At 41.1% G+C, this 141,838-nt stretch overlaps 9 protein-coding genes, 9 long non-coding RNA genes and 1 other non-coding gene across 30 annotated transcripts in view; 11 read left to right on the top strand and 8 right to left on the bottom strand.

The window, feature by feature from the left end:
• The first annotated feature begins 9,754 nt into the window (after positions 1–9,754).
• On the top strand, positions 9,755–15,166 carry LOC4335618 (uncharacterized). Its single transcript, XM_015781494.3, has 6 exons — positions 9,755–10,023; positions 11,062–11,126; positions 11,220–11,491; positions 14,129–14,203; positions 14,285–14,347; positions 14,816–15,166. The coding sequence occupies exons 1-6, from the start codon at positions 9,896–9,898 to the stop codon at positions 14,858–14,860; spliced, it is 648 nt and encodes a 215-aa protein (XP_015636980.1). The 5' UTR covers positions 9,755–9,895; the 3' UTR covers positions 14,861–15,166.
• Positions 15,167–18,078: 2,912 nt separating this feature from the next.
• Positions 18,079–19,248, top strand: LOC107280820 (uncharacterized). The gene is made up of 2 exons (XR_001545642.3): positions 18,079–18,626; positions 18,910–19,248. It is a non-coding gene; the product is annotated as an uncharacterized lncRNA (long non-coding RNA).
• A 1,004-nt stretch (positions 19,249–20,252) lies between these two features.
• Positions 20,253–24,716, bottom strand: LOC9266212 (uncharacterized). 2 transcript variants are annotated; one of them, XR_010740844.1, is made up of 6 exons: positions 24,384–24,716; positions 24,139–24,187; positions 23,291–23,587; positions 22,750–22,945; positions 21,565–21,741; positions 20,253–20,659 (listed from the first exon to the last, which is right to left on the bottom strand). It is a non-coding gene; the product is annotated as an uncharacterized lncRNA (long non-coding RNA). The 2 variants fall into 2 exon arrangements; XR_010740843.1 differs by having other exon boundaries at positions 20,253–20,667.
• Positions 24,717–31,041: 6,325 nt separating this feature from the next.
• On the top strand, positions 31,042–35,867 carry LOC107276806 (putative disease resistance protein RGA4). Of its 2 annotated transcripts, XM_066310169.1 has the most exons (2): positions 32,058–32,176; positions 32,275–35,867. In XM_066310169.1, exon 2 carries the CDS (start codon positions 32,531–32,533, stop codon positions 35,669–35,671), a length of 3,141 nt encoding a protein of 1,046 aa, XP_066166266.1. In that variant the 5' UTR covers positions 32,058–32,176; positions 32,275–32,530; the 3' UTR covers positions 35,672–35,867. The 2 variants fall into 2 exon arrangements, with proteins under 2 accessions (XP_015633643.1, XP_066166266.1); XM_015778157.3 differs by having other exon boundaries at positions 31,042–35,867.
• On the top strand, positions 31,042–37,585 carry LOC136356385 (uncharacterized). The gene is made up of 2 exons (XR_010741140.1): positions 31,042–31,305; positions 36,795–37,585. It is a non-coding gene; the product is annotated as an uncharacterized lncRNA (long non-coding RNA).
• A 2,695-nt stretch (positions 37,586–40,280) lies between these two features.
• On the top strand, positions 40,281–40,353 carry TRNAA-AGC (transfer RNA alanine (anticodon AGC)). The gene has a single exon. It is a non-coding gene; the product is annotated as a tRNA-Ala (tRNA).
• Positions 40,354–40,938: 585 nt separating this feature from the next.
• On the bottom strand, positions 40,939–44,224 carry LOC107277869 (uncharacterized). The gene is made up of 2 exons (XR_001545285.3): positions 43,824–44,224; positions 40,939–41,270 (listed from the first exon to the last, which is right to left on the bottom strand). It is a non-coding gene; the product is annotated as an uncharacterized lncRNA (long non-coding RNA).
• A 4,035-nt stretch (positions 44,225–48,259) lies between these two features.
• LOC107277283 (uncharacterized) lies at positions 48,260–49,374 on the bottom strand. The gene is made up of 2 exons (XR_001545264.3): positions 49,050–49,374; positions 48,260–48,600 (listed from the first exon to the last, which is right to left on the bottom strand). It is a non-coding gene; the product is annotated as an uncharacterized lncRNA (long non-coding RNA).
• A 7,549-nt stretch (positions 49,375–56,923) lies between these two features.
• LOC136356297 (uncharacterized) lies at positions 56,924–58,074 on the top strand. Of its 2 annotated transcripts, XR_010741012.1 has the most exons (4): positions 56,924–57,243; positions 57,334–57,399; positions 57,490–57,621; positions 57,685–58,074. It is a non-coding gene; the product is annotated as an uncharacterized lncRNA (long non-coding RNA). The 2 variants fall into 2 exon arrangements; XR_010741011.1 differs by lacking the exon at positions 56,924–57,243 and having other exon boundaries at positions 57,261–57,399.
• Positions 58,075–61,548: 3,474 nt separating this feature from the next.
• LOC136351243 (uncharacterized) lies at positions 61,549–76,069 on the bottom strand. The gene is made up of 3 exons (XR_010740853.1): positions 75,936–76,069; positions 67,176–67,216; positions 61,549–61,688 (listed from the first exon to the last, which is right to left on the bottom strand). It is a non-coding gene; the product is annotated as an uncharacterized lncRNA (long non-coding RNA).
• Positions 61,925–72,211, top strand: LOC4335621 (uncharacterized). 2 transcript variants are annotated; one of them, XM_015780157.3, is made up of 16 exons: positions 61,925–62,437; positions 63,206–63,307; positions 63,499–63,565; positions 64,147–64,325; positions 64,409–64,669; positions 65,941–66,024; positions 66,134–66,181; positions 66,271–66,335; positions 67,466–67,514; positions 68,749–68,989; positions 70,240–70,361; positions 70,559–70,639; positions 70,711–70,785; positions 71,025–71,167; positions 71,279–71,429; positions 71,532–72,211. In XM_015780157.3, exons 1-16 carry the CDS (start codon positions 62,036–62,038, stop codon positions 71,712–71,714), a joined length of 2,253 nt encoding a protein of 750 aa, XP_015635643.1. In that variant the 5' UTR covers positions 61,925–62,035; the 3' UTR covers positions 71,715–72,211. The 2 variants fall into 2 exon arrangements, with proteins under 2 accessions (XP_015635643.1, XP_025880914.1); XM_026025129.2 differs by having other exon boundaries at positions 63,213–63,307.
• LOC136356123 (uncharacterized) lies at positions 71,643–73,902 on the bottom strand. Its single transcript, XR_010740852.1, has 2 exons — positions 73,424–73,902; positions 71,643–71,892 (listed from the first exon to the last, which is right to left on the bottom strand). It is a non-coding gene; the product is annotated as an uncharacterized lncRNA (long non-coding RNA).
• A 607-nt stretch (positions 76,070–76,676) lies between the features above and the next one.
• LOC4335622 (uncharacterized) lies at positions 76,677–80,086 on the bottom strand. Of its 3 annotated transcripts, XR_010740845.1 has the most exons (7): positions 79,906–80,086; positions 78,606–78,859; positions 78,439–78,517; positions 77,648–77,694; positions 77,459–77,527; positions 76,984–77,093; positions 76,677–76,889 (listed from the first exon to the last, which is right to left on the bottom strand). XR_010740845.1 is itself a non-coding variant. In XM_015780162.3 (6 exons), the coding sequence occupies exons 2-5, from the start codon at positions 78,839–78,841 to the stop codon at positions 76,986–76,988; spliced, it is 492 nt and encodes a 163-aa protein (XP_015635648.1). In that variant the 5' UTR covers positions 78,842–78,859; positions 79,906–80,086; the 3' UTR covers positions 76,677–76,889; positions 76,984–76,985. The 3 variants fall into 3 exon arrangements, 2 of the variants coding, with proteins under 2 accessions (XP_015635648.1, XP_015635649.1); XM_015780162.3 differs by lacking the exon at positions 77,648–77,694; XM_015780163.3 differs by lacking the exon at positions 77,648–77,694 and having other exon boundaries at positions 76,677–76,912.
• On the top strand, positions 79,829–84,404 carry LOC9268951 (uncharacterized). 6 transcript variants are annotated; one of them, XR_010740851.1, is made up of 8 exons: positions 79,829–80,174; positions 81,341–81,429; positions 81,610–81,725; positions 82,727–82,835; positions 83,145–83,369; positions 83,537–83,580; positions 83,698–83,747; positions 84,017–84,404. It is a non-coding gene; the product is annotated as an uncharacterized lncRNA (long non-coding RNA). The 6 variants fall into 6 exon arrangements; XR_010740846.1 differs by lacking the exon at positions 79,829–80,174 and adding an exon at positions 80,273–80,902; XR_010740849.1 differs by lacking the exon at positions 79,829–80,174 and adding an exon at positions 80,550–80,902 and having other exon boundaries at positions 83,145–83,271.
• Positions 84,405–88,845: 4,441 nt separating this feature from the next.
• On the top strand, positions 88,846–92,481 carry LOC4335624 (RPM1-interacting protein 4). Its single transcript, XM_015780857.2, has 4 exons — positions 88,846–89,695; positions 90,713–91,186; positions 91,283–91,453; positions 92,188–92,481. The coding sequence occupies exons 1-4, from the start codon at positions 89,690–89,692 to the stop codon at positions 92,209–92,211; spliced, it is 675 nt and encodes a 224-aa protein (XP_015636343.1). The 5' UTR covers positions 88,846–89,689; the 3' UTR covers positions 92,212–92,481.
• A 362-nt stretch (positions 92,482–92,843) lies between these two features.
• Positions 92,844–95,338, bottom strand: LOC4335625 (violaxanthin de-epoxidase, chloroplastic). The gene is made up of 6 exons (XM_015780856.3): positions 95,208–95,338; positions 94,872–95,102; positions 94,594–94,766; positions 94,170–94,266; positions 93,697–94,088; positions 92,844–93,627 (listed from the first exon to the last, which is right to left on the bottom strand). The coding sequence occupies exons 2-6, from the start codon at positions 95,100–95,102 to the stop codon at positions 93,114–93,116; spliced, it is 1,407 nt and encodes a 468-aa protein (XP_015636342.1). The 5' UTR covers positions 95,208–95,338; the 3' UTR covers positions 92,844–93,113.
• A 628-nt stretch (positions 95,339–95,966) lies between these two features.
• On the top strand, positions 95,967–100,937 carry LOC4335626 (uncharacterized). The gene is made up of 12 exons (XM_015778944.3): positions 95,967–96,104; positions 96,208–96,313; positions 96,473–96,539; positions 96,666–96,767; positions 96,867–96,931; positions 97,334–97,432; positions 97,868–97,935; positions 98,881–99,094; positions 99,546–99,601; positions 99,830–99,937; positions 100,179–100,362; positions 100,531–100,937. Exons 1-12 carry the CDS (start codon positions 96,043–96,045, stop codon positions 100,624–100,626), a joined length of 1,227 nt encoding a protein of 408 aa, XP_015634430.1. The 5' UTR covers positions 95,967–96,042; the 3' UTR covers positions 100,627–100,937.
• A 751-nt stretch (positions 100,938–101,688) lies between these two features.
• Positions 101,689–105,929, bottom strand: LOC4335627 (stearoyl-[acyl-carrier-protein] 9-desaturase 5, chloroplastic-like). The gene is made up of 3 exons (NM_001402350.1): positions 105,685–105,929; positions 103,082–103,583; positions 101,689–102,672 (listed from the first exon to the last, which is right to left on the bottom strand). The coding sequence occupies exons 1-3, from the start codon at positions 105,792–105,794 to the stop codon at positions 102,112–102,114; spliced, it is 1,173 nt and encodes a 390-aa protein (NP_001389279.1). The 5' UTR covers positions 105,795–105,929; the 3' UTR covers positions 101,689–102,111.
• Positions 105,930–140,595: 34,666 nt separating this feature from the next.
• Positions 140,596–141,838, top strand: part of LOC4335629 (uncharacterized protein At3g27210) — a 2,415-nt gene continuing 1,172 nt past the window's right edge. The window contains exon 1 of the mRNA XM_015778976.2: positions 140,596–140,905. Within this exon, the coding sequence (XP_015634462.2) occupies positions 140,746–140,905 (160 nt within the window). The 5' untranslated portion in view covers positions 140,596–140,745. The remainder of the gene's footprint in view (positions 140,906–141,838) is intronic.

The raw sequence follows: 141,838 nt of genomic DNA on the forward strand, positions 1-141,838 counted from the left end.
CTGACGTGGCAAACGGGGGAGGAACGGGCGGTGACGGAGGGTGGGTATTTTGCATGAAAACCCTTGCCGCCCTGGATCCGAATACAAAAGAGCCGCAGGGGGCCGGCCATTTTGCAGGCGGCCCCTTGCCGCCCACTGGCCGGGCGGCAGGCCTCGCTGCCTATAAAAGGCCTGCCGCCCAACCCCCAGCCCTCATTCCTCACCTCTCAAATCCAGTGAAAAAAAAGAAGAGAGGGGAGGAGAAGAGAAGAAGGGGTGAAGCCCTGCCGGATTCAGACGCCGATTTCAGGTAATATTCGTAGATCCTATATGTGACTATTGAGTTAAATAGTGTGTATTTTTAAAAAATTTGTTTGAATAAATGCATTATATTTTTATGGTTTTAGTTGTACTAATTTAGAAGTGCGTATTGTAGATATCGGTAACAACGTAGATCTGCTAGTTTGGAATCAATACTTTACCGTTGCATTGGCTTACACAAGAAGATATTACGTTGTAGATGTTTATTGCATGAAAGAGTAATATGATCTAGTTAATTCGTTGACAGATATGTCGAACAAACCAATATTCCAAGTTTACCATGGACCAGGAAACGTCCATTACGGGCCAACTGGGGTAGATCTGTCAAATTTTATTGTATCAAAAAGAGGAATTGAGAGACCGGCTGAGAGGAGTGTACCTTCTATAAAAGAATGGTTAATGAGGGGCTTGAAAGTTGATCCACAGACAAGTAACATAACAATCAATGTTATAGTAAGTCGGGCAACTGAGAGTTTTTATTGGGAACTAATGCCAGTTCAAAACTCTCAAGTGTGGAGATGGTATGTGGAAAATGCAATGCAACGTGGGTGGCCTCTAGCTTTGGTTCTGTTTGTGCACCCGAAGGATCCAGGTGTGCAGATGAACATGGATGATGGCGAGCGACCAAGCGCTGAAGTAAATGAGACTTCTGTGGAGGAGGTCAACGCAGGAGTGGACGGGGGCGTAGTAGCTCCAGTGGGCATTCAACCAGGTGGAGTGGCCGACGAGGAGGAGACTGTCGCAGCCATTGTGGATGAAATGGAGAGGGAGGATTCTGACAACGAGCGTGTAGAGGAAGGTGATTCGTCAGATGAGGAGACGGATATTAATCCAGCAGAATAGGCTAGTCAGGATTTTTCTGGGCTGATCGTCTCTGAAGAGGATAGTGTGAGATGGGAGTACAAAGAAAATGAGGTTATTCAGGGAGCGATTTATAGTAGAACAGAAGATATGAAGGAGGCGGTAAAACATTTTGCAGTGTCACTTCATAGAGAGTTTTGGGTTGCCAAGTCCAACCGGTCGCAATATGAAGTTCGGTGTGTTAAGGAAAAAGATGGTTGTCCCTGGAGAGTGCACGCGTATAAGGGGAAATGGAAGGATTATTGGACAATGTCAGTCATTACCAAGCATACATGTTTTCTACCTGTTGTTCAGAAATACCACAGGAACATTACATGTGCATTTGTCGCATCTGAGATGTATGCGCATGTCATCGATAATCTCACATACGAACCAAGGTCAATAATCCGACACATCGAGGAGACATACAAGTATACTATTAGCTATGCCAAGGCCTGGAGGGCCAAACAGAAAATAATAGAGATGAGATTTGGAACATACGAAGCCTCGTATGACAATTTGCCACGTCTGCTTGGTGTTATCGAGGAAAGAAACCCTGGGAGCTCTTACGAAGTGAAGAAATTCCCATCAATTGAACATCCTGGCAAGAGTGTGCTGCAAAGGGCGTTCTTAGCTCTACATGTATGCAAGATGGCATTCGTGAACTGTCGTCCAGTTCTCTGCATTGATGGGACATTCTTGACAGGAAAGTATCGGGGCCAGATACTGACAGCAATAGGGGTAGATGGGAACAATCAGGTATTGCCCTTGGCATTTGCTTTTGTTGAGAGTGAGAATACCTACAGCTGGTACTGGTTCCTGAAATTGGTTAAAACAAAAGTTGTTAGTATGAGGCCAAATGTGTGCCTGATACATGATAGGCACGCTGACATTCTGCGAGCGATAGAAGAGTTGCAGTTTGGGAGCATGGAACGAGGATACCTTGGTGTTTGGGACGATGTACAGAGTAGGTGGTGCATGCGTCATATGGGAGCTAATTTCTTCAAGCAATTCAATAACAAGGAGCTCATGAACATGTTCCAGAGGCTGTGCAATCAGAACCAGGAGAAAAAATTCAATGAGCTTTGGAAGAGATTAGATGAGTTGACAGCCAAATGCAGTGATCAGCGTGCAGCGGCTCCATCGACTGCCGTTGATGACCCTTCTCAAGCTCTTGGACCTCTCCCAACGGATAGTCCAACTTTGGTTAGAAGAACTGGATTGGAGATTCGAAAATTTTCTCAGTGGATTCTGCATGAACCAAAAGAGAAATGGGCCAAGGTGTATGACACCGGTGGTGCTAGATATGGAATAATGACAACAAATTTGGCAGAAGTTTACAACTGGGTGATGCGCGGTGTCCGTGGACTGCCACTAGTTGGCATAGTGGAGTTCATTTTACATGGGACATGCAGGTATTTTAGGGATCGGTTCCAGGCAGTTCTTCCCTCTATGCCGAACAACAGCATTTTGTTTGGAACTTTCATGCAGAAAAAGCTAGAGGAGTTGCGTAAAAAGGCCATGAAACATCGAGCTCTAGTGCAAGGTACCCAACAACATAGGTTCGAGATACTATGTCAAGATAAGGCAGGCAGGGGTATCTACCGCAAGAGAGTGAAGCAGGAGTGTGTTCTCAAAGCCGACAGCATATATCATTGCTCTTGTTCAAAGCCGAAGCTGCTCCACAGGCCATGCACCCATGTCATTGCTGCCGCAGCGGAGTGTGGCATACCAGATGCAGTATATGTGTCGCAGTACTTTAGTAAGCAAGCAATATATCATACATGGAGCGGCGAGATTTACGGGTTCGGCATAGCTGGGGAGTTTATAGAGACTAACGATGAAGTACTCAATATTCCTGACCCATCAAAGCTCCGAGGCAAGGCTGGAAGGAGGAGGACTCGTCGCATCCGCAACAATATGGACGAGTCGGAGGCTGGCAGGGTGAAGCGTTGCAGCAAATGCGATGAACGTGGGCACACCTACAAGCATTGTCCTAAAGACAAGGAGAAACCAAGTGCGGCGGAGGCAGGACTATCAGGATCAGCAGCAGATGGAGCTCGCCCTATGGGTGAAGGCACTACCTCCACTCGACCACGTCCTAGGCGTCGTCGTGCCACGTCTGGCTACGTGGTGTAGTTGCACGTCATCGTTATGTACCATTAGTAACGTTTGCTTTATTTAAATAGGCTGTACTCTTGTTGTACGTAATTATTCTCATGATTTTTTTACTATTTCATTAATTTGCGAGTCATCTTTTGTTTTACATTACTACTTTTTGAATTGTTCTAACACGAAACACTATATTTTTCAGAGATGGCACGTCAGGATACACCTCAACTGTTGGATCCGGCGATAGATCTCCGACACCGGTCTCACCTTACTGCGGTGCAGGGGGCTCAGCTTGGGACGTTCCGGGCACAGACATGAGGTGAGCTACTCACGGTTCACGACTCCTTCGTCGAGAGGTACGAACAGTATATTACTATAAATTAGTTGCGCTGTAATCTTTTTTGTAATGACATATTAATTTCTTATTGCAGGCTGCGTGAGGCCGGCCTCCTACCGATGTGTCGGCTGGTGGAGGCTGCCGCCGGCCACGTGGACCCGGCCAGACGATGGACTATGGACAGGTCCCTCCTAGCAGCTTTGGTTGACCGATGGAGGCCTGAGACACACACTTTTCACTTGCCGTGCGGTGAGGTAGCCCCTACCCTACAGGACGTATCGTACTTGTTGGGGCTACCGCTCGCGGGAGACGCTGTTGGGCCAGTGACCACGGCTGCGGACTGGCAGGACGATCTGATGGCACGTTTCGCACTAGTACAGCGCGCACCGCACCTCCCGCTCCAGCCGTTGGCACACCACCGCAACACCGGACCTACGAAGAGGTGGCTGCTTCAGTTCACCGTGAGTGTTTTTGTACCGAAATGACAAGCGTACTACATATTTATTCCACATGTTAAGGTTCCTAACATTTTAACTAACGCTTGCAGGTCGATCAGCTACAGGCGGAGGCCGACGAGTACTCCTACAGCCGCTGTTTGGAGGCGTACTTGCTCTGGCTTTTTGGCTAGGTGATGTTCTGTGGCGGTCAGGGGCACGCGGTCGACAAGGGACTCGTGCACTACGCCAGGAGCATCGCCGACGCCGCGGTAGGCGAGGTGCCTCAGTGGAGCTGGGGTTCCGCGTTGTTGGCGGCTCTGTACCGTGGACTTTGTGAGGCTTGCACGAAGACGGATCCCAGCGCGACCTTTGGTGGGTGCCCTCTCTTTCTTTCTATCTGGGCAGCTGAGAGGATTGCGATCGGCCGCCCGGAGGTGGACCAGCACGCGTACGAGGAGTCACTGTACGAGGAGCGACCAGAGGTCGACTACCCTACGATGGGTACTCTGTGGTGCCGTCGTCAGGTACGTTGCATCGATCTTCTAGCTTTGTTAAGTACGCAGGCCGCCTACTTCTCCCACGCTGCAGGGTCAGCGTCTCAGCCAGCTGCGTCGACCTCGCACTCAGCGCAATTCCAGCAGTACACCGGGGCTTCCTCACAGGCAGCCGGCACGTCGAGTCAGGGTCCACCACTGGACCATGCTGGGACCTCGTCGGACCGCTTGCTGTCTTCCACCGTGCTCTTCGACATCACTGACTTCGACTTCGCTTCAGGCTCGGCAGAGGACGTCATCGGCCCCTCACAGCTGGGAGGCGCACCGCCGGTGCAGACGCAGGACCAGGCGCAGGCCACTCCTCCGCCAGACACTCGTGCTACCCGTGCTGTGCCACCGGATCGTTTCACCTACTCCCAGGACCACGTGCGAGCACAGGCCCGGAGGACCAAGCGTGGTCGCGGCGCGGGGCAGGGCCAGTAGAGCAGTCTTCTCTTTGTTTATTTGCTTCACTTTCCAGTACTGTATGCTTGTGTAATGACTACGTTGTTGTTATATGTGCACGATATCTTTCGGCGCATGCACGATACCTTTCGGCGCATGCACGACTACTTTCTCCCACACCGATGCAGCCTCCTTTATTCGCGTGCGATACGAGTATTTGCCCGCCATTTGCCGCATACGACCAACGTAACTTTCGGCGCTGATCAAGCATGCAACTTTCGGCGCCAATCAGGCGTACCCACCATGCCCCACCACGTTCACATGTCAAGGATATCACTCAAGTTTTTGCGCATATATAAGTCGCCTTAACGAGTGAGGCCTCACAATCTTTCAGAACTCAGTCACATTCAGTACTCTCTTCCCCACTTCTTCATTACAAATCCTACCGGCTTTCGTCAATGGCTAGACGCCGGGGTGTTGAGGATCCAAACTGGCGCAGCGATCCTTGTGTATACCTACTACCACCTTGGTGCCAGCGTCCTCTCTGCCTATGCGGTGATCGATGCCAACTAATGGCTTCGAGGAATCCTGATATTTGAGGAAGGCGCTTTTTTAGGTGCCCTAACTGTGACCGTGAGGTATTTTATTATCTGCAAATGCTTATTCATTCCGTATGGGCAATCGCTTTATTCTTCGTAACACTACTCTATTTGGCAGACCCGCACTACGGTTTGCGCATACATCGAGTGGGTCGATACAGAAAATCCCGTTCTCGACCTAACCACTTGTTTACAAGAAGGTCGCTGGTATTTCGCATCCGAAAGTACTGAGCAATACTTAAAGAGAAAAGCGGCTTATGAACGACAATGTCGTGAACAACAGAGCGACTGGAGGGTGCTAACTACGGCACTCCCTCCATGGGAAGCCCGTCCAAGATGCAGGTGTGGTGATCGTTGTCAGGTTCTTCGTTCCATAAATCCTACAACATTGGGTCGAAGGTTCTTTATTTGTCCAAATATTCTTGACGACGATTTCATGGTAAGAATATTTTGATTACATGAATCCTTATTTTCTCACAACATTTACTAACTTTGCTCGCTTTACATCTATTCTTTCCTCCCAGGAACCACCAAGGAGATGTCAATACAGAGAATGAATAGACACCAGAAGGGTTCTAACTCCACCTAGCCGTGTTGTGCAGCTTGAACTACCAGAGCAATACAGGGTTACTAAAGCGCGGTTTGAGAGAGGAGAGGGATCCTCACGTAGGGGTTAGCTATTATCGGACAACTTGGCATATTGAAATTTCTACTGTCATGCTTCCTTGTCCCATTACTACATCGTCGTTGTGTTCAACTATTGCACTACCTCCCTCCTAGTTCGAATCTAATATCATCTATGTAACCGCAATCGAAATTGTTGTATCATGTTCAAATTGTACTACTATTTCTTCATGTTATATAATTCTCCTTGTTTAAGTCCATATAATGTTTCTACGACCGAGACTGCGATAGGCCTATATTAATTATCCGAGTACTAATACGTCGAATAAGGTACAAAATAATACCTCACTTAACATATGAAATTGCGCAACAACCAACTTCAATACATTTTTATAACAATATTAACAAGTTTTACCAAAAAATACTTCTTTATTTTTTATTAACATTACATAGAAAAATATTTTGGCCGTACTTTTTACATCTGGGTCCCTTGCCGCCCTGGGCGGCAAGGGACCCAGATGCAAAAAGTACGGCCGCAAGCTCTGAGGGGGCGGCCAAAATTGCAATTAGCCCCTTGCCGCCTTCTGTATGGGCGGCAAGGGCCTAATCGTAATTTTGGCCGACGGCGGCAGACGGCGCGGTCGACCCACCGTCTGCCACGTCAGCTTGCCGCCCCAATGGTGGGTGGCAGGGTCTATTTTTGCAATTTTTCTCGCCGATAGATTATTTCTGTAAATATTAAAAAAAAAATCTAAAAACGAAAAAAATTCTATCCTATTTGAGGGAGAAGCTACAGTGTCTAATAGAATCTCAGCTCCCTTAAAAAGTTCAGATTGTCATTACGAGAATATGTAGGTGTAGAGTCCAGAAAATAAATTACAAGCCAAAAACAAAAAAAAATCTTTCATGGTTTTTAGAAGCTGACTACTAACGAGTAGATTCTCAAAATCTTAAACTCCCCACAAACAAGGCTTACGAAAAGTGACACATCCTGCTACTCAGCAGCGGAGCCAGGGCCCCGGCGACCCTGGGCAGCTGCCCGGGCTCCGCCGGCTGCATGCAACCGTACCTCATTAGATTAAACATAATTACCTTGTTGATCATCTTCCTTAATCACCTTATCAATTGAAGCGGCAACAGTATATACTCCCTCCATATTGTAATATATGACACCATTGACTTTTTGACCAATGTTTGATCATTCGTCCTATTTAAAAATTTATATAATTATAATTTATTTTATTATGACTTGATTTATCATCAAATATCATTTAAGCATGGCATAGATATTTTTATATTTGCACAAAAAAATTGAATAAGAAGAATAGTCAAACGTTGGTCAAAAAATCAACGGCATCATACATTAAAATACATAGGGAGTATACAGTATACATACTTAACTAACGGCTTAGCGAAAAATAGCAAAGCAAATGTTCACTCTAAAATGATCTATGGATTTGTATAGACTTGTGTATACTATATACTATATTTGTTGAACTTGCCCAGGCTTACAAAATTTTTTGGATCCGCCACTGTTGCTACTACAAATCTAAACAATATGTTCATATTTACAGCACTAGGATATACTAAGTTAGTTTATTTTAAAACAGATGAAATAACTTTTAACAAATACCCATGGTATCTCTTAAATAAAAAAACAAATGGAATCCAATGAATCCACGGTAAAAGTGTTATCTCTTGCGAATAATCGTCAGTTTATGTTGTTTAGAAAATATTAATGATAAGCGTAGAAATTTCTTTTAAGTTGCCTTATTGTTCAAATTTTTTTTTAATTGCTTGCACTATGCCAGATCAACCCATCTTTGATGCCTACCTATGACGGATCAAAATGTATCATCATGGATGATATCATCTCTGATGGGTTAAAGTAAATCCTGGCGTAGATGAGGCTCAAGAAAATGCCCTGTTACAGTAAATAACTCATCTATGACGGATCTATATAAGGACCCGATACATAACGTTTCTAACGAGCTCACATATAGGGCCGTCATATATGACCTATTACTCGTGGTGGGTGTTGAGTTTTCACCCGTCACGAGTGGGATACTTCACCTTAAACGTGTTCAAATCTTATACCGTTGATGGTGATTAAAAAAAACCCACCCCCACCCTAGGGGCCCGCTAGCCTGCTCGCCCCTTCTCCTCCCCTCATCTTCTCTCTCTTATATCTTCCTCCGCCAGCGCACCCATCCCTCCCGCCTGATCGCCACCCGCCACCCTCCCTCCCGACCCCTGGCTGTCGCGGCCTTCTTCCCATGATTGCCGTCCACCGGATCTAGCCTCCACGAACGTTGTCATCTCCTTCGCCCACTGTTGGTGGTTTGCTCGTCTCGTCAGCCCCGAGCTCCTTGGCGCCAGGTCCGGTCTCCATGTGGTTGGGGACCAACGGATCTAGACGCCTCCATGCATGCTCCGCTTGTCGCCTTCTTCGCCCTCTGTCCCAAATCGTCGGCCACCACCTCATCCAGATCTGCTCAAGCGCCGACAACCCGCCTTAGCACCTTTGACAACCCGCATCAGCACCTTATAACTTATAAGTAGTGGGAGAAGGTGCTAAGGCGGGTCGTCGGTGCTCGAGCGGATCCGTATGAGGCAGCGGTTGACGATCTTGGGACAGATCAACGAGAATAGAACACGAATAAAAAACTTTATCGAGTAGTGGTTTCTCATCATTGTCAAGCTCGACGCCAGAAACTGTCATTCTCTTATAAGGTGCGCTAAAATTTAAATTTTAAAACTATTTTTCATAAAATTTTATTTTAAGGATTGGTTTTTAAATCATTAAGAACACATATATAAAAAGTTTACCTATAAATTATTATTTCTACTAATAAATGGTACGACTTATAAGAGCAAGTTTAATAGTATAGTCAACTATTAGCTCCAAATCATCTATAGTCAATTTAATATCCAATTCATACAATAGTTACCTATAACATATACTCCCTCCATTTCTAAATATTTGACGTCGTTGACTTTTTTAAACATGTTTGATCATTCATTTTATTAAAAAAAATCAAGTAATTATTAATTATTTTCCTATCATTTGATTCATTGTTAAATATACTTTTATGTACATATATAGTTTTATATATTTCACAAAAGTTTTTGAATAATACGACTGGTTAAAGATGTGCTAAAAATTCAACGATGTCAAATATTTAGAAACGGAACGAGTAGTATACAATTAATACCTGATCCTACTTGTCATACACATATTTATCTTATAGCTCGTTACTCTTCTCTCTCATATTTTATCTTCTCGAAATATATTTATAGCTAATTTATAGTCCGCTATTGTACCCGCTCTAATTAGCGTCAGGCGAAGCTTCTCAACAGAAAAGCCAAGCAAACGTTTCGGGCTACGTTCACCTGTGATCAGACCGGCCCAAACAATGATGGGCCGAGCCAGGCCGGGGCCGGGCCGGGTTCCCATAAATATTTAATGCTACGGTTGAAAATGGCTGTGCCACAGACAGGTAGGTCCCACGGGCACGGCCACATCCCCCTCCCCCCTTCTTCCATCCTCGCATCATAAAAATCCATATTCTTCTCCTTCTTCTCCCTCCGCGTCGCATTCGCATCACCCCCCCGAAACCCTAGACCCACCACCACCACCACCATCCCCGAGCTCGCGGAGAGGCAGCGAGAGCGAGAGGTAGCTGCTAGTAGGCGTCGGGCGAGGAGATGTACGCGGACCAGATCTCCACCGGCCGGAAGCGCTCCATCCACGACCGCATCGACGGCGACCAGCCCGCCGCCCGCGCTGGCGCCGGCGCCGGCGGCCGGGGGGCCCGTAACCCGCCGTCCAAGAGGTCAGCGCGGAGCAGCTCCAGTCTCCTCCTCCTCTTCCCTCCCTACCGTCCTCTCCTCCGCGGCATATGCTCTTTGCATCTAAGTACCTCGCTCTGTTCCTTCGTGGCTGGCGCGCTGTGTGTAGCTTAGGAATACGCGTAGCGTAGTTTTGATCTTGTCGCGAGGAATGATTGTGGCTTTTAAAGCTTCGGTGTCCTCGTTTCTTTGTTGTGAGAGGAGCTGAATATCACCGTGTTTGTGGTTGAAATTGTGCTGTGCGTGCCCACCCTTTTTTACTTCCTGATTGCGTGTTGACAATGATCTTGTTGCGGGCGAGCGGTACCACGCATAGTTTGTATTGATACCAATTAAGTCGGTGTAATGCGTGAATTTCAGTTATATAGGCTTTTGGTATGTTTGCACTTGGAGCTTCTTTGTTTGGAAGTTAAAAGTCCAAAATTTTCTCTTACCAAAAAAGGATTTGTGATTCCACGTGGTGTGTACGGTAGTGTCGGCTTACAGCTTACAACAGGATTTTCCTGTTGTTACTACTTATGACTTATGAGATGTCCTAACCAAGCCACATCGGGTCTGCTGTCCTTTTTTGTTGCAAAAAGTCTTAACTTTGAACTAGTTATAGTAAATTGTAGTGCTTATAGAAGGAACTACAACTTTTAAGTAGTCGTTTGGTTTCCATGGTTATTAGTGAGGTATTTTCCAGAAGACAGCGGTGCCTCCCGATGTTGGAAAGTCAGCCCTTGATGTTTGATAGTTTTTTTCCCTAACAAAGGTGTCCGACCATTTGTTGTGTTGATGCTTACATCAGTTCTATTATCGTGTTCCAACTGATCATTGTAGGCAAAATTTGTTGAAACTGAGCCATGGTATGTTTAATCCTGTTTATAAAAGGTGCATGATCTTTATTGTCATGCTTATCTAGAAGTTAGTCTTTCTTTATTGAATCACATAACTTTTATTGTGCACAACACTACCATTCCTGTATGCCCATTTCACTTGGCTAGCTAATTATTAAAACCGTAGATCCTTATATTCTGTAGGCAACGGCAAACTGATGAAAAATGGAAGCATGATCTTTACCGGGAAGACGATGAACCAGCTTCAAGTAATAAAAGAAAGAAGTTTTTGATGTACCTTAAATAAAGACAGGCCTTTTGTATTCTTATTTAATTCTTATCTGCCTGTGCATTATGTTAAGAATCAATTGATCCACGGGATTTGCGATTGAAGCTTCAGAAGAAAAGCTCTCAGCAAAGCTTTGCTGGCCAAAGGGGTTCTGGTGTACGTGATCTACGTGAGATGCTTTCTGGAACAATGCACCCACAGCCAGTCAATGCGGACCCTCCAAAGGCAAAGCCATCATCAGAGATCGTGAAAGTCACAAGGCGTGAAAATGCAGATGTAATGCCTGTACGTCAAAGTAAGAAAGTACCAAAACCGACGTCATCGAAGAAGACATCTCAGCCGAAGGTAAGGGTTATGTTTGTTGTAATGGGTGCCACATGTATATAGTTTTCCAGTATTTAGTTGGATCTCATTCTCAGTTGTTTGCAATTAGCTTGAGAGACTGCTTTTTTGGTAACTACTTTTATTTTGATGTCCAGAATGAAACTTGTAGTAATAGTTTTGAGAAAATTTCTTATTTACCATATAATATAACTCCAATCCCTTATTTTCCAATGGAAAATTGATCTTCCCTCGAATGCCACTAGTTCATTTTGTCTTCCTTTATTTGCCACTTTCGTCATCTTGCTGTTGACTGTAGTCTGTACTGCACCACTGGGGAGCGGCATTATTGATATGCGAAAATCTTTTCTTCTTCGATTAGCTTCAGCAAGGCAGCTAATCCCTCCACTGCAGCTGTTTCCTCCTCCTTGAATGCATGGCGAGCACTTCCCTTCTGTCAAAGCACTTGGGTAGGTGTCCTTGTTGGTGGTGTCAATTTAGCCTAACTTATCAAACAAAAACATTCGAGTTGGTGGTGCCAATTTAGCCAACTCAACAAAAACAATCGAGCCATGCGCAGCAATGATAATTTGAACGGTTAGTACACTCTTGACTCCCATCCAAGTCCCAACCACCATGACCAAAAAAAGAAAATTATTAGCAGCTTAGCTAGAGGACCTATGCCTAGCAGATTAAGGCCCTGCTTGCGGGAGCTTAAGATTCTGAGAAGCAGTTGATGGGAATCTGGAAAAACTGGGTTTCCTAGCTTCTGGCTTCTAGGTCATTTATCTGGATTCTACAACTAGATTCTCAGAATATGCGAAAATCTGGACTGTTTGGGGGAGCTTCTGACAGCTGCAGTTTCTCTTGTTCTAGGAGAAGCTGCAGCTGTCAGAAGCTCCCCCAAACATGGCCTAAAGCTTGTTGGGATCTGGTAGATCCAACATTGTTGGGACATGGTTCTAGAATTACTATACTCAATTGATGCTTGATTTAATCATGTCTTGTAGCCTAGACTTTTTATCCCCACATAATCTAGAAAGCATGGTCAACCAAGCATTAATCTATCCTCCATCCATCCCCCCACAAGAAACAATGGGTACAGATCCACGATAGCTGAATTCTTCATGCTGGCTCTTGGCTCTGAGTGCTCTGCAGAGGTGGAGGAGATGGATTCAGCTGTAACGGCTGACTTGCCAAAACTGCTAGCCTGATAAGTGATGTGGAGAAGTGCTGCCTTCGTAGGTTCATCTTGTTGCCTATGAACGCACTGATCTTCTGCAGATATGGACAGGAGATAGAGATTGAGTTCACAGGCAAGCACTATGTTTGTGAGGGTAGAAAAGGAGTTCTTTTTCCAAAGATGTTTAATAGTCCCTTGACTTAAGGGAAGACAAAAATGAACTGATGGGCAATGGCAAATAGGGTAAGATCGTTTTTCACATGGCAAGTAAACAATTTTGGTTAGCATTTTTTTTTTTTAGAAATGTTATCCCTGGTTTTATTGAAAGCATGGTTCTGTTGATTGGGTTAATCTTTTATGGCAAATAGTGAATTTTCTAACACTTTTGGATTTCTTGTGCTGATGTTTGTTTCACTATGTTGTGCTCTTTGGAGATAAGAGTAACTCCAGGTCCTGTCATGATCTTGTTGTGTAAATAGGTGTTGAATTTTAATCTTTTATCGAGGAATTTTGGGATCTGTTCATTTCATTGTCATTTAAATTGCCCCTTCAATTTGGAATGCCTTCTATTTTCTGTTTTAAGAGCGCCATTGCCATTCATTATACATTTCTGACTTCTGATCCTGTATATAAAATGATGTGCATAGAATTCTGGCCGAGCCCACTAGCCACTGGCTTACTAGTCACTGCTATTTAATCATAGGTACTTCTATAGTTGGAAACTTGAGTTGGTTTGGTAATTGGGAGAAGGCAAAATTGGTTATATAGCATCGAAAGTTAACGTTTTTGGTTTTATAGCACCGAAAGATACCGGTTCATTTTAATAGCACCCAAAGTTCACCCCGTTTCCATTTTTAACACTTTCGTCAATTCTCGATCGTTTTCCGTCCGCCTTGATTGCTATTGACCCAGCCACATACGCGATATGATGTTTCTACCCCTCATTGCCATGGACTCTACTTGTATCGCGTGCGTGGCTGGGTCAATAGCGATCAAGGCGAATGGAAAACGATCGAGAATTGACGGAAGTGTTAAAAATGGGAACGGGGTAAACTTTGGGTGCTATTAAAGTGAACCGGTATCTTTCGGTGCTATAAAACCAAAAACGTGAACTTTTGATGCTATATAACCAATTTTGCCTATAAAATTTCAAGGAAGTCATAGCTGATAAGCATGCTTCACAGTTTGTTTTGCATGAGGGAAGGCAAGAGTCACAGGAACCATATAATCTGTTAAAGGGCATCGGTAGGTTTCAGCATGAGAGTTTTTATGAGGGTATCTGAACTATTTTGTGCCAAATTTATGCCTAGTTAACCAGCTATGAATGTTGTATCCTGTTGACTAGATCCTTCACATGTTGTGCAAAGTATAGAATTAACTAATCGCAGCTGCAGTGACTTTGCTTATTTTCTTAACTAAACTTTCTTGGTATGGTTCAGATCCAACATCATTTTTTTTTTGTTGGGAATTCTTTATAGGCTGACAGTCCACTTGATATTTTCCTGAAATCTCTTGGACTTGAGAAGTACTCGATTACCTTCCAGGCAGAAGAGGTTTGATTATTTCCGTGAATGTGTAAATCATTTTGATGCCCTCTTTGATATTTATTTGGTTAATAGTTGTTTGTGTTGCAGGTTGACATGGCAGCCCTAAGACACATGACTGACAGTGATCTTAAAGCTTTGGGCATTCCGATGGTACATGCATTGCGCCTGAGATCTTTATTCTGTTTTCTGATTATTAATTCGCTCGTCAGTTAGATAAGTTTTGGGGGTCCTTGCTTCATCTCTCATTTAGCCATTTAAGAATAGTTGTAATCACCCATCACCCCAGGTCTTAAGCTAACTTTTTGTATAATCGTATGTGGAATCAACTATGAACTAGTTCACTTCACTCCATTTTTGTATAATCGTATGTGGAATCAGCTATGAACTAGTTCACTTCACTCCATATAAATTAGAATACATGTACTGGTATCATTTTTGCTGAGGAACTGGACTATAACCTTTGACTGTAGTACTGCATATGCATGTATATTTTGTTTCAGGATATAGGTGGCACCAAACTAATGTAAGTAAAGTTGAACATCAGCAAGCCTGCATTCTTTCTTATGCGCAAGTGTAAATTTGATTTAAGATGGAAACTTAAGGTGGGTGTTCTTTCAGGGTCCCCGGAAGAAGATCATGCTTGCCTTGGAATCGAGAGCGTAGGGAGGGCTGGCGTGTAATGTAGAAAGGCTGGGCGATTAGGAATTGTATGCTCCTCTGCTTGCTTGGTAAACCCAAAGTGTCCGCATGTCCTGGATACGGCGCAAGAACAAAAGCGCTGGGCGTCTTGTAATGCGTCTTCTGACTAGTTGAGCATTCCGCATTCTCAGCCAGTTTAGGATGTTTTAGAGGCTGGATGAAGGTTGACAATGTAATATTATTAGTCTCCTGTTAATTTTTATCTGGTCGGCTTGCTTGTCAGGACTCAGGACCAGCTGATTAATCAAATTGTTCATGCGGTACACAGTATTGGAGCTGTGCCGATGTTCTTGGGGTTGCTTTGCTGCTGTATACGATTATTATTCCATTGTTGTCTTCTCTCCATCGGAGGGAGGGGGATGACACATTTCAAACTACCTGAATTTTGGTTTATTATTATTATATACAAATTTGCGATCTCCTGCGTCGGTATCTTGTCTGTTGACTTGTTCTGTGGTCTTTGTTATCTGATGGATTGCTGCATTCTCCACAGTTGTCTCGTTCAAAATTTCAATTTTACTTTTATGATAGTAGTTTCTTATTAAACCTCCCCGATACTTAACATGGTGAATTGTTGCATTCTCCGCAGTTTTTTGGACAGTTTTTTTTTTTAGCAATATGCAAGATTTTCAAGTTGCTGGGAGAATTATACCACGTCTTTGAGCAAGAAGATCTGTGATACAATAATCCAATTCCAAATAGAACAAAAACACTTTGCTTGGAGAAATCTACCAGGGTCTGTCTCAAAAACCAGAAGAAATCATAAGTTTCCTACGATGGACTACTAGAGGTAGCAGATGATGAGCTCAGAATGAGTTCTTTTCAGCAATTTGAAACAACTTTCCTCGTTTTCAGTTAGCATGCTTTCGGTACCATTAAATGGTACTTTATAAAATGTATATAAAAGTTTCTTTAGAAAATCAAATAAATTTATTGTTTAAGCTTATAGTAGTTAATGCTTAATTAATCACTTGCTAAAAATAGTTCTTGTTTTCGTGTCGGAGATTAGCTCTGAGGCCCATTCTAAACATCAAATTACCCATTTTTCGTTAGCATGCTTCCTAAACTTTTTTCTAATGGCTATAAATTCAACTTTTAATCACACATGATTAATTACTTATTAATTATTACTACCTCCGTTTTTTAATAGATGACGCCGTTGACTTTTTCTCACATGTTTGACCATTCGTCTTATTTAAAAAATTTAAATAATTATAATTTATTTTGTTATGAGTTGTTTTATCACTCATAGTACTTTAAGTGTGATTTATATCTTATATATTTGCAAAAAAAAAAATTGAATAAGACGAATGGTCAAACATGTGAGAAAAAGTCAACGGCGTCATCTATTAAAAAACGGATGGAGTATAAATTTTAAAAAATGGGTTCATTTTTCTTTAATTTTTAAAGAAACTTTTTTTTAGAAAATACTAATTTCTTTGCTCCGGTTTTTATGCCCCTTAACGATTTTGCTAAACATCTCCCGCGTGATTTTTTTCCTGGCATTTGACGTTTTTTTGCCACATGATCTTTGCACAAGGCATAGAAGCCCACGAACAGCCCAGCAGCCCATCATCATGCCTAACCCTGATTGCTAACTCCAACCCCGGTCCACTCACTGCCCCACACGACCACGCCCGCACTCGTTCCCCGTTCACATCACATCGCACACACGCCACGCCGCTTGGATCCGGGTCCGTGGCCAGCACTCGCACCGCCACAGCGCACGATGCATTTGATAAAAAATAATGTGTAAGTAAATATGTACTTATTATTTTCTTTAAAATATAAAATTACAGTTCTATATAACTAAATTTACATTTGTAAATTCAGTTGATTTGACATGTAAGTGCACTGTAATTTTGATAAAAATAATGTGTAAGTAAATATGTACTTATTATTTTCTTTAAAATATAAAATTACAGTCCTATAGAACTAAAATTACATTTGTAAATTTAGTTGATTTAACATGTAAGTGCACTGTAATTTTGATAAAAATAATGTGTAAGTAAATATGTACTTATTATTTTCTTTAAAATATAAAATTACAGTCTTATATAACTAAAATTACATATGTAAATTTAGTTGATATGACTGTAAGTAAATTTGCATTAGTTATTTTATTTCAAATATAAAATTACAGTCCTATATAACTAAAGGGACAATTTCGTTTCTGCCCCTACTCTGATGTCTAATATTAATTTTACCCCTACTTTTTAGAGTTTTCGTTTTTACCCTTACTTTTTTGAACTGAACGCTTGTTTCGCCCCTACTTTGGATGGTGAAGTTAACGGTGTTAAGTAATTGATAAAATGACATTTATACCCTCTCATGTATGCTCATTAATTGTGTTTTTGTCCCCATTTTATGCGTGTAGCTTTAGAACTTTATTTTTTTAGTATATTTCAAATTACATGAAGCACATTGACTAATATTTAAAGGGAACAGATAATTACATTTTACAAAATGTTGTCAAAATTTTGTTTAAGTTCTATCAAAATGATGAAATTTTGTCAAAATTCCATCAAATTCAGAATTTTTTCAAATTGTTATATTAGTCAATGTGGTCATCTAATTTTAAATATACTCTCAAAAATAAAGTTCCAAAGCTACATGTATAAAATGGGGACAAAAACACAATTAATGAACATACATGAGAGGGTATAAACATTATTTTATCAATTACTTAACACCGTTAACTTCACCATCCAAAGTAGGGGCAAAACAAACATTCAGTTCAGAAAAGTGAGGGTAAAAACGAAAACTCTAAAAATTAGGGGTAAAATCAATGTTAGACATTGAAGTAGGGGTAGAAACGAAATTGCCCCATAACTAAAATTACATATGTAAATTTAGTTGATATGATATGTAAGTGCACTGTAATTTTGATAGAAGTATTGTGTAAGTAAATTTGTATTAGCTATTTTATTTTGTAATCCGTTGGATGCAAATCTAAGGGAAGAAAAAAATCTGGGTCAAAAAATCACCCGAGTGATGAATAGGCGGTCCCGCCGCTTAAAGCAAGAACGAACGAAGCCGCTGTTGAACGGGGGCCTTTGTTGGGCCTGAGGCCCAGAAGAGCAGAGCCCACTCACCAACACGAGAAACCCTAAAAGCTAGACAGAGCGTCTTCTCCATCCATCCATCCATATATATAACCAGCGCCGCCTCCCTTTCTCTCCACATCTCAAACCCCCGATCCAATCCGCTCCTCTCTTCCTGAATCATGATCTGTATGGAGTCCCCCCCTAGCTTCTGAATCCGCTGGCTGCTTTGCTTTTGATTTTCTTCTTGCTGTTTGATTTTGGTTTGGTTTGGTTTGATTTGGGTTGGTGGTTTGCTCGCTGGTACAGCGGCGGCGAGCGCGGAGTAACCACGGCGCTCGGCGCCCCTTCCTGAGGCCAGCCACATTAGTTTTAGCCGATCATCTGACCGAGCGTCTCCTCGATTTCTCCCCACGGATTCGCTCTTGTCAAGATCTGGCACATCCACAATCCTCTTCTTCTCCACCACCATCAAGTCAACCGAAATCTTACTACTAGCTTCCGCCCGCGGATTTGATTTGGATGGATTTTTTTTTCTTTTTATTTGTTTTTGGGGTCTGCTTCTCGTTCATCGTTTGAGCTGGTGATGTGGTGCCAAGGATGAGCAAATCAATCTGTTCCTCGGTCACCTCCCATACCCAGCGAGATGGAAGGAGGATTCCGGCAGCCATTCTTTGCAGCTACGGGTGAGCTCGGATTTGAATCTCTCTCTCTCTTCCCTGTGCTCACCCATGCCCCGGCTGCCACATTATTTATTACCAACTCGCACACATGCTTTCCTTTCCCATTTCGAAATAAATCTCAATCTTTCACCTCAAATTTGATTCTTTTTACTACATTTTTTTTAGGATTTTGGCATTCTTCTTGAGGAAGTAAAAACATTATTTTGGAGAAAAAACATTTTTTTGTTTTGCTTTTCTTTCACTGCCTTGAATTAGTACTGACGCGTGGGACCCATGTGTAAGTCAGGTGGCAGCGTGGCACCCCTATTGGGATGAGCTGGCACAGTTACACGCCTGGGAGATCGATCACCAGGTGCCCTTTCGTTACATGCGCCGCGGCTCATCTCAATCGTGGCTTGTGTACATCAGGGCTTCACATTTTTTATTTCTTTCTTTCTTTCTGCTTGTTCATCGGTATCAGGAATGCTGGAAAAAAACAGTTGATACTGATGCCTCCTTGAGCAGAAATTTTGGGGCAAGTTAGAGCAGTGAACAATCTTTGAACTCCAGATTGGACATTGTTTGTTTGAGCAAAACTTTGGATGGTTCCGATTTGGAAGAAGTGGAATTCATGCAATTATTTAAAGATGCTTGGTATTCATGCAGCATGGTGTAATTGTTCCAATATGTTTGCTGTTCGTTTCATGAGTTGATTGATGATGCCCCAGTGAAGATAAAGTTTCGGTCCGAAGATGATTTGGATTGTCTGGTTTTAGCTTCAAGCCTTCTTGTCATCTAACTTTGATAATTGGATGGCTTGTGGCTAAAACCATCACTGCTAAGAATCATCAGTGATGGCCAATAATAGCTATGAGATCTGAGGGGTAAAACTGCCACAGTACAATATATGCGTTCTTTGGAGTTATGTTTTATTTGGAGTTGCCCCACGAAGATAAAAATTGTGTTTGGATAATTGGATTTGCAGTTAGTTTTATCTTCAAGCCATCCTCTTGAATTTTTACGGTGTGTGTTGAGCCAAAACGCTAAATTTGAGCTGTTTACCTGGCACGGTTTACACGCCTGGGAGAGGAACAACCAGGGTTCGCGTATTGGACAATTGTTACTGTGTGGTAACCAATATTCTTTGACCTAGTTATTTAGACTTTTTAACAAAATGTATATATTCTTTAATAAAAGCAATTGAGAGTCTGCAAAGAGCAGCAGCGCATATATAACGGAAAGGGCGCTCGTCTGCATCATTTAAATCCATGCACAGCAGCAACACCATAGAACTGTGGTGATTCTCCATAGAACTCTTTGAGCGCCGGATTGGACGCTTCTGTGTGTTGCTTACAACCAACTCCGGTTATTTTGTCTATACACATCAGCAAGAAGGCCCCTACAAGGCTACAACGGATTGAGATCCTGTGTAGTCGTTACTACCTCTGCAACTTTAGCTGTGGCTGTACGTTTTGGTCGTTGGATCAATGAAGCGAGATCTGTTTGCAAAGCACCTCTGACATTTTAAGAAGACTAGTAACCATGCACGTGCAATGCACGAAAAGGCTAAAATTAATTCAATCAAATATATTGCTTTGTAAATTTACAAATAGAATAGCATTAAACATCATTCATTTGAAGCTACGCAGATAGACAAACCATATTCTTTAATCAATTGTACAAAATGCGAATCTAGCTTATACAATGTACCTAACCAAATTAGGAAACCCACTTCGAGTGCAGATTCAGTACCAAATGTGCAAAATTTCAAGTACATGACCAATTCATCTAGAGAATGAACATCCAATACCCAACTCTAAAGTATAAACCATCAGAAGCAAATGCTGAGAAAGAAAAAGTGTAGACAAAGCTTAAACCGTCAAAAATCAGACACCATGGTCTCTATGGACCATGTGATCGTCAATGGGGGATGACCATCATTGATGGGTCAAGGTTGATTCCGCCGGCGCCTAGGATCTGAGCAGGCATTCAGATTATCACTTGGGAGCTTGATGCGTACATGGGGGACATGGTCACAGTGTTCCTTCTGTCCTGCCCTGATTCCCTTAAAGCAAAAGAAACCAGCAAAATGACATGTATACAGTCCAAACTGCTATCGTCAGAAAAAGAATTGAGATCCGAAAATTTAGAAATGATTGCAGCTTCAATACAGTAACATGAAGATATCTGAACCTCATCACCAAAGTTTATCAAAAAAAACAAAACCCTAATTCATGTATGGCCCTAATATCACTGTACCAGCAAAATGGCTAGTGGTTTCACTGGAGCACAAGCACCTTTTGATAAAATCACAATCTATAGATTTGGAAAGATCGAAATGTATGATGCAGCTAGAGATAAAAAATTTCACCAGAACTGTATAACAAAAGGAACATAAGTAAAACCACAATCTAAGACAAGCAAATTAAACAGACCTCATCCACCATCCATTTGAAGAGAGGAGATCAAGGCTATGGCTATGGCAGGTCCCATCTTAAAGATAACTGCCAAAGCCTGCACTCTCTGAAGTAGAGATATGTGGTATTCTTTCCAGAAAAGAGATAAAAACTGAACTGAACACATGCACTGTGAATTTCAATGGACAGATAGAGGACCCTTTCCAAGTGAAATTAATAACAATATTATAGCCCGCTTGCATAAGATTACCTGAAGCCACTCTAAATATCTTTTTCTTGCCAAATCTGAAGGCAGAACTCTATGACTTAATATATGACATGTTTCTCCTGTGTGGGCCTAATGTAATGCATATGCCTAGTACTGAATGGAATGGAATAGATTTAATAGAAATAATCTATATATGAAAGAAGGTGCTGATTATGGAAGTGTTGAATGCATGGGAACTGGGAGCAATTGATCATCTTACTCCAGCTAAATTTTAAAAAACATAAATATATTTATAGATGAAAGAGGGGAAAACATATATACAAGGACAAAAACTGACCAGATCTTCATGTAGTTGATATGGTTTTATCCAAGGGATTAGACAACTGCTGCTTATGTTGTGTGAACTACACAAATCAGCTACCTCTTCTTCAGGAAAGTATACTCATACATCAACTGCAACACATGCAGTATCTGCAATCGTGTTAATAAATGCATCACCGAGAAAATCATATGCCTGTAAAAAGCAATAAATGGTCAGCATAGTCAAAAATTCTTATCAAGGCAAAACACTATAACAAACATATAGTGGGCAGACTATTTGTACATGTTGACCTACGCCTCCACACCATGCCGCCTCATATCAAAAAATGTATTCATTTGTACGACAATTGCGCACTACATTTTTTGGAACATCAATAAGATATTAATATTACCCTCGTTCAATTCATATCCATGCAAACAATAAAGAATCTCTGCATCTCTATTTTAACAAAATGATTAGCTGCTTGCTCATCTTGTTCTTGTAATAAATAGATTATGAAATAGGATGAAATTCATCATATTCTGTCTGAGAGAGGCAATAGAGAACTGAGGATATACAAAATGACATGAACATATTAATGTAGATTGCAGCACTAAAACACACTATATCTAATGTTATGGCTGTCAATAACCACCCAACATGTGCCTTATGGAATTGGAAGAAATGAACCAATTTGAGATCAAATCAGTGGTGGAACAAAATTAGTTGATCCTAAACAGTTATAGGAACAAAACTATATATAAATTATTACTTCTAGAAGCAACCAAATATACTTTTTGAAACAGAGTCATGCCATTTTGCCAAAAAAGTGTGCTTTAGTAGCCCTTCAAAAATATTTTTTTCACTTGTCCAGTATGCATCATGTTAGCTGAAAAGTGTTCATTACTAACATTGAATAATATTGAAAGCACTATTCAAAAAAGGTTAATCTTTTAAGTGAGGATGGATTATAGTTGGACTAACCATCTTACTTTGTCATTTTGATACAGTGTAGTTTAATTGTTGTTGATCTACTGTGTCAAATATAGTGCATGCGACATCATGTAAAAAATACAGCTTTACCCTCTGAGTTGTCATTCAGGTAACTTCTCATATATTTATTCTATTAGGATGACTTTCAACTTTACGTGATGCATCAACATATAATAATTGTTATCATGAAGATAAAACATGGCAGAATATGCATTCAGCAGAACTTACCTAGAAGTATATTATACTGGAGAGGTAGATGGCATGAGGGATGAGTGTTATCCAGCTGGGATTGATTCGCAGCCACCGGGGAGAGATTGGAGAGGCGATGCGGCGTGCGATGGTGGTGGAGGTGGTCGAAGGGGAGAGAGCGGAACGGAGATGCGGAGGGAGGCGTCTGCTTTGAAGCTGCTCAATCAATTTATCCCTAGACGATTCAGAGGAACCAAAATAATCAATTGTAAACTGAAATGAGATTAAAAAAAACAGTGCACATGGAAACACACAAACATATCCAAGGAGTGTATGCTGTAGCAGAAAAAGACAGATTTATAACAATGGCATCAACATGTACTGACAAACATCCACATATGAAATGTATTATCCATAATTTCAAATTACCTCAATACTGTATAGATGGAACCGCAAGAAAGCATGCATTTTTTCCCGTAAGAGACAGATGAACTATTCAGATATATAGGGAGGATTTAACACTATTAGACAGTGAAACCAAACAATGTCCATCAGCTTTAAGTTAGGTTGGACACCATACCAGGTAGAGGTGCACGGGAGGGGGAAAGCGGGTGGCTCCCGTCGATCTGGCGGTGGCGCAGGTGGAGCGGCGGCGCAACCGACGGCTCCCTATGACAGCGCAGGTCGAGCGGCTGGCGGCTCCCGTCGATCCGGCAGCTGCGCAGCCGATGGAGGAGGTCGATCGGTGGTTCCCGGCGATGGCGCAGGTGGAGCGGCCAATGGATCCCATCGATCCGGCGGTGGCGTAGGTTGAGCAACAGCGCAGCCGATGGAGGAGGTCAGAGTGGGTAAAATTTCAGGTCAACGTGTCCCTCATCTGCCAAGCAAAAGCATAAAAACTTGATGTATAATATAAGCAGTAAAACTAAAACAAAGATAGAAAGCAATATGAACCATGAGTAGGTGTAGATAACAGAGCAACCTAGTCAGATTTTCTATTTGAATTTGGTTCAGATAAATGCAAATTATAAATAATTAAGGGAGGCAGAGCTGAGGCAAGCTTTAGCTAACAGGATATTTCTACTTGATTGCAACGTCAGTATCCCTGCGAAGAAATGCTCAGCATCGATAGTGAGCTGTGCAGCCCAGCATCTCAGAAATCAGGGTACATTCAATTTCATCCAATGGAAAATTGCATCAGTTGTTCGGTATTTACAGCCGAACCTAAGATTTGGAAATAATAGTCTCAATCTCCTATGGGAAAAATCAGTTACTCTATTTGCTTCAAGTGACTCTAGCATCGGTCTCACTGAAATCAACAAGGCACGGATTGTTCAAGCATAATAAAACCAAAGCTACTGCAAGAAGATAGATTGAAACTGAATGGGAGAGACGATGAAATCTAGGGTTTGGGCGACAAACACACACCTCGAGAACAGACGAATCGAAAGTTGTCTTCTCGTTCTCAATCCTGCTCCTGTGAGGAAAAAAAATTGAACACTTGATTAAAAGAAAGCAAGGCAGGAGGCGCCTCGCCCACTGCAACCTGCTCGGGCGGCCGACGGCAAGATGACACTACGGCAAGGGCATCCGCGGCGGCGCATGAGGGGAGGAGAGGAATAGATTAGGGTTTAGGGAGGGGGTTGGCGATGCTTGAGAGAGGAATAAGATACCTGGGTGGGGCGTCGGCGGCGGAGGCGGAGGCGGTGGACAGGGAGGAATGTTTGTGACGGCGACCACGGTGGCGCCGATCTGGCTGAGGACAGATGCGACGACGGCGGAGGGGTGGTGGCGTAGGAGGCGGCGGCGGGAAGCGGCGGGCGCATAGGAGGCGGCGATGGGTGGCGTAGGAGGCGGCTCCGGCGGGAGACGGCGGCCACAGGCGGATCCGAGGCGGCGACGGGGTAGGGTGAGCGGCTCCGGCGGGCGGGCGTGCGGCGGCGGCGCCGACGGACCAGGCGCGTGATTAGCGTTGCGGAGGACGCGTGCGAAGGAGAAGGGGAGGCAGTTTTTTTTGCGAAATGGAAGCAGTTTTTTTTTTGGCGAAATTTTTTTCCGTGCGCGACGTGGTCTGTGCGGTTTCTTTGTCCGGATGACAGGTGGGTCCCACGTGATAGCGGATCTGCAGGATTGCTGGATTGTGGATGAGCTCGTACTTTTTATATTAGTATAGATAAATCAGGAGAGAGAAGAGCAGCGGACTACTCCCTCCGTCCAAAAAAAAAGGTAAACCCTGGGTTTGCGTGTCCAACTTTGACTGCCCGTCTTATATGAAATTTTTTTATAATTCGTATTTTTATTGTTGCTAGATGATAAAACATGATTAATACTTTGTGTGTGACTTGTCTTTTTAATTTTTTTTATAATTTTTTCAAATAAGACGGATGGTTAAACATTGGGCACGGAAACCAGGGTTTGTCTTTTTTTGGGACGGAGGGAGTACATATTTGTAGTCAGCTGTAGCACAGACTCTAAGACGTAGTGTGTCTATGATAGGTGGGACTAGTATTAATAGTATAGTATGTAATTATTGTATGAATGAACTATTAGATTGGCTATAGATGAATTGGAGCTATTAGTTAGCTATACTATTGAACTTGCTCTAAGAGCCACTGTTTTCTTTATTTGGGGAATAAGAGCAAGGTCAATAGTATAGTCCACGGTTGGCTCCAAAAACATCCACATCAGCAATACAATGGTTTTTCGCGCCTAACTTTGATCATTCGTCTTATTTAAAAAAAATTAAAAAAATTAAAAATATAAGTCACGAGTAAAGTATTATTCATGGTTTTATCATCTAATAACAACAAAAATGCTAATTATAAAAAAATTCAAATAAGACGGACGATCAAAGTTAGGCGCGGAAACTTGTGACTGCACTTATTTTGGGACGGAGGTAGTATTATTTTTCAATATTTTAATCTAACTTTTTCTGCTGCTCACGATAAATTAGTCGCCCACTTTCACTCTCTCTCCACTAATTTCTTCTCCAGATCATTACTTTTGCCACCGTGTACAGATTATCGCCCACTTAAAAGACCTATTTTACCTGCTCTAAGCGAAATGGCATATTTGCAAATGAAAAATATTTCGCGAATAAAACTTGTATATATGTGTTTTTAGCGATCTAAAAATAAAGAGGTTGAAAAATAAATTTTGATAAAAGAAGATCCCAAAATTAACTTTAAATTTAAGGTTGAAAAATTTAAATTTTGGCAGATAAGTATAAGAGCAGGCACAATAGCATACTATAAGCTAGCTATAAACACATGTCGAGGAGATAAAATATGAGAGAGGAGACAGCTGCAGCACAGACTCCAAGACACAATGTGTGTATGATAGATAAGACCATATATTAATAATGCAATATATGTTTATAGGTAACTGACTATTAAATTAACTATATATGATTTGGAGACGGTAGTTGGCTATACTATTAAATTTGCTCAAGGGAAAAGATGAGAATATAATAGTGTGGCGTCATGGCCTGTAACGTCTGGGCGGGGCGGTCTCGCGTGGAGGGGCCGTGACAGACTTTGATCTTTGCGGTCTCTGGGGACGTGGAACGGGCCGGCGTGACACGGTTGATGATGCTCGAGGGGCTAAGAGCAGGAACAGACTATTAGCCAGCTATAAACATATTTTAATGAGATAAACGATGAGAGAGAAGAGCAACGGGCTATAGATTTGTAGCCAGCTGCAGCACGGACTCCAAGACGCAATGTGTGTATGACAGGCGGGACCATATATTAATAGTATAGTAAGCAACTATTGTATAAATTGGCTATTAGATTGGCTATAGATAAATTGGAGCTAGTAGTGGGCTATACTATTGAACTTGCTCTAATGGTGTTGGAGCTGATGGGCGATGACCGGACGTGGCTCATCTCAAAGGTGTTCGTTGTGCGCTTGTGCTCGTCGGCATGGACTGCAGCGTCGTGGAGGTCCGTGCGTGGACGCATCGTGATTGCCTCGAGTGCCTCGTCTTCCTCCGTGACGAGGAGGCGGACACCGAGAGGATGGCAGGCGGACCTCTTAACGCGGTCGCATGCGAAAATTGATCTTCGTATGCATGCGTAGTAGGAGGCTCGCTTGCGAAGATATATCTTCGCGCGTGGTTTGGTCCGTTTGCTCGCGAAAATGGTTATCTTCACATACACCTGGGGGCAGATGGCCCAGCCAACCGCACGCGAAAGCTCTTTTCGGCCGTCTGGGAAAACCCTTTCTGTAGTAGTGATGCATCAAGGTCTACCTCAACAACCTCCTCTGTGGCGACTACAACGGCGCCGTGGCCATTGTCCCCGCTGCCACCGTCGCATACGCTGAGCACTGCCTCCACTAGCTCATATCGGCTGACGGCTACCAAGAAGAGCGCGCGGTGGTGTCCCCGAACCCTCTCGTGTCCGTACAGAGCTAGATGAAGCGTGGCTACTTGTGGACGGTCTCACGGTGGGGAGCGTGACACCACCGCCCATCTCGCTGGCCCACTGCGCGACACCGCCACCGATCTCACGTGTCTACGCAGCGAAATCGCTGCCCTATCATGCCAGTGTGGAGTGAGGCTGTGTTGCGTTGCCATCCCCGAGACCATGGGACCACTGCTTCTCCACCTCCCGCTCCAAACTCCTTCGCGCTACTGAAGCGTGAGACCGCGGACCATGTTTGCCACTTCGTGAGACTAGCGCACGAGAGCTTCGCCTCGTCATGCCTATGTTACTTTCACGCATTGGTCCGGCGATATGGTGTCCATTTAGCGACTCCACCATGCGATATCGTGGCCATTTCGTGCCCTACGAACGCCAGTATCGCACTACTCCCTAGTGATACCGTTTGCTAATTTGCTGAGCCAACACTTGACGACGGTCTATTCGTGTAAAATAAATTTCATATGGTATATTTCTAAGAAAAAAAATAAGATAAACAATATTTTCCCTTTTTTTATTCAAGGAGAAGCCAAATTACACTCGATACCCATTGTCCTCATAGTTACAGCGTAGTGTTGTTGCCCCTCCTCTATATTTAAAAGGTAGAATAGGTTACATGGTTTGACTCTAGCTCTACTGTCATATACCATAAATAAAACTCTAAGTCCACTTGTAACAAAATATAGAACTCATGTATTTGATATTTTTTAAAACAAACTTCAGCTTAGCGAATATACCATCACGCCTACTCTTATCTTTATAGCTGGGTTTAAAACCAAATCTAGTATCTTATCTCGAAAAGTACTTGATACAAGGTTTAGGTTGTTTTGGACTAATGGATTGGGAACCTATACCCAGCTCGCAAATGGAGCAATAGATTAGCGGACGATTTATTAATTAAGTACTCCCTTCGTTTCAGATTATAAGATGACTTTAACTTCAAATTGCTTTAAGTTTGACCATGTTTATAGAAAAAAAATAGTGATGTTTTTGACCCAAGATAAATTTATTATAAAAATTTATTTAATTATTAGTTTACTAAAACTAATTTGGTAATATAAATATTACTCCCTCCGTTTCATGTAAGTCATTTTAACATTTCCTATATTCATATTAATGTTAATAAATATAGACATATATGAATATGGTAAATGCTAGAATTACTTACATTGTGAAACGGAGGAAGTACTATAGTTATCTATAAACTTAGTTAAACTTGAAGCAGTTTTAATTTTGACCAGTCAAAACATCTTATAACCGGAAACAGATGGAGTATTAGCTAAATACTTTTAAAATGGATTAGTACGATTTTTTAAAGCAATTTTCCTATATTTTTTTTAATAAAAACACACCGTTTAACGTTCAAGAAGAATGCGCGTATGTGAAAAATAAGGAAGGAGAAGTTAGGAACATGCATATACGAACTCGGGCTTACTAGAAGATTTATCATAATGGCCACATCATTTCTACTGAGTTATAGAGCTCAACGTAATGCAGATGCTGATATCCCTTTTTTAAAGTCTATATCAGCAAGCTAGTTCCCAAACCGGTCAGCATTGGAGTGAATAGTTTGGAGGCCTTTGACTGATGTTCAAGAAGAATGCTTCCTAAGCTACGTTTACAATGTTGTCCTGAGATTTTTGGCTTAAAAAGATTGTGCCGGTGAAACACTATTTCTTTTTAGACTTTGCTTCCGTTAAGAGAGTAGTAGTGTAGTACCACCACCACCAATTTCCGATGTTTGTAACCTTGCCTTCTTTTTCCATTTGGTTATGCGTACCCACACAACTTTGGTTTCTGTTTGTCATTGTTCTTGAGCTATACTGGTAGGTACAATAGGTTCGTATGAAGTAAAGATTGTTTAGTACTCCTACGTGAACCAGTTCTATTAAAGTCTATTTGGCACAACTTCATATTCGAGATTTCTTGGAGCTAAGTATTCCTAGCTTTACAAATCTATGTATCCGGATATATGATTATGTTGATAATATTCGAATGAATCAGTTTGTTTTTTTACTTTTAAAGAAATATAAAATTTTAAATCAATCTAATTTAATTTATTAGGTAAGGACCCGCTTGGTAGAGTTTTAACTTCTAAATTTAATTACAGGAGTTAGATATATAGAGTGAAGTTGTGAAGCTATCTAAACTTGTACATTTATATAGTTTACTTTGTAAGAACGCTCTACCTATATATCTGTTGAAAATATAAATAAAGTTACAAAGTTCTGTCGTCATATCATTTTCTATATATCTGTTGAAAATATAAATAAAGTTACGAAGTTCTATCGTCATATCATTTCCTTCAAGAGAAGACGTTGAAAATTTTGGGGAGAATATTCCAAAATTCAATAATTACCAAAGAGCATCGAATATGGTAAATATTATCTCAAATAATCCAAACCAGCATGAATGCAGAAGGCAACAAGTCACAATATGCTCAAGGTAAAATCCAAGTTCTCAGGAATAAATAGAGCGTCCGTGATCAAAAGAAGACATTTAACTCTCTGAAGAACCCGTGATGCCACAATATGATAAAAATAAGAGTGAAAATTGAGCTCCCTCTCCAGCTTCTATAAAAGGGAAAGCTGGCAAAGCCAGAATGACACAGAGAGGCAGCAACCCTCACTCCCTCAGCCAGAGTCCCAGAAGCCACTCTCTAGCTCGTAATCTGTTAAGAGTCCACCTTGCTAGTATATTGGAGAAATGATTGTAATATAATTTGTGTAAGGTAAGCAAACTTTGTTTATATCATCCCTAGGGGTTTCCGAAAGGGAAAACCATATGTATGTTATTTTGTGGTAATGTAGTAGTTTTATTAAGTTTTCTTTGCTAAGCCCTTGTTCTATTTATGTGAGTTTACATAAAAATAACCTGTAGGGTCCTTACCGTAGAACTAAGCTACTACATTACCACAAAATAGCATACATAAGGTTTTCTCTTTCAAGAACCCGAGAGATGGTATAAACAAAGTTTGCTTACCTTACATAAATTATATTACAATCCTAGCTCCAATATACTAGCAAGGCGGGCTCTTAAATTACTACTACTAGAGCTAGAGAGTGACTTCTGGGACTCTATCAGAGGGCTGCTCCACTTCGTGTCCTTCTGGCTTCGCCAGCTTCTCCTTTTATAGATGCCAGAGAGAGAGAGAGAGCGCGCGCGCGCTCAATCTTCACTCTATAGTTATATGTCTTCTTTTGATCACGGGGCGCTCTGTTTCTTCCCGATAACTTGGATTTTACCTTGAGCATATTGTGACTTGTTGCCTTCTGCATTCATGCTGGTTTGGACTATTTGAGACAATATTTACCATATTCGATGCTTTTTGGTAATTATTGAATTTTGGAATATTCTTCCCAAATTTTTTAACGTCTTCTCTTGAAGGAAATGATATGACGACAGACCTTCGTAACCTTATTTATATTTTCAACAGATATGTGGTAGCTTCACAAATCTACGTATATGGATATATAATTATATTGATAATATTTGAATGAATCATTTTGCTCTTTACTACTTTTAAAAGAAATATAAAATTTTAAATGACTCTAATTTAACTTATTAGGTTTAAAGACCTGTTTGGTAGAGCTTCAACTCCTAAATTTATTATAGAAGTTGAGTCAAGAGTGAAGTTGTGAAACAACTTAAATCTAGCTCAAACTCTATAGTTTGTTTTGTAAGAACGTTCCACCTATTTTCAATCTTATTTTAGGTGGAGGTTAAATTATTTGGCTGAACTCCAACTCTAGAAGAGGTGGAGTTGAAGGTTAACCACTGCCAGACCTCTAAATCAATGTGCATCTGAAATAGCAGAACCTGTAAACAGGTTCCAAAAGGAGGTCCGTAAACATGGTTAACGTCCGCGCAGCCCAATATTAATTGATCCGGAACGGGATTCGCATTTGCATTACGTGTAAGTTGGGCCGGGCTTGGTCAGGATGACCGATACGGGCCTAGATGGGCCTGCTGCTGCTGCTGCCTGCTCCCCACTCCGCTGCCTCTGCGGCGGGCGGCGGTCCTCCTCCTCCGCGCCGGCGTCCACCGCCCGGCCGCCGGCAGGCCAGTCCCCCGTCCGTCTCCTCCATTGAAAACCGGAACCCAGGTTGGAAGGAGAGAGAGAGAGAGAGAGAGAGCCAGCAGGCAAGAGGAAGTTGCCCGGAAATTTTCGGTAAGCTCTGCTCTCCGCTCCCTTTCTGCCCATGCCCTCTTCCTGTTCGTGCTTATGTCTGCTTGAATTTAGTAGTGCTATAATTATACTGTACTAGTGTACTGGTTCTAATAAACCTTTGGAGAGAGTTCCTCTTGCTCACTGATGCTTACTAGTCAGTCTAGTCCATAGATTTGCTAGGAAGCTCCCAAGAAAGAAGGGAGCCGGATCGGTAAAGAATGCAGTATTCGCTTGGATCTACCCGTTTAATTAGGTAGTCTATTCCATCACTATAAGCCCACTAAGTGGGGCTTGTCACGACCTCACGACACATCACACCACTCAGTTCTTGGTCAATGATCGGCAAAACAGAAGAAATTTCATCCTGGAGTCGCTTTCGTCGGTTGGGCTAGTGTTGACTCCAGAGAAAAAATACAATTCATGCCCAGATTACTACTCCAATTCCAGTCCAGCTCCTTATCTTTCGTTTTATTGCTGAATTGCCAGCTACAAGATTTCCTAGCAGCTACTTCAATACTTTTGCTAACCCCCGTTCTCAATTCTCACCGTCTCTCCTACCATGGCCTTGGCTTTCGCCGGCAAATCGGTGGCTGTGTCGGCCATCTCCATGATTGTCCGCAAGTCTTTCGATTACCTTGAGAAGTATGCGAAGGCGGAGGGGATGAAGTCGGTGCAGGAGCGGCTTGAGAGGACTCTCCCACAAGTCCAAGTTGTCTTTGATGCAATTGATATGGAGAGGATAAGGGATCAGAGCGAGGCGCTTGATGCCTGGCTTTGGCAGCTCAGGGATGCCGTCGAGGAGGCAGAGGATGTGCTCGATGAGGTGGAGTACTACAAGCTTGAGAAAAAGGTGAAAACTAGAGGTAACAAGGTGAGCAGCTCTCTGTACAAGTGCAAGAGGGTGGTTGTTCAGCAATTCAATAGTACTTTTAAGGCTGGAACTTTTAAGAGATTGTTGGATGCCATCAGAAAACTTGATGAAATTGTTGTTGGTGTGGAGCGTTTTGTTCTACTCGTGGACCGGCTGGATTCTTGTACTTCAAGGCACGTATGTCATCAGGAGGTTAGTAATCCTCGTGAGACTAGCTCCTTCAGTGTTGATGAAATTGTAATTGGCCGTGATACTGAGAGGGTTAAGATTGTTGAATGGCTGATTGAACAAGACAACGTTCATGACCATGATGTTTGTGCTGTAAATGCTTTTTCTATAGTTGGCATAGGTGGCATGGGCAAGACCACGCTAGCACAGGCAATCTACAATGATCAAAGAGTGAAGCAGTGCTTTGATCAGGCTATGTGGATTTGTGTGTCCAATGACTTTGATGTCCCTGCTCTGATGAAAAAGATTATACAAGAAATCACTAGAGAAGGTACTAATGTTACTAATTTCAATACACTTCAAGAAATCGTCAGAGAGAATCTGAAATCCAAGAAGTTCCTTCTTGTATTTGATGATGTATGGAATGATGAGAGAAGGCCTGACTGGGAGAAACTAGTAGCTCCTCTGAAATTTGGTCAAAAGGGAAGCAAAATCTTATTGACAACCCGGATGGAATCAGTGGTAGATATTGTTGAAAGGGTACTAGGAGGAAGAACCAAGTCTCTACGATTGGAGGGACTGCATGACAAAGATCTTTTAGCAATTTTTAACAGGCATGCTTTTTTCGAAGTAAATCCTGATGATTATTTCAACCTACAGGAGATAGGCAAGAAAATTACTAGGAAATTGAGTGGATGCCCATTAGCAGCAAAGATCATGGGTGGGCTGTTGAACAACTCTCTGGATAGCATATACTGGAACAGAATGCTTAGAGAAAATATCTCTAATATTGAGCATAATAGTGAAGGCATTATGAAAATTTTAAGATTAAGTTATCATCATCTGGCCCCACATCTACAGGCTTGCTTCAGATATTGTGGCATGTTCCGAGAAGATTACTGGTTTCGAAAGGATGAGCTGATTAACTTTTGGATGGGTTCAGGACTAATTCAGCTATCTGCAAATGAAAACCAGAGGCCAGAGGATATAGGAGAGTTTTATTTGGGTATACTAACAAAGAAGTCTTTCTTTGAACTGCAGTTAAACAAATCCACTAATTTGTATGAAGGCTATGGTGAGTGTACTAATGAACACTATGTTATGCATGATTTATTGCATGAACTTGCACGTACGGTTTCCAGAAAGGAGTGCATGAGGATTTCTAGTGATGAATATGGCAGTATTCCGAGAACAGTTCGGCATGCAGCAATTAGCATAGTAAATCATGTAGTGATCACAGATTTCTCTTCGCTTAAGAACTTGCGGACCCTCCTCATATCATTTGACAAAACAATACATGAAAGGGATCAATGGATTGTACTGAAAAAAATGCTGAAGTCAGCAACAAAACTGCGTGTTGTGCACATACAGAATTCGTCGCTTTTCAAGCTGCCTGACAAATTTGGTAATTTAATGCACCTTCGCTATCTGTATCACTCGGAATCGCAGAAGAAAGTGGGGAAATATTCCTTTTGGTGTCCATGTTCTATATACAAATTATATCATCTTCAAATGATACAGTTGAATAGATGTCTGTTGGTATCCTGGCGATTGGGAAATCTAATTAGTCTGAGACATATATACTTTTCTGGTACTATATATGGATTCTCCCCTTACATTGGGCATTTGACTTCCCTTCAAGACCTACATGAAGTTAATGTCCCACCTAAGTGTGGTTTCATAGCAAGCGAGCTCATGGATCTGAAAGATCTCCGCTATTTGTGTATCCGTTGTCTTGAGAATGTCAATGCAGACGAAGCTACTTTGGCTAAGCTGGGTGAAAAGGAAAATCTCATTATGTTGTCACTCACTTGGAAAAACAGCCAACAGGAATCAGACACAGAGGAACGAGTACTGAATAACCTTCAACCTCACATGAACCTCACCAAGTTAAAGATCAAAGGATATAACGGTTCCAGATCTCCATGTTGGTTGGGAAACACCACTATCATCAATTTGACATATCTCTATATCTCTAATTGCAGTTACTGGCAGCATCTTCCACCTCTAGGCGAACTTCCTTCCCTGAAATATCTGTACTTAATCTGCTTGAACTCAGTGAAAAGAATAGATAGTTCCTTCTACGGGTGTGAGCGACCTTTTGGCTTCCCATCTCTTGAGTATCTATTTATTGAACATCTTCCAGCACTAGAAGAGTGGGTTGAAATGGAAGGCGAGCATCTGTTTCCCCGGCTTAAGGCACTAGTCGTCAGACACTGCAAAGAATTGAGAAATGTACCAACACTACCATCCACTGTTAATTATCTTGAAATGGATAGTGTTGGTTTGACTACTCTTCATGAACCCTATGTGCCTAATGAAAATGCAGAACCCCAAAAGCCATCACTCTCCAGGCTGAAGATCTGTCACTGCCCATACCTGGAAACACTTGAGCAACTTAACCAGTTTCTTTCTCTGGAGGAACTACATATTGAACATTGTGAAAATCTTGTTCAATTGCCGATGGATCACTTACAGATGCTCTCCTTTCTAAAACACATGACAGTGTTGGGATGCCCAAAGTTAATGGTCCCTCCGGCAACCATCAGGTTGCCGTTGCCAACGAAAAAACTTCATGTTGGGTCATGTGGTACTTATGAGACTTGTCTGGTTAACTCATTGTGTGGTCTTACTTCTCTTACTACTTTGATGCTATATGGTTGTGATATAGCAGCACTTCCACCTGTTGAAGTGTGCAAGAGTTTGATAGCGCTAAGTTGTTTGGAAATCGTAAGCTGCCACGAACTTGCGGATTTAAATGGCATGGAAGAGCTAACATCCCTCACAGAGTTGAAGGTGATTGGGTGCAACAAGCTTGAAGAGCTTCCTGTCGTTTCATCTCAGCGGTTTCAAGCCTCTGAACACAACCAAGTTGTCACTGCCTGTACTTCATACCTTAGGAAACTTAAGAGACTGCAAATTAGCGATCCATTTGTCTTGCAATGGGCCCCACTGAGAAGCGTCACCTCAGTTACAAATATGACCATCAACAGCTGTAGATGCTTACCTGAGGAGTGGTTGATGCAAAACTGCAATAATCTTCAACGCATTGGAGTGAGGGATGCTTCCCATCTGGAATTTCTGCCCTCAATCATGGCAAGCCTCACCTCCCTTGAATCCTTAGAGTTTACAAGAGTTATGTTAATCCAGTCACTTCCAGAACTTCCTTCCTCCTTGCGGAGGCTTCAAATCCTTGGTTGTAACCCGGTATTAATGCGGCGATGTCGAAAGAGTAGAGGTCGTGATTGGCACAAGATTGCGCATATCCCAGATCTGCGGATTGTAGAAGATATACCATCGTCATATTCATGGAATTCATACTTGTAATTTTTCTATATGCAAGTCGTCCCTTCTTTTTCCTGAGCTGGTTCCTGTTTTGTAGGCTAAGCTGATGTCTTTAAAGTTTAACCCTAACTTATTTGCCCCTTGGTGTATTTTGACACATTTGTAACATTTAAGGCATTTTCACTGACGCCTCCTATTTGATTTGCATCTAGCAATATGGAACAGAGTGTTCTGATTATTTCCGTGGGTTTCGACTATCCTACCATTTTCCTTTTGTGTTTTTGCTGAAGTTTTCTTGGGTATCGGTTAATTCTTCGTTCTTACAGTCCTGATTGCCTGAACAACTCACAGAAAGTATGATGTTGATGACTACCTGATGGTTTTCTGTGATCAAAGCTAATGATTGATAGCCACCACTTATAGTTAGGTCTTTAAATAATTAGATTCCTTAAAGCTGTCACCAGGAACTTCGGATCTGCTTTTCTGGGGATCAAAGGAATCATGTCTGAATTCCAATCAGAGGCCAGTCACCTGATCGATCAAGTTCACTTCTTGTATACATAGGTTTTTGGCATTGGGAGTGCTTTGAATTCTACTTCCATGCTCTACTGTTGCTTATGCTTAGATCACTGTATTCGATTGTCTAAATGCAACTTGCATGACCGGTATCGATCAATCCTTAATTAAACTTCCTGTGACAAAACAAAGCCCCAGAGCATCAGAGGTTCTTGCTAATTAATCTGCTAGGGGTTCAAGAACCGGAAACTAAATATGTACTCGTGGTTTTTCGTTGATAAATCATGAGTGCCGTCATCAAAGTACAAGGTGAGAGTCAAAGTGGGGGTGTTGTTGACATTTCGGTTTATTTAGATGAATTTACATGGTACAAACTAGAAAATGTGTTTCTTTTGAGACTAGAATAATATCCCAGCCTCTACACCTGGAGATACACATGGAAATCAATACTTAAGTTTTACAAGGCTTTCATGCTGAGCAGAATAATAAAAGAAATGTAAAGCAATATTTTTGTAGCATTTGATGAATTAATAAATTTAAGCCTGTGCACAACCTACCATTTGACCCAGTTCTTTTTGTCTTTATTAAATGTATGAATGGTTGATAGATTATCAGTTTTTCTTTTTCCTAATATATGAGGATACAATAGGACGACGAACACAGCTTACGAGGTTTGGAGTGTTCAATGCTTCTCATCTGGTGTTTCTACCCTCAATCATGGCAAGCTTCACCTCCCTAGAATCCTTACAATTTGCAGAAGCCATGTTAATTCAGTCACTTCCAGAATTGCCATCTTCCTTACGGGCTCTACAGATCTTTGGTTGTCAGGAGAGCAAAGGCCATGACTGGCACAAGATTGCACATTTCCCAGATCTGCGGATTGAGCAAGATTCTGCATCACAGTGTTCATATACATGGGTTAAGGGCCCCTTTGATTTGTAGGAAAAGTGTTGGAAATTTGAAGGATTTTAATCCTATGGAAAAAATTCCTATGATAACCTTTGAAACAAAGGATTGAATCCTATACTATCCTTTAAAATTCCTATGGAATGACTAATCCTATAGAGATTTTGGAGAAAAGTTAGCAAGAGTTCCAACCTCTTGGAAAAATTCCTTTGAGTCTATCTCTCTCATCCGATTCCTGCGTTTTTTCCTGTGGTCCAATCAAACGGTCAATCCTGTGTTTTTCCTGTATTTTCCAATCCTCTGTTTTTGCACTGCATTCCTGTAAGAATCCTATGTTTTTCCTATTCTTTCGTTTTTCCATTCCTACGATTCAAAGGGCCCTAATAGTTCTATTTTTTTTCCCCTTCGATCATGATGCTGTAAAACCCTGTCCTGAATGTAAGTCCTCCCTTCTTTTTATTTAGTTCATTACTGTACACAGCTATTTAGCACAAAACATTATTGAACAGATCAAGCATTCTGGTTATTCACTTAGTTTTTTTTTGAACGACTCGCACGAGACGGTGCGAAGTTCTATTGATAGAGCAAGAAAAAAATACAAGATTACAACCCTGGAGGGTCGTAACCAGGAAAAAGGAAAAAATATACCACCACCCACGCACCGACAGCGCCAACACACAAGACCGGGAGAAGGCTAACACCAGACTGGCCGCTGCTAAGCGTGACCGACTGCTGCTAGACCAACAAAGGAACACAGACGAGATCGCCCAAAAAAATCACTCTCACAACCAACACAAAGCCAACTCTTAGAGCGTGCTTGCACCAATCCATCGAGAGGCTTCGGCTAGGGGATGCCAAAACGATGTCTTCAAGAAGAGAAGCGACGGTAAACCGCCGCCGCCGTCCGTCGGGGCTCACAGGAGCCAGGATTGGGCTTTCGCCCGACAACCACCCTTGAGGGATGAGACAGCACGACAACGCCCTCAAGAGGGAGAATTAACCATCGTTGTCGGCCCGGCCATGGCCGGGCTGAGTTTTCACCCGCTGCTCACCACCTGCGAATCCACGGCTGATGCACCAATGCTCCCACCACCCCTCAACCTCTGCCGACATGTGGGACCCCTGCACCGGCGCCCCCCGCCGGCCAGCCTTCGAGCGCCGAAGACCGCACCACATCCACCAACAGCTCCTCCTCGTACCGAGGTCGCCTCCTCCACCGCCGGCAGCGCCTCTCGCGCCAAGCCGGCCTCCTCCACCGGATGCGCCTCTCGTACCAATCCGGCCTCCCTCCATCGGCCACGCCTCTCGCGCCAAGCCGGCCTCCATCTCCGCTGTCCGCGCCTCTCGCGCCGAGCCGGCCTCCGCTGCCATCGGCTACGCCTCTCTACGCCAAGCCGGTCTCCGACCCATCCTCCAAACGCTGCCGCGCCGGCCAGATGCAGCCGTCTCCTACGCCCTCGGCTAGCCGTCCGAGGCCGCCATGCATCTTCCCACCTTAACCACGGTGGTCACCACCGTGCCTCCTCCCACCACAGCCACGGTCGCCACCATGCCTCCACATTCACGGCCGCCGCAAGCCGACCGCCGTCGCCGCTGCTGACCTTATCATTCCTGAACTGCTCTCATAAATTTTTTTCCCCTCCCATAACCAGATAAAAACCCATCGAGATGACTTCTGACCGCTGTAGGTCATGCAAGTGAAGTTGCTGCTGCTTCAACTCATCATCAATTCATCACCACCAAGAGGAACTTGGATGGATGCTTCTCGGGGGTGTAAGGGCATTATTCAGGGAAGTCCATGGTTTCTAGCGAAGAGACTCCTCTAACGCACTGTCCTCTGATATGCGGCACGCTAGTCATGAGCACATATGTCAGCCACTTAAAGTTAGAGAGCAGTAAGTTAGAGGATCTATTTCTGGTTGCTAGAGCCTTTTAATGCTGGTACTTCAGGGCCCAACTCTTGAGGATGGGTTATGGATTTATTCAGTGAGGATTGCAGTTTTATTCCACAACATCAAATCCTATATCCCTGCAAAGACACAAGTTGGGGAAGCGCTCTCTCAACAAGTCAGCAGCAGATGAGATGCCTGTATTTATAGTGAATTGATCGTCTTATCCGTGGCGCATCACCAGATGATATTTCTACTCTCTCCGTTTTAAAATATAGCGGCATAATAATAGGTAGCTATATTTTAGGACGGATGAAGTAGCTATTTCACGCTTCTGTCGTTCACAAGCCGATATGTCATACTACTACCACTTCATGTCTGATCAGTGGTCACAAGGCTCAGACTCTCGGAGTCCTGATCAGATGCAGTTATATTTTTATTTTCAGAAATTGACACTGGATAAGCATTTTGTATGTATACTCTACTTCTTTACTCTCCTTCAGCTCATGCTTAGTTTTATTGTACCGAGTGGGCGCAACCTGCATGATCACTGTCAAATGTGGATCTCCCTGTACCAAGAGCCCAAGACCACAGATCATGTTTATTTACCAAATCATCAAAGCTGATGTTCCTGTTACATGTACCTTTAGTAAATCGTGTATACTCCCTCCGCTTCATATTTTAAGATTTTCTAACATTGTCCACATTCATATATACTCCCTCCGTTTCACAATGTAAGTCATTCTAGCATTTCCCACATTCATATTGATGTATATATCTAGATTCATTAACATCAATATGAATATGGGAAATGCTAGAATGACTTACATTGTGAAACGGAGGAAGTAGATGTTAATGAATCTATACACATATATGTCCAGATTCGTTAACATCTATATGAATGTGGATAATTCTAAAAAGTCTTATAATATAAAACGGTGAAAGTAGTTCTTTTATATATATAATGAGAAGAATTTCATTAAAAAGATGAAATTACAGCCTTAATATTATGGATTATGGTTGAGAAGGGCACGATAAATGTGATATAGGAGTATATCAAAGTCCATGGCGGGGGGAAAAATGTGAGTGCAAAGTTAGCAGAAGTGTATTTACAGTTGGAGTATTTACTACAATCAAGTTAGTTAATCCGTCGATGAAAAAAAAATATATACATGGACAGACACATTGTGGTTATACTTGTCAGGTGAGATTCTTCCGATATAATTATTGAAGAAAGCTCAAATAGTATACGAAGAACTCGAAGCTAAGCAACTGTGAAGAGAAATTAAGTAGCTACAATTAGGTTATAAATAATTTGATTTCTACTCTAACTGTGACGTGGGGATGTAGCTCAGATGGTAGAGCGCTCGCTTAGCATGCGAGAGGTACGGGGATCGATACCCCGCATCTCCATTTTTTTATTTTTTTTTAGAATTCTACTTTTTCTAAAATTGACCCTTTAATTTTGTATTTATATTTCTTTTATAATGTATATGCATTCTGCATTTTATTTTTCCTTTACATTTTTTCTTATATAATGTAAGTTATGCATTCTGCATTTTCTTTTGTCTTTTTTTTTTCTTATAAGTGGTTGGAAAATTGACATTTGAGGATGAAAAGCTTTAGGCATGCGCATGCAGCCCTCAATCTTTAAACTTTTGATTCACCCGGAATGAAGAATGAAAAGCATCACAATTAACACACTACGCATCACAATTAACACAAGTATTTTTCCAGACAGGTGAAATACATTTTTAGAGGCAGATAGGTCCTCTATGAAAACGATTGTGCAAATAGTTATTTCCATAGGTGAAGACAAAGCCGTATGTAAAAAAAAAAAATCTATTGCGGTAGTGACATGTATCAGGCATCATTATCGCGGTAGTATTGTCATAACTCCGCCTATAAAAAAAATTATACATATTGATATTCACATATATGTTGTGTGTATTATAATGATATGATGTTGAATACTAGACGCATGCGTAAGACTAAAAATAAGGAACCCTTGTCAATGAATATATATATCCATGTTCAGATTAATTGTTGTGCCCGTACAATAATTATAAGCTTTTTTTCCACTCACAGGCTCACAGCCTCAAAAGAAACACATAAATTAAGGAAGCGAATAAATATTTAAGGGATGTCCAATAGACACTGATTAATAATCACCAAGTAATTCAATTCATCAGCTAGTATATGATTAAGCTGTAGCACTACATATTTCTAAATTTGTCTAGCAGCAACTCATAAAAGAACATCAAATTCTCCTGATATGTAATGTTGATAGAGTAGCATGCAGCTGTGCACCGATATTTCTCCACGCATGCCTGTCACATGGGAGAGTAACTAGATAGGTTAGTGTGTTTTGGCACATAAAAATAAAATTAGAGTTTATTTCATTATGAAAAAAAACCGCCCCCTCGTACTGCATGGTCCATAAAAACATCCACAATGCAATGAAAAAACAAGTAATAGACATTAAAGTATTTCTAGGACCTAGTAATCAATATTGTGGAAGTAGGTAGTAAGTTTATGACCTAGGAATAAAAAAAATTAAAATCTCTCTCTCTCTCTCTCTTTTGTCTTCTCTCTTCAATATTAGGATTTGCTTGTACTTTATGCTGAGTTGGATAAAAAAACAACTAAGGCCAGGTTTAGTTCCCAAAATTTTTCCACCGAAAACATCACATCGAATCTTTGGACACATGCATGGAGCATTAAATATAGATAAAAAAATTAATTGCACAGTTTACATGGAAATCGTGAGACGAATCTTTTGAGCCTAATTAGTCCATGATTAGCCATAAGTGCTACAGTAACCACATGTGCTAATGACGGCTTAATTAGGCTCAAAAGATTCGTCTCGCGGTTTACAGGCGAGTTATAAAATTAGTTTTTTCATTCGTATCCAAAAACCCCTTCCAACATCCAGTCAAACATCTGATGTGACCTAAAAAGGTAAAAAAAATTATAATGGGACCCACATTACAAAAACCTACTACCTTAGCCCTGCTACTTACCCCCTCCGTCCCAAAAAAAAAAAAAAACCCAATCCTAGCAACGAACCTGGACACATGCGTGTCCATATTCATTGCTATGATTGGATTCTTTTTGGGACGGAGTAGTATTGCCTAGTTAGGTAACATATATTAGGTTGCCCTAAGAGCAGATATAATAAGGCTAACTCATCAGCTCCAAAAATTACTGTCATCTTATTCCTATGTGGAGGGAGAGAAGAAAGCGGACGACTAATTCTTCGCCGGGCGTTAACACAAATTTTGATGCACTACCGGCGTTAACACAATTTTTGATGCACTACCGCCCATAGCCTAGGTTGTAAAAGACACGGTTTGTGAGATCCACACAAATCAATCCCATGTGATCTGCGATCTCCCGTTCTTCGATCCCCTTACATAGACTTTCATCGAGCGAGTCACTTGCTGCCGATTTCCCCACCGGCGACTGCGACGGTTTCTCTTCCGCCCTTGCGCCATCCCTTCTTTGCGCGCTTCCTTTTTCCTCCCAATGTGCGCGAAAGGTTCCGCCACCCCTAAAATTGCCCCCTCCCCAATTCCCGCCGCAAACCTAGTTCCCCACCACCAAAAGCCATATCTCACCGGACGAAGAGAGGTTTGCGCCGCCTCCTTGTATCATCGCGAGCTCATCTAGTCCTCCAGATATTCCTACGTTGTCGGAAGCGCTATATCCGTATGGTGGTCCTTGATTCCCACTGCCAGCTTGGTTTGCTTCTCCGTGATCACAAGCCATGCTGGAGTTTATTTCCATCATCTATGATTTCATCGTTTCCTTTTTATTATTTTGTTTGAGCATCATGATATATTTATCCATGACTATATTTTAGGTGGATGCTAATGTTCTAGATGGTGATCAACATGGTATGCAGCTAGTCAGTGAAGATCAAGAAGTTTAATCTCATTTTAGTAGTCCTTTTTGTTAAATGTTACTTCCTCCGTTTCATATTATAAGATATATATTGCCAATAGAACCTATGTCGAATGTTATCAGTAGATCAATGTCCTTTTTGCACAATGACCGAGTGCTGCTGCACCAAAATGGTGGAATGGCCAAAAGAGGAGTGGCAGAATTAATCTCATAGTTGCCATGCTCATGCAAATATTAAATGTCTCAATGTCTTATATTGCAGTCAGCTTATAGCTAGCATTTTGTATGAATTGACTCTAAGTTAGCTCTTAATGATATGGATAAATTTTAGAGCTAGTTATTGACTATATCATTGACCTTGCTCTAAGGACGACTGCATATGTTTTCATGATGCCTCACTTTATATATACTACATGGAGCCATGCTTAATTGACCATTTGAAAAAGTATTTCTAGATACGGTCTATATAGGCTTTTTGATTGATTATGCATAGTGGATCATTCGAATACGAGTAGTATAACCAGTCATGTGACTAGCATATACCCCTATGTTGATAAATATATGTGGTTCTAGATTATTCAATGCACGCATTACTTCATAAATTCTACAAGTTCCGAACCTAGCTTACTAATATGCAAAAACCATTAAGAGCTTATATACGAAAATAATATCGCTAGAATTTCTTTTCCAATATAAGATAGTTTCATTCATGTAGGTAATCATGTTCAACACCCAATTAATTAGAAAAACAATAATCAATTACTCCATCTGTCCCATAATATAAGAGATTTTGGGTGAATGCGATACATCATGTCTAGATTCATCGTATTAGGATGTGTCACATCCATAAAAAAATCTCTTATATTATGAGACAGAGGAAGTATACAAAATTAGAGACCGTACCCATATCGATCGTAAACAATTTTTTTCTAAAAAAGGTAATCAGAGTGAAATTAATTATGTATACAACGACCTACCTCCCTAGATCGAGATCCATGGCGATCGACAGTGCATGCAGCTAGCTAGGTTTTGGCCGTCGGTTCAGCTCCGGCGGCGGCGGCGGAGAGCGCGGCGAGGGCGTCGTCCATGAGGGCGAGGTAGTTGGCGCGCATGGCCTCGAACTCCCACCCCTCCATCTCCTCCACGGCCGCCTCCACCCGCCGCCGCTCCTCCTCCTCCCTCCGCCGCCGATTCCGCCGGTACGCCGACACGCCGGCCACCACCCCGGCCGCCGCGCACAGGAAGCACAGCAGCTCGTTGCTCGGGCTATCCCCCTTCCCCATCGCTCGCCGTCGATCGATCGTCGTCGGCAATTAATAATGCAAGCTCGATCGATCGATCTAGGGTTTATCTCTCTCTCTTGTTTTGGTTGTGGAAAGAGCAAAAGTATATATTCGTGATTTCGTCTATATATATTCGATCACGTGCACGAAGTCATGCAATGCCTAGATGGGGCACGTTTGGCGGCTAAACTAAAGGGCTTTCTGTTATTCCTAGCAAAAGGGGGAAAAAAAGGACTTCTGTTTTGGTGGTTCCGTGATCTAATCTACGTTTAAACCGGACGATTAGACTTTTTTTTATATAAAAAAATTATACGATAGAGTCCCCTAACGGTTGGGCGGGTTGGCAGGATTGGTCCTGCGTGTTCGCTGGCTCTGGCTTCAGCGCTCAGGGCACCCCTACTGGGATGGCCTGAAGCTCAAGTCGAGCAGACCGTCTCTGACATGTTCGCGGCATCCACTTTCTTCGTGCGGGAAAATGGTGAGTCTATGCTCTTCTGGTCTGACCAATGGATCGACAGCTGCTCGGTGGCGTCCTTGGCTCCAGATCTCCTCTTCGTTGTTTCCCAGCATCTCCGAGGTTCGCGCACAGTTGCTTCTGGTCTGACGAACAACTCCTGGGTCTCTGACATCTGTGGTGCCCTCACTGTCCCGGTCATCTCCTAGTTTCTCCTTATTTGGGATGCGGTGCTTCATGTACAGCTCTCGCCAGGTGTCGAGGATCGTCTCGTTTGGCGTTGGATGTCTGACCAGCGCTACTCAGCGCGTTCGGCATACCAGGCTTTCTTCCATGGCCAGCATTCCTTTGCCTGTGGTGATCTTCTCTGGCACGCAAAAGGTCCTGCTAAATGCAGGTTCTTCCTTTGGTTTGCATTCCAGCAGCGCTGCGAGATGGCTGATCTCCTCCAGAAGCGTGGCATCGATAGTCACTCAGCCTGCCCTTTTTGCGCTCAGGATTTTGAGATGGCGAACCACATCCTCCTCGAATGTGTGTTTGCTCGGCAGGTCTGGCTCCATGTGCTGTCGCCTCCTGGCTGGGCTGCCCTCTCTCCCCCCGTGGCAGCTGGTTCCAGGACTGGTGGTCTTCCTCCAGGGCCTGCTTACCTGAGCATCTCCGAGCTGGCTTCGACTCCCTGGTGTTCCTGGTCTCTTGGTAGCTGTGGAAGGAATAAAACTCTAGGGTTTTCGACTATGCGCTCTCCTCGGTCTTAGTGGTTCTGGAGTCCATCCACTTAGAGGGCCATCTGTGGTCTTTAGCTGGCATTGCCGCTTTTGGGGACTTGTTGGGAGTGTAGAGTGGCTCGGCCCCTTCCCGCTGCTTGGAGTTTGTATTTAGCCACCGTAGTTTTTTAAGCTCCAGCTTCTTTTTTGCTTTTATTTTCTCCTTCCCTTTGCATAAGCTGGTCTGGCTGATTGCGTCGTGTAACTATAACTCTTTTCTTCTAATATATTGACGTGTAATCCTTTTGCCCGTTCGCGAAAAAGATAGTCCCCTAACACATCTTCTAAGAGACATATACGTACATTCTTGATCTCACTAAAATTCTTATACGTAGGCACCAAAATTTAAACCCTGATGGGTGGAGTCACGTACCTACGACTCCATCACCGCACTATTGGTTTTCCTCGGATTAGACTTATTGATTTTTAAATATTAGTACTTAAGATAGATATCTATGGTTAGTTAGCATGGAAACCACTACGAAAATTGTCCGTTTAATTGATATGCATATATCTCACATGGTTTTCTTACAAAGTTAACAAAATGATAGTTTTCTTTAGAAATATAGTATAAACACAAACCTTTACAACATGCGCACATTCACCTATATGAATACACACCATACCATACCCGCTATGAGCATATTTGTATTTGTATGTTACCTACGACTGAAAGAATAATTAGCTGTATGCCCGTAAAAGCAAGCACCAGGGTTCAAATGGATTGGTTTCACAACAAGAAACTAACCAGTTAAGTTACACTCACTTTGCAAAATGATCGTTTTTTATCTGTCACAGCATATAAGACATATCTCTCCTGCCTTAGATTTTTTTCGCCAATTAAGTAAAGCTCACTTTGCAAAATGATTGTTTTTAGATCTATGCACAATATATGAGACATATCTCTCCTCCCTCTCTTGCCTTAGAGACTCAGCCCTCCAATTCCATTATCAGAAATGATGAGTTTTCTACAAGATATCTACGGGTTGAGAAGGCATAGAATGAGCCTTCAAAACTAGACATGAAAAAAAACCCCAAATGATGAGTTGGCATGCAATCCTAGCCTTCGCTCACCCATCCCTAAAAAAAAATTGTGGTAAGGCGGCAATACAGGGCCAATACCCCTCTTGCTACTAAAAGTCATAAACAATGTGGTAAGGCGGCAAGTATCTCCACAGTACCACATTGGAGATTCTGTTCCACGTCTAAGTGAATGCACAAACAGCACAACATGCGTATCACTTACACAGTTCTTTCTAAGTATACTATAGCCACATAAGCCCACAAAGTATTTTTCTACGAATTTGCTAGACCTAATTAATAAGAAATAAACCTCTAAGGAAAAAAAAAGAAAACAAATGCAAATCGCAAATTTAAGAGGTCGAAAAAATAAAAATTTCGGAAGCAACGCTTGTGGCCATTAACTGAAAACATCAAAGTGATCGATATATTGGTGATGCAAATGCGTGAAGTAAATCTCTTCAAAGTTTCCAAGCCAACAAATTGCATCACAGCCGCCTACGAAATCCAACGGAAATTCAAATCAAATTAATTAATAACTAGAACAAAGATCTGTAATAATGCGCATGATGGATCATATCAATCCTACTACTCGATCTTGGCGAGCTTAATTAATTAGCTCCAGTCTGCGGCGGCGGCGGCGGCCTTCTTGTGCGCCGACCACCAGTCGACCGCCTTGCCGCGGATCTCCCGCTTGAGGCCCTCGAGCCGCGCCGCCCTCGCCTCGGCGACGTACTGCTCCCTCCGGCGCGCCGCCCGCCTCTTCTCCTCGCGGTGGCCCCGCGCCACGAGGGCGCCCAGCCTCGCCAGGTGGTACAGCAGGACCCCGCCGGCGGCGACCGCGATCACCACCTTCTCCAGCGCCGGCGCCGCCGCCGGGGCCGCCGCCCTGCAATTCGCCATTAATTAGTTAATTGGTAGAGCTAATCGATCTGTGTTAATTAGTTACGAGTTACGACGCTAAGCTATAATTAACTAACCTCTTCGTCGCACACACGTATATAATGCGGCCGTACCGTATTATCCGTTAGTAATTTTCCCGACTTACGGGGCGTCTCGTGTTAAAAGAGGCATCGAATATATATATTTTAATAATATAATTATTTTGTGTTGGAAATGCTCGTATATTTTTCTATAAACTTTATCAAAGTGACTTAGGCTGAGTTCGTTTGGAGGAGTTCCCAACACTCCCCTCTAAAAAATGACGGGTCAGACATACAAGTGCTAGCTTGCTTCTGTTAGTTCTAAAAAAAAAAAGCTTGACTCTGTTAGAGTAATTTGAACAGAATGGGTGGAGGGAGCAATGACGACCTAATTACAAAGTATGATTTCTTAATTATATCTCTCAAATACAACTTATAGAGGTGATTGGGAAAGCACAAAATGTATACGTATGGTGTGGAATCTGGGGGCAAAGACAGAGAGTAGGGATTGGAGCTCTACTCCCCAGCCTAAATACCGATTGAAATTACACTTTGAAATTTCAAAAAAAAAAGAGATAAAAAAATAAACTTGTGTAAATTACACTAATCCTGCCCTTGGCTTCATCTGATTTTAGCTGTACAAATACTGGGGCACTAATATCATGCACACACACCGTTGTTTCGCTCTCACTGGGACTCCCGTCACCTGCAGGATCTTCAAGCCCGCGAGTTGAATGTTTCAAGTCATAGATTTAGGTTGGTATGGGTACATTTATGCACGGCTAATTTTTTTCGATGTTGACTTCGTCAATCTTAACATAACGAGAGAGCTATATATATCTTGAGATATTTTAAGTTCGTCAACTTGAAAAGTTACTTTCTTTAGACGCACGTTCATAGTTTAGGAAGCACAATAAACGAGGGAGTTGCAAAAACTAAATGAAGTTTTAAACAGAGCCATGGATGATGGAATAAATATTGTGGCTTTAATTTATTAATTTTTAATTTCGATGCAGTGAACACCGTAAGGATGCAGGTTCAGACTATACTCTGTACCATTGTCACAGTAAAACTTCATGAACCCAACCGGGTAATATTCATATGAAATGAATGAAAAACTAAGTTTACACACGAGATGGTCTTTTTTTTTGGAGCAATCCAAAGCTAAACAATTTAACTGAACTAATAATCAAAAACGATGAATCTGTATTGAACTGAACAACTTCGAGTGGAAAAGTAAAGGATTGATGGTCTTCGAATCTCACGTAGTAGTCCTTTTTAGCATGTGTGTAGGCGTCGTATACACCGAGCTGTGACACAATCAAATTAACCGAAGAGAATAAAACATCATGTCAGGGAGTAAATTAAAAGAAGAAATTACTAAAGGATATATATGTGCTCCTTCTGTTTTATACTAGTATAAATAGTTTTGATATTTTTCTAATCGAATTTCTTTTAAGTTTAAAGAAGCTTGTAGAAAAATATAAAATATATTCAATATCATATTAATAAGACTAATTTAGTATTTAGATGTTATTATTTTTTTATAAACTTGATCATACTTAACAAAGTTTGAGATTATAGGAGAAAAGGCAATAAAACCTAACAAAGTTTGATTGGTAAAATAGTCGAAACGAAATATAATACGATAAAACGGAAAAAGAGGATCAAACTTGATCGAAGAAAAAGTTGGTATATTATCTCGCTTAATCAATCCTCGATCGATCTAAACTCGATAGGGGGTGCAGTGGCTACGTACCTTACATGATCAGTCCAAGACCTGGTTGAGGATGGCCATCTGCTTGGCGATGGCCATCTCGACCTCGCCCTCGTCCTCGTCCTCCCCGACGCCGCCGCGGCGGCGGAGCTCGCCGGCGACGTCGTCCATGAACCTCGCGGCCTCCTCGTCGGCGGCCGCCTGGGAGCCGATGAGCGCGAGGTCGACGAGCCAGGCGGCGCAGTACGACACCATCATGGCGGCGCCGAAGCAGAGGAACCCGTCTTCCATTGCCCTAGCTAATTACTCCAGCTATATATCTGCCTTTTCTTTTTTCCTTTCTGTGTGAAAAAAAATAAAAGCTAGTACTAGTAATTAACAATAATTGGGTATAAGGCGCCGTATGTAACACCGGCCTCCCTCAGCTTCACGGTGCGTACGTGTGCATGACACGTACGTACGTTTATACGGAACCCGTAGGATGTACGTATGTACGACTCATGGAATTAGGTAACAAACCCTAAAGTAAATACTAGAGGGCCCTTTAAATCAAAAGAATTATGAAGGAATTTCATAGAATTGAAATCCTGTAGGAAATTTTCCAACGTAGTCCTTTGATTTAAAGGATTGAAGTTTTCCAAATCTTACAAAATTCCTATGGAATGGCTTATTGCATATAGGTTTTGGAGGAAACTTAGCCGGAGGTCCAACCTCTTGGTAAGGGCCTCCTTGAATCACAGAAATGAAAAAACGGAGGAATAGGAAAAACATAGGATTCTGACAGGAATGCAAGTGTAAAACAGAGGATTGCAAAACACAGGAAAAGCATAGGAATGACCGTTTGATTGGACCACAGGAAAAACACAGGAATTTGAGGAGAGATAAAGACTCTTCTATGAGGTTCTACCTCTTGTTAAAATTCCTCCAAAACTTATATAGGAAGATCAGGCATCTCATAGGAATTTTATAGGATTCCATAGGGTTCATTCCTTTGATTCAAAGGGCTTTGTAGGAAAAATTCCTACAGGAATAAAATTCCTATGAATTTCCTTTGAATTAAAGGGGCCCAAATCGTAGGAATGAAAAAACGGAGGAATAGGAAAAACATAGGATTCTGGCAGGAATGTAAGTGTAAAACAGAGGATTGCGAAACACAGAAAAAACATAGGAATGATCATTTGATTGGACCACAGAAAAAACACAGGAATCGGATGAGAGAGATAGACTCAAAGGATTTTTACCAAGAGGTTAGACCTCTTGCTAAATTTCCTCCAAAACCTATATGCAATAAACCATTCCATAGGAATTTTATAGGAATAGGAAAAGTTCAATCCTTTGAATCAAAGGGCTACATAGGAAAATTTCGTATAGGATTTCAATCCTATGAAATTCCTTCATAATTCCTTTGATTCAAAGGGGCCCTAAGAATCCTTTTGAGTCTATCTCTCTCATCCGATTCCTGTGTTTTTCTTTTGGTCCAATCAAACGATCATTCCTATGTTTTTTTTGTGTTTTACAATTCTCTGTTTTACGCTTATATTCTTGTCAAAATCATATGTTTTTCATATTCCTCTGTTTTTTCATTCCTACGATTCTAAGGGGCCCTCTACTTATGTTTCCCTTGCCCAAGAAACAAAGGGTCTAAAAATTTAGGTACCGTTTGACATGATTTCAGATTAAACGCGGACGCTCACACATACACACGCGTGCACATGTACTTTATCCAGTATTATCCATATACACACCTCCGAGATATTGTGCCAGCATATCCGATTAGATCACCATTGACATATCTTGACATTGTGGTGGCGTGAGTTGCGAACTTACAACGATTGTGGTGACGTGATAGTGTGAGGTGTGGACTTACAACGGACATGCAGTATGAGGGCTAGTTCGGTGATGGGGGTGGGGGGGGGGGGGGTTATTACTTATTAGGTGATGAGGAAGGCATACAAGAAAGACGGATTATGTCTTTAGATAAGGTATTGGCAGGAAACAATATGTTTGTTGTATGATATTGTTATTAGTTAAAAAAAGTATTTGCAAAAGAACAACAGTTTTTTTTATTAACTTTTAAAATTTTACTAACTGTTACAAAGTTTTATATGTAAAATAACTTGTTTTCCTTCTTTTTTTACTCTTTTCAGAATTTGATCTGTTGCAAATGACCATTGGGCCTAAGCAGCACAACCAGCCCATTAAGCCTACCAACATGAGATGAATTTTTTTATTTATAATTTTTTTTATTAAAAGTTTTACAAAAATAATTTTCCATTTTGAAAATTGACGGAAGTAGTCGCCTACCGCCCTCTGGGAAAAATCGCCCTCTCAGAGGGCGGCGAAAATGACGTGGCAGACGGCCGTTCGCTCTCGGGCGACGGCCGTCAACGAAATTTGCAGGCGGCCCCCTTGCCGCCCTCCGCTAGGGCGATTTTATACTGTGCGGGGGGCCGCCTGCAAATGGGCGGCGAGGGGGGGCATGGAATTTTGCAGGCGGCCCCCTTGCCGCCCTCCGCTTGGGCGATTTTGTACTGTGGGGGGGGCCGCCTGCAAATGGGCGGCGAGGGGGCATGGAATTTTGCAGGCGGCCCCCTTGCCGCCCTCCGCGAGGGCGATTTTTGCCTCTCCCCCTATAAAGCCCAGTCCCTCCTCTGTGAAATTTCATTATATTCACTAAAAATCAAAAAAAACGAAAGAGAGAGAGGGGAGGGCAGCAGAAGGGGAGCGGCGAAGCCCTGCTGGTTCGCTCAATTCATCACGGGTATGCTCCCATACATCTTTTGCATTTGTACTAATATGTTATGTTTGAGTATATATGTTGCGTTTTAGTTTTAGTTCCATATATTTTAGCACATCTGTAACACACAGCACATATGTGTAGATCCAGAGCATAGAATATAATAGTATGAATTGAGACATAGACAGTAGTGTTAATTATAAGATGTAGTTTAGTTTGATCTGGAGAATGTAACGTAATTTTAGAAATTTAGAGAACAATATTGTAGAGAATGTAACTTAGGGCGTAGTACAGAAATGCGAGGTTAACGCAGTTATTGTTTTCATCAGGCACAATGTCAAGTAAGGTCACATTTCAGATAGTTCACGGTGAAGGAAATATTAGATTTGATCCAGATGGTGTTGATCTGTCAGATTTTGTAATGACATCTAAGGGCATCGATAGGCCTGCGGAGAGAACATTTCAGTCAATTTATAGTTGGTTGTTGAGAGGATTTAGAATAGACCAAGAAGTCTACACAATGTCAGTGTCAGTTGTAGTGAGTCGTGCAACAGAAGGTTATTTTTGGGAACTAATGCCGATGGACAGCACTGATGCTTGGAGACGGTATGTGGAAATGGCTTTTGAACGGTCATGGCCCCTCGTTATATTTGTGTCGGTACAAGAGAAAGATATAAATGTTTCAATGCAAACCGAAGATGTAGAGGGTCCTATCAATGCAGGGGATGTTGTTGGACCATCGATGCAAAATGAGGAAAATCAACCAAGGGAGGAGCAGGCTATGGGCATGGCGGATGAGGGGGAGAGAGTCGGTATAATTGTTGATGAAATGGAGAGGGAAGATTCGGATAATGAGGAAGTGGATGACGACGCATCATCCGATGAGGAAGGTGATGTAATGGCCACTGATTGGGCAAATGAGGACTTCTCTGGACTTGTTATATCAGAGGGTGATCATGTACCCTGGGAGTATAAGGAGAACGAGGTAATTGAGGGTGCAAGGTATGCTCATAAGGATGAGATGAAGGAGGCGGTGAAGCATTGGGCAGTTTCCTTGCAGAGAGAGTTTAGGGTGGTCAAGTCAACAAATTATGTGTATGAAGTGAGGTGCATGAAGGAAGATTGTCCGTGGCGTGTCCATGCATATAAGGGTAAATGGAATGATTATTGGAAAGTTAGCATTGTGACCGAGCACAAGTGCTACTTACAAGGGGTGGAGAAGTATCACCGAAACATCACTTCAGCTTTTGTGGCAAGTGAGATGTACAGCAGTGTTGTTGGTAACATTGGCTTTGAACCAAAATCAATTATTAGGCACATCGAGAACAAATTCAAGTACACCATAAGCTATGCAAAGGCCTGGAGAGCCAAACAAAATATCATTGAGATGAGGTATGGCACATTTGAAGCTTCTTATGATAATTTGCCTCGTTTGTTAGCCACCATTGCCCAGAGGAATAATAATACGTACTATGACCTACATACATTTACATCGGTTGATGATCGAACAAAGAGTGTGCTGCAAAGAGCCTTTTTCTCATTGGGTGCTTGCATCAATGCTTTTGTGCATTGTCGACCTGTTCTATGCATAGATGGAACTTTTATGACAGGTAAATACCGAGGTCAGATATTGACAGCAATTGGGTGTGATGGGAACAACCAGGTTCTACCTATGGCTTTTGCATTTGTAGAGAGTGAGAACACTGAAAGCTGGTACTGGTTCCTAGAGAGAGTGCACATTGCAGTGGTGCGTATGAGGCCCAACGTTTGCCTTATACATGATCGTCATGCGGGTATGTTGCGGGCTATTGACTACTTGCAGAACGGTTGGGATGAGAAGGGACTTCCAGCTAAGTGGCCTGATGTTCGGAGTCGGTGGTGCATGCGTCACATGGGTGCAAATTTCTACAAGCAATTCAAGAACAAACATCTTATGGAGCTCTTTAAGAGGCTCTGTGCACAGAACCAAGAGAAGAAATTTAATGAGTTGTGGGACAAGTTGGATGAGTTGACAACGAAGCAAACAGATGAGCAATCTCGCAGATCACTAGTTGAAGGTGACGAGCCTCCCATACCTCTTGGTGCATTACATGATGACCCACCAACAATGAGAAGGAGGTCAGGGTCGTCCATCAGAAATTTCACTCAGTGGATTGAGAATGAGCCTAAGGAGAAGTGGTCTCTATTGTTCGACACCGATGGATCTCGGTATGGCATAATGACAACCAATTTGGCAGAGGTGTACAACTGGGTAATGCGAGGAGTTCGGGTACTTCCATTGGTTGCTATTGTTGAATTCATCATTCACGGCACGCAAGCGTACTTTAGGGATCGATACAAGAAAATTCGTCCGTCCATGGCCGATAACAACATAGTGTTTGGCAACGTAGTGACAAAGTACATGGAAGATAAAATCAAAAAGGCACGGAGACATCGAGTTGTTGCTCAAGGCACACAAGTGCATCGGTATGAAATAATGTGTGTTGATAGGAGCAGGCGTGGTATCTATCGCAAGCAAGCCGTGCAGGAATGTGTCTTGAAGGCGGATGGTGGATGTACCTGCAGTTGTATGAAGCCGAAGCTTCATCACCTTCCTTGCTCATACGTTCTTGCTGCTGCCGGTGATTGTGGCATATCTCCCAATGTGTACGTCTCAAATTATTTCAGGAAAGAAGCAATCTTTCATACATGGAGTGAGGAGATATATGGGTTCGGGATCTCAGGATCTTACACAACGCTGAGTGCCCAAGTTTTTTATATTCCAGATCCATCTAAGTTAAGGGTGACAAAGGGTCGACGCCAAACTAGACGCATCAGAAATGATATGGATGAGTCAGAAGCAGGTGGGAGGACTTTACGCTGCAGCAAGTGTGATCTGCGCGGCCATACTTACAAGAAATGCCCGAAGAATGCAGAAGTTCCAAGCGGCGCAGATGCTAGTCCATCTGGACAGGCAAGTGATGGTAGGCGACCACCTGGTGAAGGAACAACAAGCAGGCGCGCAAGACCAAGGCGTCGTCGCGCAGCAGGCGATTCCATGGTGTAACAATGCTTTCGATTTAGGAAATAAAATGCTGTTGTGATGTAATGAGTGTTCGGACTAAATACTTCTATCGTGTAATTTCAATTCAATGTTGTTGTAATGAGTACCTCCGACTATTGTTGTACTAGTAGTATTGCGAATTATTCGGTGTTGTATCATAATGTTATCGTGATGAGTGTTCGGACTAAACACTTTTGTTTGTTTGTACTCTTGTTTAATATGTGTTAGTAATTCGCTTATGAACATTTATTACTTATGTTGAACTAATTATTTATATGTTTCTGATCAACCTATTTGATGCAGGTATGGCGTACGACACACCGGCGCTGTTTAACCGTGGGATTGACAGGAACCACCGCTCGTTCCTGTCAGCAGTCGAGGGTGCACAGCTCGGCACCTTCCGTCCACGCACGTCGCGCGAGTGGTTGCGTGTCGACCCCCGTCACGTTCCTTGGTACGCGTATGTTCACATTTCAACTCAACTTTGCTTTGTGTTGTACTTATGTTTGAAGTTTGCTCTATACAGGTTGCGTGCGGCAGGCCTTCTACCACTTTGTAGGCTTGTTGAGGCGGCGGCGGACGACCGTGACCCAGCGAAGCGGTGGGATGCAGACCGGTCACTCCTTGCCGCTCTTATAGACCGCTGGAGACCTGAGACGCACACGTTCCACCTTCCCTGTGGGGAGATGGCTCCGACACTGCAGGACGTGTCGTACCTGCTCGGGCTACCGCTGGCGGGAGCAGCAGTTGGTCCCGTGGACGGTGTTTTTGGGTGGAAGGAGGATATCACTGCGCGCTTCGAGCAGGTGATGCGCCTTCCACACCTAGGACCGACCACCACCCTTCCTCCGTACTCTACAGTCGGGCCTAGCAAGGCTTGGTTGCTCCAGTTCACTGTAAGTAAATAAGTTGTTATTATCATACGTGCTTATTTGCGACCGAATGAGTGTTTTGTACTAACATTTCATTCTTAATTGTAGGCGGACCTTCTGCACCCTGACGCTGATGATTACTCGGTCCGACGCTCCCTTGAGGCGTACCTGTTGTGGTTGTTCGGGTGGGTGATGTTCACTAGCACCCACGGGCACGCTGTGGACTTCCGGCTGGTCCACTACGCACGGTCCATCGCGGATGCTCAGCCACAGGACGTGCCGCAGTGGAGCTGGGGTTCTGCCGTGCTAGCAGCCACGTACCGTGCCCTCTGTGAGGCGTGCACGAAGACTGACGCGGGAGCGATCATCGCTGGCTGCCCTATGTTGCTTCAGCTTTGGGCAGCCGAGAGGTTTGCCATAGGTCGACCAGTGGTGGACAGCGCACCCTACGGGGTTGGTCGCAGCGCGCAGTGGCCAGAGGACGGACCCACGATGGAGACTTACTGGTGTCGACGTGGGGTTAGTGCAACTTCGCTGCGTTATAAGTTTATCAGTCGTCTTTTTTTTTCTTCACATAACATGTCTAATTCCGATCATGTTTATTGCAACGTCGTTACGCTCACGTCCAGGTGAGACGTGGTTACCCGGACTTCGTGTTCGAGTTTGACCGTCTCCAGCCGAGCGACGTCATCTGGGAGCCGTACACAGAAGAGGCCGTCGCTGCGAGAGCACCGCTAGGACTTTCGTCCTTGTGCACACGCGACCAGGCTTACTGGCTCACCATCCTGCCAATGGTGTTCGACATTTTCGTTGAGCCTCACTGCCCGCAGCGTGTGATGAGACAGTTCGGACTTAGGCAGGTGTTTCCGGGCAACGTGCAGCCGACCGTCCTCCCTGCCGACCACTCGTGAGTTCGGATTGTTCATTTCTAAATTTTTATGATAATTACTTCATCGAGCCATATAATTTACCTCTCTTCACAGGTTGACTCGACGGGGACAGCTAGCAGGCGCACTTTGGGCTCCATGTGTACAGCAGTACGTTGACGACTGGGTGTTAGCTACAGAGGAGGTGATCAACGAGCTCTTCCCACACACGGAGGAGAACTACCGTGACTACCTTCGCTGGTACCTTCCTCGCACTCGTGCGCGTGTGACCTTCACTCCAGACGCCCCAGAGCCGCACGTTGCCGCTGTCACGGACGCGTATCCCACGCACCGTGACCGAGACTACTTCGTGGCGGTACGTCCAATTTGTATTACTTCTTACAATTATTTCATTTATCTTGCATAATATAGGACAACTACTGAATTTGTTATTTCCATCTTGCATAGGCTGATGCCGCACGGGATATCAGTGCCGATATCACCGCAGTCCAAGTGAGGTTGAACAGAGGTTTGCACTTGACTGACGTTGAGCAGAGGGTGACCTTCGACCGGATGCAGGAGAAGATGCGTGCGGTCATGCGCGTCTTCTCCTGTCGCAGCGCCGTGGACGTCGTACCTCCAGCTGGTCCGGTACAACCACGGCCTCGTGCGCCTACCGTCGGAGCAGGACCTCGACCTACGGCACCTATTTCGCACGGTACTGCTCAGCCCAGAGGTTTCTTAAGTTTTGTTTCTGTTTTTGTACGAAAACATCACCCCGTCGTAACTTGATGATCCATCCTCGCAGGACCTCGTTTGCCTTCGAGCGCCCCTAGCTTCGGATCAGTGCGACCTACAGCACCGGTTTCGCACGGTACAGTTCAGCCCAGATATTACTTCATTTTTGTTTCAGCTTTTGCACGATTATGTCACCATGTTTTAACTGCACGTTTCCTCATCGCAGGACCTCGTCTGCCTTCGAGCGCGTTCGCAGGCACGACCGGCGCTTCCACGAGCTCCGCAGGGGCGTTCGCCACCTCTTCGGGCGCGTTCGCCAGCTCTTCCTCTCACGGAGCGTCGATCCCTCGCCCACACGGTACTTTACTTTTTATTAATACTGTTAAATACCTGTACGAAACTGATGGTCCTTGTCCAGCAGGATTTGCAGCCGGGATCTTCGGTACTGGGGCCTCTTCGTCTCACGCCGGTAGGACTGGTCCTACTAGCCAGTTCTACGACGACGACTTGCACGGTGCAGACCACCACGACGTACTAGGCTCCTCTCAGCTTGGAGGAGCTCCAGAGGCGCACACTCAGGAGCAGCCAGAGGTCACACCTGTACAGGCAGGACGGGTTGGCCGTGCCGTACCCCCGGACCGACTCACGTACTCCCACGGGCACATTAGGGCGCAGGGTAGGAGGGACAGGGGTAAGAGGCCTCGTCAGTAGTGTTCTACCTCTTCAGTCCTTATGTGACCGTTTCTTTTGGCTTACAAACTTGTAAAGCAGTACTACTTTTGCTATTACTACTGGAGTACTACTTGTGTTTGTCTCGTCTACATAGTTCTTTTAATTCATATGGTGCTAGAACAACTTATGCTCACGACAACACACTTTCGGCGCTGCACGGTAGTGTCAGATCCAGTAGCGCGCACAGTCCACAACAGCACACATGAAAAGCGGCAGCTCGAGTTATCACTATCAACTTTCGGCGCTGCCTGTTTACATAAAGTGAATCACGCCCACGCGTGATCGTCTTGTCACATCTAATGAATAATGTATCTCATTGAGTTCACATATATTGCAGTGAAAACGACGCTATATAATTGACAATCTGAAGGCAACCTCTTCATATTTTCTTTCCCACTAGCACACAACACACGAAAATGAAAGCCTATTCATTGGTAATACGTAATCTAGATTTGAGATTATGTAGAACATTCTTCACTACAATTTTACATTTTGGCAGCAAACCAAATATGATCAAATGCAATTTTACCTTACCAAATATTTGGTCGTGAAGAAAAATTTGGCACTAACAATCCAAATATGCCCTAAAAATTAATAAAATATTTGTACGGTAACAAAATATTTGTACGGTAACAATCCAAATATGCCCTAAAAAATAATAAAATTGTATTTTACCAGTCTTGGAGATTTTAATCTTGTATAGTTTTCAATATAAAAAGATTTGATAACTATTGATATTTATACAAAAATATAGAGCACAGTATAAAATCGCCCGAGCGGAGGGCGGCAAGGGGGCCGCCTGCAAAATTCCATGCCCCCTCGCCGCCCATTTGCAGGCGGCCCCCCGCACAGTACAAAATCGCCCTCGCGGAGGGCGGCAAGGGGGCCGCCTGCAAAATTCCATGCCCCCCCTCGCCGCCTATTTGCAGGCGGCCCCCCGCACAGTACAAAATCGCCCTCGCGGAAGGCGGCAAGGGGGGCCGCCTACAAATTTCGTTGACGGCCGTCGCCCGAAAGCGAACGGCCGTCTGCCACGTCATTTTCGCCGCCCTCTGGGAGGGCAGGGCGGTAGGCGACTACTTCCGTTAATTTTTAAAATGAAAAATTATTTTTGTAAAACTTTTAATAAAAAAAATTAAAAATAAAAAAAAATTCGACATGAGATGTCCAGAGCCCTTTATCTCCCTCTCTCGTCTCACTCTCCATAACGCCACCGCTTTGACTGCTGTCGATACGTTTCAATGTCTCGGCTTTGACTGCCACTTGAGCTCGGGCAATCTTCATGCCCTGTTTAGATGGGACTAACACTAAGTCCCTATCACATCGGATGTTTAAATATTAATTATAAATATTAAACGTAGATTATTAATAAAACCCATCCATAATCTTGGACTAATTCACGAGACGAATCTATTGAGCCTAACTAATTCATGATTAGCCTATGTGATGCTACAGTAAACATTCTCTAATTATAGATTAATTAGGCTTAAAAAATTTGTCTCGTGAATTAGCTTTCATTTATGTAATTAGTTTTATAAGTAGTCTATATTTAATACTCTAAATTAGTGTCTAAAGACAGAGACTAAAGTTAAGTCCCTGGATTCAAACACCACCTGAAACCACACACTTTTTACTGCCATCCCCCCTAGTGTGCAGTCGCTGGCGTTGCCCATCTCGATCTATCTTCCCCAAGCTTCAAGTGTCAAATCCAGACAACGACCGACGACATCAACCTTCATGTGTGTCGGGAAGCCAGGGATCCGGACCGGGCTTTGGTAAGCTTCCCTCCATGGCTTGTCAATTCACGGCGATAAGGTGTTGCCTGTTGTCATCTGTCCATCTCTAGTTCTATTGTGCGAGGCGGATAGCAATGTCAGAGAGATAGGATGTTCACGGTGTTTTTTTTTTTCCAGAGTATTATTTGTCAACTTCCTAGCTAATTTTTTTTTCTTGGGAAGTTGTTCTGGCTTGTCCCGAGTCCTGACCTCACTCTTTAGTCTAGGTGTTTTTAGTGAGATGTGGATTTGACGGTGATTTTCGGGAAGGCTCTTGTTGACCCATCTTTTTTTTTTTTAATTTGCATGACCATATCCAACGGTATATATTGAATTTGTGTTGCATGTGACGAGTGACGACTATTATTCAACATGACGTGGGTTATTCTAGAATTATCACATGATTCACTTTTCACTTTGATAGTTGGGGCTGTTGCCAGTCAAGGCTGCAGCTACGGCTGCACATTGCTTCTGCCGTACTTGCTTGACTGTTTCTGTTGGCTGCAGCGCTATTGTTGACCAGGCAATCGAACTACCACCATCTTGACATACCTCTTCAACTTACTTCTCTGGTTCTCTAGTATCTAGTATCACTCTATAGCCATATCTTAATTTGTACACCACCCCTACAGTACACCTTAACAACTCTTTTTTTATAACTATACCATAACAACTTGCACCTGTGTTCGTTCCAGTGACATTGGGTGAGAAAGCTCCTCGTTTTACGCGCGCACGCTTCTCAAACTACTAAACGGTGCGTTTTTTAAAAAAATTTCTATAGGAAAGTTGCTTTAAAAAATCATATTAATCCATTTTTGCAATTTAAAATAGTTAATACTCAATTAATAATATGCTAATGGCCCACCTCGTTTTGCGTATCTTCTCAATCTCTCCAATCCCCTTCTCCTCAAACACACCCTAAGTAGCCTTTCTACTATTCCCTATAATAATTTCTAAAAAGAAAAATAAACAGAACAAACCAAGATTCTATCAAGTCACATCTTGCTTTTTAGACAAAAGTGAACTCACATCTATCTAGTCTGATTTAACCAACCATATGAAATTTTTTTCACAAATTAAAATTCCATCTGTCGACCACATAAAATGTAGCCAAGTCTTAGACGCATGACATATCATATTCGGTAGATGTATTTTTCTTATAACGGGGATGCATATACACATATAGAGATATAGTTTGATTTATCAAGGTGGAGCATATCAATTTGATACTAATTCAGTAGAATTTAGTCGATTCTGAATTTGCCCTTCCTTTCCTACTACTACTCGTGGAGAAATTTGCATATGTGCCATCCTTAAAAACTGGCTTCACTAGAATACTATCGTTAAAATGGCATTCGCCTCTTAAGCTGTGGGAATTCGCAACAATGCCATTTTCTCTATTTGTTGCACTTGTAAATCATTTTCCATCCATTTATTTTTTTCTCGGACCTTTTTGTCCCTGGTTGCACCTTCTCTCTTCTCCTCTCATCCTTTCTTCTCTCTTTTCTCTCCTCCACACGCAGGGAGAAGGCGAGGTGACGGCGGCGCGCCGCGAGCCGAGGCTGTGCGCCGGCAGAGAGAGGGCAAGGTGGTGGCGACGACGGGGAGGTAAGAGGATGCTCAAAGCTCGCACGTCCATCCCCCACCGGATCTGCCTGCCACAGCCCAAGCACCACCGCCACTCCTCGTCGTTGCTCGAGCTCCACTACCAGGACCACCGCCTTCCTTCCTCTGCGCGCCGGCAACTCCTCTTCCCTCTACGATGCCAGTGGACAGCGCCGCCGCCTCCCTCCTTCCGCACGCCTGCCGCAGTCGCCGCCGGCCCATCGCCGCCTCCTTCCTTCCTCCTTCCGCGCTAGCGCCGGTGCCGCCTCCCTCCTTCCACGCGCTTGCACCGCCAGGTTCGCTTCCTGGTTTGCTGCGAGTGGAGGAGAGAGAATAGAGGAGAAGAGTGAAGATGCAGCCGGAGGCAAAAAGGTCTGAAAAAATTAAATGGATGAAAAATGACTTATAAGTGTATAAGAAATAGCGAAAATAATATTATAACGAATGCTCACAGCTTAAAAGTAGGATAAAAGCGAATCCCATTTTAACGATGAACATCCTAACAAAGCCAGTTGTTAAGGATGGCTAATGTGCAAATTTCTTCTCCTCGTGCAATTCGTATCTCATTTCCACTCGTGCCATTTTCGCTCCCAAGTCCCAAACCACGGCGACCCGCCGCCATCCATCCCCCTAAACCCCTAGCTAGGGTTTCCAACCACCATGGCGACCACGCCGGCGGCAGCGGCAGCGGCGGCGGCGGCGGGGGGCGCGGCGATCCTCGACACTCTCGGGGACTTCACCTCGCGGGAGAACTGGGACAAGTTCTTCGCGCTCCGCGGCACCGGCGACAGCTTCGAGTGGTACGCGGAGTGGGACGACCTCCGCGCCCCGCTCCTCTCCCTCCTCCATGGCGGCGGCGGCGCGGAGGGCGGAGGCAAGGCCCCGGAGATCCTGGTGCCCGGGTGCGGGAGCTCGGTGCTCTCGGAGAGGCTCTACGACGCCGGGTTCCGCCGCGTCACCAACGTCGACTTCTCCCGCGTCCTCGTCGCCGACATGCTCCGCCGCCACGCCCGCGCGCGCCCGGAGATGCGCTGGCGCGTCATGGACATGACCGACATGCAGGTACGGCCACGACCCCCCGTGCGCTTCATCCGCTTCGGTGTATTTGTTGGCTGCTTTGGAGCTAGGATTTTCGTAGTGCTGTTGCGGTGTGTGTGGGGGCGAATCTATACGGAATTGCGGCTCTGCTTGGAATTGATTTTGTACTGGACCACGCAATTAGGCATTAGCCACCGAATTGAGGATAAATCGGCACCGACCATTTTTGGTACTCGTTGTCTTTAGTGGAATGGTTAACTGAATTTCGTATCTGATGGCTAGAATGGAGGCTCTTGCTAATGCCATGCTCTTGGAGGTTGATGAGTAGGCAATGCTGAGAATTCAAGCATATTTGGTTGATTGTGAATGCTTCTGAACATATTGTCATGCAAATCATCTAAATGAATGAACGCATGTGGTGTGTTATTTTCACCCTTGGGCAGCTTGCACCAGATGCTCATGATTTTAGTTTGTCGCGTGTGTGACATGATGGATCAAGCAAATTACAGAAGGGGGCAACTCATTTGGTTGAAACCCTGAATGAGCCTAGTGGAATAATTGTGGGGCTTTTATGTTTTATGCTTCTTACAATGGTAGCGAACTGTTACATTCTCAATGTTTTCTGTACACAATACACTTTTAAAGAGTTCTTTTCATTTTCCCTTGCCATTTTTTAAGAATTAGAGGGTTCTTCACTTCTTCTGACTGAGTGTTTTTTTTTTTGTTTTCTGTTTGTCCATCAACCTGTAACTCGATATCTTATTGAACCTACCTGATGCATCAAATTGCCAGTTCACAGATGGATCATTTGATGTCATACTTGATAAGGGTGGACTGGATGCTCTTATGGAGCCAGAGGCTGGCACAAAACTAGGGATGAAATATCTAAATGAGGTATTAAGTGTAACATGTTTCCAAATTTAAATACTGATGTTTGATGTTGTAATAGAAATACCATTTTGAATTTTAAATGGTGCATGTTAGTGTTGCATTCTTGATTTTTTATATATCTAATGGAATTTATGGAAATGTTTTGTTCTTTATGTTATGTCTGACTTAGTAAGCGCCTCTTGCTTGTCTTACAGGCAAAGAGAGTTTTGAAATCAGGAGGGAAATTTGCTTGCCTTACCCTTGCAGAATCCCATGTCCTAGGTGAGCTTCTGTCAATTATTGAGAGAACTGATTACCTGACAATTGAAGTCTTTTCCTGTTACATAGTTACACTTAGGACCTCCAATATGTCTTACAGTTTTGAAGTATTCTAGTGAATATACTTTCAAATTTTCAGCTATACTTCTTTTGTTTTGCTTTTAGTTGACCAAAGATATCGAGTATTGATTTTTCATGTTTCCATAGAAACTTTGATCATTGCTTTTATGACTGCATCAATATTCTTCTTATACATCTTAGTGACTTTGACTATTCTTAATAAATATACTTCCAATGTTTCCAGGGAAGCTTTAATAACTATATTAGCGTGAAACTATAAGTTAAAAAAAAAAACTTTATGATTATGAATGTGTTTTTAACAATAGAAATAATGGTGTTTTCTTCTCTTCTTTCTTGGAAATCAATGATGTACTTTTTGCAGATAATCTGCATACTTTCATAGATATTGTGGTCTGAATCAAAATTTCAAAACTGTTCCACAAATGATATAAATAACCAATTTAATATCTCGGAGGTTATTTTCGTAATTGACTAACAGTGTTTTGCTCCTTTCTCTCCTGCAGCTCTGCTTTTGTCTGAGTTCAGGTTTGGATGGGATATGAGCATTCAAGCTATAGGTAATGAATCCTCTAAGTCTGCCTTCCAGACTTTCATGGTGGTCATGGTAAAAGGAAAGATGGGTGTAGTACACCCAATACAATCACTATTAGACCAATCTGGTAAATTCTGTAACATGAAACAGGTACTGCTATATTCTTCTGATGGAAAACAAATAATTAATTCCTGTCGGTACTCTTACTCTTATATTTTATATTGGTGCTGCAGGCAAATGATGTGATTCATTCTCTTGAGAAGGAAAACACCATCCGGGAGTCATACAGTTCTGGTGTTGATATTACTTTGTCATTACGCGATCTTCAGTTAGGAGCTGTAGGAGATCTGAAGGTGATTATCCCAGGACGACGAAGGATGTTCATTCTTGGTGATCAGGGAAATTCACTTTATTGCTATAAGGCTGTTCTCTTGGATGCCAGAAAGCGAACTGAGACCTTTGTATATCATTGTGGAGTTTTTATTGTGCCTAAGGTCAGCTATATACTGTCAATATGCAGCTTTGATTTTTGTTGCAGTACTTACTGTTATTTAATTTTACTCAATCCCCTACTGATCATTTTCTTGATCTACTATGTCGTATAAGAAACAAGCATATGATAAAATGATCAGAAAATATACTTGAAAATCAAATTACACTAGATGGAATAGAAAACTGTGTTGATCAATGTTATTTAGGGTCCACATGTATCCATGTTGTTCACTTCCTATACCAATTTCAATGCATATATCAAATACTACATCATTTTCAAAATATATGACGCCGTTGACTTTTCTCATAACATTTGTTTTATTAAAAAAGTTAGTATAAATATGTAATACTATAAGTTAAGATTATAGTCTCTTTGATGATAAAACAGGTCACAACAAAATAAATGATACTTATATAATTTTTTGAATAAGACGAATGGTCAAATGTCATGCGAAAAGTCAACGACATAGTACATTTTGGGATGGAAGGAGTATTGTGTTACTTTTTTAAGCACATGCCTGTTGCCCGCTGAAATGTGATTCTGTATTGCATACTTGGTGAGGGATGCATCCAGTTTATTCAAATTGTATGAAACACAAATCTTGAGGCCACCCAATCTATTTCCTTCTTGGCATGATTTATCTTTTTATGTGGTTTTGACCTGCCGTACCTTACATTGAAGTATTACGAGGGAGATGGTAAACCTTCATGCAAATATGTTAATTGTGCATGTTGCAATGGAAAGATTATGTGGTGCAACAGAAGTTTAGGATTTGGGACAAGTAACATCACTGCAAGATAATAATTAACTTACTAGTACACAATATGGTAAATAGTATTAAAAGAGGTGTGCGCTGCATATTATAGGGAAATTGTAACGGAAGAAATAAATTATACATAGCTGAATAGTATGGAGATGTGCGCATAGTGGGGATATAGCTGAGAGTGGGGATAGGGTAATCACTCCTGTAGTCCTGCTCCCATCCCCATTTATAGTGGAAGGTATGGGACGCACTTCAAATTTGTAAATTTGAGTCTTGTATAGGCTTAAAGTCTTTCTCTATCTCTATTCTCACCGTTTTGTTCCTCTGCTTTATGTCTATTGTGGTTCTGCATCAAAAGGTTTGCTATGTGGGTACTAGCTAGGCTTCTTTTGACAACCAGAGTTGCTGAGTAGCCCTCTAGTATTTGTGTTCTCTTCCATTAAGCTATATGAAAGCCAAAACAGTTACTCTGGCACTCATGATTGCTAATGAACATAATTTGCTTTCAGGTTCGAGCACATGAATGGCTTTTTGCTTCAGAAGAAGGACAGTGGCATGTTGTTGAAAGTGCAAAGGCTGCTCGTCTAATTATGGTACAACTGTGATGGATGCAAGCCTAGTGTGATTATAATTTGATATTTGGGATCACTTTACAGCATTTTCATTGCTTATATTTGTGCCATGAACTTACCTTTACCTTAGGTATTCTTGGATAGCAGACATGCAAATGCTGACATGGATGTTATCAAGGTGATTGTTTGCAAATTAGGATGTTGTGCAAATTCCACAGGCTAATACACACTATCCTAATGTTATTGTTTTGCTTCTTTTTTTTTCAGAATGATTTATCTCCCCTTGTTAAGGATCTGGAACCTGGAAATCCTGAAGAGGAAGCTCGTATACCGTAGGTGTCAATGCATTCTATTTGAAATTTTGTCAGCATTTTTTTCCTAGAATTCGTGTTTCCATGTTAAGGAAATAAAAATGTCAATTTCTTTGGAAGTACAACTGTAGGAAAAGGATCCTAATGAAAATGTCAAATTATTAAGACAAACTTTACAGTTTGGTAGTTAGTAAAAGAGGGGTTTATCAGTGCCCACGATTATAGTAAGGCTTTGCAATTGGTCCAGCATGAAAACTCAATCTAGTTCTAATAGAAATTCGCTGATGCCAAATTAGTCTGGTGCACCTATCCTGTATGTAGTCCTATTTGAGACAGCATGATCATCACCATTATTATATCTCCTGGTGCTGTTTGTTTATTTCAATGCACATTCCCTGGTTATTATATATATTACATCCCCTTATTTGTTATGATATGTTTACCCTAGATCCATAGGTTAATTTGATGTAATAGCGTCACAAAATAGTATCATATTATTGCTTTTTTAGGACTGTAACCAAATCCATCTTTGTTTTGGGCATGGGTGTATCTTTTCCTATATTACACATTTACACGTGTTATCTAGGCTGGGCAACGAGTTGTTAATGGCCTTGGTTCCAAATTGGAACGAGTTGATTTCATATATAAGTATAAAACAATATAGTTATTGCGTACTTGGACTTAGTAATAGTGGCAGAGGTACGTGGTGGAATGCTATCAGCTATAAGCTTGTTAGGTTGATTTACTAATCAATTACAGTAACACGACAGAACACGGAATTGATTATTGTAGGTACATCATGGAATACTATTGCCTTGTACATAAGTAAATATAATTTTACAGGACAAGTGTTAATCATACCTCAGTAATGCAAATAATGTTACCTTGTGCTGAGAAATGACCTGAAATGCATGCCAACTATATATGGTCAGATCGGGAAGGAGCTAACCAGTTGTTGCGTTTGTAATAGTACACACAAGCAAAATCATATGTCAGTGGTGCACTACATCCCACTTGGAATCCTTTTTTTTTTTTGGGGGGGGGGGGTCATTATGAGCTTCTTGAATTTTCTCAATCAACTTTCCTACCATAAAATGCAAAACCAAAAAATGTTTCTTAATCGTGGTTGTGGTGTAAAAACAACTATGCAGGTTCATGATGGCTGGTGATGGTGTGAAGCAACGAGAGATTCTGCAAGAGGTAATTATTAAAATATATTTTCCGTGGAATGCCTGTTCTAGTGGCAATTTTGTTTGCCCTTGCCCTAAGGACTAATGTTATCCAGATTGACCATCATCTATATAATATTGGAGTCTTTTGCAGACTTGGTGCCATTCTTTTGCATAAGCATAATTACGGGCTTACTGTCAAATTATAGTGGTTGAAACCTCTTCAAGTCATTTAGCGCGTATTTCGTCCATGGTCTATCATGAACGATAGATGCAATGGAACTGTGTCCACTTGATAAATTTTTCCAAGTATAGGAGTCCCTCTGATACCTCACTTCAGCAAAACCGTTGCTGGGCAGAAGAACAGTGAAGTTGATGTTTGGACATCATTAGTTGATGGACTAAGTTTAGGTTTTTGTTTAAAGATGATAATTAGGTAGCCTAGTCTTCCATAATCTGGCTCCTACGAAGGACCTATCTTATGCTCTTAATCTACTGATTTTCATCTATCATTATTTACCAGTATGTTATCTCTATCAGTTTTGAATGATCCCAAGAATGAGAAACTATATATTATTCATTTGGGTATCCTAATGGGTGGTTTCTGTTCATAGAAAGACAAGGTTTAGACTGAAAATAACACAATTTTTTTTTTCAAAGGAAAGAAGGATTGAAAATAATTTCTATACATCAACTTTGTACTGGATGCATACTAAGTTCTAAGAGTCAGTCCATTCTATGCCATCAACAAAGCGCTGGTTATGCCATTGGCAAAACTCAGTTCTACAATATACCATCGAACAACTCATTTTCTTCCTTATATGTCATCGCCGTTAGTCAAACGCTGTTAAGAGAGGAAAAGTGAACATTTTACCCCTAGGATAAATTTGAGATTTTGCACAATGCCATGTCGCATTAAATAATCTTGGATGATAAAAAGAAAAGCGGTTTCTATTTTTCATCAATGAGAAGAAATAGTGGATCATGACCAATGAAATCCATGAGGACGCATGATACCCTAGAGGCAAAATGAACATTTTCTTGCCCTTAATGGAATTTGACTAACTATTAACTAGCAACGATAGAATGTAAGGGAGAAACTAGTTGTTTGATGGTATATTATAGAACCGAGCTTTGTCAGTGCTATATTGTAGAACCTCGAACCACCTGATTCACTTGCTAGTTGCAATTGCATTTTCTTATCACTGTTGACTTGTATGCATGCCCTACCTTCTCTAATGGACTGCTTGCGTTGAATTTTGAAGGTAACTTCAGAAATAACTGGTCCTATGGTTGTGGAAGATGTTGTTTATGAAAATAATGATGAAGACCAAAGTTCTATGACTGAAAAGATGTTCCGGCGCCTTATATTTAAAAGAAATTCTGGCTTAGTGCAATCTGAAGCATTGCTTGTCAAAGATTCCACCAGTGACAAGGCAGATGAAAACAACAAAAAATCACCTTCAGCATCCAAAAAAAGGAGGAACCAGAAAAAAGGTCCCTCAGGTATGTCATGCAAATTTAAAGTTTCAACTTACTGGTATGCTAGATTGATTGCTATACTTGTGGTAGGAATAATCCATGCTAGGGTGTCACACCCAGAAATTCACGAACCATAATTCCAAGCTGAATGTGCATTAAACCATAGTGGAAAAAACCGGACCGGTAGACGACCCGGTCACCCTGCTGGTTCACCGGTCTGACGGTCCAACCGTGAACCGGCCGGTCGAACCACGGTTCACTAACTATATGTAACATATGTGTTTGCATACAAGCACATAGATCTGTATGGTAGGATGGCTATGGGAGTTGGCTTGCAAACAACCGACCAGGGGTCGACTCCCCACAAGCGCGCGCTTCCTTCAATTTTTGCTAAAAAAATCAAGCCCGCAGACAAGTCTGGCCCAAAACATGCTACTGGGCCGTTGTTGTGGCCCATTCATTCACCGGACTTGTGTTAGTCCGGTCCGACTGAAAGCGGTTTATTGCCCGGTTCATCACAAAACCGGCCGGTTCAGGCAGTCTGAAGCGGTTCAATTGCATGTCCGGTCTTTCTATTCGACCGAACCGTGCCAACCTCTGGTTCCGGTTTTTTTCGGTTGAACCGCCGGTCCGGTCCGGTTTTTTACACTAGGCATTAAACCCCTGTCCAGGACAGGCTAGGGTACACAAACGACAATGTTGATATACATAATCCACGTCTTACAAACAGTTGAAGTCTTACAAATTCAGCGCAAAAATAAAGGCGGGCTAAACTAGGATAACTGAATTCAAATTGTCTGATCTGAATTAAAACAACTGAAAGGGAAAGCAGTTCAACTCCTAATTAAAGGCAGCCATACCACAAGCAACTCGAAATGGTGCGTGATTAACCCACAAGCAAAGCAAACCTAAGCATGGAAACTAACAACCAAGCAAACTAAGGAAAACGATAAAACTAAGGGTTATGACTCTAGTGCTCGGAGTGACGCACCAGAGTCCGACTCCAACGACCACAAGAGCCGTTCCGAGCACTAGTGTCGTTACCCTTAGCTTTGCTTGTAACTGACCAAGAATGAGTATCTGTGATCAGGGATATTTTTGTTAATCTGTAGTTTGAAATACTGGTTGAAGGTGCCAACCTGATTCTTAATATTTCACTGCTTACTGAAGTTAATGATCTTTTATTGACAATAAGTTCGTAAAAAAGTAGGCATGATATAATGTTTGATCTTCCTCTATTTATGAGCCATTTGTTGGTCTTTCATAATATGTAGGATCCAAGACCGTTCTGAGGATTGATCATAGCTACCTTGGTAGCTCTTATCACAGCAGTATCATATCTGGCTTTTCTTTAATTGCATCTGCTCTGGATTCTGCTGCAGTAGCTGGAACAAAAGTAAGTAGCATGATCTCGTTCTACATGAGCAATTCAACTTTCAAGTCTATGGACCTAGAGTGTTAAAGATTGTTCTTTTATGAGAAATGAAATTTCTAATTTTAATGCCTGGATGCTTGCAGTGGCCTTTGTTATTTTGTTCTTAGCTTACAGCATAAACCATTTCTAATATTCAAACCCTATAATGCATTTTGTAGGTTAGCACAACCGTCATAGGGCTTGGAGCAGGGACTTTACCAATGTTTCTTCGTGGATGTCTCCCTTTCCTAGATATTAAGGTAAAAGAAAGAAAAATGTCTTATCTTAGTTGATTGGTTGAATGGGGTGATCAGCTTCTCTAACCTTACAGGTTGTGGAGTTAGATCCCTTGGTAGAGGAGGTGGCAAACAAATATTTTGGCTTTTCAACAGATGAGCAATTGCAGGTGAGTTATTGTACTATCAAAGGATTAAAAATGCATATTATTGTAGAACCTAAGTTGTTTCAAAAGATAGGAAAGAACTCTCCAAGTGTCAAGCTATACATAAGACTTCTTGGAGGTTTTATTAGTTACTTAAAGATTCTTTTTCGTTTGGGAAATATACTGTAGCTAACATCCATACAAGTATAGCATGCTTGCAATAGTGTCCCAATTTATTTTGATCGTCCCTTTCCCTATGTTAGGTGCATTTGGGAGATGGAATCAAATTCATAGATGATATTGCTGTTGCAAACAGTAGGGCTACCACCCAGCAGCTCATGTCTACTGGCAATGAGAACAATGCAGTTAAAATTCTTATTGTTGATGTTGATTCATCTGACGTGAGGTATTTGCTCTCAACATTTCGATGACTGCCCTCTACCCTTATATGTTTGTTCTACTACAAAACAATTTCATATCGACCCATTCTGATTTCGAGTTCATGGCTGCTTCACAGCTCTGGGTTGTCTTGCCCTCATGCAAACTTTGTTGAGGATTCTTTTCTTCTGGCGGTGAAAAAGTTCCTTGATGAAGGTGGTCTGTTTATCATCAATTTAGTCTCGCGATCATCCGCAGTCAGGGAAATGGTTGTTTCACGACTGAAAGCAGTAAGATGGGAGTCCAGACACACATTTTTTTTTTTTTACATAATAGGATACAACAGATTTCTGAGTACAGTTATTTAGCTAAAATAACAACTTTCTTTGTAGGCCTTTGAGCACCTATATTCACTACATCTCGAAGAAGATTTAAATGAAGTTTTATTTGCAACCCCAAGTGAAAGATGCCTGGATAACAACAATATGGATGAGGCTGTGGCCAAACTGAAGGCCATGCTGAAATTCCCAGTGAATGTAGAATCAGATATGAAGAAGTTGCAGAAGCTGCAGTAGTCGGCTCAGCTGCAGCGAAATGCCATTCATTTTGTCCTCAGCGAACTCAGGAAAATGCTGGTGTAACTTCCTTCAACTATAGGACCAAATTACCTGTACCAAAGGCATAGGTACACCTTCCTTCGTGTTGTATTGCCAAATTTTGTTCTTGTCAAACCGTGCCGCGATCTGTATAGAGCTACAATAGGCGAGAAGATGTCTGTCAGTTTTGGTCTCCATTGCTGAGAGCCTTTCTAAATCATTGACAGTGTACGTTATAGAAGTGACTCCCAAAAGTTGGCCAGTGCATAGAATTGCATTGCAGCTTCTGAGCCGTCAGTAGGTTGGCAGACCTGACCGTAACATGTTTACTACACAATTGCTACTGCTGGATACGCATGTGATTTTCATTGTTTACAATGGTCTTGGTAGTAGCTGGAGATTGTGAACAGTTGACTAGTTGAGTATGAGTTCATCTTGCTTGGCTAAAATTGAGCATGAGGGCTGACTTTCAGTCACTTGGTTTTGGTTTTGAGGCAACATTTCCTTTGGTTTAAGAGCTTTGGTCATGTCACTTGCCATTTGCATAGGAAATGAAGATCAGGCATGCAGCATATGCATACGAATATGTGATGGACCGGAACAATGTATTCCGGTTGGGGGTCACCAACAGTCCAACGATAGTGCAGGGCTAACTCATCACGTGTGACCTTCTCTACAACTTGAAATAATGTTGCACAGGTTGCACAGCAGGCTACCACTAGATCTTGTCCACACCCCAGACGTTCCAGATAGGCAACAAGTGCCATCTTTCTCCATTTCAAAATATAACTATCTTTAGTATTTAAATTTTATTCTAAAATATAATTACTTCACCTACTCTCTCTCTTAGTCTCAGTATTAACCAATAAAAACCATCTCTTTGTTCAATTTATGAATCGACTTTCTCATCTTAATCAATTACAACTATCTCAGTTATTTTTATGATTTTCCTTAATACCCATACTTGTGCCTAGCTCTATAAGTCTTTGGGACGGAGGGAGTACTTTGTTTTTTTATCTGATTTTACATTTGTATACATTTAGGTATACCTCCTGCATTTACATTCCACCTTGTTGATTATGTCGACTACCTTTTGTTTTGTTTTTCAGATCAAGAAGAAAACTCTCGTGTGCCTTCGGTATATAATCCATATAAAAATTCCTCTCAATAATCTAAACCAAGCGAGGGTGATTATGAATTTCTGTAATAACCATTTACAAAAAGAAAGTATCATATGAATTGTGCAAAAAATTGGGCGGTATTACAGAGGATTTTGTTAATTAATTATTTCCAAACACTCTAGCCTAAATCCATGAAATGCCATTGACATACACTCTAATCTAAGAAATACCATCGACGAACACAACTTCCAGGAAATGCCATTGTACGAGTCATTTTGTCCTAGAAATGTTATTGCCATCACTACTCTGTCACTTGTATTCCGTTAGATACTGTGTAAAGACTATTTTAATGTATATGCAAACTAACAATTTTGAATTTTCATAGGAAAGCTATACACGAGAAAAATCTCAAAAATTCGCCAAATGAAGTTCTTGATAACATCTACTTCCAGTAATTCTAGCCTAAGTTCTTGAGTATTGTAGCATTCTCAAAAAATTCCCAAAATCATCCGCCTTTTGTCATACATAGAGAAGAAAGCTCCCAGTGGGGCCTTCATATTGGCTGACCAGAGGAGGAAGAGCTCGTGGTAGGAGGCCGAGGGAGGAGCTCGGCGGCGGCGGAAGGAGCTCGGGGGCTAGATCGACGGAGGAGCTCTGGGTAAGGACGCACACTGGGGTGCCGTTGGCCCGAGGAGGATAGGAACCATCGCCGCGACGGCCAGATCCACTTGCGCACGCCGCTGGCGTCGATCCTCCTTGACAGCCGCCGAGGCCGCCTCAACCACCACAGCCTCGCTTTGCCATTTGAGGTCGCCATCGGGGAGAGAGAGAGAGAGAGAGAGAGAGAGAGAGAGAGAGAGAGAGAGGGGGGCTAGCAAGGTGGTGGAAGGGGAGAAGCCGCTGGGGGAGGGGGCTCGAGGACGGCGGCGGGAGCTTGAGGGTGAGGGCGACTGGGGTGCTCCAGGTGAGGACGTGCGCGGGGGTGCGGCGACGGCGTCGATCCCCTTGACAGTTGCCAACGACGTGAGAAGAGGTGGAAGAGGAGTGGCCGGCAATGGAAGAGAAGGGGACTTGTCCTAGGTTGAGAAGGGTAATTTGGTCATTTTGGCAAAATTAACGGCATCTAAAGGTGTAAAAGTGACTGTGATGACATTTCTGGGACAAAATGGCTCGTACGATGGCATTTCCTGGAAGTTACGTTCGTCGATGGCATTTCTTGGATTAGGGTGCTTGTCAATGATATTTCATGGATTTTCTCTTTCGCTTATGCATATACTTCTCAGACAAAAATTGAATTTTCAACCTTAAATTTGGAGTTGATTTTGGTTTTTTTCATCGTGGTTTATTTTTCGACATTTGCTTTTATATCATCAAGAACATGTATATAAAAGACAAATTATTTTTTATTTACAAATATGCCGTTTGGATTATTCGAATAAGCCAAACGATGGGGCTGCTACAGCCTAGATGCCTAGATGCCTCTTTGGACAAAAAACAGGGGAGGGGGGGGGGCTGACCCTTCACGTCAACATCCCCAAAATCCATGAAACCTGCAAGAACATTATCTTCTTTGCATTTGGTAGGGCCATATATCTTTAGGTAACATTTGCTTAGTTAATTGCATATGTGTGCACCGTGCATGCATTATCATAATCAAGTGTTGAGCTTTTCTAAGGTATAGAAGAAGTCAAGAGCTTACTTTCCCACCTAATCTTTTCAATCACCTTGGTTATCTCCGAATGTGCTGGGAGTTAATTTGAGGCTTCTGCTTTACAAAATACAAAAATTCATGGATGAACATGATCGTGGTGACAAACAACATACACATCATATTTGATTTTGAATTTATTATGAAAGAAGTGAAAGAACTATTCTCTGTATCTCAAATATAATGGTAAATGATAGTGTGAATACATACATGGAGAAGAAATCCCAATAGTAAAGTATCTTTTGGCCTTTCACTTCATGATATAATAATCAATCAATAACTCCCCTAACCGTACTGTTTTTCTCCGATTTTTCAATTTTTTTGGGCTATCTCGTTGCTTTACACGTCGCTCCTCCTCCTCCCAGCTCCTCGCGCGCGCCTGCGTGACCGCTCGTAAGCGGTCACCAGTTCAACGATTTTTTTTCGGCGCTGTGGGGGCGTGCGCACACACTCGACGGCGGTTGGAACAGGTTGCATTAGTAGGCTATTTTGCAAAAAAGTCCTTGCGTTTCCACGAATTATCGTATACGTCCTTGGACAGGTGCACAGCCCGTTATGTTTGTTGCAAAAAAACCCCTCCTATTTCACAAATACACAATGTGAAGAAGAGAAAATTTCGTTTTAAGGGTAGCGCTGTCAACATAAAAAACGAAGGGGTTTTTCAGAAAAACAACCACATATACCCCAAACCCTAACCACGGGCTGTTCCCCACTCCCCCACCGCGCGGCCGCAGCCCCACCCGCGCCCCGCTCCCCGTGCTCGGCGCCGGACTCCCACCGCCTCCGTCCTCCCTCCCCTAGTCGCCTCCGTTGTCGTCCGCCCTCCACCCGCCACCGCCGTCGTCGTCCATCCTCCCCCCGCTCTCCGTTGCCTCTCCTTGCAGGCCGTGCGACGGCGCGGCTCGTGGCCTCGTCTCCGGTGCCGCCGTAGTCAGATCCGGCCCTCTAGCAGTTGGATCCAGCTCCGCCGCCGCCAGATCTGGCGGCCGGAGGTGACGGCGCGACGGAGGAGGATGACCGAGATAGGTTCGGACGATGAAGCGGCGGAGGCCGACGGGTGCGGCATCATCGTCCGCCTTCCCCGCGACACCGCCCTCCCCCTTGTTCTCCCCCCGCCCCACCCGCCGGCAACGGGGCTTGTGGCGGCGGCGCATCCAGCCGCGCACGGGCCACTGCCTCCCAACTTTGGAAAGGAGAGAATCTTTTGAGAGAAAAACTAGGATCAAAGAAGGCATTTTGGGCCACTGCCTCCCAGCTTTGGCCAAAAGTTGCACTCATTGCTCACACACACAGCAGCAAGCAGCTAGACACAAAGAATGGCACAAATTATCTGCACCCCAAGATCATCAGCTACACTTGTGTTGTGCTTACCTTGGAGCTAGCGAGCTGCTCCGTCCGATGCCGTCCAGGAGGGTCCTGATGCGCGACACGTCTCGCTCCCTGAGTCCACTCATGCGATCCATATCTAGGCAGAGTGGAGGTTTCATTCCGATGCTTGACCTTCCTGCACCTTGGCAATGCACCATTGGTCATTGCTGCTGCAAATTTGGTCATTGACACCGGCTGGCCAGTCCATGATTCATGAACTTGGTTCACCATCACCACTGCAAGTGTTGCCAATGAGCATGTGAATCATATATACTCACTCCGTTTCAAAATGTTTGACACCGTTGACTTTTTAGCACATGTTTGACCGTTCGTCTTATTCAAAAACTTTTATGAAATATGTAAAATTATATGCCTACATGAAAATATATTTAACAATGAATCAAATGATAGGAAAAGAATTAATAATTACTTAATTTTTTTGAATAAGACGAACAGTCAAACATGTGCTAAAAAGTCAACGGCGTCAAACATTTCGAAACGGAGGGAGTACTATAGTAGCTAGAGGTTTTCATGATTCATGACCACACATACCTCATCCAGCAATAGCAGGGAGTGTGTGATATTGGTTCAGGGTTAGTATTATGAAGCCACATGCCAAGAGCATCTCGAGGTGAAGGACAGGTGCTTTGGCACCTTTTGGAGCAGGTTTGGTAAATGATCATGAGCACAAGAAGCTTGCACAACAGTTGTTCAAAACAGTTGAAGATGAGTTGAGGCATAGGCTATAGCAGGTGAGGTAATTTTTCTTCTTATCTGAGTAAATACACTCATTGTCTAGAAAAAAACCAAGTCAATACACAAATTTCAGGGTGGCTTTAGCTGGCATTTGTAGAATTGATACATACAAACATCTTTCTGAAGTAGCTGCAAGCCATCAGCAGCTTTTATCTTCTTCCTTCGCAGCATCTGCCGTTTGCCATTTCATGTCAGGTGTAACTGCCATTATCAAGAAGATTCCACTTAATAGATAGATGGTATATTTTACCACAATCAGTTACTAGTACATTAGTGTATATATGCATACAGGTACCTCTATGAACTTTTTGAGCTTTCCTGGGATGCTTTGAAGATGCGAAATGCAGCTATGCACATTGTAATGTTACCAATCACTGTTAGAGCACCTTGGAGCGCTACAAGCACCTGCAGATAGTTTTCAAACAAAAAAAAAAGAACCATGAAGAGAAATAACGTGAGCAGAAGAATTATGAAAAACACTAGTTGAATTATATTATTGTATGTTTTTACAATAAGAGAGTATCTTGATAATACTACAAAAAAATCGCAAGCATACGACTTGCACAAAAGAAGTGGAGAACGGTTCCACTGTCTAATCATCTGTGTTTCATGTGCATTTATTTAAAGGCAAATAGGCACTAGACCAATTGAAATGTTAGGATATTTGACAAGTGTGAACAGTTACAAACCACGGGGAAGCAAATGATGATAATTTTGATGAACGGAAAAAAAGGAAGCACTAGTGTTCCAACTCAAGGGATATATCTTACTTCAAGAGACTCCGAATTATAGAAGAAATGCCACGTGCAAGCGCACATCGCTCCACCAAGAAGTGGAACCTATTATACAAAGAAAAGAAAATGCAAATCTGGATAGTCAACAATCATAAAGCAAGCTGTTAAAAATTCAATCGAAAACTTGTGAACAACTGCAACTACCATCAGCAAAGACTTTACTACCTCCGTCCCAATACAAGTGCAGTTGTGGGTTTCGTTTGACCGTCCATCTTATTTGAAAAAAATATATGATTAGTATTTTTATTGTTATTAGATGATAAAACATGAATAGAAGTCGTACTATATATCGGGACGGAGGTCGTACTATATAGGAGCAGTATAGATAATAGAAGTCACACATAAGTAAAGAGGGGTACTTGCAGATTAGATTCACTGAAAACAACACAAGATTTCTTCTGATGAAAACATACTCATAAATATGAGACATTCTCCTCCCAATCTCTGAATCTTACTACTACTCCCTCCGTTTCATAATGTAAGACTTTCTAGCATTGCCCATATTCATATGGATGTTAATTAATCTAGGCATATATGTGTGTTTAAATTCATTAACATTTATATGAATGTGGGCAATGCTAAAAAATCTTACATTATGAAACGGAGGAAGTAATACATAGGAGTACATGAAGCTACTATGTTGTACTCCCTCCGTCCCCTAATATAAGGGATTTTGATATTTTACTTATACTGTTTGACCATTCGTCTTATTCAAAAAAATTTGGAATTATTATTTATTTTATTTGTGACTTACTTTATTATCCAAAGTACCTTAAGCGCAACTTTTCGTTTTTTATATTTGCACAAATTTTTTGAATAAGACGAGTGGTCAAACAGTGCAAGCAAAATATCAAAATCCCTTTTATTGGGGGGACGGAGGGAGTACGGAAATTAACATTATCCAACACAAATTTCATCAGCAAATAAATCATCATTTTATCCAAATTTACACTCACCATTCCCCAAGAGAGGCCTTTCCAACCCTTGAGCCCCGTCCTCTCACCGTAGTCCCAAACCAGCGCCATAGCCGTCACCCTGCAATCCGGACAGAACAGGCGATAATCCCCTCATCTTTTGCAGCCGTGGAAGCAAGAGCTAGGCAGGTAGGTATTGTAGATCGTACCACTCGGCGACGCTGGAGACGTGGACGGCCCAAGTGGGCAGCGAGAGCGCGTTGGCCGGCTCGGCGGCCAGCGCGGCGATCGCTGGCGGCGAGGCAGCGGCTACGGCTGCCACAGTGACAAAGGCTATGCCGTTGCTCGCCAGGCGCGCCGCGGACGGCGGCGCTCGTCGGGGCCGCGGTGGCGGTGGCGGTGGCGGAGCGGGCGCGAATGCGGCGATGAGCCGGAGAGAGACCATTAGTGGTGGGATGGGGAGCTTGGCGTTCACACAAGACACAACACAAAGAAGTGAGACTTGATGATTTTATACGGACTTGAGGATTTTGTACGGAGCAGCTGTACACAGTACACGTGTACATCTGTATCCATACCGTAGGTGTACTTAATTTTTTTAAAAAAGATAAATTTAATTACCCCTTCAATTTCTAAATCACTTGAGGTTGCGTTGAAACGGACAAATAGAAAAGAATTCTCGTTTTCCGTGTGTACGTTTATCAGCTGCGTTTTTTTGGAAAAAAATCGAAAATTGTTTTAATATAAATCATATTAATCTATTTTTAATTTTTTTTGAAAATCGTACTTAAACTTTATAAAAATATTGAATTCACATTGTTTCTAACATTCTATTGTTATTAGATTGTACTTGGCATATATCATTTTGTTTTTTATTCTAAACTATAACTGATTTGAATTTATTAATTACCTAATTTAAATATATATATTATTAGTCTAAATTATTTTTAATATTAAAATATTAAAATATTATAGATATATCACAATGTTTTAGAGACGGGAAGATAAAGTAAGTTCGATGGTTTCAATTTATAACCTGATAAAAAAAGAATGCTAAATTAGATTCATGCCAAGTGGCACAATATATATTTTAGAAAATTTATAACCTAATAAAGAAAAAAAATGTTAAATTAGATTAATACCAAGTGTTATCTTTTAGAAAATATTGTGGAATGAAAACTTCTTATAAGAATATACCTTAATAAAAAAGATATTTTGTGTGTTATGAGTAGCTTGTGGTATGGATTCTTCTGAAGAAATTTATGTGAGTTTGGATGAGTACAAATTATTTTCTGTACAACTATTCTAAGAGTGTTTGGATGAGATTCAATAACCAAATTACATCTGCTAAAAACAAAAAATCAAAATTAACAAGTTGAAAGTAGGTGGAGCTGGGCAGAGGCAGATCTAACCCAGTTTCGGTTGAACCCCCAAACTAAACTTTTCTGAGGGATAACGCAGAATAGCTGATGATGAGGTGTGGCCGTGTGGGTAGGGAGGGATGCTCACCGGCGAGCGACGATGCGGTGGGAAGCAGGAGGACGCCGGGCGCAGGATGGGGATCGGCGCAAGCAAGCGGCGGGGCGATCGAGGAGACGAAACTGGAGGCCGGATGGGATGGATTCACCCTCACCGGTGTCGGTGAGCGAATGCGGCGGGAGCAGGAGAACGCCGCCGCTACCTCTGCTCTGCTAGCAGCGCGAGGAGACGGGACGGATAAGGAAGGGAGGCGGAGGTCGGATTTTTGCGGAAAAAGCCCTCCAATTTTTCGTAATCAGGTATGTGCCCCTCACGTCCTGTGTGTGTTTGAAGAGGAAAAATCGTGGAAAGGGGCTTTTTTGTAATATGTGGAAGACGAGGGGCTTTTTCGCAAAACAACATCCACTACCGCTAGCCGCTCGTTCTCCCTCTCCCGCGCCGTCGTCTCCGCTTTCCCCTCGCGCCGAGCGCCGCCGCAGCCGCAGCCGCCGCCGCCTCCCCATCGCGCAGCCACGTCTGCCTGGCACCGTCCCCATCGCCGGCCGCCTCCGCCTCCGACTCCCCCTCGCGCCGCCTCCACCTCCTCCGCCATCGCCGTCGCCGTCGCCGTCGCCTCGCTGCGTCTCCGGGCGCCTCCGCCTCCGTCTCCCTCCTCGCGTCATCGCCGTCGCCGTCGCCTCCCCATCGCGCAGCCACCTCCTCCTAGCGCCGTCCCCATCGCCGGCCACCTCCTCCTCCGCCGCCGCCGTCGCCTCGCCGTCTCCGTCTCCCCCCTCGCGTCGTCGCCGTCGCCGTCGCCAAGCGAAGCAGTCTCTGCCACCGCCACCGCCACCGCCGTGCCCGTCGCCGCGCGTCTCCGCTGTGTCCTTCGTCGCCATCGCCAACGGCCGCAACTCTGCCCTCCGTTGCCGTCGAAGAAACGGCGATGGTCACAGAGCCGACGACGGTGGCTGCGCGATGGGGAGGCGGAGGCGGTACAGATACAATGGAACTTTTGGCTGCTTGCTGCTCGTCACTTCTCCCTCAGGTCGTCGTCTTCGTTTATCCCCATGTATTTTGTCTTGTCCATCGCCTCTGCAGGGAAGAAGAACATGAGGTGCTAATCACTGCTGTTCTAGGTGCTAATCCGTCAAGGAGCTCAGATCTGTGGATCCTAGACTAGAGGGTTAGGGTTGGTCAGGTGGTATAGTATCCCATTACAACATGCTCTTTCATATGCTTGTTGATTCATCGATGATCTCAACTCCCAAGTGGGGAATTTTTGTCTACAAATTAATTTTGATTTGGATGCGCTTTTCCGTTTGTTATTCTGCGTGCAAAACTTGTTATGATGAAAACTACTATCTTTAGGCAATAATAACGGAGGTCTCTCCTTGGGAAAGAGAGCTGCGTGAGCAGTTTGCCGCTTGCTTACACTAAGCAAAAGATCCACTGAGCATTGAAAATTTTGTTTACATGCTGCCAGGCTGCTGGAATCGTGGAAGCTGTGCGGAGGATCTACTCAGATGTTGATCGAAATGGTGCTGGATTTGGGAGCTGTTGTTCTCAATTGCCGTGAGTCAGACCATGAGTTTGTTGTCACAATCAACATCTTCCTAGCGTTGGTATGCACTTGCCGATTGGGCATCTGCTAGAAAGAAACCAGCGTGTAAACTCTGTGGCGTTGCACTCCAGGTGTTTGTGGTTTTGCTTATGTAGTGGTTTGAATTTTGCTTTGTGGTATGGTGCTTGCAGGGGCTGATCACTGGAGGTGTGATTCTGCTTGTCAGTTGAGGGAAGAATTCACACACTTGTGTTCACTGAGGACATCTTCTCAACCTATTGCTTCCACCGATCATCTTTAATGCTAGGTGAGCTTTCTGTGTACCTGTATTTCATGTGGTTAACTCTCAACCAAAGTGGAGTTCATTTTTTGTTTTTCTATACTGTAATAAAAAGTGACTTGTCTTATTTTAATTTGGTTTTGGGTAATTTAATCTTGAGAACAAAATGCGTTGCAATTGGACTCACTTGAGATATTCATGTAGTTCAGAAGTATACAAATGATTGTATTATTTTCGCCGTTCTATATAAAATGTTTTCTATATCTCTGAATTTATCAAACCCATGTGATTTGTGAATATGAAGGTACACTTATTGAATTGGATGTATGAAATAGGTAACTGCCCATTTATTCCTCTGAAATTATACTTAGAGAAAACGCATGCGCATGGACACTGTAGTGCAGACTCGCACTAATTCTCTCCATGAATCATGATACTAACTATAGGTCATAAGTATTATTCTGAGACATGGTCTTGCATACTTTTGTTCTCTGACTATGGGACATGTCCTTGATGCCTATTCACGATCATTTTCAGGAAATCTAAAATAAAGCTCTCTGTTTCAAAATACATGTAAAGAACAATTATTTTTAGAGGTCAAAGTCTCCTGCTGCACGCATATCAGGATTGGACAAGCAACGTTGAAAAAGTTAAATGACTTATGCTGCTAATATTGCTTATTCAATTGTAGGCTATATAGTTAATTATTACTTGCTACTCCCTCCATTCCATAATATAAGGTACAACTACTTTCTAAAGTTGTTTCATGATATAAGGCGTGCATGCATGTATGTCATTAGCTAGCACATTTTTTCTACTAAAATATTATTATTTAAATCCTCTACAATCAAGATCTCTAATTTTATTGGGTGCATGTATTCTATTTATTAGGGTAATCCAATCTATAAGGTGATAATAATTATTTATTGGTCTTTGTGTTAAGGGTGGTTGTGCCTTATATTTTGGAATGGAGGGAGTATTGTTTTCGAGTGGTGCTCTTTTCATACTTGTTCCATTCCTTTTGCCAGATAATCAAGAACCATGATGCCAATAGTCCACTACTATGCTTTACTGCTTTCAGATTAATGAAGATATCAGTTGCAGAGAGGGCTATTGTGGTTCCTCAGCCATGGCAATGTGAGTATATATATGTATACAGCTCTCATATGAACAGCATTTTCTATCTCCGTTTGTGCATATGTTGGATTGGTGAATGAAGATACCATGTTCGGCCAGACCTGTGTTGGTCTCAGAGCAGTGGTTTCTCTGAGATGGTAAAGGGATTCCAATTGTTTTTTAGACACCAAAATGATTGCATTAAGTTGTCATCTTTTGTAGATATTAGTTATGCATTTTTTTTTTAGCTTCTCGGATTTATCTGACTGTTAAACAAATAAATTGATGTGCACATCTTATGTTCTTCTCATTGAGGTGTTACTTACGCAGACTCTGGTTAAATTTTAACAAGCATGGATGAAGAACCAAATCCTGCAAAGGAGCTTGTTGGCTGAAATGCCAAGTTAGATATGATTATAACTTGAAAGAGTAGCTGTCTTAATTAATCAAGAAACATGTGAGCTATGATTTTCCTCTTTTAGTACAGGTATTTCTTGTCATGGTTTTTGTGAAGAAAAAAAATCTTTTGACAAGTATGCAGGCCAATAAAACCAGGTAATATCATGGAACAGAAGTAGATTGTATTGATAGAGGTGCAAATCGTTTAATTCTTTGTTTTGCAAGAATCTTTACTGTACAGAGTTTCTCTTTCTGCTGTTATCAGCGGTGCGTGGCACATGACATATTTATGGCAACTTAACATCGATGCTGCGCCTTTGCAGATGGTAGAGACCAGTTTCTCTGTGGACTATTTGCAGGCAGAATGGTATCATCATATTTGCACCTCTTTGGACTAATCAGATAACAAAAACTTTATGATATAGTACTTCGTGAAACAGCTAACAATGTTTATTTACATCTGCTCGTGTTTTTTCTTGAAAAGAAAAATGTGTGATACAGATGATGGAGAAGGAGCTGATGAGTGAAATCAAGGTATCACCTTGTTCGTGCTACCACTGTGTTTATTTTTTGTTATGCCATTACTTGCCCTGCAAAAAGATATGCAAGAGTATAATGGAATAGATATTTTTGTATTCGGAAAGATATGTGATTAGGTTTGAGGTTTTTTTATTCCTCATCCTTCCCATGCAGTGATTATGTACAAGTTCAGGGAAATGCTAACCCTAAGATGGGGATTGTTGAATTGAGATCGATGTGATTATATCTGTTAGATAAGCTTTATAATATTCTTTCAATGGCAGGTCATGGATATGGTATGGAACTGCAAGTTTTTTGGAACACCGTTGTTGTTCATGGACATAATGGTCATAGATGACTGCTCAAGTAATTGATCAAGACCTTGGTTTTTGTTCCCCCGCCTGGTTAGGATTCCGCATTGGGTGCTTGCCAGGGAATTTGATTTTGACATGCTTTTCTCAAGGTGCATTTGTTGATCCAAGGAAACACCGTGAGGTATGCGGTGATTGTAGTTCATGTAACTGGGATTGTCTGCCAGTTGATTAGTATTTGAATCGCTATGGTTGATCAAAATATGTAAACATAGATCTTACAGATATGAAAATTTTCCTTGGCTGTAGCATCGGCTGAATAATCGCTGTTATGAAATGTGCATGATTTGTTGACCTGTAATTAGTACTGCAGTTTGCTTATCTGTAACCATCTACTTTCTTCTTTTTTTTCAATAACTTCCTTTTTCTTTGTTCCTTAATATCATGTGTTTTTTCAGCATCAGTACGCCAATGGCGCGCCCCAGACTCTAGTATATCCAAGGCAAGATCATAAAATAGTTTTGTACCATAATATGCATGCCATCGGATTTTTTCTAGATAACGATACATGCCATCAGATATATTGAAATATATATATAATAATATATATGAAATCTTATCAGATTCAGAAGGTAAGCACTATATTGATATATATATAGTCCAATCTCCATACCTACCAAGGATTGATCTTATGATTGTTGTCATTGAAAAAAATAAGTACCAAGATTGATCCTATGATGATTTTGGCATTAAATAATGTAGCTCAAAAGAACAACCTATAAATATTCTCCCATAAGGATTGATTGAAGTTGGAAGACAAGTAGCTTGATGAAATCTCAAATTTGTTCTAGTGGCATGTTCAGATGACATGTCAAACATCAGTCATTTCATTAAATCTCAAATTTTGTTCAAGTCATTTGTTCAGATGACTTTGTTTATTCTTTCTTGAATCTCTCAGCACCTAATTACTTGATTAGCAAACAGTTCAGGTTTGGTGTTACCAAAGTTGTAACTGACCAAAGAAACTGGAGGAATTAAAGCCATTTCCATGGACTTCTGGTCAGCATGACTGAACTTTTGAAATTCATGGAACAGGTCAAATTTGAAAGGACAGAATCGTATGGAGCATATGAACATCAGACTTTGGTCTCATGACTCGACGATGGTACAGACTAATAACTAATTAAGCAAGAGTGATCAGAGTACAACCCATGAAAAGCACTTGCAGACCAAGTCGTAATATCCTAAACAACACTTGTGTTTGATCGAATTTATCTAGTCAGAAGCACTGACGGTTGCTCCTTTTTTTAGTTAGTTTGTTTGGCAAAGCTGATGGCTGTCCACATTAATTCATATCCTAACAAAACCTGTAAGTTTTGACTGGTTTTTCAAGTCAGAAATACTGACAGTTCTTATAGTTTGGAAAGCCTGAAGACTGTCCAAACAAATTTCACCACTTTGCAGGGCAATAATAATAAATCTTATACTAGACCCAAGATAAAATTTATCTGGTTGCACAGTTACAAAAATAGATCAGCTATCTAAGGATTAATTAACAAGTGTAGTATTGGGCTCTGTTCTGGTGTCGTCGTCAAGATCTGGACAGCTGACTGGATGAAACATGACAAGGACACAAATTTTCGTTCAAAGATTCAACATTCAAAGCACGGTCAACATTTGGAGGCAATCCAGCTAGCTGATCCATGGTTGTCCGAGTCTAGAAGATGGCAACCCTTGTGAAAAGGAACAGAGCTTAGAATGTGTTTTACTGCCCTTTCATTTTCCTGGTAAACTAGATAATATCAGTTTACTCTATGAGCTCAGCTAGTGAAAGCTGAATGGACTCTTGATACACTACACGGTAGATTTTCCTCTCTAATGCAAAGATACGCATCTCTCTTCTTATCTCCTCCGTATTCCAGGGGAAAAAAAATCATAAGTTAGAATATAGATATTACCTCCATATCTTTTATAATTGTCACCATCGACCAATACTATTGTAACTTTGACCACTAATAATTTTTAAATAGTTAAATTGCGATGGATGAAAGTTTAATTCTATATATAATACACTTCAATAAGATAACATAGACTGTATTATTTTTTTTAAAAAAAGGACAAATGGTCTTAAATATGAATAATACTTGGTGACGAGTATAAAATAACGGAGGAAGTAAATTGGTTGTCTCCGCATGCAATAGTGTAGAAAAAAAAGGGAGAATGGACACATAGTTGAGAGAATCAATGTTTTTTTACTCCTTACTATTGCTTGTTAAGTGTATGTACAGTGGTGGATTTAGGCTATTTCTATGGGGTCGGCTGACCCTACAGCTTTTTAAAAAACACCCTATAAATCTCGATTTTCATGTATAAATCCAAAAAAAATTAGAGAAATGATCCCACTTAAATATAAATCACTAGTAATTGATCTCACAGGTATAAAATCCTGGCTCCGCCACTTATGTATGTCTAAAAGTAGAGTTTTTTCCGGTCCTATACTCATTATATCGCCCTTTGGGCATAAATCAAGAAGCAAGATTCAATACCCACTGATTATTTACCGCTTCCACAATGTTTGTATTTAGTGCTTACTGAGCCTTTTGTAGTATTCTTTTAAGTGCCCGTCATCTTATTAATCTCCTAAAACCTTATACCAAATTTAGATTTGGAAAAATCTTTTAGATTGCCCCAAGATCTCAAGAATCCATTTCTTTGCAGCAGGACTTTTCATGACCACGGAATCTTCCAAAACGGCGCCATGAATACAGACAGACTGATGATACAAAGTAGGTGGATGTTAAATTAAACACACGAACAGTGCAGAAGTACTTGCAAGCGATCAATTATGGCCTCTCTGGGCCAGGTTAGGCAGGCTAGCTCTCCTCATGGTGCTAAGTTCATGTATGCATATATATGGACCCCACTTTGATTGAGTTGACTTTGACCGGGCCATACCAAATCGTACGGAAAACTATACAAAATTAAGCTGAACGGATCCTTATTCCCATGATATGAACTATATTTGGTAGTTGTAGTAGTCGTTCAAATGCGCTACTTTCGAACCTTTGGAAGGAGCTAGTGTTTTGGGCTAAACACTGATAAGCCTCCAAAAAAAAAAAAGAAACAACTTTTATATCTAAGTTCTTAGCAATTTAAAAGTCAATATACTGAAAAATGATCTATTGTTAAAAAATCAAAATCAACATAAAATTTTAGTTTCGAAAATCAAATTTTAACGACGGCTAATAAGCTAACATATGAGAGGCTTTAATTTTATGTCTTGACACATCTCCGGTTTTTTCAAGAGTGGACTTTTATGTGGCATGAACCATTTTTCACTTGTGCTATATATGCTTACTGTGTTTTTTCATGTTGTGAATTATGCTAGATATATAATTTATTTACTTTAATTACTTCCATTATCTGAACAACCTTAACAGTACTACGGGATTTACCATCATACATGCATTTAAGTACCTCTTTGGAAAATGGAAGAGCTGATGTCATTTTCTGATTGCAACTGATCATGAGCCTATGACAAAATTTAATTCCTGTTCATATGCATGCGTGGTTGACTCCTATAAATATCAAAGCCAACTAGTTTTTTTTCCTTTTGTTTTGTTTTAAAATACGGTACAAACGCTCGCAGTCACTCCTAACTTCTTTTCTCTTTTTTTTTCTTTGAAACAGAGCTAAATCAAGTCAGCTAATATATGAATGGGTGAAAAAATAATCATTCAACAGCACATGACGTTGAAAGTCAGAACCCAACGTTTTCATGTTTTTGCCAAGCTGTAGAATTTGTTGATAACAACTTGGTTTCTAGCCACAAAGATACATTTTTTATTAAAGAATTGCTTTCGGATCGAGAAGCTTGGATTATTTCCAAATTTCCAACTTCCAAGCAGCCGGACACATCGTCATGCAATGCTCATCAGGATTATGTCATACTGAAGATTAATGTAATCAGATTGTACAGGGACGAGTAAATTTTATTATTCAGTTGGAAGCATTTTATTTTCTTGTTTGTCACCAACTATTATTAACCATTGTTGTCTCATTGAATAAGATAAAAAAAAAACTATCTCCAACAATACGTGTGTGTGCGCGCATTTTATATTTTGTAGTTCTCATACCATATGACATACTACAGAAATTAAAAATGTAGGAATGAATTGGTCATTTGTATAGAAAAACTTTTAAGAATTGTAGAGAAAACATATCATAAAGTAGAATTAAGAGGACAGAGACAGATAGATGATGTTTTAGACTTCTCAAAGGAATTCAACCCATGAGGTTGGAGCTGATGCTTAACCCCCCATAAACTAAAGGAAAAATAATGATTCCTATAATTTTTTTCAACCAAATCCTACAAATCAAATTAAGGACTACATAGAAAACAATTCTATAGGATTTAAATCCTTTAAAAATCCCTCTTTCCAAAGAGCATTCAATGGAAAATTGGCATCAATTGATGCACTTAACATTTTTCTAGCCACACAAGTAATAAAAAGCTGCATTTCATATAGTATATTGCTTTAAAAAGATTTGTGAACTTATCTAAAACCATCTACGGTCAAAATTCAAGGTTTATGCCGTGCCCATCTCTGGCGTTAATATCTCAGAACCAGAATTTTATCTTGAAAAAAAAATGATAAGCTAAACTAAAATCAAGAGAGAGAGAGAGAGAGATCAGAGAGAGGTGCTTCGAACTGAAAAATAGTGGCGCTCCCACGTCAACGGTTTTGTCTTCTTCTTCCTCCCTTCTCCTTTTCTTCTCCTCACCTCCCCACAGCCTCCTCCTCCCTTCCTCCCCACCTCTGAATTCATCGCTCCTCCTCCTTCGCTTCTGCAATTCAGAAGCTTCGGAATCAGAGGGGGGCAAAGGCGCCGCCTTTGGCTTGGTTTCTTTCTTTCTTGGGGTTGATCTTGGGTGAGTTCTTTCTCGAGGAAATTCGAGCAAAAACGAGGGAGGATTCGAGTGATTGTGTTCTTGGATAGATACATGTTCTTGGGAGAGAGGCTTGTTTTCATGTGTTTTCTTGGAGGATTTGCTGTGTGAAGGAAATCACCCTTTTTTCATTTTCCATTTTGTTGATGAGCTGGGGCTGATTTTTTGGAGGGTTGGCGTTAAAGACTCCGCCTTTGACTGTTCTTGGTGTGTGGATTTTTTTTTACAGCTTTCTTGAAGCAATTTGGTTGTCTCCTGGGAGTGTTGGTTGGTGGTTGGATTCTTGTGTTTGTTTTGTTCGAGTAGTTGGGAGAGTGGCTTTATGGGGAGAATTTAGGTGCTTTTATGAGGAATTCAGGTCAAATTAGGCGCCTTTGGTTCTTGATTTCCCAGGAGGTTTTGATTTGATTTGGTTTTTCCTTTTGAAATTTGGTGAGAGAGCTTCCTTCAATCCTCTACTTGTTTTGATGGTTGGAGGTGATAGGGGACACATTTGATTCTCCTTTGTAGACAAACCACAAACTTAGAGTTGGATTTGATCCTTTCTTGGGAGGATTTGGAGTGAAATAGTCCAGTTTAGTATTTGGGAGAAAAATATTTGGTCCTTCAGTGCTTTCTTTTGGAGAATTAAGTCTGTTCATCCAAGAATTTGAGGGGGAAGAAGGCGGCACTTTCTACAGGATTGGAAGTCGCTAATGGCAGTGAGTAATTCTTTTCTTACTTCTGAAGATTGAATAATCCATCTCTGATTTATCTTGCATTTCATCTTACTGAGCTGGTGCTGGAAATCTTGGTACTTCATAATGCATTAATGCGTATTGATTTCATTTAGGGCATATGGTACTTCTATATAGTTTTATTGTTTTATTATATTATAGAGTAAATTGCATATTGGACAATATATTAATGTTTGGGAGAAGCCACTGGTTTCAGACTAACCAATTTAGTAAATTATTTTTGTGCACCTTTGTTTCGTTCAGGTTTAAGTAATTTTTGTCGTTTCGTGCTTGGGAGAAGCTTTTGCAACAATTTTGATCTGCAGCATTTCTGTATGGGAGCTGCAGAGTCATACGGGCATATAATGTACTGATTTTTTTTCGGGAATACACATATGATGTACTGATGATATAGATATCTACTTTACTGGTAGTTAGATAATGTATGCTTTTTGCGTTTTGTGGTAATTATTCTGCTATGCACGAGGCCGCTATATGTTGTAGGTGATTGTTTTTCACATTGATGTACAGTAAGAGATTTTGCAAAGAGGACATGGTTCATTGTTGATTTCATTTGTTTTTCCAATGAAGTTCGTTTGCTGAACTTGGATAACCTACTTGTATCTAGCAGCTACACTGAAGATCCTTTTCTTATGTGCGTTTGACCATCTCATAGTTTTCATTAGAATTTATCATATGATTTGGATTCTTCTTTTGTGTAGCTACCTGTCAATCTGCAATGTTCGTGAGATATTCCACTGTTTACGGGGTTCCAGTTCATAGTTATTTGGAAAAAAAAAAACTAGTACCCTTAGCTTAGTGCCCAACATAGTTTTGCATGTTAGAGAAATGGAAAACCTTTCTATCTTTGCTAGTTTCATTTCCCCAAAATGGTAAATTATAAATTCCCTGATTTCATATGGACATTTTATTTGCTCTGTCAATCATCATAAATCGGCTTAAGGCTTGACAAGATTTACCAACCTATTTTTCTTTGGACAGCAACCTGACATTCCAGCATTTGGGAACTGGGACACCACTGGCAACACACCATACACACAGAAGTTTGAGAATGCCCGCAAAAACAAGAAAGCGGGCATTTCTTCCCATCCCAACGATCCAAGGAGGCACCCTGAACCTCCATCCAAGTCACCTTTGCATCCAGCATACACACCTGATGCTCAGGGGCAGAGTCCAATGAATCCACAGCATGGAAGAAGGCAGGAAGCTGATCCCCATCGACGGCATTCGCTTTCTCAGCAGCGAGAGGTAGGCGGTGGCATCGGTAGCGCACCGAGAAGCCCATACAGGATGGTTCATGGCTCCGCTTCACCAGCGCAGCCGAACAACCCATCGAAGCCGAAGCACAGGTCATCTGGAATGCAGACTCCAGAGAGGAGGGCTTCATCGGAGGGACATGGCCAGCATACTCCTAGGAGGAGCAGGGACAAGCAGGGTGGCCGAGGCTATGATGCAGTACATTCTAAATCCCTTTTTGTTTCTTGTTAATCCAGAGAATTTTGCCTATGGAGTAATGTGATGTTGCTTTTGCGTTTTTTTTTTCCAATCCAGCCTGAAGATGATGTAGCTGTTCCACCGTTTGGTGAGTGGGATGAGGGTAATGCAGCATCAGGCGAAAAATTTACTGGTATCTTCAACAGGGTGAGGGATGATAAATTATCGCCAAACACTTCTACCAGGCAACCGGACACTAATCGCAGCCAGGAAAACAAAGTGAAACAGGTATATATACACAAAAAAAACATTTATTTTTCAGGCTCTGATATGAACAAAAATTTTTATGCCTTAGTTTGATTTTGAATTCCTACTGGATACCACTTACAGAAACTGTAAATATTATTGCCAATTTTCGTTGCGGAATTGGTAGCTTTACTACCATAGAAAAATGATGCATATCAAACAAAATAGAAATATTCCCTTGGATTATAGGGTTATATGACCATCGGCAGATAATCCTTCTGTGCTTGTTATACTAGCTATTCATATATTTTACTGCTCCTATATCACAATTTCTCATAGCACTTCTAATGGGGAAAACATGAAGAACAAAATGAAATGTTAAACCTTGCTCAAGAACAAGATACACGCCTACACATACTGCAATTAGATCCAGTTAATTTCATTTACAGACACAACCCAGTATGGAGTTTGAGCATAACCTTCTTACTGATATGTCAATGCTACTGCTACATCACAGCATTTTACTTAAAAGGCACAGCTTGTATGGTTTGTTGTTTTGGACATAGTACATGATGAAACTTAGCACCATAATGTTAAATTATGACATATCTAAGTACTTGCGAGAGTAAACAAACCGTATTCAGAAATAAGTGTGACTGTCTGTAATATTGAGATGTACTTTCTTTAATTCTTGCACAGTTAACATTCTCTGTTATGAGTTACACTGACACTCAGGTGATATTATGGACTTATATCTATTTTCTCTTTTTCTCCAGACATGCCCTTGCTGTATACTTTGAGACAACGGGGGATAAGATCACAGATATTGCTGGAGAGGTTCCTTAGCTACTTGTTGATCAGATTGCTACATTGTGAATTTTCAATTTTCATCGAACTCTGTTCATGTATTGTTTTCCACGTTTATTGTTGTCGGTGTGAGTATGTATCTGTAATTGAATTTTCCAGTCATCTAGTTTCTATGATTATTCGAAACATATATAGGGTGCCGTTTGGCTCTGGGAAGCATGGAGTGAGAAATTTTCCTTGCTGATAATAAAATGTTTCCAGAATTGCTTCTGTGTCTTCCTGGATGATTATAGGGGTATTTTGTCAGCTACCATATGATTCCTTGTTTGAATCAAGAACATAAAGAGTAAGCTAAGATTATGAAAACAACCAGTTAAATCTCATATGCTCTCACCCTCCATCTAACCATTTCAGGCTGCTGCTTGAGAAGTTCATACTAATAAAATACAAGCTCCTTTTAAGCTCCCACTGAACAGTGATTGTTAACGATGAATAGGAAAGTTTCTAGAGAGCCTCTTAGTAAAAGAAAGGTTCATGAAATTATGAAACTACAATTCAATATTATTTGCATTTGACATAACCTAAATTGCCATAAAGTACCGAAGAAAATTAACAGCATTCAAACTATCGTCATCAAAAGGACATAATCCATATCATATTTGGAACAGTTGTACAAAGTTCACTATATACCTTTTTTTAATGGAAGTTACATAGTTACTGATACTTTACATATCTCTAAGCTGGAAATGTATTGTAATAATGGGGATGCATTAGCAGATTCAAAAATTCTTTGTTCTCTGTAGAATAATCTGTTACTATTGGTATTGCCTTGGTGAATAGAATATATTTTGAGCATTACTTGTTGCCTTGTACTTGCTGGAGTGGCAACTAGAAGCTACCTTAGTTTCCTTATTGGCAGGGCGCGGCTGAAGACCTTCTCAACCTCAGTTGCTTCCATGTTCATCTGATCCAAAAGCTCCATCTCCTCCTTGCTTAGCCCCTGAAAGAAGTTCATCAAGTCCTGTTTCACCTCCATGAGGCCATCTGTCAACCTCTTGAACAATGTGACCTCCTCCTCCTCCAGCTCCTTCACCTCTCCCTCGATCTCGCCCTCGATCTCCTGCACTTCCCTGATGATGGTCTTCTCTCCTTGCTCGACGGTCTTCTCTATTCTCTCCACAAGAGGTGGCTCAGGACCGCAGGTGTTGTCGGTTCTGATGAATGTGGAGAAGTCACGACCTACGCTTTTTGCCGCCCTTTCTAGCTCAGGTACTATTGATTCAGGCACAACTTTGCTTCTGGTGTACAGAACAGCACCTCCATATCCATCCCACGCATCATTTCTGCCGCGGTAGTACACGAAAATGTAGTCATCTTCCTTGTTCTCTACTTTGGATGAGATAATGTACCTACATTTCAGAAAATCTTAGTAATAAATCTGAAGTACAGCGTCAGAAGGTGCTATCTAAGGGACATACCAGTCATCTTGATAGTGCAGGAACTCGTTGTCATGGTTATAGAGGATCGCGGGTTGTGCTGGGTCCTGCACAAACCGCTGTATGGCTGTTCTGGTGAAGAAGCCAGAGTCGGGGGTGCGAATTCTCCATGTCAAGTTCGCTATAAGTTTGTCTCCCTCGACACGGAACTCGTGAAGTTGGCAATCGAATGTGTCGAAAGTGGGATTGAGGCCACTTGAAATATACCACTTGCCGTTGAAATCAGCCATGTTGAAGTTCTTGACAAGGGCGGATGGATCAGGGACTGGGAACTCGCCAACGTCGGACTTTTGTGGGACGCATTTCTTGCGCGAAACAGCACACTCGTTGAACTCATCGACCACAGTGTTCTCAAACAGATCTCCACATTTGATCTACAATATGACAAGATACAGCACAGGTTATTCTTCTGAGGAAATGATCTGAACTGATTGGTTTCTGGGAAATGGAACCACCTGGCATTCAGTCTCGTCAGGGCGATTGTTGCATGTATTTAAGCATGCTACATTCGCTGCACAGGATGGGTTTGCTATGCATTTGGCCAGCTCTATTCTGAAATTGATTCCATTACATTGGTATAAGAAACATATGAACACACAAGATCCGCAGAACTCACTTGTATGACTGATTAAACATTGTAAAAATGTACTGCCTTAAACAGGATCAACTGTATCTGTATTGACAAAATGACAATTGCATAGATTCAGTAGATGCTGGTGTATCATTGTTTTGAACAATGGCATGTGGTGTTGCTGGACTTCAGTTAAGCAAAACAAAGTAATGTTTCCTAAAAATTACAGTATCGATGTTCGACAAGGCGAATGCACACGGTTTGGAATCATGCTTGGAACAAATGCAAAAAAAGGGAATCCCACTCACCTGCACTCCTTGAGAAGGCAAGTGCATGTCTTGAGAGCATCCACAGCATCGGCAGAAGGGACTACAAGAACAGCACACGCCACCAGCCCTGTCATGGTGACCAAATGCGACCTGCTCCACTCCCTGATGCTGCTTAGAGCATCTGAACCTTGCAGCACCGTGTGGGCCTTGATCTATCAAACAAATCACCCAAAACCCAATCCCCTTTTTTTCCTTGTCAATAAGAAAGCAAAATTGGGAGTGTGCAATCACAAGAAAATGAGGACTCGGTCAATCACCTCGGAACAACGAGCAGAGATCTTGGCATGATGGAGAGGAAGATGATCGCCCTTCCTCCATAGGTGAGCCCTCGGGGGGCAGCACCGGTGGTACCTGACACCGCCATGGCTCCTCCTCCTGCTGGAGGTGACAGTGCTGATACCACCTCTGGTCTTGCGGCCATGGACGACCACCACCGTGCTCGATCCCTCCGCTAGCAACGCGCGATTCCCGCACTGCCGCGGCATCATCTGACCAAGAAACACAAAACAAGAAGAGAAAGAAAGATTCAAGACCCAGCAAGGAAAAATGCGAGCCCGGGCAAGAACTGACAAGGAATCCTGAGTTCCTCTGACCTGGGTTGCGGCCGCGGCGGCCGGCGGAGCGAGGAGGAGGGGATCGAGAGCTCGAGCAGCGGCGATAGGGCGGCGGCGAGGGGGAGATGGATAACGCGCGCGCCGCGGAGGGGCTTGGCTTGGCTTGGCTCGCCTTCTTGTTTGTGTGGCGGGGAGGAGGCGATGCCGCAAGGGGCGAGTGCTGGCCAAATGGGCCGGGCCAAGGCCTCGGTAACCACTGTAGCCGGCCCAGGCACGCCCGCTTGTGGGCCGTGCCGTGCTTGGGCCGACGTATGAGACCATGGGCCGGCACGGCACGGCACGGCCCGTTGGCCCACCAAATTTTTCCTGTTTTCCCTTTTCTTTTCATATATTTTTGTTTATTTTCTCTCATTTCTCTCGTTTTCCCCCGATTTTTCCATATGTTGTTTTCTATTTCCCACTAATTTTCGTCATTTTTTATAATATTTTCACAAATTTTCCTTTTTCATCTTCTTTTCACATTTTTTCTTTATTTTTCGGCCTCATATTCAATTTTGTGGGCCAAACGTGCTAATGGGCCTACACCGGCCCACGTGCTATATTTGGGCCCGTGCCGGCACGGCACGGCCCGTGGCCTTACTGGGCCGTGCTTGGTCCGAGGCCTTAGCACGTGGGCCAGCACGGCACGGCCCGCAACAGGAGCCGTGCCTGCTGGGCCGGGCCGCCCGTTTGGCCCGACGTGGCCGCGGACTAGATCGCAGTTCGGAGTTTTTGGAGGGGGGATTTCTCAAAATCGCCACCCATTTTTTTCGAAGTCGGGGGAAATTTTTCTTGGGCGGGAGAGGGGAGGGGATTGCCATTGCTGCTGCTGCTAATGGCGGAAACCCTAGCCGAGGACGCCGCCGACGCGCCGCTCGACGCGGCGGCCATTCGAAGGTAGGTGGCTAAACCCTCCGCCGTCCTCCTCCGATTCGCCCGCGCGGATCAGGTGTTCGTTCATCTCAGTTTTTTTTTCGTTTTGTTTTCGTTTTTGGGTCAGCCGGTTGGAGCGGCTCGCGCTGTCGCGGCGAGGGGAGGAGGAGGTTGCTTCGGCGGCGGCGGCGGCGGCGGACGCGGTGCGCCGCCTTCCCTCCGTGGAGGACGTGGTAAGTGGACTGGCTGTGAACGTCGAGGGTTTGGTTAATTTGAATTTTATTACTATGAGGGGAGAGAAAAATGGGTGCGCTTTTAATTTTAATTTTGTTTTCCTTGAGAAAATCGAGGCATGCTAAATCATTTTGTGTTTCTGGGTTCTGTGTTTGTAGGAACCTTTGCAGGGGTTGGAATTCGACGCATGGGCCTCGAGCGCCGCGCCGATGGAGAGCGACTTTGGTTAGCTGTCTGATTCCATTTTAATTGTTGTGGTGTTGGTTATCAGTGGCATAATCATACCAGCTTGAGCTTAGTCCACATATCCTGTGCAAATCTACTCGTAAAATTGGATTTTCATACTGCTAGATGCGTTCATGGAATGGTTGAGTAAGGAGGTAAGCTTGGCTGAGGAGGAGAACCGCAAACTATCTGTTGAAATTAGCAGCGTTGCAGAGACAACTCTCAAAGGTTTGCTTCTCTTGAGTCTCTGTTATTTAAGGTCCTGTTAATTGACAACAGCATGCTCCTCGCAGTTCTCCCTTCAACACCTAACACTTTGTTATCTAGATTCGATTCAGTTGGATGCTGATATTGCCGAATTGGAGTCTTCATTGAAGAAAATTGATTCACAGGTTGTTCTTGAATGCTTAACCCTGTAATCCTCATTATTTTCTTATCTCTATCACTTCTGAGCTTGCTAAATATTTTTTAAGTTGCTTCACCCAAATGAATGGGAAGTACAGGATTGTTCCCTAGATGGAATGTACACGTCAACTGTTTGACTCCTGTCATATAATTGTGTTACTTTCTTGCTTCACTCACTTCCATTGAATCTCATTTGTAGCTGGTTAGCTGCACAATTTAATAACAAGTAGTACAGGGCTTTGATTGCCATAATGACATTCTAGTGTTAGTGTTTACCTATCACTTGGGTTGGTTGGATGTAATTTTGTAGTATTGCCAAATATTTTACTCTTTTGAAACCTACATTAGTTCTTTTTTCTCAAGCAATGCTGTGCCCTTTCTTTATGCAGGGTTTGAAACACTTGGAGGCAAGCCACATCGCTGAGTTATCAGTTTCAACTGATTCATGCAGAGACCAAATTAAATTTGACAAGGACTACAAGTATGAGGTGTGGTTATATGGTCTAATAGTTGACAGATTCCATGTATCATGCTGTCTATGCTAAAGTGCTGATTATATTAGACAACTTTAATGAGCTAAATATGAGATGAATCAATGCAATGTCTTCACAATATAATTTCTCGAATGCAGATTTTGTTCTCTGTTGAACATTGTGTCATACAATCTGGTAGTCACTGTACATTTCTCAATGCAGTTCTCCTACATAGTAACATAGACAGCATTTCCCACCTCTTTATATAAAAACTGTATTCCTCAAACAAAAACACATGCAGTCATACATATGCTTTCACACAGAGTAGTATCGAATATCGATGACAATCAAGCATATGGATATAATGCATATGCGGTAATAGCCTTTTTGTATTGAGATTTTCCATTTTTGCAATTTGCCTTTTAATATACCTGTTTTATGATTTCCTAGGTACTGGAACTTAACCAACAGCTGGAAAAATATGAGAATGACCTGAAGCTGTTAGAAAACCAAAAAAGGTAGTACTGCTTGTTTATGTTCAGAATGATATGACATCTTAATCTTGTAATGGAATTAGTTTACAGCATCTTAGCATTGCCAATTCTAGTTCTACTCATTTATCATATTTTGAACAATATGACATTATGATTTATCATAATAATAATCTAGCTTGTCATATTCTGTATGATTTTCAAAACTTAATACCATTTGTTTTCAATAATGAGTAATTTAATTTATCTTACAGATGAAGTTTCTCAGATTCCACATGGACTTTATCTGATTGTCAGTTTGAGTAAAACATTTATTGTGATGTTTTCATGAATTTGAACTCTGCCATGTTTCTTTTTTGAAATTCCCTGGAAATAATAAATCTGTTGCTTCACATTTTATTTGTAATTCTTTAAGAACAGAATGGACCTAAGCTTGGTTTACTGTTATCTAATGATGCGTGGAGATTAAGCCATGTGATGTGCACTACTTGACTATATTGTAGCACCCATTTATCCATTTTTTATCTTCCTCAGTTTCAGCATTTCAATCTTCTAGAAGACCTTCTCATCCCAAATCCCAGCACTATTCTTATTTGCCTATATTGTTAACTTGAGGACATAAATGTTTTAGCTATCCATTTCTTGGTCTGGTTTTGAGCTGGTGATTCTGCTGCTGTACATATCTTCATTATTTTCAGCCATGAACTCTTTGGTCGGTCTCCTGCTTGGCTTTATACTTAAAGATTTAAAGTTTATAACTGCAGAATACATATTCTTACCCTTGCATCATTAAGTTTGTTAACTTCTAAATGTTGAACCATGATTACCTGTAGGTTTCATGCATCATTCCATCCTGTTAAGATGTGTTATTATAGTCATTTGAGGTTTAATTGCATCTGACCTACATTTAGTGTTTATGTTTCCTCTGGTTTGAAGATTTGAATTTTCTACTGACATATGTACCATATCCAGTGCTGAAGCAATGTGGGAACTTGAATCTATGTTATCAGAAGCAAATGTTTTAGACTTTAAAGACAATTGTCTCAGGGTATTCCTGAAGGAAGCTGTACTCACGCCTGAATGTTTAATGTACGGGAAAGAGTCAGATTGTTCTGTTAATTCATTCGTTTCAGACCATGAATTGCTGATAGAAGTTGGAGAAAACATGGAACCAAAGAAAGTGCAGGTAATCTCATAACTGAATTTGTCTTCACATTTTAAAATAAATTATCTCTGGGATCTAATCATTTTGCATTATGCATCTACCATTGATTTTGCATGCAATGCCTTATGCTTGTATATATTTTTCTGTCCTAAATGCAATGATGCGCAGTCCTCCTGCATATTTGAGAAAGCAAAATGTAATGCCTTATGCATTGCCTGCGGATTACTGGTTGTCACAATTGAAATCACAGAACAAGATGTGAATAATAACGTGAGTCCATGTGACCATTGCTTAGGAGATAATGATGATTTTTTGTTTCACTCTTGCATAACCGTGGGCAAGAAAAGCAAGCTTAGTTCAGTTTCACTGTCCAAACCATGCCATGTTTATTAATAATGACACAACAGGAATTTGCCTTTTTAGGAATTTGTACTGGTTATGTATATTCTGAGTTTGTTTTATGTTTTTTCAGATATTTCCTGATGATACCTGTGTAGATATACTTCTTGATAAGCTCAAGGCCTCCAGGTATTCTGCATTTGTTACCTTCTCTTTCACAAAGCTTGCTTGATATTCTTCCAAATAAAAAGCTAGCTTGTTGAAACAATGTGATCAATTAATGTTTAAGGTGATGATGTAGATTCAACACGGTTTCGTTTCTCATGTTAGCAATAATGTCAATTTCTCTGTTATTCTACTGACCAATGTTTCTTTCTTCTTTATGCATTCTTACACTCAAATGAACTCTTTTTGTAGAGAGACCATTTCTACTACATCACTGGGATGGATTATTCGGCAATTTCAACACCACATTATAATCAACACTTTGAGGCGTTCCTTGGTGAAAGATGCTAATAATTCCAGGTAACATGATTCACCATTCCTTTGCATTTTGCTAGTAATTTTTTTATTTGTTGATGAAACTTGAAAGTTGAAATTAGTAGTTGCAAGGATTCCGTGTTCTCTACACCTGTACGTTGAGTATACCAAGTTTACAAGATTTAGGAAAGAACTAAACCATAGGTGTCCAACATTGTAACGTATGCACATAATTTGTTGCTTCCCGTTCAATTTTTCTTATTTTGGTGAGACCACATTCTTACAGGCATTCTTTTGAGTACATTGACAAAGATGGGACAATTCTAGCTCACTTAGCGGGTGGCATTGATGCCTTCATCAAGATATCTGCAGACTGGCCACTGTCATCCTGCGGCCTGAAGTTAATCTCCATTCACAGTTCCAGGGCGCAGTCAGCAGATATTTCTTTAGCTTTGCTTTCCAAAACAAAGGTACAGATGGTCATCTCAGCCCCAATGCTTGTATTTTCAGCAGTAAAATTATGCGTACAAATTCTGAAACCGTAGAAAGAATCATTTCCAGCATTCACAATTTTTATTATATCTCGTTGAAACAAACCACCAACCTAATCAAATTTTTGTGTTCTGCAAAACATTCAGGAACTGGCCAATGGATTGGAGCTTCAGACTCGTCGACATCTGGTGAAGTTTGTAGATGCAATTGAAGATATTCTTTTTCGAGAGATGCGGTCGTAGCAGCTCCATTCCAGCAAAGCATGTCTTAGAAGACTAGACTTGACCCAACCAGCCTCCCCATCATCTTGATGACAAGGAGAACGTAGCATATCAATCTCCGGGTGACCACCTTGTAAGCTTGCACGTTGTAAAGGTCTGATCACATTTATTAATGTGCGCATGAGATGTTTAAGAAATGACCAGTAAAAGCATGGGAAAACATAAACTGATTAAGCCCTTTTTCAGAGCTCTTTCTTTTTCTTTTTTTGTATAATTGTGAGTGAACCATTTGAAAATTCAGTCCCAAGATTAAGGTGCTTGAGTCGTGCTAATCTGAGAAACGTCATTAGTTGGAGTGTCATGGTGGCAGACTAATAAAGTTATGGACTCCTATAAGAAAAGGACTTTTATTATGGGCAGTCCGAAACGCGTGTTTACTTGCAAAATCGTGGACTCCTATAAGAAAATGACTTTTATTATGGGCAGTCCGAAACGCGTGTTTACTTGCAAAATCGTGTAAGCAAGCATCAACCAGCTGCGTACAGATGGCATGAACAATTTTTTAAGGGTGCAGGGCAACCGACCATCGTCGATACAACCAACGAGCGCGTAAGTTCAGATGGTTCGGATGGGAATTTGAACGCAGTTTCAGTCTTTCAGAAACTACTCATTTAAGCATCTAAGCATCCGAACCAAATTGTTAAGCATCTAAGCATCGATATAAACGAAGTCACCACAGATAGATGTCTTGCTATCGATGGTTTTTCCTACTATTAAAAGAATAATTAATTGTAAATATGGGAATTCATGTCAAATTTAAGACTTGAAACTGTCACTGAAAGAATAATTAGTCTAAATACAAGCACACATAAAAAAAATAATTGACTAAAAGATGAGTGAACAAGTTCAACCAAAAAAACTCAACTGAGGTATGTTCACTTCAAATCATATAACTTTGCACTTAAATCGTACGAAACTTTTAACTTTCGTCGAAGAACTTTCATACGAAAACTTGAAAGCGTGCGCTAAGCGATCCTGGTTGGTTCCGGATATCAGCTGATGAACAGCACAGACATTTCAATATGGATTCAGAGCTCAAAACGAACAAGCCGATCAATCTTATTACTGCTAAATTCAGAGCACAAAAGATAGTCTGGATTTTAGACTACTTAATCATGCGACAGTGCACACGCTTGTCTGTATACAAATCTCCATTATTACTTTAAAACTTATACAAGTCATGTAAAACCTGCAAGTACACATAAATGTCACCATACTCATCTCACATCAATACAACATAAGTTCACTCTGTTGCATCTCACATCAGCTTCTCACCAGACTCATCGACACTGTTATCAACTTAAAAGACAACAGATTTTGTGAGGGCAGATGGACAGGTAATTGCATTCTACCCCAGCTAGATAACCTAGATTTTTTTCCATATAGAGAACCTCATATCTTAGAACCAATATATAGGATGCAGTCTCGGTTGCTCACTGATCATGATCAAAGCTGCACTTTGCGGTCATAAACCCAGCTGAAAGGAATAACAGGCGCTTGCTTAGCTCTTGCTTGGGCTCTTTCATCCAGCCGCCTGATTCTCGGCGCCAACGTGCAGACGAAATCCTGAGCCCTTCTCCCTTCTCCGGACAGCCCGGTGAGATCTGCGACTTTCCACCTCTGGACCAAGAACTCCAGGATGTCGGCATAGTCTCTTGCAGTGTAGACACCCAGCCGCTGTGCCACAGCGCTGAAATGCTCGAACAAGTTGTCGTCCTTGCCGTCATACATCAGATGAGCAGGCATTGAGATCTTCTTCCTCATCATGTCAGCAAATGCAAGAACTGTGTAGTCAGGATCAATCTCGAAGAGCTTCTCCACTATCTTGGTGTAAGCTGTCTCATGGCGCTTCTCATCAGCTGCTATTGTCCCACATATCTGAGCCAGCTTAAGGTCCCCGTACTCCTTGGCGTGCCTTGCAGTATTGCCATGGGATATAAATGTAGCTCTTTCTTGAAATGATGTGTAAAGGAAACCCAAGTAGGGATTATTCTCAGTTCCTGGATCCTGCAGAAGGTAGGTACAAGAGGTGAAATTAGATTCGTGGCTAACAATGAAATTAATTTATGAATAACCATACCACGGTTGATTCTAAAATGCAGTGAATCATCTAACCATGTTTCCTTCAAAAACAAAAAATGAAGCACATTTTCTATGGACTGACATGGTGCAAGCAATTTATCAAGTAGGCACGTAAATATAAGTCAATGTTTTTACTTGCTTTAGAAGTAAAACTGTACATGAAAGGTTATGTTGTCCAATGCTTTAATAAAATGAATAGCGCTCAGTTCTCAAAATATTATTTTAAGAATATTGGAGACATGGCTATTGATAACAAGGTTATCCACAATAGCATTGTAAACTTAAGTAAAAAGGAAAATAATATCATCATGCCTAAATAGATATTAGCTCTTACCATCCCAGACCCAATCAGGTATTGTATTGTCTTCTCAATTTGTTTCATGTCAACACGTCCAGTAAGGTACATGTACTTATTAAGAAGATCACCATGCCTGTTCTCTTCAGCAGTCCATGCTCTTGTCCAAACAGCCCAGGTGGTTGGGCTTGCGCCAGTTTCATCTCGGACACCATCAAGGGTGTTAAGCATTGTTTGATAGGTAGGAAGAGCTTCCTCAGTAACCATGTCTCCAACTAAGCAAACAAAGTAGTCATCAGGGATCTCCTTAGCCCTCTCCCGCAGCTCTTTTACTTCATCATAAAACCCATCGGAAGAAGGGTCTGGCAGGAAGTCCTGTGGCTGCCATGACTTCTCAACTGGCTTCAGGAGGTTCAAAAGGTTCTCTTTGGCCCAAGGTTGAAGCGAATCGAAAATCTCCCGCTTTTGGGGTGGCAGTGAATGCTTGACTTGGAGATGAACTTCACGTGGAGGAGTGTAGGGCTTCTTAGCAGTCTTGACCCTACAAAAAATTGAAGTAAATTAGAAGAATGGAGAAGAAATATCGCATAATAGATATGAAAGTAGTTTAATTAAAGCTTATAGAAAGGTAGAGTGATGTATCCAGCTCATAATAAACCATCTGCCACCAAATCTCTAGGCTGGGAATCCTTTCAGTCCTTGAAGCAATTTTTTTACGGTGTCCAAGAAAAGAAAATCAAAAAATACACCTAACACCTGTTCTTTTCTCCAACAAGAGTTGGATGAAGATTAAAATTTTCGTGGCACGCTTTTCAAACTGCTAAACGGTACGTTTCTTATGAAAACTTTCTATATGAAAGTTGCTTTAAAATATCATATAAATCTATTCTTAAAGTTTGTCATAATTAAAACTCAATCGATCATACGTTAATACCACCTCGTTTTGCGTAAAAAACTTCATCTTCATCTTCATGTGAAAAGAAAGGTCTGATGTTTGTATAGACAGTTTAATCAAACCAGTGTTTATCAAAAATATTTTTTCAACCTAGGTAAAAGCCTAGGACAGGATAGATGGACAAAAGTAATATCATTAGTAGTAACTACGATTTCGAGATTTTCCAAGATAGGTACATTGACAAGCTTGAAACTACCATGTTCTCTGAGCTCTACATGATAATATCCAGTGTTGATTGATTGATAAACCAAACAAAAACAGTAAACGTAATGCAAAATTCACTCCATAATTGGCATGGTATATAATCATGAACCGCATATGTATAACTGTTATCAAATCATGGGAGGCAATGACGCAGATCCTCTTTCTGCCCTTTTGTTACACTAGCGTTACTTTCTTGTTGATAATTCTAAATTATTAGTAAAGTAGAAGAAAACTACAGCACAGACCTAAAAACAGCAGAAAAAAAATGAAAATTTCTTAAATTCATAATTCAAATTGAATATAGAAGGTGCTTCTGTGCTCTCTAGAAAGAAGAGGCTACACAAATCCTAAAGCAGTACTGTTAGCGGTGGAGTACACAGGTGGTTGCAAAGCAGGCCTTAAATGTTCAGAATCAGTCTATCACCATCAACAGATTTGAACATGTTCAGATCTCAACAGCTATTCGACTAGTTTTCAGCTTTCTCCCCGCATCCACCCTAAGCGAAAAGCATGGAGAAAAAAAAATTCTGGATCACCAACCCACTTTAATTTTACCATTTCACCTATCTCAGTTGGTTGATGGTGGTTCCATAAGAAGCAGTGCTTTCAACTCAACAATTCAACAGTACATGCATCTCTAATTCTCTATAACTTATCTATTTAACCAGCGGATTAGCCTGACGAAAGGATTACTCGCAGAGGATATTGACAGGTTATTAATATTCAGTCCCAGTTTCAAGAGTTCAACACCATCACATAGCCATCATTCACCAGGAAAATTTCAGGTCAACAGACCGATTTTGTTTAAAAGCGTCGAAGATACACAAATTGAACGGACCAATTTTTGAACGAACAAGTCCCTAATCGCCCTAAACTACAAGTTTTTAATTGCTAGAAGCAACTGCACAGGAATAATTTACATCTAAATGGGTAAGATCGCATCAAAGCTTTAGATAATCATCCATGGTCAATTTCAGGCAATAGTTTCAGCAAAATCATCAACATAATCAACTTATGGTGGCACATGCAGAAACCAAATATCACAAAGCTGCAAAAAGAAAAAAAAATGGACAGATCATCAAATCCGGAGCGGATCACGGACGAACCCATCGAGATCACGAGCAGGGAGGAAACCCTCGGGTCGGATCAGAGGCCAGGAAATCTGGAATCAAGCATCCCCCAGAGAGAACCCAAACCAACCCAAGCTCAAATCAATCTTGGAACACCTCTGACCCCCAGGATCTCGATGAGGAGGTGGGAGATGAATCCCCCACAACACACCACGGAGCACGCAGAACATGCATTTTTCACCCCCCAACGATTTGACTTGATCCACCGCCAGATCACAAATCTCACCAACCCCAGAGAAGCAAGAACCAAGAAGAACCCCGAAGCGCGCAAGAACCCACCCTACCAAACCAAGATCACGCGCGCGACGGGGAGGGAGGGAGGGAGGGAGGAGGGACTAGAGGGATCCGGTCACCTGTTGATGGTGGAGGCCATGGCCACCACCGGCGACATCCCATTGCTCCTCCTCTGCGCCACACCGCCGCAGGAGGACGGCGATGCGGTGTGGGACGCCGCGAACGCCATGAGCAGCGGCAGCGAGATCTCGGGGATGATTCTTCCCCTCCTCGCGTTCTTGTCCACCTGGACTTCTGCTAGCAACAGCAGGGGGTTAGAGAAGGGGTTTGTGTAAGAAAGAAGATGGGCTATTAATAGCACAATGAGAGGGGGGGAGAGAGAGAATGGGAGAATGATGGAGATATGTTGAGTTCTTTTTTTTAAAAAAAAAGTATATTTGTTTTGTTTTTTCTTTTTTTTTTACTCCCTCCGCCCTAAAATATAAGCATTTTAAACATAGTGACAAGTCAAACATTTTTAACTTTAACTATTAATATAAAAAAGAATAAAAAATATCGATCATGCAAAATTAATGTTGCTAGACTTATTATTAAACAAACTATCATAATATGTAACTCTTTTTATTTAAAACATCTTACTTTTATAGATATTGTTGAACAAAGTAGTATCTCGGAGACCGTGTCGGAGTCTAAAATTATTTATATTTTAAGACGGATGGCATACTGTATTAGCAAAAATGCCCGAAGAGAAAAAAACACTATAAGCAAAATATATTTTCTTTATCAAATATCTTGGTTGCTCGATTATTTGGTATTCACTTATTTGAACCAAATGTTAGACTATTTCACAATACTAGATGCTTTTAAACAAGTATAGATATAGATACTCGGCGTGTGTTCACACATATTCTCACTTAAAAATTGTCCTTTTTACTAATCAAATTCATGCTAAACATGAGATTGAAAGACTATTATGCCCTTCGCTAATGCATAAAGAAAATAAAAGGAGGAGAGAGCACTACTAATTTGATAGCTAAAACAAGAAAATAAAAAATATATATCACCTCCGTTTTTTAATCGATGATGTCTAACTTTTGAAATAACGTTTGGTTATTCATGTTGCTCAAAATATTAGCCAAAAGTCAACAGCGTTCTCTATTAAGAAAAAAAAAACTCTTATACGGGATGTGATGTATCATCATGCTACGAATCTAGATAGAGATTCTGTAGCATTTCGTATTAGATTTGTTTATTTTGAGACGGATGGGTACTAATAATTAATTTGAGATTTTTTTTTCATTGTGCCTGCATAAGGATATCTTTTTTCCAACCTCTTTTGTTGGCGTTCATTGAACATTTTGACCAAACTGACACATTTGCAAAATATAAAAGTAGCGTGCTCTCCAGACAAGGGAAGGTGAGGGGACAGAACCACCTTCTTAAATGGTAAGAATATTGAGATAATTTCTGTTCATATATATAAATATTTCAGAGAACCTATTATGAATAATCCAAAAACTAAATTGAACTATATGCTAGATCGACAATGCGTGATCACCTTTGTCTCTGTGGTTTGGCCGATCGAGTAGCTATTTTGCTGGCCGGAGAAGACACTTAATTAGCGTATAATTAATATATTAATTATTAATTATTATACATTAAAAGAATGGATTTGTTTGATTATTTAAAAACTTTTATATGAAAAGTTCTATAAAAACTACACCGTTTAGAGCCTGCCCGCAATAATTTGGGTCTGTTTGGGTAGCTTAAGATTTTGAGAAGTAGTTAGTTGGTAGCCAGCTTCTGAGAATATGAAAAAGCTGGGTTTCCCAGCTTCTGGCTTGTAGTTCATTTTCTGGATTCTATAACTACAATTTCTCAGAATCGGAACCAAAAGCTGAATTGTTTGGGGAGCTTCTGATTTTGGGAGAAGCTGCAGCAGCTAGAAACTCCCCCAAACAGACCTTTAGTATCCACAGTCCATAAAGAACTTAAGAAAACAGTTCCTTAATTATTGAATTTGTAGGCACAACAAGTATCAATATGCAGTGTTTCTGCTGCCTTAATTTACATATAATGTGTTATTATAATTATGTACACATATCATGACTGAAATTGGATTTGTCGGGTAAAGTTAAAATATGACTTCGTGCAACGACCATATCATGAAATATTTCTTCATCATCACTAGAAGATCGTGTTGATTTATACGATTTATTCAGAAGTTGTTTATATATGTAACTTGTGGTGCAATAAGGAATTAATATGTTTATCCACGTGTGTTTAATTAGTGTTCATGCACGATATGTTATCGTTTTGTCCACATATTAATTGTAAGCCAAATTAGATTTAGAGTAAAATTAATATGTAAACTTCTTGCCCGGACCTAATCTTGATATATTCTTCATCTAGAAGATAGTATTGGCTAATACGATTTAGTTGGAATTTGTTTGTGTAACTTACGGTGCAATAATAATATAAATAATCCATGTGTGTTTAAATTAATGTTCACATTTACCAAGTTAAATAGAAATTTATGAACTGGGCGGATAGGCATTAATTCCATCTTTCAAGATGGATGAACATGAGCTTGATGTCTGTGTGCTTTCAAGATGGAGAACAATGTTCGTAGTATTTATTAAAAAAGTTGAAGGGCACTTCAAAATGCTACTCAAAATTAGCTAAAAGGTGCCTCAAAGTATATAATTATACTAGAAAAATAGTATTCCCTCAATTCCATATTAATCATCATATAACCCCTATCTCTTCGTTTGACATGAAGTATTATTACATCTATGCATACAAATATGATTCTAAGGCATATTATTTTTTTTATCAACATACTTTGACTGATTAAAATAACACTCCCTCTATCCAAAATTCGAAGGCATATTACTACTTTCACCAAGACCAAGAAAAATTAGCTCAAAACCAAGAACTATATTCATGCATGCAACTAATAAGTATTATGCAGATGTTGGTTAGGTCAATAGTTTAATTTAGCACTACAAAAATAAAAGGATAATATCTTCATGTAAGTGTTGGATATATTGAGACTACATATATGCCTATCTTATTTAAAAATATATAGAAAATAAAATAGGTTTAAGATTTTTAAATGAAGAGAGTACTTCATTTATGTTTTGGAAAGAGAGTATATCAACAATGTCCAACGTGAGTCTACATCCTGGTTCACAAAGTCGTTATCAAATTGGAAACCACCTCTTAGCGCGTGGTTTACTCAGATTTCCGTTTCATAAACCGCTAAGAACAGATGGATTTCAGACAAATTATATTAGAAATTTGAAATTCAGTATGATTTTTTTAATTTAATCCGTTCAGCAAGCGGTTCATGTACTCGAGCTGACTCGAAACCTTTGAATTTTCATGAAAATCAAGCAATTAATTTTCTTTAGTTTATGTGAACCCTGGTATCAATGAGTGAAGAAAAAGAATGGTGGATACCAGTTCGTTCCAATTTGAATAGTTTTCTTTTATCATGTGATTAACCTCTAGTTAAGTATAGTAAATAATTATTACTCCATATATCACAAAATTAAAACCAAGAAAAAAAATCTTAAAACCATACAAATTAATTAGAAAACAAAGTTATTAATTTAGTTTTGCCTTAAATGGTAACTAATCTCGAGTTTATAGAATCGAAGTGTCAAAAGGACGATGAGATTTTTTTAAATTTTTTTGAACTATATTCTCCTAAAGTTGTACTATTGCGCTATTATCACTAATCTGCAGGGTCAATCAATCTTAAGTAATGTATGGCACACATCTATACTCCATTAAAAAGATAAGAGTGATGGTAGCGGTGAATCTTCCATTGCCACTGATAACCCATCATTCATTTTACAGTTTTTTACAAATTAGCTTCTTATTTTCTGATATTATGGAATAGTCCAGTATTTATTTCAAATAAATAAATACAACATATTTAAATAAGCGATACTAACATATCTGATAAAAAAGATATATGTTATCTATGATATACTATAATACGTTTTTTTTTACTCATAACACAGCATGAGTATTTTGCTAGTTATGTAGAAAACGCAATGCAACCATGCAAGAACCCCAAGGTTATGTAGTCTAGTGGTTACAGTGATCTGAGTAGCTCCCCAAGGATCTGCGTTTAAATCTTCATAGGGGTGAATTTTAGATTGGGTTATTTGAGGGCTAACTTTCATCAACTAAGTTTCTAATTTAAAAATACTGCATATATCCGGTTGGATGTAGATGTCGGTTAAAAAAAATATCCATCTATAATAAATAAATAAAATTAAAATTAAAAAAGAAACTATGCAACGGTGTACGTAGCATAGTTAAAAAAAATTAAAAATTAATCTAGCTACAGTGCACGTAGCGTACGACACTGTTACAACGGCCTTGCTTTAAGGCCGCAAGTCTTAGGTCGATCCATCCATCCATATATATTTTGCACCGTCTTTTCTCGATCGATCTGCAGTGAAGGGATTCAACCCAACGATCCATCGGGTGGCGCATTAATCCGCTCGGAAGCAAGCTAGCTCTCTTCGGGTACTGTTTGAATGATACTTTTATCATGTTTTAATTTTTTTTTCTCCCATATGTACTGTTATAATCCACTAACAAAATTTTTTAGGCCGTGTTGGTTTGGGTTATAGTAACCATTCGGTACGTAACAACATGTTAGTATATGATTAAAAATTAATTAAGTATAGATTAAAAAAAACTTGAAAATTAGATTATATAATTTTTAAAGCAACTTTTTTATAAATTTTTGTAAAGCACACTGTTTAGCAATTTGAAATTCGTGCGCGTGAAAAACGAAAGAGTAGAAGTTAGCTAGGAAAGTGTAGTGAAGAAAGCAACCTTAAATACTCCTAATAATAAGAAGCCGGCCCATATATGATAGCACGAGAGATCTTATCAAGAAGCTCAGCCAATAGATCTGGTTGCTTAGTAGTTAGTATGAACTATAGTTATTTGCTTAAATTATTGATTTTGTTTCGTATAATTTCTCACATCAACCCGCAATATTGTGCCATCTAGTTTTTTTTTTAATAATACAGTTTGTTCTAGCTTTTCCTTCGAAGAAGCTATTGGAGTACCGATTATTAAACAAACGATCGTAAATTACAAATTAGATGGCATATTTCAAAACCGGCAAATTTTTAATGGCATGTATCTAATTAACCCATAAATAAATCAACCATTCGTCTAGATTTGACCACAACCATAGCCATCGAAGTTGTTCCCATATTAACATAGAACTTCCAATACGACTCCTCCAAGAAAGGCACAACATCTATAATGTCATTGTCACTATTTTGAAAATCCAGAAATAGATTTTCACTCTGAGAGTCCACCTCGAGACATTGGGGGGGGGGTCAGCGATATTGTCTCTATGAAGGTATATGCCACCCTAGGCGTCGTTGATGTTGGTGCTAGCTTGTAGTGTTGACGGCCCCGACCCTAGATCTACGATGATCTGAGCTCGACCTCTCCCTCAATGTCGAGCGGCGACACCGGCTTTCCCAAGTACGAGTGACGGTGGCAACTCGACCTTGCAGAGGAGATGGGCAACAATGAAGACCTGTTGATGTGCCACTGCTGGCGCCGATAGCACAAAACTGACTATGCGTGCAGACACCCGATTGCACGCCACTCGTGAAAAGATGCTTCCATTGTCATCGACGTGAAGACGCATTTGCAACATGCGTCTACCACGCGAAGACACTCGGCACCATCGCATGGGGAGACACCTAGCCATCTTGATCTTGGATTCACTGAAAGTCTGGGCTGCTACCTTTCCTTGCACACACAAGGCGGTAATGTGCTTGGGCGGCGGCAAGGCCATGAGATTGTTAGGTTTGTATGAAAGCATTATTTTGACTTCTAAATTAAACTTATATCTTATACAAATAGAGTGGTATGACTTTTATAATTTTACTTTTAGCGGACCAAAGGTAAAGGCCAATAAATAGAAAGTGATGAGAAACCTCTTAAAGCTCCTTTGGAACTAAGGAATTTTAGAGGAATTTGAAAGGATTGAACTCGTATAAAAAGAATTCCAGTAGGGTCCTTTGGAATGAAGAAATGACTCTCCTAAATTTATTTGAAATATCTTAGGATGGCCTCAAATAATAGGAATTTTGAAGAATTTTTAACATGAGATTGAAATCTATTGGAAAAAAATTCAGACGTGTATATCTCTTCTAATTCCTTTTTTCCTTTGTTTTTCTTGTGTTCTATCTAAATGGTTATTTCTATAATTTTTCAATGTTTCCTATCTTTAGGTTTTGAGATTTTAGGAACAATAAATTTCTCTGTGTTTCAAAAATCATGCATTCCAAAGCAGCTCCTAAGTCTTAACCAACTCCGTTTTGCCATGGGTTTCGATCATACCATTGGCTGGAAGGTTCTAGATCGACCATGGGGCGGATATAATCAAGGGCCGACCTCAACTAACTCATTGTCACTTTACTTCACTCCACCATCATGTCGTGTCGTGTAACTGCTAGTTAGCCCAATCTCAATTCATCTGGAATAGTATATTCTTGCCAAGCGTTCTTAGGGCATCCACAATGTGTTGAGAACCAGGTAATAGGCATTCAATGCTCCTCTACAACCTGGTAATAGCCATTGTGGAACTAGTAAATAAGTAGTACCGGGTAGTATGCTTACTACCGATAGCAAGGGAATAAATAATGTTGTTTACACAATCGAGACAGAGAGAGTACAGGATGAAAGCATCTTTACTTATGAATGGTTGAGGGTTGGAGAATATTTTATTGGTGGACCCCACCTTAAAATCTCATACACGTTGTGCTGCCTGCGTACAACTACTACCTCTGACTCAAAACCTGATACTAATGCTCACTTCAATTTTATACATTGGTGTTGCCCTTATGATTTACTGACAAACGTATCCATAACTGCTTTCGTATTCACTTCATACACACCAACTAATAAATATATTAAAAACAAATTTAGCTAAAATATAATGCATTTGGATATAAGACTTCACAGTACATATGTGTAGTGAGTACATGTTTAATGTTTTTAGAAATATTTCATGATATTTGTTACACTAGAACGGTAACCACCATCTCAATCGGACAGTAACCCCCATCTTAATCGGGCATGGCGTCCGTCACAAACTAGAAGTCACAGATGTGAAAAGTTATCTCAATCGGGCAAACGGCCATCACGGATGAACCTCTCTCAATCGGGCCTTAATTAAAGCCCGTCACCGATAGCTTTGACTCAGACAACCAGTCAAACTATAGCCCATCACGGATGACCTATCTCGATCAGGCCACAACTAGCGCCCGTCACATATGACTACTCATCTCAATCGGGCATTAACTATAGCCCGTCATAGATGACCTTCATCTCAATCGGGCATTAACTATAACCCGTCATAGATGACCCTCATCTCAATCGGGCACTAAGTTAATGCCCGTCACAGATGAGTATAATAAAAAAAACTAAATTTTATTTTTTGGCTAGCCTTATGTAACGTACCACCTCTCCCCGTCACAGATGAGTATAATCCAAAAAAAAATTATTTTTTGGCTAGCCTCATGTAATGTCCCACCTCTCCCTTCACTCGTGTGCACCCAGGAAGAATTTCCCGATCGGTCACCCATCCCAAAATTGCTTCAGGTCAAGCACATTTAACCTCATAGTTCTTTGGAGATCGGTTTCCGGAGAAGTTGTAACTTGTTGATATCTAATAGTGGCGGGACTTTGAAAAATTTTCGATCGGATCTGAGAAACCTTACTCATATTATAGTCAAACATACATCTCAATCGGGTATAAGTATAGAGCCCGTCACTGATGACTCATCCGTGACGGGCATTAAGTCATCTCAATCGGGCATTAGTATAGTGCCCGTCACAGATGAGTCATTGGTGACGGGCCCTATACTAATGCCCGATTGAGATGACTTAATCTCTATCGGGCATTAACTAAAGCCCATCACAGATGAGTCATCGGTGATGGGCTCTATACTAATGCCTGATTGAGATTACTAATTGAGATGACTTAATCTCTATCAGGCATTAAATAATGCCCGTCAGCGATGATTATTTTTTCATTTTCCATATGAAATGCTTATATTCAATTTATGTGGTTTTTTTATTTTCAATTTATGAGAACTTTGTTGTTGACAATTTTTCCATTTGAAATCATTTACTACCCGAAAAATTATTTTGACTCATAAAATAAATTATTATATTGCAGTTAATTATTTTGCTACAGATCAACTTACAAATATAAAAATTTCATATGAAAACTGGAAAAATACTCATCGGTGACGGGCATTAGTTAAAGCCCGATAGAGATTATGTCATCTCAATCGAGCATTAGTACAATGCCCGTCACGAATGAGTCATCTGTGACCGGCGATTCCATCATTCGTGATAGGCACCAACTTGGGGCCCGATTGAGATATGGAATGTTATCTCAATCGGGTCTAAATTACAGCCCGTCACTGATTGGTGTCATCCGTGACGGGCCTGAGTTTTATGTCCATCTAGCATGTCTGTGCGACCATATCTCAATCGGACGCTTTTTCGGCCCGATTGAAATGACTTCCTTGTGACGGTCTGCTAATTCCAGGCATGTTAGAGGCCGTTATAGATGAAAAGGATCTGTACTAGTGTTAGTTGATATATACAGAGTGTGCACAAAAACTTATTTGGATAGGATATATTCTCCTTTCCAAACCGTCCCTAGGGTAAAAAGCTGTCATGAAGAAAAATCACACTTTTATCATTAGAAAGAAGCTAGCTAGTCTGGATAAAAATTAGTATAAGGAAAAAAATATATATTGTGACCTTTGCCATGTGAAAATGACATTAAGATTCATTATATAGTACTAGCCTTCTATAAACATATAATTAGAAGATAATAAAAAGATTAAGTTAAAAAAATAGGACTTAACATTGTTTGGCATATTGGAGGAAAAAGAAAAACTGCATATTTACAAATGAAAAATAGTTTATGAATAAAACTTTTATATACGTATTTTTAATGATCTGAAAGTAATGGTTAAAAAATACACTACGATAAAACGAATTTCAAAATTAACTACAAATTTAAAGTTGAAAATTTAAATTTTAGCTGATAAGTGGCATAAGCGAAAAGATGTAGCTATAATAATAAGATTTAGCTAAGTACGTGTAATCGTGTTCTTAATTATTTGTTAATTGCATGGCGGTTGGGTTATTAACTATCACCGGCCGGCAAGATAATCGTGTGATGATTTCGTGTCGATCTCTGAATTTCTCGTGTAGCCTAATTAGTGTACGGTGTATGGCCGTAGTTCTTCTACTAGCTGCCATGTACTTAATTAACAAACTAGCTTCGGAAACTTAATTCACGCGTCTACACATAAATATATTTTGTACTTATTCCCTCCGTTTCCTACTCCATCGGTTCCAAAATACTCAATCCGTTCCAAAATATAAGAGATTCATAGCACTTTCTAAAATATGAGGAATTTTATGTGGATGATATGTGTTACTACGAATTTCCTATATTTTGGGACGGAACGAGTATAAGACCTTAGGGCGTGTTTAGATCTAAGGGTGTAAAGTTTTGGCGTGTCACATCGAATATTAATTATATAGGGTATCAAATCGGGTGTTTGGGCACTAAAAAAACTAATTACAGAATCCCTCAATAAACCACGAGACGAATTTATTAAGCCTAATTAATCCGCCATTAGCAAATGTTTACTGTAGCACAACATTATCAAATCATAGAGCAATTATTAGGCTTAAAAGATTCGTCTCACAAATTAGTCGTAATCTGTGCAATTAGTTATTTTTTTAGCATATATTTAATACTTCATGTAGGTGTTCAGACGTTCGATGTGACAGGGTGAAAATTTTAGGGTGGGATCTAAACAGGGCCTTAGTTTAAAGACAAAAAATAATTATTATCATCTTCTTGTTTACATCGCCCCAATAAATACAATACATGCACCCAATATAATTAGAGATCTTGAAGGTAAAGGACTTAAATAATAATAATTTAGTTGAATGATGTGCTTGTTAATTATATCCATGGGACATCCATGTATGCACGTTTTATATTATGAAATATATAGAAAAAGTAGTTGTGGTCTTATATTTTGGATTGGAGGGAGTATTATATATATTTATAAGATGTTTTAATTTATTTTTGAACAGTCAAACTATTTTAATTTTATCTAATTTTATAGAAAAATATAGTAATATTTTTAACATAAAATAAATATAATATTAAAATATATTGAATGTTAAATTTAATGAAGCTAATTTAGTATTGTAGATGTTGCTATTTTTTAATAACTATATATGAAAGTTTGTCTTAAAAGATTTAAAATGTTTTATAATTAATATGAAACAAAGAGAGTATCAACTTTGCTGATTTTAAGTTTTTATTTATGTTGTCATTTTTATTTTATTTTTTCCTGTATAATAACACTTTATCTCACATGATATTCCATGTTTTGGGAAAAAAAATAGCTTCGTGATTCTGAAGCGTGGACAGAGCATATCATGATATGATGACAGTAGTTACAGCCTGTACGGATCGCGACCCGCATGTTTTCCCACATACGGCTTAATAATTAATTAACAGATGTTACACATGTTTTAAAGCCAACTTGAGTGTTTCTCACACGGTCTCTTTCTGCTGGTTTGATTTTTGACGTTTTTTTTCCTAAAGATGTGAGAGGTTTATTCCTCCGTAATCAGGTACAGCGCATATAGTATGTATAAACAAGTACAATGTACACATATCATTGATATATGCACTCCTGTCCTGAAATTAATAAATCGTACGGATATGACATATCATAATATTATAATCAGATTCACAATACTACAATATATAAAATCCTATATTAAGTTTGTTTGTTTCAATACAGAGGAAGTACAAATAATTGATATTAACTGTCGAGTATGATGAGGTGATCTACAATATATCGTAAGTTATTTAGACATGTAGAGTGTATGACAACTTGACAAGGAGATGATGTATAACACATTTTTCTTAAGCGCACCGTAGAAACATGATTGTTTCATTCCAAGCCAACAAGCTCGAAGTTCCAAATAACCCACCTACGTAAAGTTCCCTTCTAACCCTGACTAATATAACTCAAAGGTTCTCCTAAATAACCCATAATATTTATGTGTTCCTTTATCTCTCAGTAATTTCAATTGCGATGGAGACCGGGACCACGTCTAAATCGCACTAAAATTCAGCCTTCTTACGACCGAATTTGACTAAAAACCGAAAACCGAAAACCGAGACCGGAATTTTCGGTCTGACCGAATGCACTCCGCAGTGTGTGTGTCCTATCGAGAAGAACGGATGGTTTGGGCTAACTGTTTGATGCGAGGATGGTCCAACTAAATGGAAGGACGGTACTATCCAGGGCACTAAAGAGATGGTCCGTTTTGTGAGCCGGTATGTCCTATATATATATATTCTCACTACACCACAGGATCGAACATTCAGGCCGTGCTCCAGATCACGCACAAATACATGTGACCGTCCGGGCTTTTGTGCTGGACGGACGTACGTCTAGACCTACGGGAACCAATCCAAATCGTGCCCGACCAGGCCAGCCATTTGGAGCCCGTATGAATGATCGTCGCTGTCGCGCCTTGGCATCCACATCCACTTTGACATTTGATTTGGTAGAAATCACATATATGGCTCATACATTCCACGAAATAATTGTTATTAATGCATGATCTAAAACCCATATACATATATACTCCCGTCGTTTCAGCTTATAATACGTTTTGACTCTGCTTTAAGTTTGACCGAGTTTATAGAAAAAATTAGTAACATTTTTAACCCAAGACAAATTTATTATGAAAATATATTCAATTATTGATTTTGATGAAACTAATTTAGTATTATAAATATTACTATATTTGTTTATAAACTTAGTTAAACTTAGAACAGTTTGACTTTAACCAAAATCAAAACGTCTTATAACCTGAAACGTAGGGAGTAGTTGTTAATTTAGAGATTAAAGTCAAAATCAAAAGCAGAAGGGTGCATGATTCAAACACAGAGTTTTCCAACAAATAGAAGGTGAATATAACCTTTGTGAGATCCAAAGAATGAAGGGAATGGCTTAATTCCTAGATTATGGAATCTGCGTTCCTCACGCTACTGCACTACTACAGAAATAGGCTAGCCCCCCTCTAGCCATCATGCAGACCGTGACATCGTCCGAGCACCTCTACCGTACTCACCCTAACTTTTAAAACCTAACTAGCAAAATACAAATACTCTATGGGTAAAAAAAATAATATGTCAAAGATAAAATATATTATTTTATTAAATATGTTAGTATCACTTGTTTGCTTATTTACATATATTGTATTCACCTGTTTCAAACAAATACTGAACTACTCTATAATATTTAAAAAATATCAGGGCTAATTTATAAAACTGCAAAGGGAATGGTAAGATGGTACCATAATGTATTTTGAAGGAGCATAGATAAATAATGCTCTACAGTCTACCCATATCACACATTACTTGTGAAGTTGTGATCAATTTGACAGTGGTTTTGCTGCCATGAACGTCAATCAGCTAAGTTTGTAGTGTATGTACCTAACTAAGGCTGTGTTTGGAGGAACCCTCCTCCCGGCACGTAAAACGAAGCACATATTATTGCACGATTAATTAAGTATTAACTTTTTTTTGAAAAATAGATTAATATGATTTTTTAAAACAACTTTCGTATAGAATTTTTTTTTTTGCAAAAAACACACGGTTTAACAGTTTAAAAAGCATGCACGCGGAAAATGAGATAGATGAGTTGGTAAACTGGGATAAGAACTCAGCCGAAGTGAAGTCTACATTAAAAAAATATGCGTTATGAGAGTATACACTGTTGGAATTAATGAATGGGCCTTAGCCCACTCGAAGATTAATTCTTTGGAAAATCACAAAAGCCCACCTCATGGGATGGCATGCATGTGGAGTTTAGTACCACCTTGCTTATTCTAGGAGAGGGGGACCTCCTTAAAAGGGAGGATGCCCTCCTAGCCACTTGAAGCATGTGTGGTGGAGAGAAGAGGGGAAACACACGCGCGCGCTCGCTCGCCTCGCCGGGCAGGGCAGGCGGCGCGCGTGCACGACGTACGCGTCGAATGGTCCGAAAAATTGGCTCCTCACCCTTGCGCAGATGCAGCCTCCTTTTGCAGTTTTGTTTTGCTGCAAATTCGGATTCGTTTTGTTTTGGAAACGTTCCGAAAAATCCGGTGCGTGCAAACGGCGTGGAGTCCGGATAAGTTACGCGCGACTTATCCGGTTCGGTTACGCACAGTAGAGATCGTGCGGGCGCCCTGATCAAGCGACCCTTCTCTATATAAACCGACCCGCCGTCTTCACGCAATATATGCGAAAATCAATCTAGGGTTTGCCTCCTACTCTGTACTGCGCCATCGCTCGTAGACTACTCCATCCCGCTCGCCGGCGTGCACCAGCGATCGGGAGAGCAGGTCTCCGGAACCTCTGCCTTTGACGTCCTGCACCGGGAGAAGGCGGCAATAAGGTTTTTGGGAAGCGCTTCGCGCGACTGCTCCCTGTTCGTTCGCGACGGCTCGCCTTCCTCTTCGCTCGCGTGTTTCGTGCCTTCGTAGACACCTGCGAAAAGTTTCGACCAAGCAGCCGGTCTTTTCGTCACCTCGGTACGTGTTCAATATGTTGCGCATATTTGATCTGTTCATGTTATTCTGCGTAGTTTACATGTGTAGATCTAATGATGCGTTCATGCTAGTTTTCATCTGTAATGTCATGATTTATTTATGGAATAAATTAAATCATTATATGCCCATAATCTCAACAATCCAAAAACCTTATTATAGGCACTGTGATTTTACTATGGCTGGTTTTGCCGATGCACTGAGGCCGGATAAATTCACCGGTGTGCATTTTAAGAGATGGCAGATCAGGGTCACTCTGTGGCTGACAGCTATGAAATGCTTCTGGGTGAGTACTGGTAAACCTGAAGGAGTTCTTACTGCTGAACAGCAGAAGCAATTCGAGGAAGCCACTACTCTCTTTGTGGGATGCATTCTTAGCGGTCTTGGCGATCGTCTGGTCGAGGTGTATATGCATATGACCGACGCTAAGGAGTTGTGGGATGCACTGAATACTAAATTCGGTGCTACTGATGCTAGCAATGATCTGTATATCATGGAGCAGTTTCATGACTACAAAATGGCTGACAACCGTTCTGTAGTCGAACAGGCTCATGAGATACAAACCATGGCTAAGGAACTCGAACTCCTTAAGTGTGTCTTACCCGACAAATTTGTGGCCGGGTGCATTATTGCAAAACTACCTCCATCTTGGAGGAGTTTCGGTACTGCACTCAAACACAAGAGACAGGAATACTCCGTTGAGGGGTTGATTGCGTCTCTTGATGTTGAGGAGAAAGCTCGGGAAAAAGATGCCGCGTCTAAGGGCGATGGTGGGCAGTCCAGTGCCAATGTTGTGCACAAGGCCCAGAACAAGAGCAAGGGGAAATACAAAGCTCAGCAGACCACCAACTTCAAGAAGCAGAAGAAGAATAACAACAATCCTAATCAGGATGAGAGGACTTGCTTTGTGTGTGGCCAAGTTGGTCATCTGGCTAGGAAGTGTCCACAACGCAAGGGGATGAAGGCACCTGCAGGGCAGACTTCTAAGTCTGCTAATGTGACCATTGGCAACACTGGAGATGGAAGCGGGTATGGTAATTTACCTACTGTTTTTTCAGTTAATCAATCTACTAATTGGTGGGTTGATACTGGGGCCAATGTACATGTTTGTGCTGACATCTCATTGTTTTCTTCTTATCAGGTCGCACGGGGTTCCACCGTCCTAATGGGGAATGGGTCACATGCTTCTGTTCATGGTGTTGGCACGGTAGATCTGAAGTTTACTTCGGAAAAGATCGTGCAGCTGAAGAACGTGCAGCATGTCCCTTCTATCGACAGGAATCTTGTTAGTGGCTCCCGTCTGACTAGAGACGGATTTAAGTTGGTTTTTGAGTCTAATAAAGTAGTCGTGTCTAAACATGGATATTTTATTGGTAAAGGTTATGAGTGCGGAGGCCTGTTCCGCTTTTCCCTTTCTGATTTCTGCAATAAGTCTGTGAACCATATTTGTGGCAGTGTGGATGATGAGGCTAATGTTTGGCATTCACGTTTATGTCATATTAATTTTGGCTTGATGTCTCGGCTTTCCAGCATGTGTTTAATTCCTAAGTTTTCCATTGTCAAAGGTTCTAAGTGCCATAGTTGTGTGCAATCGAAGCAACCTCGCAAGCCTCACAAGGCTGCCGAGGAGAGAAACTTGGCACCACTAGAACTCCTACATTCAGATCTTTGTGAAATGAATGGGGTGTTGACGAAGGGTGGAAAACGATATTTCATGACATTGATTGATGATGCTACTAGATTTTGCTATGTGTACTTGTTGAAAACGAAAGACGAGGCTCTAGACTATTTTAAAATTTATAAGGCAGAAGTTGAAAATCAACTTGACAGAAAGATAAAAAGGCTTAGGTCTGATCGTGGTGGAGAGTTTTTCTCGAACGAGTTTGACTTATTCTGTGAGGAACATGGCATCATACATGAGAGGACGCCTCCCTATTCTCCCGAGTCTAATGGGATTGCTGAAAGGAAGAACCGCACACTGACTGACTTGGTGAATGCCATGTTGGACACCGCGGGACTGCCTAAGGCATGGTGGGGGGAGGCATTGTTGACCTCAAATCATGTGTTAAACAGAGTTCCTAACAGAAATAAGGACAAAACACCATATGAGATATGGATTGGTAGAAAACCATCACTTTCTTATTTGCGCACATGGGGGTGCTTGGCGAAAGTCAATGTACCAATAACGAAGAAGCGCAAACTTGGACCTAAGACTGTGGACTGTGTTTTTCTGGGATATGCTCATCATAGCATTGCCTATAGATTTTTAATAGTTAAATCCGAGGTACCGGACATGCATGTTGGTACAATTATGGAGTCTCGTGATGCTACCTTCTTTGAGAGCTTTTTCCCAATGAAGGATACACATAGTGGTTCGAACCAACCCTCTGAAATAATTCCCAGTTCAATCACACCACCAGAACAAACTGAACATACACATGAACTTGTCTCTGAGGAGGATGTCAGTGAAGCTCCTCGAAGGAGTAAGAGACAAAGGACGGCTAAGTCTTTTGGTGATGATTTCACTGTGTACCTCGTGGATGACACTCCTAAGTCAATTTCAGAAGCATATGCATCTCCTGATGCAGACTACTGGAAGGAGGCTGTCCGTAGTGAAATGGATTCCATTATCGCTAACGGGACTTGGGAGGTGACAGAGCGACCCTATGGGTGTAAACCTGTGGGGTGCAAGTGGGTGTTCAAGAAGAAGCTTAGGCCTGACGGTACTATTGAAAAGTACAAGGCTCGGCTTGTTGCTAAGGGCTATACTCAGAAAGAAGGCGAAGATTTCTTTGACACTTACTCACCTGTTGCTAGATTGACCACAATTCGTGTGCTACTTTCCCTAGCAGCCTCACATGGTCTTCTCGTTCATCAAATGGACGTTAAGACAGCTTTTCTTAATGGAGAGCTGGATGAGGAGATCTATATGGATCAACCTGATGGGTTTGTAGTTGAAGGTCAAGAAGGCAAAGTGTGCAAATTGTTGAAGTCTTTGTATGGTCTGAAACAAGCTCCTAAGCAATGGCATGAGAAATTTGACAAAACATTGACATCTGCAGGCTTTGCAGTCAATGAGGTAGATAAATGTGTGTACTATCGCCATGGTGGGGGTGAGGGAGTTATTTTGTGCTTGTATGTTGACGACATACTGATATTTGGGACAAACCTTGAGGTGATAAATGAGGTTAAATCATTCTTGTCTCAAAATTTTGATATGAAAGATTTGGGAGTAGCTGATGTTATCTTAAACATTAAGCTAATTAGAGGTGAGAATGGGATTACTCTCTTGCAGTCCCATTATGTGGAGAAGATCTTGAATCGCTTTGGCTACATTGATAGTAAGCCTTCTCCAACACCTTATGATCCTAGCTTGTTGCTTCGCAAGAACAAGAGAATTGCTAGGAATCAACTGGAATACTCCCAAATCATTGGCTCGTTGATGTACCTGGCTAGTGCAACTAGGCCTGATATCTCCTTTGCTGTGAGCAAGTTGAGCCGATTTACTTCTAATCCGGGAGATGATCACTGGCGTGCGCTTGAGCGAGTAATGCGCTATCTGAAAGGTACTGTGGAATTGGGGCTTCACTATACTGGGTATCCTGCGGTACTGGAGGGTTATAGTGATTCTAACTGGATCTCTGATGTGGATGAGATCAAAGCCACTAGTGGATATGTTTTCACACTGGGTGGTGGTGCTGTTTCATGGAGGTCTTGCAAACAGACAATTTTGACGAGGTCAACCATGGAAGCAGAGCTAACGGCACTGGATACTGCTACTGTTGAGGCAGAATGGCTGCGTGATCTATTAATGGATCTGCCTGTTGTTGAAAAACCGGTGCCGGCTATCCTTATGAACTGTGACAATCAAACGGTAATTGTCAAAGTGAATAGTTCTAAGGATAATATGAAATCGTCTAGACATGTGAAAAGACGATTGAAGTCTGTCAGGAAATTAAGAAACTCCGGAGTTATAACGTTGGATTACATCCAAACAGCGAGAAACCTGGCAGATCCCTTCACGAAGGGACTATCACGAAATGTGATAGACAATGCATCGAAGGAGATGGGTTTGAGACCCATGTGAGTTATACTATGGTGGTAACCCAGTCTATGTGATCGGAGATCCCGTGAATTAGATCCTGGGAAGAACAAACCATTAATAAACTAGAGGAGAGTACCAATATATATACCCTATCCAAGTGAAGATGCATATACTCTCGTGAGTTGCAAGGCAGGTTGGCTATGCCTTAATGAGTTCTGTTGGCTTTAATTAGCAAAGATGTTGTCCTGCAGAGCATTCTTGAAGGAACTCACCTTTGTGAGCTTGACTGTTGGTCGCAGTCTATGAAGATTTTGGGTGAATCTTCTAGGAAGCTTACTAAAGACCTAGGAGTATGACTTATACGCTCCACCCGAGGGGTAGTCTACAGACGGTCTAGTACCAGATAAGACTTTGAGTGAAACTTGCTTGCACAAGACTTGCAATTCAAGGCGTAGTCCATTGTTCAAGTTGTGAGTAAGTGTAGCTTGGAGTTCTAGGTGGATGTTCAACCTTAATTGGTCTCCATCGAACCGCTGATATATAAACAGTACATTGGAAAAGGCAAATCTCAGTGGGATTTTGAGATTTGGTGGGGGATTGTTGGAATTAATGAATGGGCCTTAGCCCACTCGAAGATTAATTCTTTGGAAAATCACAAAAGCCCACCTCATGGGATGGCATGCATGTGGAGTTTAGTACCACCTTACTTATTCTAGGAGAGGGGGACCTCCTTAAAAGGGAGGATGCCCTCCTAGCCACTTGAAGCATGTGTGGTGGAGAGAAGAGGGGAAACACACGCGCGCGCTCGCTCGCCTCGCCTCGCCTGGCCTGGCAGGGCAGGGCAGGGCAGGCGGCGCGCGTGCACGACGTACGCGTCGAATGGTCCGAAAAATTGGCTCCTCACCCTTGCGCAGATGCAGCCTCCTTTTGCAGTTTTGTTTTGCTGCAAATTCGGATTCGTTTTGTTTTGGAAACGTTCCGAAAAATCCGGTGCGTGCAAACGGCGTGGAGTCCGGATAAGTTACGCGCGACTTATCCGGTTCGGTTACGCACAGTAGAGATCGTGCGGGCGCCCTGATCAAGCGACCCTTCTCTATATAAACCGACCCGCCGTCTTCACGCAATATATGCGAAAATCAATCTAGGGTTTGCCTCCTACTCTGTACTGCGCCATCGCTCGTAGACTACTCCATCCCGCTCGCCGGCGTGCACCAGCGATCGGGAGAGCAGGTCTCCGGAACCTCTGCCTTTGACGTCCTGCACCGGGAGAAGGCGGCAATAAGGTTTTTGGGAAGCGCTTCGCGCGACTGCTCCCTGTTCGTTCGCGACGGCTCGCCTTCCTCTTCGCTCGCGTGTTTCGTGCCTTCGTAGACACCTGCGAAAAGTTTCGACCAAGCAGCCGGTCTTTTCGTCACCTCGGTACGTGTTCAATATGTTGCGCATATTTGATCTGTTCATGTTATTCTGCGTAGTTTACATGTGTAGATCTAATGATGCGTTCATGCTAGTTTTCATCTGTAATGTCATGATTTATTTATGGAATAAATTAAATCATTATATGCCCATAATCTCAACATACACTAAGGAAAATTGTTCAAAGGAAACAACAAAAATAATGTTTCAGTGTGTGTATTCGTCCCATTTTAGACGTTGGCTATGAAAAACAATTTTATAGTTCACTCCAAAAAAAGTAAATTTTAAGGATACAATTAAATAGACTTAATATTCACCGATCTGAATGTCGACGTCTTCCGTTTAATTTTGGTTGTTGATATACTCCCCCGTCTTAAAATATAAGAGATTTTGAACAGATGAGACACTTTTTATTACTACGAATCTAGATAGAGTAGTACTATGAAGCGTCCCATCCATGTAAAATCCATTTTATTTTGGGACAGATGGAATACTATGAATCTGAACAGAGAGTCTGTCCAGATTTGTAATTTGTAGTACTTGAAAGCATGTCATCCATTTAAAATTTTTTATATTTTAGCCGGAGGGAGTATGTTTTTTGCTTTCACAAAAATGTACGGCACCAACCCCTTGCCGACACGGAGGTACGTACCCCATGGTACTAGATACTAGCTAGCTATTTATAGTCTCTATAGACCCCAACAAACACTTCATGACTTTGTCTAAAATAAATCTAACACGCCATATTCCATCTAGAAATATGTTTGGCATCTGTTCTTCTCAACTCCACCTTGAAATATGTTAGGAGTTTGTTTTCAATACATAGAAGAGTACGTGTGTACAATTTAAATAAAGGTTTTCTTGTGGTTACTCCAGATGAACAGACTAAACACGAGAGAGATATGATGTCGCAGCGAAGACAGGTCAATTTTCAGAGTGGGATAAGTTGTGTAATGTGCAGCCATACAGTGCCAGAAGATTTTATTTTCTCGTGCCCATTTTGCTCAACAATGTTGGCACTTTTTTGGAATCCAGTGGAACATCAATTTTGAATTCATGCACATGATTCTCACAACACGACTGTACAACCGATTTTTTGTGGAGGTCATTGGATTAGTATATGCTAGCTGGAATTTTTGGACGAGAAGAAATTATCTCATATTCAACCACATTAAAGTATCCTTCCTTTCTTGGAAGAATGGATTCAAGGAGGATTTTATTCTACAGGTATGTTTGGGGAGCTTAAGATTCTAATAAGCAATTGATTGGTAGCCAGCTTCTGAGAATCTGAAAAAGCTGATTTTTCAGCTTCTAGCTTCTAGTTCATTTTCTGGATTCTATAACTATAGCTTCTTAGAATCTAGATCAAAAGCTGGATTGTTTGGGGGAGCTTCTGATTCTAGGAGAAGCTGCAGCAGTTAGAAGCTCCCCCAATCAGGCCCTACGTATACATGGAGTAAAGTGTGGGAATAACCACTTTGGCGATCATGGATGGATTCTCTTACATAATTTCTTTCTTAAAAACCTTTTTTCCTTGTACATACAACCAGTGTACTGTAAATTATCCTAATATTAATATAGTACAATAGGAGCATGTCCTACTGTTTTACATAAAAAAAGTAACCATGAAATAAAAGTCACAAGGATATACAGCTATACGTACGTCTGTCGATTTTATTTGTAAAGCACACTTCAAATATAGACGCTAATATGTACATGTGCATACTTGTCCTGTAATCATCCTCGTCTCCCTCATATAACACGGAATAACTTGATATTGATGAAAGTAATTCGCCACAAACATCTCCCTCATATAGCTATAGCTAGGTTCGTGTACCTAGCTCTATATATATGCCCATGCTTGTGTGGTGCATGTACGACTGTACGTGCTATACATACGCTTGCTAGGTGCAGATATGCATGCATGCAGCCGTCCAACGATCGCCGTCTAATGAATGGGACGAGATTCTACGATCTCCGGATCATAACATAGCAACCGAATATTATTATATAGTACAACGAATTTGGATATGAGCTATAAAATATCCCATTTTAACCCTATGCATGACAGATAGAAGAAAGTGTTAACACTTTATTTTTTTCACAATTGTTTTTTCACCAGATAACACTAGAGTTGATGTACTACTTATAGGACCCACCCCCTCCATTTTATAAATTCAAATTCAAGCATTTTTTTGTCAAACTATTCCGACGTCGTTTACCCTACCGGACCCTACAATAACTGCAGTTACGGCGCGAAGGAAGTTTCATCGGCTATGTGCCTGCCCAAACTAATTAAACAGAAAAATGTGATTTCGATCAATGAAATTACACCCATGTGTGTAGTCTACCAAGTGTTACATACGTACGTATGTACACGTTTAATATATAGGCCCATACGTGTACGTTGTTGAGGACTTGGGGCTGAACCAAGATCACTTCAATGTGCAAATTAAGTACAATTCATCAACCGGTAAACATATTTCACACAATTAACCATTTATCTTGCCATGAGTTATTAGGATAGTTGCTACTAGCAAATCAGTAGCGGAACAATAATAAACACATGCACACAAGACACGGTGATTTACGTGGAAAAACCTCCCTGGTGTGAAGAGTAAAAAACTACGGGACCAATAGTCTATTCTAAGCTTCCACTGTAATCTACAGTATGTACAAATGGAGTGTTCTCTAGAACATCTAGAGACACATCACAACAACAGTTATATCATCAAGTTACATACTTGACATCATTAACATCAACCATAACAACTAACAAGAGGTATAACAACAAGCAGAGAATAGTATATTTTGTCCCTTCCGGTTTTCAATAGAGATATCCCAAATCGCAAAAGCAAATTGCATGAAACTTGACATAAATGATGGCCTATGAGTTCCTTCCAAACTATCCAAAAAAAGAACTCAATGGGACACCGTTTTGACCTCTCAAACTGTCATTCTACCAATGTTGCAGAAAGCTGAAACTACAATCACTCGAGCTAACAAATCACTACTCAAATTCAGTGCTCTACTTAACCAATCCTCACATGAACTTACCAGATTGAAATGCTATAAGTGACGAACAAACTCACCAAGTTTGGTGCCAATCCAACTACGTTTGAGGCACTTTGAGCCTCCAATCGCCGACTTGATAAAGATCGGGTAAAAGCCACCAAGCTGAACAAATTGCAACTCTTCTCTCCCTCTCTTGTGATTTGTTGGTCGCTTCTCCTCTCCAATGGCTGCTACTCTCTCTCTCTCTCCCTCCCACTCTCTCTCTCAATGGAGACTAGAGTTTTTTTCTTTGCACCATAAAAGGATGAGGCAATTTTCACCATTGATCAAGACATGAATCAATGGCTCAAGTTTGTTGGGCTTTTGAGTTGCAATGGGCTGAGAGCAAAGGCTTCCTATGGAGGGAATTTAGCCAACATACATTTAGAGTGGTTATGTACATATTGGCGCTCTACGGCCGTTAGGCATCCAAACATTTTAAACATGTCTGGATGATATAGAGTCGTTTGAATGATACAGCCCCTCCAAGAGTAGAGTGGAGGTAAGGAGCGTGATAGAATGCCGTTCTATCTTTATAATGTGTTTTCTAGAGTGGAGTGGCAAGTCCACTCTATATTATACTAGAGATGTAGATCTCAAAAGTGTTAGTTACATCTCCAGCTCGAACAAGAATATTGGAGAGGAGCTAGCATATATCAAACGTACCCTACATATGTATATTGTGGTTTGGTGATGTATGTGTAGTGAGGGACAGGGATGGGACGTGTTAATTTCTTCCAATTATGCCGAGACAAAGTTATAAATTTTGAGAAAGCTCTTTATAATTTGGGCCTGTTGTTGGGATGGCAAATCTGCCAAGCCATAATTTGGGCTTTTGTTTCGAGTTGAACTAGGAATTTCATTTGTTACTTGGTTGGGCCTAATACTATATATTAACTCGAAATCAGGCTAAGTTAAAGTTGGGCCTTATTTCTGGATGTGATCATGCATCCAGCGGTTTGAATGGAACTCAAGGCCCATATGGTCTATCCATACGATGGAACATATTCTTTTTATTTATTATTCCATCTTAATTTTTATCTCGTTTATCTGCACACAATCGTTGTGTTAATTTACGTTTTAGACCACATATTTATACATATACTCACTACACATACAAACACACTTATCCATAATCTTCTAAAATACTACCTCTGTATTTTAATATATAACACCATTGTCTTTTTGACAAATAAATATTTGACCATTCGTTTTATTCAAAAATTTTATGCAAATATAAAAATATTTAAGTCTGGCTTAAAGAACATTCGATGATAAATTTATCCAAATGTTTTCAGCATAGTTGTAGAACCCGGTCCATAGATTCATGGGTGGATATAACTCCATCCATCATAATTCAAATCCTGACATCCAAAAAATATTACGCAAAAATCTGTGTCCCTGATTTCCGTCCGTTAAAGCATATGTTATGGGACGCATTAGCGGGAGGTGTTAGCATGATATTTCGTGTTTAGTGATGTGCACGTGTTTGCCGTATAATGAAAAAAGAAAAATCTACGCAGTTAAAAAAATATTTGATAAGGAGCTATGGACATTTACTCCTCCATCCCAATAAAAATATGTAAGATAGCTAACTATATAAACTTACATAAACACTAAAATCAATTGATGTGATATGGCTTAATTAGAGAAGAGAGAAATAGCATTAACCAAGTGAGGATGAACTTACATAGGTACATAAGATATTATAAAAAATAATGAAGATATATATTGAAATATTATGTGAATTATGTGTGATGCCGAGAGTGATACCCCTTTCTCCAGCAGTGTGTTTAAAATGTCACTTTAATTAATTTTGTGATTGGAGATAGTATATGAGCCAAAAGGCCGTTATTTAGGTTACCGGTGATTTGAGAATGAACCTGTCATAAAACCTCCAAGATATTGCATGCTAGACATATGTAATTAGAACTGAATTATCTTTTTTTCCAGCATTACACGGATGCTACTAAAATTAACATACGCATATCGTCCTTACATATATACCCGTCAATCTGCTCCGAACAAATAAACGCTTAAAAAAAGTGGAGGCCTGAAAAAAAAATCTCTAGCTAGTCACTAAAATCCTATTGAAATTATGAAGTGAGCATAAACTCAACTAGTTAGGTTCCTTGTGGTGGAACCAACTCATCCGGGCTCAAATTCTAAATTTGACTAGTTAGGTTCCTCGTGGTGGAACCAACTCATCCGGGTTCTAATTCTAAATTTGACACGGGTGCTTGTATTACCCGTCGACAGCGATATACCGACATAATCTTCCGGATGTCCTCACAGGGGTAGGGTGTGCGTGCGTGTTAATAGGGGTGAGTGCACGTATTGTGGGTGTCTACATTCGCACTGTGTTTTTAAAAAATATTCTATTAAAATTACACTTGTGCTTTTATACAGCAAATTTAATTACGTAGTTACCAAGTTTAAACTATACTAGATGGTGGGGCGCGCCAATGGCGCGCCGCCTGATCACAGCTTAGTTAAATTAATTAGATTAATTAATTAGCTAAGTTTAGTTAATTAGATTAATGGTATTTGTAGCAGGATTCCATTTCACGTAGAGATAGAAGATGTAAACTGTTCCATCATGAGTGCAATGAACATGACAGGAAACAAAACCACTGCATTGATATACAAGGTTGTGAATATTTCATAGAAATATGCAACACCACAACTGACAGTGGCGGATAGCAAGCAGTAGGTAGCAGTTTATATTTATAATACATAACAGGACCAGATTGAATTACTTTAAACGGTAGACACATGTTTCTAATAGCATTATATGTACATGGTGCCGTGTGTTTATGGCTCGCGCTGGCAATGTAATTAGACAAGCGCAAAGAGTATAGACGGTTTATGATATAGATGTATGTTTGCAAACACCGGGATAATATAGGGAGAGTAAACATTGCCACCATGACATGAATAGCAGCTATATAATCTTCAGGTTCCAGGCGGCAGAGTGCCAACAAATTGATGAGGGTATATGCATCATAGCAGGCATCATATTATGTTCTCTTTTTTTACTACAGTTTTCACCTTGGGAGAAGCTGAAACTGCATTGCTGCTATAGAAGCAAAGGACATGAAACTAATTATCAACATAGATAACAGCATATATAGTTTCATGAAATAAATCAGTTAGACCTTTGGAATAACTAAGCTGAAGACAAAGAAAGCTCAAGATAATTCTATACCTTTGGAATAACTAAGCTGAAGACAAAGAAAGCTCAAGATAATTCTATAACGAATATTAACATTTTTTTTTAGAATTAAACGTAAACCAGTACCTGTAAAGAGGCTCAAAACGATGCCAAACAAACATGTATATTTGTTTTTTTCCAAATAAATTTATTTAACCTGGTTGCATGTATTTTCGGACGACACAATGTGGCCAGAGGTAGTCGAAGTAGCATGTATTGTAGAGCATTGATCAATCATATTTATATGATATCTAGCCATACACCTGGAGTGAAGAAGAGAACCTGCATAAAGATTAAAATGTTAAATAATTACAAATTATACAAGAAGATGCAGTTTTTTGATTGGAAGCTTTTAGCTCCAAAGTTAACTTCTTGATGGGAACAAGGGCTAAAATAGCTGACACAAAAACTTGATGAGGATTGCTGTGACCGATGAACAACCTCCAGTAAACATGTAGGTAGATCCATAGGCACTTGCTGCTCTCTTTGACATCGACATCTACCTCACTGAAAACTATTATGTCAAAAAATAGAGCCGCCTTCTCATGTTTGATTCCTTTCCTAATGCTGCCCAGTTTCCTGATCAATTTATAACTATTACTAATTTATTTTTTTTATTATCACATAATATAACAAACAAACAAGAAGAGCAAGTAATGAAACTACAGAGAAGATCAAAGGACACAAGAACAGTTTCCTGATCAATTTATAACTATTACTAATTCTTCTTTTTTTATTATCACATAATATAACAAACAAACAAGAAGAGCAAGTAATGAAACTACAAAGAAGATCAAAGGACACAAGAACAGAAGAAACATAGTGTCCATCAAATCAAGGAGTTCCATTGAAGAAATTCTTTTTGGAAAACCTTGTCAAAGGAATCCTCAGTATTGATCACATCCAAACTTACAGTTTGTAGGCAACACTGAATAATGGTTCCTTCAGTAGACCACCAGATCATATCTTTGTTGTAAGACCTACATAAACAAAATGCATCAAATATTAGTCAATGCCATATGGTCGCAAGTACAGCTAGACTACGTGTAACTTTCCACTGGATCTATACAATATACAGGACCTTTATTTACACCCAGTACAATAGCTAGTAGATCTATCATTGCAAAGCATTTTCAATACAAGACAATTCAACAGTGCTTTCTGGTTTCTACCCTTTCTTCACCCTTTATCAAAATCTTTCAATTTAAAGAGATACTTGTAAAAGAATTCCAAGTAGAAGATTAAAACGATGATCACCTCCCTAAATCCCTATAAGCATAATGCTAATGCCTTTTGTAAAGTAACTCAAAGATATACATGATCAAACATCAGCTAGAAAGGCAGTTGGGATCATGTTCCAGCAAAAATCGATATGAATATATTGCATAATACACAAAGAGAGCATGCATGTATTCAGGACTGAGATATATATACTGCTTGTATATGATTATATATATTCATGAATTCATCACTCATCATTCATGTGCTCCACAAGCCTACGGCGTGATAGAGAGTAAATATAATATAGCCTTTGAAAGAAAAACAGAGTCATACAACAACTTGAGAGCGCAAGAAAGCCATTAGATCATGATTAATTGAGTTTTAATTATGACAAACTTGATAAATGGATTTATTTAATATTTTAAAGCAACTTCTATATAGAAAGTTTTCGCATGGAATATACCATTTGACAGTTTGAAAAGGATGGTAATAAAAATCAAGGTAGAATCTGTCTTAATTAAAAAAGAACACCACCTTATGTTCTGCCGACTGGTCCATTTTTTTATCCAAATAAAAAACAAGATTTGAATTTTGAAGGGAGAGACGTCCTTCTAAACACACCCTTATCACTGCACTATCAAGTGTATCTCAAGAATTATCCTCGGGGGTGTGTGGTTTCAACCCCGAGGTCCTGTGTTCAATACTCAACACGCTCACAATTTCTTCCTAAACAAGTGTTTAGAGGGATGTCTCTCCCTCCAAATCTCCTTTTTTTTTCCTATTCCAAATATGCTATTCATTAATCCAATGTCAGCAACAGAGAGTCAATCTCATAAAAAGAAAAGGGTGGACTGAAGTGAACCTGCCCTGGGTCATCAGACTCATCAAAGTCACTTGAAAAGAGACCAACTCCAATCTCTGACCTGCATGCCCATTTGTGCATGCATCGCCATTGCAAAACCAAAGCATATGCATCCTCTGCAACTGCAAACTGCAAGCACGGTTGGCAAACAAAGGAGTAAAATCTGTTGGGAAAAATTACAGCAGGCATATGTATTTACTTGGCATTGGTTCTTGTGTAGGGACTGGCTTTATACCTTGTCTTGAATAGTGGGTCAGCTATTGGCAGAGCCCAGTTATGCAGAGAAGCACATATATGGTCCCTGGGAGAGGCGTATATATCACCATGTATGCCAGCCAGCCTGCCATATTGCGTGCCACAACACACAGGTTCAGAAAAGATTCAGATAACTCTGTGTCAGACTCTGCCTAATCAAGATAAAAAATACTTGTCACTTTTCACATTCAGATATAATCCTAGCTTAGCACTGAAACAAGAAAAGGTATAACGACCAAAAGTCCAAAAGCACAACTGAGCATTGATATAATAATAGATTATATTCATTTATATAATAATAGATTTAGATAATAGAATTTGTGTTATTTCCCTGGCATTCATTTATATCAACTGAGCATTGATATAATAATAGATTTAGATAAGAAATTCAAATGCTGGCATACCGTTGTGAAATAACACAAATGACTGAAGAATTCTTAAAGAACTTTTTCTAGTTTCTTCATCATGTGTTGCCATCACCCCACCCAGAAAAATAACATAAAGGAGCTTTTCATAACCAAAAGTAACATTAGCATGAACTATGATGAGAATGATAAACTACAAAACCTGTTGTTTAGTCTAAAAGAAGAATGAAAGATTTGAACTTTCTGGAGATGCATGGTCACCGTTCATGTCAAAACAAAAAAAAAGGGAATGACATCCACAGCAAATATTAAGGTTAGTAGAAATACATTTTTGCCTAGAACATTTAGAAATTACCGCCCAATTACCAATTTGGTTCTACAGGCAGGCAAAAAATATCAATGAACAGGTGTGGCGGCCTGATGTGTGGACATGTGGATTGACTGAAACTACCGACCCTCAAACAAGTAAAAAAATATATATACATGGAACAACATAGTCGAATTAAACTGTGGTACAAAAATCTTAAAGTCAATTTTCAGGTATAAAACTTCATATCTGTATAGTATAAATGAGTTTAATAAAAGCACGCTCAATGTGGCATTGGTACAACAAAGCAGTTCAGTTAACAATTTTGAAGATATGATTTTGTTATCACCAGATGTCCAACTTAAGATTTTGAAGTTGAGGTTGCCATGTTAACATCATGCGGGCATAGAAAAATAGGTGTGAGCCAAGATACGCAAAATGCTGACTATTGGTAAAAGCTACACCTATCTATACAATCTGTATCAACCACCAGAAACTACCAACGAAAAGAACATTATTTAACACAGATACTAACAAGATGAGAGCCAAGGACAAGTTTAAACAGGTTCTATAGCAAAGATCACTATTAAGAAATCAGACGGTAATATGGACCCTCACCGTTCTAGAACATATCTTGGAATCATGAGAGCGAAGTCACTTGTCAGTAAGCACATATCTATATTAATAACATACGACATATTGGCATAAAGAATAAGGAAGTCCAGAAAGGTTCTTCTTTTTCTGACAGGAGAAAGGTTCTTCTTTAGCGCGTCTAAGAAATGAAAAGGACCCTTCAACAAGAGCAATCACCATGCTCCCCCCTGACTCCTCATACAGGTCTTTGTCTAAAACAAAACTTCATCATATAGATAAGGCTGAAATCCTACAATCCCCTATTGCATAGTCACTGGTTGCATAAAACAATGCCACCCTTTTCAACCTGTCAAGAACAAAAATTGGACAGACTGGAGGTAGGATGTAGGCCATCAGCACTGACATGCACGAAGTGGCAATGCGCATTTGCTTCAGAAAAGAATGCAAATATGGCCCCAGCAACCACACAAAGGAAATGAAAATACTAATATAAAGTAGTGGCCACCTCCATTCCATCAAGAAGCTGAAAAAAATGTATATATATAGGACAGGAGACCCACAACAGTGACAAGGTACTAATGCCACCAGTTTAATCCAATCAGGAGAAACAGCAAACACATTCTTCAATCAATGAATTAACTAACTGGCTGGCTGTATCAATTCCAACAAGGAACACCGAATGTTTTAATTTGTTTCACCATCTCCATCAGCAAATTTCATCACCCAACTGAACTAAACAGGTGACTCCAAATCAACACAGAAATGCTTCATGTCAGCTTTCACATGAAGAACCAAAATCATCTAATCAAATCAGAGAATACGCACAAACATGTTCGTTCACAGAGAAGCAGGGAGAGGCGTTAGTTACATACCTTGCGAGCCAAGCGGGCGGTGGAAGGAGGCGACGGTGATGTCCTCGAAGCAGGAGTTGAGCTTCTCGGACGGTGACAGCTGCGGCTCCGCCACCTCCCACAGGTCCTCCACCCTGTGCCCGATCTCCGCCTCCGGGCTCCGCGGGCTCTCCATCTCCATTGATCCCCCCCCCACCCCCACCAACCTCCTCCTCCTCCTCCTCCTCTTCTTGCCATCTTGGCCTGCCCACCCTTCCCTTCCCTGCACCTGGATTCTCTCTCCTCCACAACAACTCTCTCTCTCTCTCTCTCTCTCTCTCTCTCTCTTTCCCTCCTGCTCCCAACGATGGCCTCCGAATTGTCACTGCTTCTTGCTACTAACACTTGCTCTGCTTGCTCCGCGGTGCTGCGTCTTGTTCTTGTCTGTGCGTCAATGCAAATGAATTAACTGATTACAAGAGAACTTAGATATGGATATTACAACTGTATATATAAATGGCAATCTAATAAATTTCATTTTCAATACAAGCAACGTATCCATAGCATGGCCAGATAAAAAATAGATTACCCCAACTATATGGATCAACCAAAATATTTAGTCAGATATTCAAAGCATATAAGAATTGCATTTATGAATCCATACTATAAATAGAGTGCACCGTGTTCCATCAGAACAGAACAACAGTGCAATCTACAATAGTGCAGATCACAAATCCATAGTCTTAAAAAATTTAGACAAATCTACTAAGTATCAATCCCAATTGATGAGCATAGTAAGCCACTTCATATAACATCTAATTTGTACAAATCATTCCCATGGAATGAGCATACAATTTTACACGCTCAAAGCAACTAACAAGTAATTAATAAGGTGGTGAGGGAAGAAGGCAGTACCATGTACTCAGCGGTGATGAAGGAGTCGTTGATGGCGACCAACTCGACATCCTCACTCTGCAACGCCGATGCTTGCCGAACCCTGCAGCATCCAAACCAAAAGCCGTATCACAAATCCACGCCCAATCCACATAACAAGAACAAAACCAGATCCAATCGTATGCTCACGAACACTCACCAATAATGCCGATCTTAAAAAACAACAATCACAAACCAATCAGCCAAAAACACCAGACAAAACAAATCAAATCAACGACACGCACGTAATAGCTTATTTAGGCGGAATAGTTTCTATTCAACCTAATGTCTAACCTAAAATTTGATCAATTTGAAATTTATTTATGGACATCAACATAACCGATATGGTCCCTGATCATATGAACGGAATTATTACAAATTATGGTAGTAAAAATGATGGCTTGGTACAGACAAACACTCTTTTCATGACATAGCCAATGGTGAATCATCTCAATTTTCACTAAACCGGCAAACATAAAACTATCTGACACAAAACAATGGGCCACCTAGGCGCCATCTCCTTCCTTCTCGGGCCACTACATTGCCGGATCCAACGATTTTATTACCTTGGCTTCGAGGGATGAGGAGGAGGATGGCGACGGCTGCACGAACTGCTCCATCCAAGCTTTGCACCTTCGTGGCCAGCGTCGACCTGCTCCACCCGAGGCCGCCCCTTCCATGGTCGGGGGACACGGATTTGACCACCCCCCGCCAGATCCGGCAATGCGGCGATGGCGGTGACCGAACCGGAGCGCAACGGAGGTGGAGGCGGCGACGGGGACGCAATGGATGTGACGGCGGAGGTGGAGATGACGACGACGGCGGCGCGACGCGCAGACGGAGATGACGACGGCGACGGCGCGACATGGAGGCGGAGACGTCGGCGCACGGCGGAGGCGGAGATGACGACGGCGGCGGCGCGAGGCGGAGGCGGGGACGGCGGCGCGGAGCGGTGGCGGTGGGAGAGGGACAGGGAGGAGAGGGCGTGAGCGGCGGAGGCGGCTAGGGTTGGGGGAGGCGTTCGGGGACGCCGATGCGACGACGGCGGCAGCGGCGGCGCGAGCGGAAGGCGGATGCGGCGGCGTGAGCGGGAGGCGGAGACGGCGCAAGGCGGAGGCGGCGGAAGAGAGAGAGAGAGGGGGAGGGAGAGACGAGAGGGAGAAGGGTGCGGCGACGGGTTTGGGGAGTTAAGTAGTGGGCGTTATTTTGCGAAAAAGTCCCTACGCTTTAACTTTTTACATATAAGTCCCTATCCGGGAATTCTCCTCCATAAATACTGTTCGTGTGGGGCATATACGTAATTATAGAAAATCGGAGGGCTTTTTTGGAAAAAATTCCACCCAGCGCACTGTTCCTATCCGACGTGGCATCGCCCAGCGCTCGCCCAGCCCGCCGCTCTTAATAGTTTCTAATATTATGGCAGGACACCTCATCAGTTATCCACTTTAAATGTGTTCTGTATATTTGTCTCTCTTTTTTTTTTATCTTAGCAACCGTACCACTCCCTCCATTTTCAAATATAATAAACATTTGATTTATTTTCTTAAATTTTAACAACAATATTTATTCATATTCAATTACTTAGTTATTACTCTGTCATTTAAATACTTTACTTTAAACACACATAATATATTTAACTATTTACACGAATATTTGTAGAGAAAACGAGTAGTCAAACAAATTAGAAAAAAAATCAACTACGTTATAAAAAAAAACTGGAGATAGTACGTAACTAACTCCCTGATTTGACACATAAAACTTATATAACTTGTGTATTATACAAAAAAACACAGCTTCAGATCCCGATCCAAATGAAATTTTACTGTTAAATTGTTAAATTATAGTGGTTTAAAGTTTTATGTTTCCTCTAAAATAGTGACACAGTTCCCTTTCAAAAAAAAGTTTGATAAAGTGTAGTGTTGCGTGTGTAGTGGTGTGCGCGCGCGCTTGTTTCGTATAATCATAAAAATTAATAACAAAATAATTTATCCAAATGTTTTCAGTGTAATTGTAGGCCCCTCTCCATAGATTCATAGGTGCATGACTCCCTCCATCAGAATACAAATTATGGCACCCAAAAATATTACACACATGTAAATGAGATTTTCCATAAGTATTAAGAAAAATGTACCTCTGATTTTCGTCTATTAGAGCATAAATTATAAGTTATGGGACGTATTAGCGGGGGATGTGAGCATGGTATTCCATATGTAGTGATGTGCCGTGTAATGAAAAACATAAAAATCTTAGATCGGGAGCTATGGACATTTGTACTCCTCCGTCTCAATAATAATTCATTTTTGGCTCCTCACATTTGTCCCAAAATAATTTTATTTTCAACTAATCATTGCATCGGAGTTTGTGAAAGTAGAGAATTATTATATTGGGAGTAAATAAAATTAAGAATCATTTGATTTGATAAAATAAGGGTATTTTAGTTTTTTATTTTATTAGTATTTACGGGACAAGTGAAATTAAACTTATTTGATATGTAGGGAGCATCATCCAGATTCCAGATCTCACCGTTTCACAGTTACACAGTTTATACCCGCACGGATCCAAACTTCAGTCCTTTTCCATCACATCAACCTGTCATACACACACAACTTTTCAGTCACATCATCTCCAATTTCAACCAAAATCCAAACTTTGGACTCAACTAAACACAGCCTAAGGCCCTGTTTAGATGGGACTAAAACTTTTAAGTCCCTATCACATCGGATGTTTGAATACTAATTATAAATATTAAACGTAGACTATTAATAAAACTCATCCATAATCTTGGACTAATTCACGAGACGAATCTATTGAGCCTAATTAATCCATGATTAGCCTATGTGATGCTACAGTAAACATTCTCTAATTATGGATTAATTAGGCTTAAAAAATTTGTCTCGCGAATTAACTTTTATTTATGTAATTAGTTTTGTAAGTAGTCTATATTTAATACTCTAAATTAGTGTGTAAAGACAGGGACTAAAGTTAACCCTGGATCCAAACACCACCTAAGGAGATGACGGTATACATAGGGTTGTTTGGATGAGCTTAAAATTAAAGAAACAACTATCTTCGTCTCTAAATATAAGCGTTTTTATTGGATGTGATACGTCCAGATTCGTTGTACTATAATGTATCATAGTACTATTATGTATCCGAAAAGTTCTTATAAGGCATGTTCAATGGTAGAGACGAGTATTGGTCTGTTAAACAATAGTACAAGATTATTTATAGACCGCGTATTTACAGTAGTTGAGACAACAAATACTCTAATCATTAACTCAGAAAATATTCCTTTTGTTAATATTCTTTCCAATTTTTTACCCTCATGCAACCATATTTCCATATTATAGTGATTAAGAGTCATTGTTAAGCCGTTGTTATGTACTCCCTCCATTTTTTAATAAATGACGCCGTTGATTTTTTCTCACATGTTTGACCATTCGTCTTATTCAAAAATTTTATGCAAATATATAAGATATAAATCATACTTAAAGTACTATGAGTGATAAAACAACTCATAACAAAATAAATTATAATTATATATTTTTTTTTGAATAAGACGAATGGTCAAACATATGAGAAAAAGTCAACGATGTCATCTATTAAAAAACGGAGGTAGTATAACAACGATGTTTTATCGCTCCTCTTTCTCTTTCTTCCATGTCAACAAGTATTCCTAATTAGCAACACTAAGAGACCACTATTGATAACCATTGTGCATGCCCTTATATCTTGGGACGGAGGGAGTAGTTGATAATCAGCTTATGAGAACATGAAAAAAAACGAGTTTTTTAATTTTAATTTCTAGTTTATTTTCTAAATTGTACCGCTATAACATCTCACAATCTGAACGAAAAAAAACCGTTCAGAAGAGCTTCTATCTAATTACGCCATGTTTAGTTCTAAAATAATTCTTCAAACTTCCAACTTTTCATCGCATCAAAACTTTCCTACACACATAAACTTCTAACTTTTCCGTCACATCGTTCCAATTTCAACCAAAACTTGTAATTTTGGTGTGAACTAAACACAGCTTTAGAAACAGAAGCTCTCCCAAACAAAACGTGCAGTTCATCCATGGGGACATGGGGTGCGCGTCGTCCCGCTTCCACCGTGGTACGTACCGCGCCTAGTACGGTCGCTGCATGCACGCGCACGCATCGCATCCGCATTCCACCATCTTCTTCTTCCCCCCAACCCAACAACGGTTTTGGTGTTTCGCTCCGCCTTCCGCTTCCGCCGCTACGCGTTCGCCTCCCCTGCTCATCCTCTCCTCTCCTCTCCACTCCACCGCCACCGCCACCGCCACCGCCGCCGCCGCAACGCGTTCTCGCTTTCCGATCTCGCGGTGCGGGCGCCCACATGAGGTTCAGGTTCCGCAACAAGGCTGCGGCGGCGGGAGACGGCAGCCGGCCGGCCTCTTCTCCTCCTAACGCCGGCAAGTTCGCGGCGCCTGTTGCCGGCGGCGGAGGGGCGGCGGACGTCGCCGGCGAGAGCCCGGATCAGGACAGCACAAGGAATGGTGCGTCACGTAAAACACCCTTCGATCTCTTCTCCCCTTCCTTCCGCTGCACGATCTTGAGTTCTTGATGATTCCTTATGTTATTGTTGTTCTTGTTGTTATCAATTAATTAATTAATTAATTAACCACGGCATCACGAAATTCACCGCGGAATTTCTTGCTCCTTGAGTTCTTGTTCTTGCAATCTCGCATCCCCGTGATAAAGATAAACCCGGATTAGTTATTTTAGTTGAAAATTCTCATCTCATCCGCACCGACATGGCAAAATAATTCAGTTCCTTCACCACCACTAGTGGGGTTAGTTGAGTCGTCTCGAGGCAACGAATACTTTTATCCCCCCCTCTTGCAATTGATTAATCCCGTTTCAATTCATCATCGAATTGATTTTGTTTTGGTGCGATACCAATCAGGGGGCAGTGCTGTGCAGCTGCAAAATCTTCTTGCTAACTTTTCTTGTCAATTATCATCATCGTGGCGTCCACCGCGTGCCTCTCTGCCTCTGTTCGTCAGGCCAAGTACTCACCACTCTGCCAACCATGTGGTAGATTAGATTAGATTGGCAGCTTCGAGTCCGACACGACGAGCCGTGGGGGCCCCGACCTGATTGCAAATGTGAAATGTCAATGTCCTTGCTGGGATTGTTCACCTTATTCCTTGCTCCTTCTTTTGATCTTGATTGCTCTCTTGTTTTGGGATGAGGTGGTATGTGTAGTAGTACTAGTCTTGATGTTAGTGTCAGGACAGTGATTTTCTAACCCCTTGGATGTGCTTAATTTCTTGCGGATTTTAATGTGTCTTGTGTGGTGGGATTGGGTTTTCAAAGACGACGGCCTGGAAATTAGGACATGTGGAGTTAACAACAGGATCGTGTCATTTGGACATTATGGATTGTTGATACTAACAGGGGTGATTAAGAATGGATTTATTTTCTCT

Source organism: Oryza sativa, chromosome 4 (genome assembly GCF_034140825.1).
Source record: "Oryza sativa Japonica Group chromosome 4, ASM3414082v1".
NCBI classification, from domain to species: domain Eukaryota; kingdom Viridiplantae; phylum Streptophyta; class Magnoliopsida; order Poales; family Poaceae; genus Oryza; species Oryza sativa.

Bases quoted from the DNA above. Each gene is read 5' to 3' on its own strand.
- LOC4335626 (XM_015778944.3), top strand. From the start codon at position 96,043: ATGGCGGAAACCCTAGCCGAGGACGCCGCCGACGCGCCGCTCGACGCG. The intron at 96,768-96,866 runs GTTTGCTTCTCT...TTTGTTATCTAG, and splicing joins TGCAGAGACAACTCTCAAAG to ATTCGATTCAGTTGGATGCT. The intron at 97,433-97,867 runs GTGTGGTTATAT...ATGATTTCCTAG, and splicing joins ACAAGGACTACAAGTATGAG to GTACTGGAACTTAACCAACA.
- LOC107276806 (XM_015778157.3), top strand. From the start codon at position 31,865: ATGGCCTTGGCTTTCGCCGGCAAATCGGTGGCTGTGTCGGCCATCTCC.
- LOC4335622 (XM_015780162.3), bottom strand. From the start codon at position 78,841: ATGGTCTCTCTCCGGCTCATCGCCGCATTCGCGCCCGCTCCGCCACCG. The intron at 77,528-78,438 runs GTGAGTGTAAAT...TTTGTATAATAG, and splicing joins AAGGCCTCTCTTGGGGAATG to GTTCCACTTCTTGGTGGAGC. The intron at 77,094-77,458 runs GTAAGATATATC...AACTATCTGCAG, and splicing joins ATAATTCGGAGTCTCTTGAA to GTGCTTGTAGCGCTCCAAGG.
- LOC4335618 (XM_015781494.3), top strand. From the start codon at position 9,896: ATGTACGCGGACCAGATCTCCACCGGCCGGAAGCGCTCCATCCACGAC. The intron at 10,024-11,061 runs GTCAGCGCGGAG...TATATTCTGTAG, and splicing joins CGTAACCCGCCGTCCAAGAG to GCAACGGCAAACTGATGAAA. The intron at 11,127-11,219 runs GTAATAAAAGAA...CATTATGTTAAG, and splicing joins AGACGATGAACCAGCTTCAA to AATCAATTGATCCACGGGAT.
- LOC4335624 (XM_015780857.2), top strand. The intron at 91,187-91,282 runs GTACATTCTAAA...TTTCCAATCCAG, and splicing joins GTGGCCGAGGCTATGATGCA to CCTGAAGATGATGTAGCTGT. The intron at 91,454-92,187 runs GTATATATACAC...CTTTTTCTCCAG, and splicing joins AGGAAAACAAAGTGAAACAG to ACATGCCCTTGCTGTATACT.
- LOC4335621 (XM_015780157.3), top strand. From the start codon at position 62,036: ATGGCGACCACGCCGGCGGCAGCGGCAGCGGCGGCGGCGGCGGGGGGC. The intron at 66,182-66,270 runs GTGATTGTTTGC...TTTTTTTTTCAG, and splicing joins CTGACATGGATGTTATCAAG to AATGATTTATCTCCCCTTGT. The intron at 71,168-71,278 runs GTATTTGCTCTC...GCTGCTTCACAG, and splicing joins GTTGATTCATCTGACGTGAG to CTCTGGGTTGTCTTGCCCTC.
- LOC4335625 (XM_015780856.3), bottom strand. From the start codon at position 95,102: ATGATGCCGCGGCAGTGCGGGAATCGCGCGTTGCTAGCGGAGGGATCG. The intron at 94,767-94,871 runs GTGATTGACCGA...TTTGTTTGATAG, and splicing joins TCTCTGCTCGTTGTTCCGAG to ATCAAGGCCCACACGGTGCT. The intron at 94,267-94,593 runs GTGAGTGGGATT...AATCAATTTCAG, and splicing joins TGCCTTCTCAAGGAGTGCAG to AATAGAGCTGGCCAAATGCA.
- LOC4335627 (NM_001402350.1), bottom strand. From the start codon at position 105,794: ATGGCGTTCGCGGCGTCCCACACCGCATCGCCGTCCTCCTGCGGCGGT. The intron at 103,584-105,684 runs GTGACCGGATCC...AATTTTTTGTAG, and splicing joins ATGGCCTCCACCATCAACAG to GGTCAAGACTGCTAAGAAGC. The intron at 102,673-103,081 runs GTAAGAGCTAAT...TACCTTCTGCAG, and splicing joins ACCTGATTGGGTCTGGGATG to GATCCAGGAACTGAGAATAA.